Below are 144179 nucleotides of genomic sequence, written 5' to 3' on the forward strand. Positions count from 1 at the left end.
TCCCTTTAGTGTTGATCTTATGTTTGTGTGTGTAGGGCTCATCACGTGGGACAGGACAACCTATGGCAGGGGCAGGGCTCATCTATGTATAAAACTGACTCACCTTCTTTTAGCACCCACTGATTTGGCATAGCTCTTCCTCTGGGAATGGGATTTTTGTGACATTTCCTCATCCAAGTTGGCATGTCAATTGACATAACTTTTCAAGCCTTGTTTAGGCAACTCCCTATCGAGAATTCATGAGTGTGGATATAGAAAACACAGCTTGATGCTCTGGTCCTTATGACCGTCCCTCCCATATTTGCATAATGTCCCCAGAGCCTGAGGTGTAGGAGTTGCATTGTAGTTGCAGCAACTGGGCCTGGGCACTTGAGAGCTGGGTGTTCTCTGCATTTGATGAAGGAAACTGCTTTCTCTGGAGTTTTGTTAGATCATCTGCAGCTCTTGGGGGAGTGTGATAACCCTGTTTGGCTCAACTCCATTATATATGGCTTTTTACTATTTGAATAAGAATTTAGCCATAAGCTTTCCTCCTGATTTCCTATTTTAGAACTTTAAGGCACTTTATGGGTCAGACCTGAATTACACATTTGTCCCTTCACTGAAGTGAGTAAGAGTAGGAACATCAAGACAGTACATGCAAGCCATCAAGGAACATGAGAATTGTTTTATAAGATTTGGCTGCTCTGATTATAATTGTTATTGTTTTAAGTAATAGTGCTCTTCTTACTCTCAGCAGTAAGCCTTAGTCCTCAGGTATGGGTCACTCAATGGGGATGATAGTCTCATCCAAAGACCAGTACAGTGACATCACAAAGCATTATTATAGTTACCTAGAGTTTATGTAATAGTTCTGTTTGTTGGTTTCCCCTAGATTTTCGAGACACCAGAGACATATCAGAACTCAAGACTAATACATTCTAAATCTAGAGGAAAGCAATGGTGCATTTCCCCCTACCTCACAATTGCATTCTTTAATACGGCATAGGCATACAGGCAAGAAGAGTTTGCAGGACTCAGTGCCCTGAGATATATCCTCATTTTTAGTTCTGTGCTTGCAAGCTATAAAGGAGTATTTTATGATTGTTACCTCATGGCTCGCTGTGTTCTTAAGACAGATAGATGTGGGAGTTTTCACTTATAGTTTTGAACACAATGTTAGGGGAGAGAGAGAGAGAGAGAGAGAGAGAGAGAGAGAGAGAGAGAGAGAGAGAGAGAGAGAGAGAGGTTTCTTCACAGATAGATCAGACAAATGCCTTCAAGGAAAATAACATTTGAAGAAGCCATCTACCTTCTATCAAAACCAAAATAGGGGTATAAATTAGAACCCAAAGGCTAGATAAAACTGCTATTTCACAGAGGCAGAAATTAGAGGTTTATGGGGGAACATATTCAGTCTTTCTTTCCAAAACTAATATACAGCATTATCACAGATTTTTAAAACAAAGAGCCACAACTGTATAAAATATGTAAATATGTATCTCACACTCAAAGCACACACTAAAATGCAGTTAAGCAGCCTGGGTCTCATTATCTAACCTTTGATAATGCCAAGGTTATTCCAAGTCTCCCAGATGCACATGGTGGCAAGGCTGCATTGCTAGTTTGATGATTACAGTGAGTCCTGTGATCACTGGCCACTTTCAGGAAATTTGCAACGCAGAGGCTGGAGTTTGGTTTCAGTTGTTATCCTTTGAGGTCAGTTCTCAGCTGCAGGGAGGCCAACATGGTAGCCTGTGAGTTACTTGCATTAGCGATGAGTAAAAACGAGGGCGGGGCAAATGTGAAGGAAGAAGAGTGATACTTTTCATCATTGTGCCTTGGTGGGAATTAAGAGGGAGAAGACCGTATCACAGCAACGGAAGTTCTAGGAACTGCAGTATAAAATCCCTGTGTAAGAACTGTGGTAGATTGGAGATGAGCCTTCAGTTATGTCTTAACTCTGTTCAAAGCATACTTAGGGGACTTTCCTCTGCAGTGGTAAGGAAGAGAGGAAATATTATGTTTTGCACCTCTGTAGAATAAGTATTAGGTCACTAGTGGAGTGGAGTGTGTTCAGTACATTGTCTGTCACGGTGACAGACATGCCTGGCAATACTGACAAAAGGGTCTGCTTAGGCACTCAGTTCCCGCCCATCATGGTGGGGAAGGCGAGATGGAGTTTATGATGGTGAGTGCAACATGTAGCAGAGAATCTCTGTTTCTCATAGTGGATGAGGAAGCAGAGAACCCATGCTTGCAAACAGACTGACAAATACTTCATGACCCACATACTCTGCTGGCTAGGCCACATGCCCAACCATTGCTGCTCAAACTAAGGCACCAGCCAAGGACAATACAGGCCGTAAAACTTTAAACCCCTACCCAGATCTAGCCAATGGTCAGAACATTCTCTACAGTAGAGTGGAGAGTGGGATATTACTTTCTCACGTACTCTGGTGCCTCACCTTTGACCATGTCCCCTGGAGGGGGAGACCTGGTGGCACTCAGAGGAAGGACAGCAGGTTACCAAGAAGAGACTTGATACCCTATGAGCATATACAGGGGGAAGTAATCCCCCTCAGGAACAGTCATAGGGGAGGGGAATAAGGGGAAAATGGGAGGGAAGGAAGAATGGGAGGATACAAGGGATGGGATAACCATTGAGATGTAACAAGAATAAATTAATTTAAAAAAAGAAATACAAAGAAAAAAAAAAAAGAAACTCTCAAAAACAATGCCAAGTGGAAATCAAGCACCCAAATACAGAGTCCTTTGGGAGTTCTTTTATATTGAAACCATAGTAGGAATACTTCAAATCTGGATGCACACAGATTGTCTAAACAAAACAAACAAACAAAACAAAAAACCAACAAGCAATTAACACTTGGTAACGATTCTGTACCTGCATCTAGCTTGTTATTCTCCACATTGGTTGCACGTGTGCAGATAACAAGAAGCACTCTCCATCCTGACAGGTCTTGTAACTGAAGGAAAGTGACCCCATAAGAAACTCAGAGAGTGGAACCTAAATCCTCCCAGATGGAAATTACTTTAAAATGTGTCATCTTCTTACAGTATGCTGGAGGCTGACACCACTTCTCTCTCACTTCTGGTGTGTGACCTTGGGGGAAGAACAGCTTTCCTCCCAGCACTTTATCTCTTTTAGCCACTGGGAACATCAAGACAAGACACACGGAATGATCATGTGGGGGACACAGCCAGAGATGGCATTTGCAAGCCAGGGAGAGATGTCTGGAACAGATCCTTCCCTCAGACCCTCAAAGGAAGCACCGTGCTGGCACGCAGGTCTTTGACCTCCAGACTGCAGAATTGTGTTTAAGCCATCCCGTTTGTGACTTTTTTCCCCCTAGTACTGCAGAAGCATAATAATACAAGTTCCCATAAATATTCACCCTGAAGAGGAAGAAAGTGGAAATATGCGGGTTTAGGGCACACTGGAGCTGAACTGCTCTTGGCTGTGATGACTTCTCCTTCGGGTTATCTGGGGCATCCTTCCAGCACCACAGTAGTCAGTAATGACGTCCTGGGAAGAAGCGCAGTTACCTCAGACAGAGAAGAAGTGGGGCATCTTCCTTGTCAGTTTATAGATTTATTTTGGAAGGTGATGGCACAAATCATCCAGAATCAACCCAGGAAACAAAAGGAGTCCTTAGTCTCCACAAAGCCACTGTTCTTTTGCAGACAGAAGTCAATACTGTCTTCAGAATGCTCTGTTTCTAATGTAAGTCTGGACTTTTCCAGGCAAACACATTTGGAGTGTGAAGTGAAATGAAGCAAGCTCTTGGGACAGTCTGTATCAGCGTGTATTCATAAAGAGCTACCAGGGGCAACCAGTGAACACTGCATTCTCTAAATGTCCCTTACACTGGCTAATGCATGGAAATGGTATATGCAGTTCCTTACCGCAGACCCAAACTGCTAAGGTCCCAGCGCAGCAGGAGAGACTAAAGAAGAATGTGTTCAAGGCTCTGCATCTTTGCAATGTCATGTCAACCTCAGCAGCACCAAAAATTCCACGGAGATCTAATAGTGTACGGCTGCCAACAGCTCGATCTCTTTATTGCTAAATGTTCTCTTCCTCCTGTTCTTGTGGCATGGTTTTTAAAATCACGTAATGAAGCCTTTGTTTGGGAGAGACATGATGATATCTCTATATCCTGAGGTCAGACCCCCAACAGCCCATCAGTTAGCACTTGCCTGCCATGGACTATGTGTGTGACATTTTAAGTACTTCATTAGTCTGGGGCCATGCTCCCTGGGGCTCCCATATAACAAAGGGCATTCTGGGTGCTTTCCAAATGCCCTGCTGTCATAAATCTTTGTTATTAAAATGTAGAGGCTGTGTATGGAATAGAATCCTAGGATTTCAGATGGTGCTTTTGAAATTTTCCAGTCCATGCATGGCAAGTAGATTTTGCTCCAATGGTTAACTCTTAAGAGTTGCTGGTGGATTCTTAAAACATATCACCATTAGTTACTTTTCTAATGCCCCCAAAAATGTTAATTTGAGTAAGAAAAGGTTTATTTTTGCCTTATAATTTCAGGGCAGAACCATGGCATGGAAGTCTTAGAGGTCAGAATAGCACTAGGTAAAGTGACAGGATCATGTGGTACATGGTCACATTGAATGCACAGTCTAGAGGCAGAGAGGGATGGAAGCCTGCACGCAGTTACTTTATTCCCTTCTTACTTTGTATTCAGTCTGGGATGCCCATCCAGAGATGGTGATGACTGTCTTCAGGCTTAATCTTCCATCCTCAACAAGCCTATCTAGAAACATACTCAGATGTGTCCAATAGTGTCCATCCTAAGTAAATTTAAATCCTACTAATCGGACAATGAACAATGATGAACAGGCAAGATGTTAAAAAATAGGCTAGTGCCATATGTGAGATTGGTAGATATCAGTTCTAAAACTGGGGCTGGTGTCTAGTACAGACACAAGGGCAACAGTCATGACCTTTCCATATATACACCCAAAGATGAGAACACTGAGCTCCAAAAGCATTCAATGACAGTCACAAGCCACACAAGCGGTCTTTCGGCCGCACCACTGACAAATTCTAATAGCGTGAGTGGAATTTAATTATACCTTCCAGAGAGTGACACTGGACTTCAGTCTCAAATGAGCCTGTACTCAAGGAAGTATTGCTATCACCCTTCCCTCCCCAACACAAACATGGCAAACAGCCATCTTTAAGATTCTTTGCAACTGGGAAGGGTCCTCTTCAATTGCAGAGCTTTTTGTGAGGGATTTGGAGACCAGGGACCTGTCTACATAATGCTATCCTTCTATAAATTGAGAATAAGAACAAAGTCTGCATTCTGCATGTTCCTCTCAAATCTCTAAAGCTCTGAGTTCTTTGGAAAAATGCTTCAATGAAATATACGTTTCGTTTGCTCGCAATATGCCAAATACAGGTAAAATATTAATGACCACTGAAATATAAAATATCCTGCAGCTAAATTGGACAAGCCATGGGGGGGAGACCTAAAAAGAGACAGAAAACCTTTTTGAAGTAATAAGAACAAGGAGTTAAATTTTAATTCCTTGTAGCAATTATTTTCTCCCCTGGGGAAAGGACATTAAGAACTTTGTGTGGCAGTGACATCCATTTTTTATTATGCCCATGAACAAGTACATCTTTCCAAACTGCTGCTATTCATTGCTTTTAAATCAGAATAGATGAGTTTGAAAAGATATGAAGATTCATTAGTCCCAGCCCTATGTATTGCCAGTGAAATGATTCTCGTCTTCCGCAGCCTACTGAAGACTCAGAGGACAGTCAGGTAATACCCTTGATCTAAAGAACGTGTCCTTGCTCAGATAAATTCACAGGCAGCAAGGCATGGCTTCTCTGCTCACTAACCCAAGCAATCAGAGCTTCACAGAAGGGGGTCATGTTTGTGTAGTGAGAATATTCAAAATGCTGAGAGGCAGTAAGTGTCATTGTGATATAGCATTTTAGGTAACATTTGTAGTCTGTAAAAAGGTGTTATTAAAATCCACTTATGACAACCAAATTATAACCCCCAAAAGACAATAGCGTGGCGGTATCATCTCCCTTCTAAAAAGCAGCAAGAAGAACTGTGTGTTGTCCTGAATACCTTATTGTCACCATATCAATTAGCACACTATTCAAAAAGAGTTGATATCATGATTCATATTTTACAAATAAGATATTGAGACACTTAGGACTACATAGTGATTACTTAGAGGATGAGTAATCTGTTAATTTGGATGCTCAGACCAAAAGAAAGAAAGAAAGAAATTAAACTGAAACATGACCTCACATTAGGCTAATATAAAGGCTGTTCTATTGGTAACCAGCTCACATGCCCAGAATATATCTTCTTCCAAAGATCTTCTTTATTAACAAAGACAGATGAGCATCTGGTTCACAACATCACATGACCTATCTGGAGATGAAACATCTAACTTTTCCCAAATATTGGGAAGACTGGCCTTACAGAGTTACCTGGGGCGGTATTTTAAATATGCTGTAAACACAGACATCAAGATACACGTAGAGAGGGACAGCCACATGCCATTTATGACAGTAATTTCAACTTGCTTTTCACTAGATTTTATTTCTATGACAAGGACAAGAATTGCATCATATGACTTGAATCACCCACAGCATTTTTTCCCTTGCACAGAGTAGATGTTGAATGCAAGCAAGACTCCCTTACTGAGTGAATGATCCATCCACATCAATACTGATGGGGTGTCCTTAGTCATCCAAAAGTCCCTTTTATTCATTCGCTTGCTACACTGAAGTAATTTTCCACACTTAAGAACAACCCCACTTCATGTCCTGTCCTCCGGGGGCTCACCTGGCATGCCCTCAGTCCTGTCACCTTCACCGACTTACCCCGTGTAATGAGGCACAAGGAGAATTACTAAACATCTAGATTTTCCACGCGTTTTTTTTTCTGCTTCTCTATTTGCTTCGTTGCCAGTCTCAGTGACTCAGCCCTCAGCTTAATGGAAGCAGTGTTTGTTTATAGCATATATAATGCTCCTTGTACATAATACATTTTCAAAGTCCTTCCACAGCTACTATTTCATTTAGTGAAATAGTTTTCTGAGGTCAACAGGATTCATCTTTGGGGTTTTATGCCACTAGGAGAACAGAGAGATTGTAAGGTGTCTTGGTCAAGGTCACGTAGTTAAACCAATTAATGGCCGTCCCACATATTTCATATTCTTCTTGAGTTTGGCCTTTTGTTGATTGTGACATTATTTCCACCCCCAGGACAACGGTTCCACCCCCAGGACAAAGGTTCCACCCCATTCACATAGCCCCATCTTAGCCGAAGAGCTACATAAAATGACTATTAACTTCCAAAAGTTCGTTTATGGTTGTGTTTGTTGTTGTTGCTTTTAGGGATGAAAGTAGTTCTGGGGGCGTATTTTTTTTTTAGTTATGAACAACAACAAAAACTTCCAAAATTATTTGATGTTTTAAAATGATATGTCACTGAAATCTTACATAAGTAAGCATTGTCTATTTTTTTTTCTTATGAAGATTTGGACATGGGGGTGGCATAAGAACTGGATATTTTAGGAGCTTCTGGGAGTTTAGGGTCCCAGAGAGGTATCCCAGAGACCAAGTTACACAGGTCAGACTGGCAGATCATAGAAACCATGAGTGTGTGAATGTGCAATGGGTTCTGACTTCACAGAGAAGGAAGCTTGTCTAGGAGAAAGTATTGGGATCCTTGCAGAAAAAGAACAAGGGTGCTGTAGAGAAAGACTGGGAGATGTGGAATTGCTGGGCTCAGGGCTTAACTATGCTTCATCTGTGGGAACCTTGAGCCTGCTTCTTTATTTCTTTTATGGTTGTTTAAAAACATTGTCACTGGAAAGCATTTCATGGTTTGTTAGGTGGTCACACTAGGACAGATGTGTAGCTACTTAGCTATGTGTACTGGGGTAATTTCTCTAATTCTCATCTTTCTGCCTCTGAAACAGTGATGACCTGGTGCATGGTGTGGGCGAGGAGAAGTGAGATCATCTGCTGGTGCAAAGTACCTGCTCAAGAATTTGTTTCTGGGTGGATTTTCTTGAGCTTCTCTTTTCCCATACTAAAAGTATATGTTTCTCAAATTACCCAAATCTCTTCAAATACTCTTGCCATCATTTCTTCAGTCTGGAGGTACATTGGTTAGGCAGATAGGTAGGTGGGGATGGATAGATAGAGGTGAGCATACAGATGAGGGACCACAGGGAGGGCAGTTGAGCTCCATAGAGAATGGGAATTGAAGCACTGTTCTCAGCCCACCCACACTCTATGAGACACCACCATTTAATCTTGCTGAAGGCAAAGCGTGAGTAACTACAAATAATGTTTGGACTTAGATGGTTTCACTGAAGGTCTTGGTTATTTATACATTTTTTTCTTGTTACTGAGTAATGAGACATCACAGTAAAACGGAAGCAGCAGATAAGAAAATGAAATTCAACCTACTCAGATACTAAAATTGGGAGCAAATAAAAGCTGGAAAACGAAGAATGCACACTTATTTTCCTAATTCTGACTGTATATTTTCACATACCCTAACTGTCATGATTTCAGTGATACCTCCTCTCCCCTGGCAAAAGTACCCACAACCTCAATTATTACCAAGTAGCTGGGAGGTAACTAAAATGACTGTGTATGTGGAGCTCAAAAATGCTAAAATTTAATCTGATTGAGTAGGAGTGGGAGCTGGAATCAGGAAAATTCCCAGAAGAAACAGCCTGAGGGCAAAACTTGTCTAGACTGATTGTAATGGAATAATCTGCCTATGTTTCATACTCTTGGACCAGAAACAAGCCCTAGGTACTAATATCTTTACTGGACACTTTCTGTATTCAGAGATGGCTGAGTCTGGATCTCAAAGATCATGTGTTGAAGGCTTGGTCTTTGACATAGTAGTTTTCAAAATTGGAGATTTTATACAGTGGGTAAATCATGCGGTCTCTGACCTCATTGATGGTTTACTCAAGTGGTAGTTTCATATTAATGGACAATTTGGAGATGGCAGAAAAATATACATAGGGAAGGAAGGAAGGAAGAAAGGAAGGAAGGAAGGAAGGAAGGAAGGAATGAAGGAAGGAAGGAAATTCATCAATGAGGTCATTACTTGAAGACTATATTTTGTTCTTTGGCTCTGACTACCCTAGTGGTAATTCATATCTCTCTCTCCCTCCCTCCCTCCCTCCCTCCTATTCCTCCCCTTCTTCCTTCCAAGCTGGCGTGAGATCAGCAGCTCAGCCCCACCATCCATTCTCCATCATAATGATGCGACTTCATCACAGGCTGAAGAATGATGGAGAAAAGTACCTGGGCTCATGGGCTTGATCGTCTCCATCGGGGAAAGCCAATTCTCTCATCTATTTTTTGCACCGAAGGAAGATTGACCAGGAACTTCAAGTGAGAATCAACACAGGTCTGAGCAGGGTGAGCCCATGTTGTAACTGCCTTGTGTCTAGAGACCATAACATCTAGTATTCACAACCACCAATGGAAGTGGCTCTGCTCTTCCCAGTCAGTCTCTGAGAAAAAAATTTTACAGCCAAACTTTCCCTAGTCCAGAACTCATTTTTAGCTATAAAGTGTTTTATATCTGCCTTCGTGTTGTTATGATGGTAGCAAACATTTTTTGGAAGGCTTATCATATGCCAGGCACTATTTCAATGATTCATGGTATATTGATTTTGTTAATATGCATTCCATTCCAATGATGTAAATGATAACATGTCATCTCACAGATGAAAAACTCAAGGCAGAGTGAAGAAACTCACATAAAGGCACCAGATATGGACCCAGGCAGTCTGACTCAACTGTCCCCTTTCCTGCCAGCTATGCTACGTCGCCTCCTGATATGAGGTGTGTTTTCTCTGGAGAATGAGTCACAGAAGGACAAAAGTAAATCAAGAGACACTTTAAGTTAATGCCATAAAGATAAAAAACAGTATGCATGCTGGATTACTTATTCACAACGCATGAAACAAGGCTAGATATGAAAGTCCTCTTTATGGCCTGCTTGCCTTGGTAATGTATGGCCAGGTCCTATCTACTAAGTGCCCAGGGTTCCCTAGTTTCAGTATTTCAAGCCCCTACGTACTCTTTTGGACACTGGTTACACCCCAGTGTTCCTGAGGTCTTCTTTCTTATCATTTATGTCCCATCCTATCTTGATCCATAATAGGTGTTCATTGTATATATTATAGAATAAGTATATGAAGCAAGCGTAGTCCTAAGTTTGAATCCTCCTTCACCTACCAAGGATTTTTTGCAAGACGGGTGATCTAGAAACACCAGCTAAGACTGTACAGCTGATGTTCTTGGAACTTTGACAGAGAGATATCAAGAGATCTTGGATTTTTAATGTACACCCTCTAGCGGGACCAATAGAAAAACAAACTCATAGGATCAGTTCCAGGAGGATTTTTGTGGTATCTGATTTAGTGGCTTTTACAGGATAGTTAGAGATGGTGTGGTCAGTGGGACCAACGGACCAATGTCAGGGACACCTCTTGTGAAGATGACAAGGTTTTGGCTAGTCCAGGTTGCTCCAGACCACGACTTTCGTGTGAAACTTGAGACAGAGTAAGAAGCACTTCCCTACAGTCCTTACAGACAACATAGCTGCCAGAAAGATGAAGCAAACAGATGGGGGAGGGAAATCTGCCTGGATGCTTACTCCAAATAACTGTACAATGGGAGTTGGCTCCTTCAGGTCAGATTGTGGACATCCCACAGAGACTCTTTCTCTCTCAACTCCTTCCAAGAGCATCACCCTAAAAGGGATGCAGTTGATGCTACTTAAACAACCAACCAAACAACAAAAGGCACCCAGAAGCTTCCCAATTGGAGAATACAATTAGGAATTGCTAGACAATAAGAATCCAGAAGTGTTGCTATTTGAAGACTCCAGAATTGCCTATTATCCATGGATCTTGTGTGTACCACAGGGGGAGTTGGGGGGCTTTCAATAGGTGCCTTCAGCTCTGTGAAGCAGCTGAGATGTCTTAGGTGTCGCTCAGGCTAAGTTCCTCTTGAGATAAATAAGGAACCCTGAAAAAGTAGCGAAATCAACCATATGTGATTTTAAAGTGGCCTTTCAGAAATGGATATTATCTTGCTGCTTGTGAAAGAGGTTTTGGTGTTAAATTGGATTATTTGTGGGAAGCCCATTTATTCCTTTTTATAAAAGCAGATATGACCCAATTGTTGCACCCACCTCTGAGGTATGGGAGAGGGGAAGAGACAGAGAATGGTCTCAAACAACTTACCACTAACTTATGACGCAAGAGAATTGTCTTTGCCTCCCTCAGAAGGAGCTGACAACTGGGAGAACCGAAACATTCTTTTCTGTAGTGAGTTCATTTCGACAGTCCTTTGTGTACGTGGAGGCTTTCCTTGAGAAAAGATCATATCCACACCACACATGAACACAGAACAAGGAAAGCACAGTTATCCCTTGCAAGTCAAAACTTTATATGTCTCACAAATACGAGGCATAAGAAGAGCCGGGTAGGTGTTGTCAGACCCACATAGTCTCTTTGTTTGTGTGGTTAAAAACAAACAAACCCACAAAACCTCAAAGGCTGCTTATCTTGGGGAGAGGACCCTTTAGAGACTGGTCAGCGTAGGTCACTCCATCCGAGGTTCATAGTCATTTTCAATTAGGGTGAATAAAAAGACACCGAAGGAGACATGAGCTCAAGAGAGAGATGGATAATAACAGCTAACAGCTACTTGATGACAGGAAATGTATTTTTCCTGGTGCCTTGGAAAATTACTTCATGTAGTGCCTGGCCCATTATCGACACCCTAAAGTCTGCACCTAATAGGACTCAAGGATTGTTCTGACCAACCAATTTCAGAAACTCAATCTATGGGAGCCTTAGGGGACCCAATCTGTGAGGGAAAAGAATGGATCTGATTTTATTTGTACTTATATGGGATGTTTTTTAGAATTTCATATCTGATTCCTGTATCACATCACTCTCTCCCTTTCCACCTTAAACCCTCCCATGCCTACCCAAAAATGGTTGTCTTGGTCAACTTCTATTAAAATTTGTCCCTTTCCCTTGTGTTATATAAAGCACCATGCTGAGGTTGGTGTGAGACACTTAAGAGGCCCATCTGATGACCTATCATTTAATTTCTGGTGCTGTCTGTTCTCTCTGAGGATACACTCACTATTCCATTACTCTATTTAGACAAGAAAGGAACTGCTAATCCCATGCAAGGTGGAGACAACTTTAAAAGGAAATGGTATAAGGGTAGAAAGAACCACACAGACAAACCGCATAGCTTACAGGAATATTTTGTGGGAATTCTTTATGTCAGAACATCCGCCCCCCCCCTACCCCCACTTTCCAGCCAAGAGTGAGATTGGAGAGTTGTTTTAATGTTAACTCTATTTGAAGGGCCAGGACATTCCAAAGGGAAGGAGGGTTTTGCCGAACACTTTAAATAATTGATTCCAGATGGAGCCTCTCTGTATCATGTTTGGAATTGTTTGCTGTAAATGTGTTCTAAAGATAGAACATACATGTCCACTAAATTCTCAATGCTGGAGGACTAGGCAACATAGAAAGCAACTCTTTATGCATTTTGGTCTTATGTGGTCAAATGGCTTTAATTCTCTTATTTTTTATTTTTTTTTGGGGGGGGGGAGGGAGCACTCTAACACGTGTGTCTGTTTGTGAAGCATCTAGTCAATCGACCCCAGCAGGAAATGGACCACAGGATGCGTGTGTAGGATCCACTATCCACAGCCTTGCTTACTCAGTTGAAAACTTTGAGGCTATCTTATGATAATGATGTGCGACTTTTTTTTTGAACTAGAATTTGGAGTAGTTAAACTGAGAAGGAGGAGGGGTAGCTGGGCAAGGAGACTGAGAGGAAGAGACTCTGTGAATAGCCCATTACCACTCATATTGTATTACGTGATACTACTTTATTACATTTGCTTTCTACCCAATAATACTCAAGAAAGGGTGGTTATGGAGCCCATTGGTGGGGTCCAAGAACCAACCAAACAGCATGAACGCCGCTCATGAGCTTCCAGGCTAACTGTTACTATGCAACAAGCTGAGTGTCAGCCAGACACTGATGCTCCAGAGCCCTACACCCTCAGAATGGAAGTGAAATGCTCTCCTGTTCTGTGTCAGGAAACATGTATAGAGAGACACACCTGACTGAACCAGAGCTTTGCAGCCCAGTTAAAAGTCCAGCTTTGAAGAGTAGCTAAATGCAAGATAGGAATCGCTCTGGCTTGTGATGAAGAGTGGATAACTTAGCAAGAGGCTTGTCTGGGTAAGCTGATGAATGGTTTAGAGAGTAGGAATGAGAAATGGAGGCAGGGAATGTACCCAAAACAATCAGGAAACAGGGAGGAAAAGGTGAGAAGAAAGGAAGTTAGCTTTTGAGAACGATACATCCAGTAAGTAGGTCCCACATCGTACAGTCAACAGAGAGGACCGCAGGCTTCCAGAGCAGCTGATGATCTTCAGAGGTGTGAGAAGCCTTTTGACTCCCCACCGTGGCGGGAAGGTGGGGGTCATTTCCTGGCCATACATATACCTCCGAGTGAGACTTGAAATCCCTATCACTCCAGGTGACACAAACCTCTCTCATCTGTGTAACACAAGTCCTGCAATAACTACAATGAAGTGCATGCATATTACATGCTAAAATTGAAGTCAGTACTTTTAGTGATTCCAAAAACAAAATCAAAAGATCTTCATTGTACAATAAGAAAATAGAAGAGATGGATGCACCGAATGCTTTCTTTTTTAATAAAGGTTTTAAAATATGATTGTTAATTGATGTAGAATTATATCACTTTCCTCTCCCCTCTCTCCCTCCAGCCCTTCCTAGAGACCCTATTTCAAAATCCTTCTTTGTCCACCATACTCTCAATTGAATTTTTTACTTGATTATTTTTTCTACATACATGTATTCAAGTGTATGTACGTGTTTGTGTGTGTGTGTGTGTGTGTGAGTTCTGTAATTTGGTGGTGTATATATGATTTCTAAGATGGCCACTCTATATTGGAAAAGCAATAAGGGTCTCACACCTGGGAGAGGCTAGTTCTTTTCCAAGTAGTCATTAGTTGCCTACAGCTTTGTGTCTTTGGATGTCACCAAAAAAATCTGCCTTTGACCTTAACGTATCTTTTGATAATCTATTGTTTCAGTCTTGTTTATGTAGACATTTCTGGAAGAAACTATCATATATGTGGGGGAAGGGGAAACTTATTTGCTTCTAGTGGGACGTCAAACTGGTGCAGCCAAAATGGAAAATAGTGTGAAGCTTCTTCCAAAAGCAAAAAAAAAAAAAATGTATCTACCACATAATCCATATGCAGCCTCACTCTTGGACATGGACTTCAAAGGCTCTATATCCTACTGCAGAGATCCTTGTCCATTCATTTCATTACAGATTCTATTAAAAATACTCAGGAAATGGAACGAGCCTAGATGTCCAACTGATGAATGGTTAGAGAAAATGGGCTATATGTATACAATAGATTATTATCCAGCTATTGAGAAAAAATAATTATTAAATTAACAGGTAAGTAGATAGATCTGAGAATAATCATTCCAAACTTGTTGATCCAGGTTCAGGAACACAAATGTCAGCTGTTTTCTCTAATTTGTGGACACTAGTCTAAAATCTGCAGATATATATAGTTTGTTTGAAATACCCCTAGATGTCATGAAATTACTAAAGGGTCTTGGTGGTTGGCTTTCAAGGCCAGAGATTTAAAAAGGGGTTACTAGGCAAGGTAGGGTAAAATCTAGGAGGGGAAACAGACGACAGAGCATAGGAAAGAATAAAAGGAGGAATAAGTAACTCTTAACACCCTTCAAAACATCATATGGAAACTTACCTTATACTGTAGCAACTTCCTAGAATGTGTGTGTGTGTGTGTGTGTGTGTAATCTCAACATGAGGACTACCCAAATAAGACTTGAATGATAACAATTCCATTTGACATGCCAGCATGGATGGGAAATAGCACAGGACCCCACGCCAAGAGCAAGAGCTACAGGTAACTAATGACTAAGAGAGGAAGAATTAGTCTTCCTCATGAGTTAGCCCTCTAATTGGTAATCCAGTACCAAATAGTCAGCACTAAAAACAGAGCAACACAAAACTGTAGGCTCTGTGATTAATATATGGGTACACATATCCGATGTCCATATGTATGCATATGTTTGTATATCAATATGTATCCTTGTGTTTACTTGTGCATATACATATACACATATATGCAGCAACAATAATTAAAGAAAAAGAGGCCATGGTTTTGGCATCATGAGGCAGTTTGGAGGAAGGAGAGAAAATAGGAAAATGATATAATTATATTTGTAGTTAAAATAAATTTAAATTTTAAAAATGAAAGAATGAAGTCATTATACATGGATGTCACTGGAGAACATTGTGTTTAAGAGTAATAAGCTAGTCACAGAAAAACAACTATGGCCCATCCTCATTTATCTGTGAAGTTAAGGAGGATCTCGTAGAAACATAGAGTCGTAGGTTAACCATAACTTCATAACAGGGCGGAGTAGAAGGAAAGAGGGGGAGGTTGGATATGAGCCCCAGAGTACAGTTGGTTGGGAAGAATAGGTCTAGTGTTCTACTTCATAGGATGCTGGCAATATTAGATAATTTATTACACTGTCTGCAAAGTATTAGAAGAGACAAATTTGAAGTTTCCCCACAAAATGACAAATGTCTAAGGAACTAGAAATACTCGAATTCATCAGCACGTGCTGTATGCATCCACCAAACTGTTGCCCTGCTCCCACAAATGTAAAATTATTATGTCAATTATAAAATTCACAAAGATACAGTATAACTTTTAATTTTCAATCTTGAGCAGTGATGGAGTTTAAGACTGTGAGCCTGGACTCAAGTCAGGAAGCTGGAAGAGAAGCCAGAGTTTCTGCACACATCCAGAACTGATTTAAAGTGCCTCTAAAGAGAGTAAGCAAGATGGACGGGAATTAGATCTGCCTCAATGACTGGAGGCACAAAGCAAACACCACACACTGGAGGATAAAACCTTGAGCACAACAATCCCAGTCTTTTACTCTGATGGTGACACTTCCACGGATAGTGACAAATAGCTAACATCTTTCCTCTTTTCCCGTTCCACTTCCCTAAGTACCTATATTCTTCTGGCAGAGACCAGAAGACATCTAAAAAGGTCTGATTGGAGCTAAAGATCGCATCTCTGCCCTGTAGAATATTGTAATCTCTTTTTTTTCCTCCGTTATTAATTTATTCTTGTTACATCTCAATGGTTATCCCATCCCTTGTATCCTCCCATTCTTCCCTCCCTCCCAATTTCCCCTTATTCCCCTCCCCTATGACTGTTCCTGAAGGGGATTACCTCTCCCTCTATATGATCATAGGGTATCAAGTCTCCTCATACTTAGGAGACTTACTTTAAAAGAACTAGTCCTTGATTATATCTTGAGAGCATCGCCTGTGGTCTCGTAGGACCTTCAAGTGACAGCCCTAGTGACAGCCACTATTACTCACAGGTCTCCAAAGATTCTGTGTGTTACAGACACAGACCCACTTGAGTTTTAATGCTGTATTTTAAGCACATCCACACATATGCCCATAAAAGTACTACATATTAAAGAAGCACTTCTAGATATAGTTGAAAATAAATATTTTAATAATAATCTTCCAAAACATAAATGACTTGTGTCATAAAGTCTTATAGAAAATTTTTAATTTATCATTGTGATTGGACTTAGGTCTTTCAGTAACAGAATAAGATGGATATAAATGATATTTTTGAGAGTTTTTGGTAAAAGAATAGGCTAGAAGAACATTTTCATCTTGCACTCCTGTCTATAAATTTAATTTGCCTTTATATGGAAGGACATTGATGCAAAGTGTTCATAAACATGATTACCCTGCAATCTCCAGGGGAACAGATGTTATTGAAGTATAATTCTCCCGGGTGAAAAAGCAAAAATTGCAGTTAGAATTCCATTCCCTTTAATTCTCTCAGATTCAAGTAAACAACCAGGTTTGGACCTGTGAGCAATAGATGCTGCGCTTCCTCCCATGTCATTCTTCTGGCATTTAGTCTCCCAGGTACCTGTCTCTCCCTAAACTCATAAATGGTGCTCTGCACACAGATGTGAAGAGGGAATTATGGGAGTCGATGTTGAAATGGTTGACATACTTTAAGAAAGACTTTTTCAAATTTTAAGGGGAATGAAGTATAACTTGAAAAAATAATTTATTAAACTACGAATTAATGGTTCTCTCTCTCTCTTTCCATGGGGAGATGAAAAGCATAAAGAGAACATCCTCTTTCCCCCTTCTTCAAGGTTATTTGTAAATTTTCTGTTGTAGGAAATTATTCTGTTTAGTCTTGAGTCTATCTTTATTACTAGACTTTTATTTCCCCTGAGAGAAACTATGCTGGGAAATCAAGGAAACTGTGGGAGAAGAGTGGCCACTCAAGTCCATCTAAGGCCCTGACAACTGTGTTATTTTATATGGCAAAGGAGTGTTTAAAAGAAGCATTTATTATTCTGAAAATTGAGACTCAAATATCTCTATCTCTATATTTATCTATCTATATCTATATATGTATAATATACATATATATATATATATATATATATATATACTTTGTAACAGATAAACATTATAAAAATTAGTAAAGGGATAAAAAGATGCATAGCGATAAAAATAATTGTAAGCCCATTAAAATATCTTAATGTTTGATTAATTCACTGAGATTTTCATGCACATACAGTACATTTTGATCATATTCACTAGGAGCTTGTGGACAAACTTACCTTAATGAATTCCTAAAGGCTGTGACTTTATTTTAGACCTGAATCCCATGTGGGTGTTTATAACATATCCTATAAGTTTTATTACTTGTTTCTTAAATTATGTTAGTCAGAAAAAGTTTGTTGAAGTACTAAGGAGTTGTGATTTGTGGATGCTTATAATGGTGGTATTAGTGATGAAGAAAGGGGAGAAATGGAGGAACGGGGGTGAGGGGCGGCATGGAAGAAGAAGAAGAAGATAACCAGCAAGTGTGAGAGTGAAAGGGGTTGTGTAATAAAGATTATTCAGTCTGGCCAGTAGTAGATGGCTGTTCTTCAGTCTCCTAGGGAGTACATTATGATGATTTATTTGGGCCTAAAATTGTCACATAACTTTATTTTTTTTAAAGATGTGTTCTTAGTGATATAACTAGGTTGATCAGGGACATTTCTTTATAAATTTGAACCTACATTACACAAGAGTTTATGCTTAATCCAAAGTGTGGAGATGCACACTTTGGTGCCTTCATGCATGCTCAGTCCATGATGTTACCCCTTGCCTTGATATTCTAGGTGACAGTCTCCTCCATTTCCTTTTCTTCACAAATTCATTTTTAAACTTCCCTTAACCTCCTCTGATACATACACGACAAGATTTTTTTTAACATATTCATTCTTTGACTCTCCCACTAATTTAATCAGAATCCATCCCATACATTTCCTTCTTCTAGGCATCTTGGGAGCAGCAGTAAAGGAAATGCAACCAGCAATCATGAGTTTGTGTGCTAACAGCAGGACATAGTAAGAAACAGATAAACCTGTATTATGCTTGGAGTTTTAGTTGGACGAGAGTGAGTCTCAGCTACTTCATCTCTTCTTGTATGCAAGAACATTGTACAAGATCAAGCCAGATGACATCCTGCCTCGGTGGGGTAAGGTCCTGAAGCCACACCCCTAGCCTAGGAGCTGTTGGGGACTGTTGCCTGCTGGTAGAGGAAGAGTCCATTTTCTTCAGGTGTGCTCCCAGAGATCACAGCTGAAGTGAAGAGACAAGCAAGAGGAACCGTAGGAAGGGAAACCACAGGAGAAGGTAGCCCTGCTCTGAGAAGACAGCTGCCTTCTGCTTGCACAGCATTTCATGATGAGTCTTCTGGCTTTCCTTTCACCTGGACTTTACTGGAATCTCTTTCTGTCCAAAACACTGAGGCTCTGCTTACTGCTAACCTTTGTGGACACTTCCCTGGCCCTGATCTTGCTTTCCAGCCACATTTGATAACACCTGAGGTCTTCCTTAATTTAAAAGCAGTTCTTCCCCCTTGGCCTTTGAACATTTATATCAGTTTTTCTCCTTTGTAAAATCCTCATTCATATTTTTCATGCCTCCCTTCCCCTTCTACTCTTGCCCTCCCTCTCCTCCACCCCTCCCCAACCCTGTGTGTGTGATAGAACACAGGGCCTGTGTAAGACAAAAACTCTGCCCTATTCTGGCATATATTTAATTAGCGAATGTATATAGAAAAAAGTTAAATTTAATATTAAAGAAATATCAGATGACAAAATGTAATTACTCCGAATTGTTTGAGGAACTTCCCATAATGAAGAAGCCATCTTCTTTTTCACTGGACCGTGACCGGCTTTCCTTGCCAGAATCATGGTTTTGGTGTTTCCTGAGAAAAGAGGAAGGAGGCATGGCTGGCCTTTGTGACGCTCTAGTGTCTCTGTTGTCTTATACCACTTAGTGCAGGAGTGCAGAGGGGTCACTTGCACCCCGTAATTGACCTTACCAACTCTTTTCTTTCTCATGTATCCTCGTGGCATTTAGTCCCATACTCTTGGTCACCCTCATAAAAAGGGACCATGTCTTGGCATATACCCTGCATGCCTGTTCACACAGTGCCCCTGCTTTTGTAACATTTCCCCATCCTCCTAGAGTCTTCACTGCATCTCCTTTCAGATGTCTGCTCAGGTTTCAGGAGCCAAGATCTACTATATCCCGGGGACAACTTCCCCTGATGCCAGATGGACAACCTTTCCACACCCTTACTCCTCTGGGATACCACATCTCTTAGCTCACCTGGAAGCACCATGTATGATGCAGGGGCAGAGGTCCTCATCTCTCATTAACAGCTGACTCAGACCATGCTGCTAACTGCCAGTACTTACAAACCAATCCAGAGAGGTTCATACTGCAAATTAGTCATTCAAAAGAGACAGCTTGCTTTCAGGCACTGAGTCTTTATCATCTTGGAAGTGACTTTAAAATATCAATTTAAAATATTTCTAATTCATTTCCTAATTATAAGTGCTTTTGGCATTATAAATTGAGTTTGGATTATGGTATTGAAATTGAAAAGCTGTTTCTGTCATAGTAGTCTGTGAGATGATATTAAGAGTTTTAATAATTTTATTTTAAAACAGTGAGTTCAAATCTCTCTTTACACACACACACACACACACACACACACACACACACACACACACTATATTTTTCTATAAAATTATTTCAAGGGTTGTGAGTTTATTGTGTGGAAATTATGATAATTTTCTTACTCCAGCAGTAATGTAGGCTCTCTCACTCTCTGTGTAGGGTGATGGGAGAGATGGGTGCGGTGAAGATGGTAAGGGTAAAAAACCGAATGCAGACAGTGGTGCATGACAGGACATGGTCAGGCTTGCCATATCTCTAGGTACCCTCATCCTGACAGAGCTCACCCTCCTGTATCCACAAAGATGTTGCAGAGTGTTTCTTATGCCAGAGTCCTTTGCGATAAGGGTGTTGAGACAAATTTACAGTATACACTGCCTGGAAGGGCAGGCTTGCTGTGTGTGAAAGCCCTGTTAGTCTAAAACGTGCTGGAAATCTGTTACTGAAGTATTACTATCACAGTGCCCTATCCTGGAATACTAACAGTAACCAAAATTGTTCCTCATTAAATGCTGTGCTGTTAGGCTGTCCAGAGCCTTTTCCAGAATTATTCTACATAGTGTCAGGCTAAAACATACAACTTGACACGAAGTAGAATCCCTGATAACGTCACTTCCTGGATGTGCTTCTAAATAATGGTAGAGTCCTCCTCCCGGCATGGCCGTGTGGTCATGCCTCACATTTCCACAAACTGTCACCTTTTCATTGTCAGTGACACAAAATTATAACTGGAAAATTACCATTTCTAAATTGGAGAGGATTTTCAAGGTAGTAATTCTAGTCATACTTGTAAACATAAACAATAATGTTTTAATGACTTCAAGATTATTTTTAGAAAGTAAAATGGAGAACATTTTGTTTCTTCAGCTTTTAGATCTGTCCATGAACTTCACATTATCAGCAGGCTTAATGCACATTTCTACATAAGCATGCCTGCCTACCTCCTTGTACACTTAGTTGCTGCTCTGTAATATGCATCAATCATTTCATTACAAGAATGAACTATAAATAATTGCCAAGTGTCGCTAGTCAGAGCCCTGATTCTGGGAAATAAAGGCTTAATCTTTTTTCTTATTTTCAAAAAGAAATCTGGGTTTATCAAGAGGAACAGAAAGATCCTAACTGCTGGTAGGTGAATATTCCTCAGAATTTCATTCAGCCAAATGGTGGGAGTAACATTTAGACGAGCAAGAAGGTGTGTGCTTTTTATAAGAGGAAATTCTGATTATAATCATTCAAGACACTAATTACTTACCAAATTAATCATGATAGCCTATTAGGCTGTGCCAATATGAAGAGGCTGTTTTGTAAGCCTCTCTGGTTACAGCTCCAGAAACATCTGGTGCTAAGCTTTAGAGGTCTGCATGTGCTGCTGTGTCTGTCTAATACCAACAGGAACCTTACCATCTTCTCTGTACCTTTCCTTCTCCTTTGGCACTCCCTGCGCTGATCCAGAAGTTCAAAAGCAAGCCATAATGCCAAGAACTTGCAGTCCCGGGGACGGACATTTGCTGTTACAAGTTTGACAATTAGGAGAAGGTGTGGGGAGATGCCCAGGAAGCTTCATGGAATCCCTGGAGGCTGTGCCTGAGACAGGCACTTCAGAACCTGCCTGCAGCATTTCGAATGGACCCATTTATACTGTGCCTGAAACAGTGCACAAGTGGCAAAAAATATTGACACATATGTATTAAAATAACCAAGAAAAAAATACCTTAGTTCTTAATGATATGATAACTTTCATTAGTCTTTTAACCAAATAGACTTAAATTACGTGTAAGACATTTTCAATAGCTAACTTTAAAAATGATGCGACAAATCACAAAGCAAACAAAGAGCCTCTTTTTTTTTTCAGAAAAAATGTATTTGCAATTCAAATGTTCATATAAAAAGCATAGATTTTAAAAAGTTCATGGATGTACGTTTAGAAGTGTTATGGTTTTTCCATTCATTGCAATTACATTCCAAAATGCGCGGGGTTCCACATTCTGCTGCCGTGTAAGTCTGTCACACGGACGTCACTCTCATTACTACCTCACCGGAGCCATTATCTTCCGACACATCTTCATGGGCCCTCATCCGATTGAAAAGATGTAAAAGCACGTAGCCACACTGAAACCGTGGTGAGGTTAGCTGCGTTGGGTGGACCAAGTTCCTGTTCCTCAGAGCTGACAATGGTAACCACAAAGTCCTACTTGTGGAAGACTCTCCTCGGCTGCTTTCTTCAATGTCTGCGGCTTTGTCGTAATTTAATACATCCCAGTGCAAATTAACAGCTCGCCATCGCTTAAACACTCTGTAAACTGCAGCTCCTTCATGGACAATGAGGCCTAAAATTCAAGGAAAGACAATGACTATTGACAGATCAAAGTTGGAAACGTTGTCATGTGTAAAGGTAAGGAATTTAATATGTAGCCTCAGCTCCATCACTCATCATTATCAGAGAACACCAGACTGAGTAATAGGGTGGCTACTGGCAAATGTCTCCATGCTAGGTAGATGTGCTCAGTATTTAAAGATAATTTATTAACATGCAGTTTAGATGTCATTGATGTAACTCCCTTCCACCCAATCCCCGATCAGAGGACACCCTGAAGTATCTACATTGCTTGCAATCACAGGCTTTATTTTTTAAACTTGATACTGTGCCAACTATGCTAGGAGCTGGGATGGAGCCAACAATGCAAGATGTAGATATTAGGGTCACTACCATTTTTGCTGCTCTTAAAGCAATAGCTGAGGCACAGTAGATACGCTGTAACATTTCATTTCTCTTACTTCCGGCAACTACACAAAGGTTTATTGAACATCTTCACTCCTTGATAACATTGTATTATTACCTCATTTAATTCCCACCACAGCTTTATGAAGCAAACGTTTTCCTTGTTTTACAAATAAGAGAACACACAACTGGAAGTGGCAGAGCCAGGAGGCACATCCGAGCAGGCTGTCCTCAGAGTCCTTGTTCCGACCCTGATAGTCACACTGCTCTGAAGCAGACCCTCAAGGAAATAGTCAAGACAATATGAGAAACTAGGAGCATATACTGCTGCACTGTAAGCCAGATGTGGCCCACGGAAGCCTAGAGGCAGCCCCGCTGCCTGTGCCACGTTCATCACACAGCTCACTCTTTACATGTGTTTACATTGCAGCATATGGTCCAGTAGCTTGTGACTCAGTGACTCTCAGAGATATAAAAAGGAGGCCATGGATGAGACAGCCCTTCTAGGGAACAAGGAGAAGTGCGTGCTTTTGTCTTTCAAGAGGCCTAAATGACTTTGAACGTCAGTTAGTATAGTGGCCAAGAAGAACCACTTCGCCAGGAGGTGTATGGCACGGGAGTGGGGCACACCTGTTGGTGTAACCAGTTTCCTGATGATGAATTTGAGAATAAGCACTTCTTCCCAGCACATGGACTCCTGTGCAGCTGCCCCAAAGCACGGGGAACTGTGACCAAAAGTTATTACTGCAAAATTACCACAAGAAACCTGAAGATCTGTCCTTAAAAGAGTGGGTGATTGTGCAGTGTAGCTCTAGTGGATCTAGCAATGATGTAAAAGAACAAAGCCAGATAAATTACCATGGATGTCTTAAAATCATAATAAAAATCTTCCTTTCATCCTTCTTTCCTTCCTTCCTTCCTCCCTTCCTTCTTTCCTTCCTTTTTCCTTCCCTTCCATACATTTTTGAGCTAAAACAGTGTTAAGCAGGAGATGAACATATCTAGCCCTTGAAAACAGAAGTCATAATTTTGTCTATTTGTACTACTCCCTTAGTAGAAGAAGATGAGTTTCTTGTATATGTTAACTTAACAGTTTGCAGAGGCATTTACCAGTCAGCAAAAAGCATGTGTGACCTGAGAAATATACATGTCTTTGAGGCCAAGTCTTCTAAGTCACAAAATACCAGGGGAAATAGGCTTTGTCAATTGTGACAATTGCAGAAAATTAATGCCGAAGCTCCTTCCCCAAAGCAATGATGGGAGTTCACCCAACTGACCAGCTGTTTACAGGGAGCAGGCAGAATTACAAGACAAGATGACTAGGTTTTCATTCTGCTTCAACTATTAGCTTTTGGGATTCATCAAGGCCAGTGATTTAGTTTTTCTGCCATTCTCTTTCTTCTTTAATATGTAACTGAACTATCCAATTTTTGCATCGAGAGTGAGAGTTTAGAGATGGTTTGTAATGGCTCAATCCTGAAGTACTCGATTTCCTCTGAGAGAGTAACCATATAATTGTAAGGCATTACTATTAATTACATCAATAGTGAGTTTATGTGATTTGAGAGCTTGTTCACACTAATCAAAAGACAATTACAGTCTGAGGTAGGCTCATTCAGATTGAGTGCAGTGGTGATGAGGGTTGTGTGATGACTTGCTTCATCACAGAAAGTCACTCATTATTCAGCATTTTATTCTTTTTCCATTAAATGTCTTTGAAAGACCAGAAGCCACATAATTTACAGAGGATGAGATCATTTTCTAGGAATACGTTCTTAGAATAGCTTCCTCAAATATAAAATCCCTCCCCCAATGTGTAGTGACTGGTCCTACTGTCCCATGGAGTACCTTCTGGTTGACACTTAGAGAAAACTTGTTTAATTCAGTGTCATGGGTACCAACTGAGTATGAGAAGTGAGGAGTGAGGTGGGCAGGTAGTTCTTTTTCTTGCCAATACATTTAATTAAAATCATTATTGATATGCAAGGGGACATTTTTCTTAAGGAATTATCTTAAAAATCAAAGCAGGCTTAAGTAGCTTTTGGTTTAATTGACATGAATTTTTTTATGTAAGTAAAATCAATCCAAAATTTTAAAATAGTATGTTAGCTTCCAATTATCATGGAAACCGATTCATTGTCATATTCCTGGCCATGTGCTCATATGTACTCACGCACACACACAAACCACATTTGACTCTATCTACTTTCACACATGATTGGGCTAGGGATGTATTTCAGTGGTAGAGCACTTGCTTAGGCCTGTTGCAATGCCCTGGGTTCAGTACCCAACACCACATAGCGGAAAGCGGAAGGGATGGAGGGAGGGAGGAAAGGAGGCTTTCAAGCTTTATAACCAAACATAAACTTTAATCTGATATGAACTACAATCATCCTGGCTGAACATTTATCTTTCTCTGTAGCTCCCCCCCCCTTCCCCATTTCTCCCTCTTCCCCTACACCCATATCCAGGCAAGGCAATCTGAAAGTATAACCAGCACACGGCAGTCCTAAGGGCTAGTCTATGAGAGACAAAGTTTGCCGGTACCTTAATCATCAGACCTCCAGGACTACAACAAGTAAATGTTTGCTGTTTGAACCATCCAGTGTTTTGTATTTTGTTATAGCATATAACCTGACAAGAATATTACATAAAAAGTAACATCCATGGCCTTTCCCAGCCTCCTCCACTTCATGAAGAAAAAAGATCTCCGAGTCTTCTAGTAATGCAATAACAGAAGTGTGAAGACCTTGGCCAGTTATTGGGGAAGTTACACTCATCTCAGCTCTCCCAGGAAATTCCCAAGAACTTCCTGTGTACAGTCCTGCTCTGCTCAATTCAAATGCCCTTGGAAAGGCTGGTAGGTGAAGCAGAGATCTGATCAAATAAGAATTTTTATTGAGATGCCCTAAAGTTTCTAGTTTTAATTTTCCTTTGTCCATTGCCAATATGTCATCACCCAAGCATGTGTGGGTGCACATGTGCATACTTGCACACACAGTATGTGTGTTCAAATGCTATAAGTGGTAAGCGCTGGGCCTGTAGGGGTCTGCACTAGGTCCTCTGGGTACATGTTGTCACTGTTAGCTTGGTGGTTTTGTGAGAGTCCTAACTATGGGAGTAGGTGTGTCCTTAATTCATTTGCCTGCTCTTGAGATTCTTTTCCTCCTGCTGTGCTGCCTTATCCAGTCTCAGTGTGAGGGCTTTTGTTTTGTCTTATTGTATTTTATAGTGTTTAGTTGTTGTCTCTTAGAGGCCTGCTCTTTTCTGAAGGGAGATGGAGAGCAAGTGAATCTGGGGAAGAGGGTAAGTGGCGGGGTGCTGGGAAGAATGGAGGAAGGGGAAACTGAGATGTATTATATTAGAGAAAAATCTATTTTCAAAGCAAACAAGCAAACAAACAACAAAAACAGAAACCAAAATATGACAACCTGAATAGTCAGTGGATCTAAAAGCAGCCTAAAGATTTGAATCTGACTATTCATATTTGGTAGAGCAGTTTGAATCCCACAGTACTGGTTGGCCTTACTTTTGATGCCTTTATTTATGGCAAGAACTGGTGACAGCCACCACAATGTTGTTAAGAAAGTCTACAAAATGAAACTTTACTCCAATATATCCTTGATGGTGATAAACTTTGCTAAAATTCCATGAATATCTGGATTGGTGCTCAGTGGGTAGAATATGCTTATTGCAGAAGTCAGACTATCTACATTCAATCCTCAAGCCCTACTTAAAAGTGGAAGGTTAGAACCATTTAAGTCGAGTTGTCCTCTAATCTCCACAAATGCTCTGTAGTGTGTTCATCCCGATGTTCACCATCAATAATGATGCTACTAATAAAAGAATATGTAAAATGCTATGAAGTGCATTCACTCGCCTACCATTTTCCCCAACCTATACCCAAGCTGCATTCCCAATGCTTAGAGAAACTCAGATGTGAGTGTGGAAACCATTAATCAAAAGGCATCTCCTCACTGATATTGTTCACAAATGTTTGAAGAAATAACTGTAAGTCAGTTGTTTCTCTGTGTGCTAAAATATTTATGTTGTTGAACTAAGCTTTACGTAAAAGCTAAACATACATAAAATGCATATTGGTCAAATGTAAAGATTTCTTCATGCACTGAACTATACACGAAGGCTAAAAACACATAATAATGCAAAATGGTTGAATGTAAAAAGTGAGATGAAGACAAACAAATCATACACCATCACAAAACAGCTATCATCAATTTGTGTCAGATGAGGCCCTTGTAAGCCACAATGTGCTGTCCAGAAATAAGTGTTTTGTGATAAATAAATGATATAAAGAAATAGCCAATATAAAACACACTTTTAAACATAAAACTAAAAGCAAGCACAGATTAATCACTACCACTGGCAGGAGACTCCTAAGTAGGAGAAACTCAGAAAAAAAAAGCTTTGCCATAGATACTGGGTTATTTCTGGGTATTGATGTCCAAAAGCCACCACACCCTTATATAAATAACTGCAAACATCAAGAGGTCAACATTACACTAATGGAGGTCCTAAAAGTTGATGGACTTTCTCCAAGACCACACATAAATTTCATGTCTGTTCTACAGCAGTGTCTTCGAGTTCTGTGAGGTCTACATTCTTTAGGTAGGTGGGGGTGCTGTCCATTCAGCCTGGGTCTCCGAGGCTGATCACAGCAGGGTTGAAGCCAGACTGAAGCCCATCTTGACACAGAAGTTAGCTTTCACTGGCTGAAATGAGTAAACTAGACCCTTTTCCAAAAAGTGTTTAATTTGTTTTTGTCTGAGCATCCCTGTTTCAGTAAATGACTATTCCCTGCTTTGTCTACTTTGCCAAACACGGATTGAAAATATAAAATAGAAATACCCCACACCCCATGATTATTTCAAGACCATTGAAGATCTATTAAGCTTCTTCCCTGTTCCTTTATTAAGCAAAATTGGTCAGCTCCTCTTCCCTTCCTACCATCTCCAGATCCCACAGGATGGATTTGTACTGTTTCACTTATCCTTGTACAGTAATGCCTTGTATAAACACTGTGGTTCCTAATCTGCTGTGTGTCCCCAAGTAGTCTGAGCCCTGTTTTATTTTTCCTTTTGGTGGATATTATTCCTACTCCATTTCCACGTGTATGGTAAAAGCTCACTCAATCCTTGCTGAATTTCAGGGAAAGAAGAAAAGAACAGCAGGCACCAGCAGGATCTACAGAATGCCCGCATCAAGCTTTGACTCAAAAACTAGTTGTATTAGTGCTATTTAAGCAGTATTTTAAAAAGCTTGACAACAGTTCTTTGAAACACTAAAGTAATATTTTAAAACATTGGCAGATTAATTCACGCATGTGACTCAAACTAGATTGGGAAGGAGCATAAGGGGTCATTGGCCATATTTTATGACAGTAGGCTTTGCCTTTAGAGGGAAGGAGGAAGAACAAAGGTATGATTGGTGGCAAAGGAGTTACAGAGAATTTGTATTTAGCCCAGGAAACTGTGTATCCTCCTCCTCCATCTCTTGCGAGCCTGGTCATCAAATACTTGGCTTGAATCAAAACAATTATGAATCTAGATACTTACAAAGTGACTGTGCCAGGACTGAAACCTAAAGAACAGTATGGACTCCTCTCTGTTGTTTCCAAGAGAAAAAAGACTGAGAATGAAAAGCAAATTGTCTATTCATTTCAGACATGCTGCCTGATAAGTCAATTCATCATCAATCTTGTTTATTATTTTATTATTCCTTCATAGTTAGAGGCTTTCTTAGATCATTCACTTACTCATCTTGGAGCACAAACCTACCCCTGGTATAGTCATAGAACATTCCTCCAAAGCCTTAAACTGCTTCAGGTTACATGCCTATGGCAGCACAAATAATTCTTTCTCTGCAGGAGAAAGTTGAGAAATTTCAAGATGAAGTAGAGGAAAGAAAGAAAGAGAAAGAGAGAGAGAGAGAGAGAGAGAGAGAGAGAGAGAGAGAGAGAGAGAGATATGTGGTGCCATGCACATGAATAGAGATCAGAGGACAACGTTGTAGAGTTTTTTCTTTTCTTCCACTTTTCCTGAGTTCTGCAGGCTTACACTGCAAACACCATCACCCACTGAGCCTTCTTTCCAGGATGCATGTGATTCCTTATATAGATAATATTTATTGAGAAAAACAATGGAAAGAGAGAAAGGCCATATGGAATAGGTTATCATGTTTTCTACTCCCTTTACTAGTTCTTCTATACTTTTAGTTTGACTATGGATAAATGAATGAAGATATATATATATATATATATATATATATATATATATATATATATATATATATATATACACGTGTCTATATTTATGTGTAGACACACATATAAGTCTTTGAGATTTTAGGAAAAATAATTTCTTATCTAAAATTGAATCCTTCAATTTTAATACTTACTCCTTATTCCATATCTTTAGATTTACATAGTTTTTATTTTACATAGACATATGTAATGACATACATGACATAGTTTTATAAATTATTCCAGTTTAGCATTGGAAGTGGGATTTTTTTTTGACAACCAGTCAATATAATTAACTATTACATAAATATTCTTAGTCTTTCTGAAGAGACTCTGGAACCACAAAATTCCATTCTTAGATCTTGTTTCCAGTCTACATGACCATGATCACGAATTAACTGCTGTCTGTATTGAGATTTCTCATTACTAAAATGAAAACGACAGTGCCTCACCTCACAGTATGCTGTGAGGATCAAACATGATCTGAAGTGAAGGGCTCACACTGATGCATGGATCCTAGTAACTCTGACTTCATAAATCACTGAAGAACATTTTTAAAGAATCGTCTGTTTATTTAGAAGCAGTTGTGAAAACACACAACGTTTCCACTTCTATACCACTTCCCTTGGTCCCTGATGATCCAAATCAGGGACATCTCCTCACTTTAAGCTTCCAGAGGCTCGGCCATCATTTGAAAGACCGATCATGGCCAAGATTCCTTGAGTTTAATCTCAAAATAGTAGAAAGGCAGGAAATCCCCCAAAGATCTAGGTATCAGTTGGGAAGAGTGGTCTGTGGGTTTGGGACATAAGGAGCTGCCTTTCCCATGTCTTTCTGAATGAGGACAACTGGGTCTGCTTGCAAGACTTTGTCTCATTGTCACATGACCTAATTTCTTCTTTCTCTCTCTAAATTGATGTATCTTCTTTCCTGACCTCATCATATTTCACAATGCTGTAGAACACACTCAGGTCTCTTTGAGGCTGGAACTGCTGTTTCCAAGTCTTACTTGGAAATGAATCCTATTCTAGAGAGCACTTGAGTCACGGAAGGCCTCACCTACGCTCACATATAGCACATAGCCAGCAGAAATTCAGTGCACTTGTGTCTACTTTTCCACTGTCTACAATCCCAGAAGGTTTGTTTCCTCTGCATGCAGGATCTGTGGCAATGCGGGTTCTGTAGATTGATGCACAAAACCCCACACTCCGTCCTGGGCACTGCTTTTTGGAAACAATATCATCTCCAAGCCCTGACTATACTCCCCAGTTCTTTAACTTACTGCCTTTCTTTAACTTTGTTACCTACCTAAAGAGGCAGTTTAAGAATTCTTTGAAAGTTCATGGCTTGCCTGAATTCCTTCTTCCCTAGAAGGCAAAAACAGCTCAGCCTATCCTGAGGCTATTCTGTGACCTCGTGAGGTTTTCCTGTGACTGTCTCTCTGCAGCAAGTAGACAATTCGGTGGGCCTGCTACATCCCTGCTTAACAAATGCAAAGGGGAATTTTTCAGGCTATGCAAACCTCTGGTCTCTGTTACAACGTTTCATTGATAGCACACACATAAGTGCATATTGCTTTATCTCAACACAATACTATGAGCATTAAAGTTTTAGTTTGATATCATTTTCATGTATAATAAGTTACTTTGACATAGATACTTAAAATGAAAAAAAAAAACAGTCCAACTGCTCTTAAGTAAAAATAAAGATAGGCAATGTGTTGTATCTGGCCTTAAGACCTGTGCGTGCTTGACCCATTTTCTGTTTCTGTACTTCAGGAGCAGCATGAGGTAAAAACACAATGCAAGTGGCATGTGTCTCAACTAGCAACAGAAACCCTTTTTGCTAGAGAGCTCGCCATGGAGAGACACAGTTGAGACAGTTGAAGGAGATGGAAGTCAATAATAACAGCATACTTGGTCTGCTGTTAGGTTAATTTTGTTAATATTACTTTAAAATAACTAAGTTTTTACAAGGTTACATAAGAAAAGGACTTCTTTGAGATGCTATCTTTTATTTTCACCCTTCATAGGAGACCTATGGGTTAATTAGTAATGAGAGACTACTCCAACACAGGCCAGAAAGGCATGCATCAAAGACAATTTCTTTCCTGTTTTACTTCCTGGGGTTCAAAATGCAACAGTATCAGTAATAGCCAACCATGATAATAATCTTTTTTAAAAATTGGTAAATATCACTACGATTAAGGCATAGAAAATCCTATAATTTATGCCTCCAGAGAAAGGGATAATGACCTACTTCTCAGAGCATATAAATGATAAAAAGTCTGTTTTTCTTTAACCATTTCAATAGCCCAGGGCCACTCTGTCTCTGCCTGCAGCATGCACACACATTGCAGTCACAGACTGTGGCATTCAAGGCTGGGGCTGGTGTTCATGTAGACTTGGGTTGTTTCAGTTTGACTGACTACATCAGACACTTTCTGAATGTAACAGTGGCATTCCTAGGGGCTGCGACAGTTAGCTGATTCTTGAGTCAAGGAATAATGAAAAAATCCACTACAGGTAAATAGTGGTTTCTAGGGAGCGATCAGAGTGAGCACTCTGTAGCAGCTGTGGTCAAACATGGCACAGACTGACAGTGTAGCCTATCTTCCACTTAAGATGGGCTTGGGAGGAAACCCGGAGGGGCTTAGGGCAAGAACAGAGGACTGCTCTGTCCTTCTTATGGAAGCAGAAGGATGAAGGTCTCCTAAGAGCCAAGTTGTAGTACTGAGCAAAGTGGGTCCCTGATACAATTACAGTTCAAGAGAGATAAAGGAATTTCCCGGAGCTAAGGATTACAGTGATACCGACATTCAAAAAGGGAAAACAAGCTAATCAACTTTTGTGGTTATGCCAAATAATGTTTAAGCTCAGTTCTTTATCACATGTCTTATGACTCACACAGACATAAATACATCTTTAATTCCTACAAAACTCAGCAGAACACAAAAGCAGCAGTGTCCTCGACAACCCACCTTCAACTAAAGCCCAGACTGTCAAACATGGATCTCAAGCAGCCCTCTGCACCCCACTCCATGGCTGAGTGTTCAGCGGTGACTTCAAAGCTTTGCTCCTGACATAGTTCCAAATTGGGCCGTGATGGTGTTAACTGGGTAGAAGGGCGGGGTGTAGTGAAGTGTCACATCTGGATTCTGAGTGTTTTGTCATAGAAAACAGCCATGTGTTTATTATGGAAACTGCTAATAGTTTTGAGTGGAAAAGACCTGTCCAGGTCAGGTCAGTCTGGAATGTATGTGTCTGGTGAGAGGTGAAAGAACAGCTGGCATCTACAGAATCTACTTCCCACAAAGAGTGTTAGCCCGTGCCAGGGTATGCTAGACTCTGGTGGTCTGCCCTCACTTTAGGCACGTCTAGGAAAGACGCTCCTCTATTTATAATTCTCAGCCCCGTGTGTGTAGGACAGCATCCTCCATGGGGTCTAAACAGTAGAACAAACATGCTGGTGCTCACTTGGTAATTTTAAATTATTCATTTGGAGCCCTCTGATGAATTTCATATGCATCTGCAGCTATCTCATAGCTTTAACATGAGTGATCTCTAGACAAGGACCCTGGATCTGTTTCAACCACACATCTTAACCTATGCTGCAGTCAGTAACGTAGAGGCTCTTTTGCTGCCTCCTAAATTGTTACCTGTCTCAACTTCTAGTGATAAATTATTTTTTTAACTGTTCTGTCTTCTCTGGAAATTTATTTTTCACACAAAACACCTTAAAATATTGTCAACTTTTGAGTCATTTCAAAAAGTACCAGAAAACAAGAACATATTCTTTTCTTACGTTTTGCTTGAGATGTATTAAATTTTTATGTTTCCATTACCGGAGATCTGTTTTCTTAGTTATGTTTTCTTATGCCAATTGCTTCATATTTATTGAAAGCAATGGAAATGGCCCACAGACCTATTTTAGAAGGAAACTCTTTCTCATTATGTGGGCATCCCTGATGAGGGAACTTATTTATGGTAATAATGAAATTTCTTCTTGCCAAAATTATTCATCTTTACTCACTTAATATGAAGAGTTATACAATGTAATTTAAAAATTTCCTATCAACATGGTAAACCACATCATTATTTATTGCTTTCTCTTATCTGTCCTCTCTCTCTCTCTCTCTCTCTCTCTCTCTCTCTCTCTCTCTCTCTCTCTCACACACACACACACACACACACACACACACACACACACACACACACGAGAGAAAGAGACAGAGAAGGAGAGAGAGAGAGAGACAGAGAAGGAGAGACTCCTGTGTGTGTGTGTGTGTGTGTGTGTGTGTGTGTGTGTGTGTGAGAGAGAGAGAGAGAGAGAGAGAGAGAGAGAGAGAGAGAGAGAGAGAGAGGTGTGAGATGTGTGCATATGATATATGTGCACAGTTACCCATGTCATTAAAATTGTGTAAAGTCACAGGATAATTTTCTAGAGTAAGTCTTAAACTTTCTCTCTTTTTCAAAGATTTGTTTTCATTGCATGTGTACTTTTTGCTTGCATGCATGTATATGCACCATTGCATTGCAGGATGCTTGTGAGCTGTGACGTTAGTGCTAGGAACCAATCCTAGTGTTTCTGCAAGAGTAGGCAGTGTTTGTAACCACTGAGCCATGTCCCCAGATCCTATCCACATTGGGTCTGTGGCAGGGTGTTTATTATTTTTGCCACTGGGCATGGCAGATTAGCTGGCTCATGAGCTACAAGGTGATTTTCCTGTCCTCCACTCCCATTCCCCACAGGAGTGATGCTTTTACTGGTACATACTGCCACAGTGCTGGAGCTGGCACTCTACTTGGGGTCAGAATATTCAACTCAGGCCATCAGGCTTGTGTCCCAAGTGCACTTACACTCTGAATCATCTTGCTGGTTCTATTTTTAGCCTTTCTACCTTGAAAAAAATTTACAAAGTGAGACAAAATCACTTGTACGATGGATGCTAATCTAAATTAAAAGGCTAGAGAAAAGTAATATCTGAATTGTATTTCTATGTATGATTCTCTGAAATGAAATGTGACTATATAGTAACTGGGACCCTGAGACGGTTGTTTGTCCAAGAAACAGACGCAAGGTTGACTATGAGAAGTGCATCTCAGTAGGGCTATCCTCACAACTGAGACTTGTTTGAATTTAAATAACTGCCTTGGTTGAAAATCTACGAGAATAAAATTTTATTTGGGGTATTATGAAGCTCCTGTTGAAAGAACACATGTTTCAGTGTTGGCTGTAGTTGGTACAGTAAGGAGAAAATATTTTGATTTGATAGTCATTCTAGCACATCCTGTTTTGGTTTTTAGAATTCCCTAAATTTGAAAATGTTCAAAAGCAATACAGAGTAAGTAGTCATAATAAACACATGTTATTATTTCAGATGACATCAGGTGTGTTCAGGATGGGATAGCTGTAGACTTATGTCGTTATTGCAAAGGAGCCCTGAGAGAGATTTTTGGCTCCCAGTGGGTACATCTGAGTGCGTATACAAAGGTGCATGAGTGTGTTGATGGCCCCTCCACTCTGTGATATTGTGCTTTAAATTCGGAAATCAGTGGGGAGAAGAAAAGTCACAGAGCAGTAATTTAGTTGTTGATCAGAGAGAGAGAGAGACAGAGACAGAGAGACAGAGACAGAGACAGAGAGAGACAGAGGGAGGGAGGGAGGGAGAGAGAGAGAGGGACATAGGGAGGGAGGGAGGGAGAGAGAGAGACAGAGAGACAGAGACAGAGACAGAGAGAGACAGAGGGAGGGAGGGAGGGAGAGAGAGAGAGGGACATAGGGAGGGAGGGAGGGAGGGAGGGAGGGAGGGAGAGAGGGAGGGAGGGAGGGAGGGAGGGAGAGAGAGGGACAGAGGGAGGGAGGGAGGGAAGGAGGAAGGGAGGGAGCTTTCTTCAACTATTTCCAGACAATACATTCTACACAGTAACAGAGAGTGAAGGTGTCAAAACAGCAAAAGCAGCTGGCCCCCATAGTGTCTAAGCATAATGGGGAATCCAGAGTGTGTGGGAGTCAGGTGGTACCACTCTCCATCACTCTGCTGACCTTCACCTCAGAGAGAAAACATGGAAGTGACTCACCAGAAATATGCCCTGTGTTTCTGCATGTTGCACCACTGTTCTTCAAGACTGTAGGAAACATGGGCTGCCCACTGGCAAGACCCAGGGTGGCCATGCTAATTTTCTTAGATAAAACTATCATGCTGATTTAGTCATAGAACTGATTTGAAGAAAATGGATCTAATACTGTTCTGACTGTATAGCTAATACCACCATCAGCAATAAGAGATTATGGTGATGGCTGCCAAGGCATGGGAAAATAAGAACTTTCCTTTGGTGGGTTGTAAATGGTAAAGACTATATAGTGGGTTATTGAAAGAGATCTTCTGAAATCCAACACACATGCCCACCATTCTAATCAGACCCTCTACTCTTAGAAACTTGTCTAAAGAGACAGGTAAAACAGATGTCTGCTGCAGTATTATCTCTCGTGGCAGAAATGACATTGAGTGGCTTAAATAGCCATCAGTAGATAGATGGTCGGTGAAGTAAGTGATGGCATCCCCAACACGGAAATGCCTGGAGATCATACTGTTGGGTGGAAAGGACTGTCTGCTGTACATGTTTGCAGAGAATAAACATGAAATCCCTCAGAATGTTTGTCTACGAGAACAAAATGATCTGGATTTACATTACAATGTTGACAATGGATGCCCATTCCCATGACACAAAGGAAGCGTCACATCAAGAAGAGGACTATGGGCCAAGTGGCCTTTTAATACATACAAATTTTGCAATTATAAAGTATATGTGTTTTCGTATTATGTGCATAGTTAGAAATATTTTACAAGAATGTCAATCCATTTTTTAAGAAGAAAGAAATAACCAGTGCCTTCCATTGCGTCCCTGGAGAGATCAGAACCTATCTTTTACAAACAAAGAATTATCCCCAACTTACTGTGTTTATTAGATTTTTTTAATGTGTGTTTTTCTAACTCTGTGATATTACATACATAAAGATTATAATTTTAGCCGGTATAATTTTGGCAAGAAGATATTCCAGGATTATTTGCCTTGGTTACCATAAATAGGTTCCCTCATCAGAGATGCTTATGTAATGACAAAGCGTTTTCTTCTTAAACGAAGCTGTGGAAACAGCATTAATAGAACATGGCTTCTATTTGTTGCTTCTTTAATGCTCACGTTGCCACTCCTCCTGAAACCAGAATGGCTTGAGAAATACTTTCAGTTTTCAGATGCAAGGTAATAAACTGACTCTGCCTGTTCATCCGCTAGAACGAGCAAGTTAGTCACTAATCAATATATCCATCTTGCGCCACAGTCTCTGGGACACACACTCAATGCATGTATGATCTTCCACTCCCTCAACGTGCAAGTGTGAAAAACCAAATCCTCAGCCAGGCAAGGTGGCAGCGCACGCCTGTGATACCAGCACTCTGGGAGGCAGAGGCAGGTGGATGTCTGTGAGTTTGAGGCCAGCCGTGTCCACAAAGTGAGTCCAGTACAGCAAAGGCTACACGAATGAACCCTGTCTCAAAAAAACCAAAGACCAAACCAAACCAAACAAACAAACAAAGCAAATCATCTGGCCCATGTCTTGCCTACCTCCCCACACTGGGCCTTCCTTTCTGGGGTCTCTAATCTCCTCAGACCCACTGTGCAAATTTTGCTTGGAAAAAATCAGCAAGGAGCTGTTAGTTTATTCTTCTTCCTATATTTCTCTCTCTCTGGTTGTCCTGTGAACAATGCTAGTCTGACAGCATCCATTTAAATACTTAAGAGACATACCCAAATACCTTTTCATATTTTACTTGTTATAAACAAACATGGGCTATACAGCAAATGTAGGTTAAAATTTTAGTTCATGTATAATCTTCAGAAATCTATTTCAAAGGCTCAAGGAAAGGCACCAGAAAGGGGCCAGCTGTCAAGCATGTCTCCACTTTGTAGCATCAACCCAGACTGGGCCTTTCATCTCCTTCATACCTTTAGACTTTGTGAAACCCTTGTCACTTCCTTCTCTCTCAGAACTAAGGTCCTTTATTGTTGAGGAACTGCAATCCATTTATTCCAACAGGGAGAAACATGTTTGTAGAATACTTACACATTGGCTATTCTGTGATCTGGACCAGCAGGCTGGTTACTAGCCACATATGTCTACTTAAATTAGCTTAAGCAAATTGTAACTTAAAACCTGCTTTTTTCACTCTCAGTAGCCATAATTTACATGTTAGACAGCCAAGCAAAGCTGTGTGCATGGTACTCAACAGTGCAGATGTGGACCGCTTTCATATCTATGAGCATTTCTATGTGGCAGACTTGATATAGATAGACCCCTGGGGAATGTAAAACATTAAAGTAATAGCAAGTAATAAGCTGTCATAGGGAAGAAGAAAATTAGTTAATAATAAAATATTAAAAAAATAAATTCAATGCATCAGGAAATGAATAATCAAATTCTCTAATTCAGATTGTTTCCTGCCATTTGGGATTTATCTCTACTGCAGAAGAATTCCCTAGCAAGCACAACACCCTAGGTTTGTTCCTAACCCAGAAAGCAGGTTCTACAAATCTTTAAATATGTGTGTATAATATTCAATTTCTTAAGTGTTTCATAAAATGTCTGCATTTTAATTTTTTAATTTTAATTTTTAATTATTTGTGTGCTTTCTGGATTATTTTTAAAAGAACTGTTGATCTGTTCTTGGGAGTATGAAGGTGGGGCTGGGAGGAGAGGAGGGAGGCGACTGGGATCAAGCTGTAAAGAGATTAAATAAATAAATAAACAAATAAGAAAAAACAAGTAAGTTTAGAAAGCTGGTAAAAATTCTTCCAACTATTTCTAAAGCCTCTCTTTAGAGAAATGACACCGTTTCCTCCAGTGCTGGGAAGGGGACATCTCTGCTGTCACAGGCATGAAAGGAGGTGGATAAAATACTTTGAAGTAACAATCTTTGGCCACAGGGGTTGAAATCAGCTATGCTCAAGGATGGATGCCAAGGGAGACAGCAGTTCAAGGTCAAACAGGTAGTCTTCTGGGTAAGATGTCCTTACAGAGGTATTTTCTCTGTGAGGTTATGGTGACCTCTGAACAAAGCTGTCATCCTGTAGTCCTTGGAAACAGTTCTTAACCAGCATACACATGAGGTGCCCTCTTCAGTGGGCAGGCATTTTATTTCATTGGTTAATTGATGATTAGGGCTTGACAAGATGACATCATTTTAATTCTGAAGACCTCTCCATCTATGTGAGGCCCTGGCCTGCCTGGAGCAGCAAAACATCTGCCCTCACTTGTGTTCCTAGCACCTAGCAATGTATTTGACATAGAACAAGTCCAATAATTGAGCTGAGCAAGCTCAACTCAAAACCCTAAATCTCCTTTCCATCCTAATGCTGACTCTCAGGCATCTAGTCAGTGGTTTTCAAGGTGTAATGTGTGTAATTTTTGTTAATGTGCACCTTCAATTAGGAGGCATTTAAATGAATTTGAAATGTTGCCAGGGGCTAATACTGGCCTTAATAGTGATGGCTAATGCATTGTTAACTATGTTACTGTCTCAATTTCTTGTGGTAAAAAAAAACTGACATTTTCACAGAACTAAAATATTCTGACTAATGAGGTTGCCAAATGAAACGATGTTCTATCTAAATTAATGTTTTTCCAACTCTTCAAATAGACCACTGAATGACGAGAGTGGGTCTGACGAGCCAAAAGACAACAGAGTGTGTTTTCAATATTTATAACACAGATAAAAATTCACTTTCTAAAATGTCTCTAGAAAATATGACAAGTATTTTTGCTTCTAAGAGACTAGAGTTTTACAAAATGAGAGAACATTCGAATTTCAAAAAAGGAGCCCAAATATAGCACATATTTCCAAAAGATCACTAGTTCACAAGTCTGTGTTCTTGAAAGCAAAGTTCTAATACTCTTAATTAAAATGCTGACAAGTAATATGTTATAACTTAGCAAAGCATGCGCACTGAGAAGCTCAGGGAATGCTTTCGTGCCTAGGAGGCACAGGGTCCTTCTCTCTCCTACACAGATAAGGGAAGGCAACCAGACCTTACAGGTTAAATTTTGAGTCAAATGATTCATAGTGTTTGTTTGCTGTATTTCATTTTTAAATTAAAGTTTATTTTAGCTGGAACACAAAAGTACAAAACCACAGCTATTGCTGTGTGTTTGTGTGTGTGTATGTGTATTTAATATAACAATATCTATCTTCTCCTGAATTTATCTTTCATTTATGGAGTAACCTTTTAAAGTCCTTTCCTCCGGGCTAAGGAAGCACTTCCCTTGGAATATCAAAAGCCTACCTACCACATTTTACAGCAGACACTGAGGGACATAAACACAGTCTCTGAGTTGCTTGAGGCATTAGGTGTCAAGAATAATTTCATGAATCCTCTTTAGTTAGAGCAACATCCTAGACTTTAAATCTGAAGAGAGAGCTGAAAATTTCAAAACACTCGCCTGTGCGTCATCACTTCCACTGTAGGCTGCTCATATATGTAATCAGTCTCATCATCCAGGCAACCTATCCTTATGCTATTAACCTTCGCAACAAGTGAAGGAGAAATCCTTCACTTCTCATTTTAGGCCTGAAATTTCATCACTTTCTTTCTTGTTAGCCCTGTTAGTGACAAGAAAGAAAGCAAGGAACGCCTGGATGGGTGCCTTTTAAATGTGTATAAACTTCCTTTTATAAAAACAAATGAGGATATGAAATTTTCTAGTTAAATAAAGACTCCCATAAGTCCAGACATTAATTCAGGAGAGTGAGGGTCACTTTGGTGTTTCTGATTTATGCATGTATGTCCAACATACCCTTGCCAACTAATAATGAAATTGTTACACCATCTCTGTCGCCCTTGTTTATACTTGCATGGTAGAGATTATTGTAGTTTCCATGGGTAGAAAGGCAGAAGACAGAGAGATAAAGCAGACCTATTCAAGCAGAGGCTGGATCAGAAACCAAGCCACTGATCACACACACAGCATTTTCCCAAGGATCTTTGGAATCCTCCAGCTTCAGTGCTCATCACCCCTGTACAAAATGTGGCCAGTATTGCCTCCAGCTCTACCTCTCCAGATTCAGTGGGTCTCAGATGGGCCTAGCAATGGGCATTTCTAACTGGGTGACAGGATGCTACTGTTGCCAGCAGTCCAGGGGCCACATTTGGAGAAAACCATTGCTTTAAGTCATGGCTACCTTTGCCTTTGATTCTTTTTTGCAACCCAGGAGGCTGCAAACCAACTCATAGTAGACAAATTCTCCTAGGTGCCCTTCTCTGGGCATTTCATCACATACCCATTAACTGCCACTATCGCAGTGCCTGTGAAGATACACACACACACACACACACACACACACACACACACACACACACACCACAGAATGTTCCATGAAACAACTTCTGTTGGCTGGGCAAGTGAACTATAAGCATAAACTTTCTGGTGAAGTCTAGTTTAACTAGATTTAGGGAAATTAGGAAATATTTTCCCCTCTCAGCCACTGAATTTATTAAGCACAATGAGACAAAAGTAAAGAAGGAAAATGGTCCATGCCCTCAACTTTCTGAGGGGCCCTTTATGTTCCCAGTGGAATCTGAGCCCCAGTTATAAAGCAGGTTTTTCAGAGCACAGTCACTGTTGCAAACCCACAATATTGCTGCTGGCATTGGCCCATTGGCTTTGCAAAGGGAACTGACTTGTACTTTCCCCTTAGAAACAACTGTCATTCCTAAGTGCTTAACCCAAGTGAGTCCTTCAACCACTCCATATTCTTTTTGGCTACAAAGTGTGCCACATTAAATGCACATTAACCTCTTCTTTTTCTTTTGAAACTACTCTGGAAGCAGCCAAGTTGTGGCCACCTCCTTCTTCTTGCCCCAATAATTACCCAGAAGTCAAGATAATGTATACAGCAACATTCTGTGTATATATTTGATGTGACTGGTAAAAAAGGCAGAAGCTGAAAGAGATTCATTACTGACAGTTTGTGAATATTGAACACCACGGTCTTACCTATGCACACTAGATCCATAAAACCATACATTCCATAGCAGATTTGAAAAAGGATGTCCTTCCTCTGCCACACTGCATAAGGGCTGAAGGCTGACCAGAGGAGCCAAGTCACACTTGCTATTAAGAACAGGGATCCTAGGATTACAGCAATCATCTGAACTTTCTCAACCAGTGTTATAGAAATGCTCTGCCACTAAAAGAAAAACAGAGGCATGTAAGGAAAAGGTGCTGTGCAAAAGTTAAAAAGAAAAGGAAAAAAAAATCACATTTTAGTGCATCTTTTCACGATGCCATTCCCTTTCAACCTGATCATCTCCCAAATGAATTTTCCATTATATCCAGAATATAAAAATAGACCAGCAGATAATGATCAATGAATTGCCTTGACTCTTATTTTCATTAATTCACCATTCCCAGTGTTCAAGATGGTTTTATTCCAGATAACAATATTGTGTGTGAATGGCTCAGGAACATTTGCTATGTGGAAATCACATACCCACATGAAATTAAACACCTCTGACAACACACAATGGGGGTTCATCTATCTCAAGCTTTTCTTTTTCTTTTACAATCTTGGTTTAGGTTTTTTTTTTTAACAAAAGGAAGATTCTTGTTCTTGTAGAAGAATGGAAAGTAGCAAACTATATGTGATCATCAGTGAAAATGGTTATTGAAAGTAATGCATATTAAAATAATCATCAGGAACCACAGAGATGTTCTTATCTGTGAATAGTGTATCTCATATTCTTAAATATAACTGGCTCATTATCACTAGGTGAGCCATGGAGCATTTTTATTAATACTTACAATTTGAATAACAATGGCAGGTTTTAGAAACACGTGAAGCCATAGTGGCACACAGTATTCAGCAAAAAGCGAAATAATATCCTATGTATCAATATTTGAGAGGAATTACAAGGGCTGCAGAATTCTCAGCAATCCTATTAGCTTGAGAAGGTCAGTCATGTTCTCAGTTTTATGAGCTTGAGAAATATACAAGACAAGAACTTATTTTTGACCCATAAACAGTGAAAAACACACAAATTTGCAGACAGCCTGTGGGGGAAGGCCCGGATGCTGCTCCTTTGGGCTCACAGAAGAACCTTCCCTCCTGGAGTTCAACCTAGTACGTCCATCCAACAAAATTCTGAGTTTTCTTAAAACTCATACTTACCTTAAGTCTGAATATATATGCTCTGAATGTACTGTAGTGAACGTACAGTACAGCTGCCCTCACCTGGAATTTCCCTCCATGTGCTCCTTTTTCCCTTCATTCCTCCCTCCTTCCCTCCCTCACTTCCTTTTCCACACACACTTCATCAGTAGATAACCAAATAATCCACTTGCAATATTTTAAATCTGAATTTGACCCCCAGTATTCACAGATATAGTATTGAATTCGTGCTTGTTGTGGATTAAACATCAACATACATTTAAAATAGTTCTCAACAATCATTTACTTAACAAAAGGCAGAACCAACAGTCAATTTTTTTTTTTTTACTGTGATAAACACATTCTTCATTCTAAGGAGAGGTCTCCTTTTTTCACTTTAACACATCTGAATGAATAATAAGCGTGCGTATTATTTCATCATTGCTAGTGAACAAGGTTGTATTTCAAGTGTAATTTTGTTCTTCTCTAAGCTTCCTGAACTAGAAACACATTAATCCCACCTGCTAAGTATTTAACAATAACACACCTCAAGCTGTTGTCACATAACAAATGTGAAAGGTAATGTCACTTGTTCTTGTTTACTGTGAATTCATATTAAAATATGCCTTAAGCACTGCAACCCAGGAAGCTGACAGGCTCCCTAAGTGGATGCTGCCGGATCTATGTACATGACCTTAGCCTATGTCAGTCACTTCAGGTGGAGAAGAACAAAACATAAACCACCACATGCATTTGGGGCCTTTGCTCTTCTCATGGTGTCTCAGTCATAACACAACTCTCTTGCTGCACAGACCCCTGACCACTGAGAAATACACCACCACACCTGACTCTAGACTGACACACACTTTTAAGTTTACAGGGCAATGGTGGTAGTGGTGGTGGTGGTGCGTGTGTGTGTGTGTGTGTGTGTGTGTGTGTGTGTGTGTGTGTGTGTCTGTATGTGTGTGTGTGTGTGTGTGTCTGCCTATCTGTGTCTATGTCTGATTGTGTGCGTGTGTGTCTATGTGCCTATATGTCACTGGGTCTGTTTGTGTCTGTGTTTGCATATGTGGGTCTGTGTGCATGTGTGCCTGTGTTTGTGTGTGTTTGTCTCTGTGTCTATGTATGTGCCTGTTTCTGTGTATGCTTGTCTTTGTGTGTCAGTGTGTCTCTGTATCACTGTGTTTCTGTGTGTATATGAGTGTATATGTGAGTGTGTCTGTGTGTTTGTGTGTGTGTGTGTGTGTGTGTGTGTGTGTGTACTTGATTTTAATCTGTTGGTCCATATGCTAAGTACATAGGATTGAATCACAGGATTCCTGGGTAGCTAAAATTGAGTGGCATTTAGGAAGAATGTTCTTTCCTATATATACCAGCGATATATATGTACATGTATATATATGTGTGTGTATGTATATATATATATATATATATATATATATATATATATATATATATCCATGAGTCTGTGTGATAGAAGAGTAATATAGAGATGAGATATGATAGATACTGAATTTCATTCATAAATTTAGACCCAATTTAGATAGGAAAAATGTTTACTTCAAGTTTGACAAATACAAATAGGCAAATCACTATGAATGTAACATTTCTGTAACTAATGATTATCTCATGGTTCTCCCTGCTGTATGTAGTTTGTTTTATTCATGTGTAATAAAATAAATGTATACGTTAAAAAAAGAAACAAGAAGAGACTCGATAATCTTAGAGCATACATAGGGGGAAGAAGTCTCCCTCAATCACAGACATAGGGGAGGGGAGAAGGGGGGAAGTGGGAGGGAGGGAGGAATGGGAGGAAACAGGGGAAGGGCTAACAATCAAGATGTAATATGAATAAATTAATTTTAAAAAAAAAGAAACCACTAAAAAAGAGATATCAAAAAGAAAAGAGTGTAAGTCGAACAGTTCACTGTTGGGTAAGTCATTACACTCAGCTTCAGTTAGACCTACTAATTGTCTTAAGCTTCCCTAAGAAGGTGAGTGACAAGATGGTATCCACAGGCATAGTATGCTTATCCCTAATAGACGTTTGGCTGTGGGAAGACTGTGCCTAATACTTTGATAGGGCTTAGAATTCTCAAGGACATAGGAGATGTAGTGGTCACATGCTCTCTAACATGTGAGTTGCCTAAACTTTCTGTAGATCAAGCTGATAACCCACACAAAATACGCCTCCTCCTTGGTAGAGAAAGCAGATGAGTAAAAGGACACTTGCCAAGAGCAAGAAATGTGGATGTTTCACCCTTGTTTGACTGAGGCCAAATTTAAAGTGGTCTAAAATGAGAACGCTTATAGTTATGAATGAGTATGTTTAAGATCCTGCAAGAAAATAAATAACCTGACTGTGCTGGGTTTGGCGGGCCAGTTATGTGCGATTACTACAGATATTTTCTGATGCTGGGGTTTTTTTCAAACTTGGTTTTAAAGAAGGATCAACTGTGTATATTCTACAATGGATCTTCTGAAATTTTCTGGTATCACTGTGAATAATTCAACTTTCTCCATTAACAACACAAGCAAATTATCAGGAAATAGATGTTTCTCATGTGATGATGAACCCTAAATGTAACATCACTTTACTGAATGGCTAGTGAAGACACACACAGTGGAAGCCAACATTATAGAATGTGACCATGGATGTAGAGGCTGCCTTTTATACAACATCATCTTCGTGGTTTCTTTGCTCTCTCTTGACAGCTCCTTCATATTTCTAGCATAAGGTACAAAAGGAAAGATGGTTATCTCATTCCTCCCATAGGAAAAATAGCTCTGTCTTCTATGGTAGGGAACTCAACCAGCATCTGTGCTCTCAGAGGTCAGAGACTATCTACAGGCTCAGTTCAGAGACCACTAGGCAGAACAACAAAAGTAAAAGATAATGACGCTCTTGGGGCCTGTCTTCCCACCCAGGGTACCCAAGGGCTAGACTTCAGTTTGTAAAACACTTTGAAACTTGCGCTAAAGTTTTCAATAATGAAACATTTTTCTCGTCTGGAGACACAGATATAGTAGTGCATGCCTGAAGTCCCAACACCCAGGAGAAGGGGGAGGACAATGGCCTCAAGACTCAGTGACCTCTACAACTATGGCCCCATAATGAGGCCTTGTCTTCTATGTCTTCTGATATAATCTCTTTCCCCTCCCTCCTCCTCCTCCTCCTCCTCCTCCTCCTCCTCCTCCTCCTTCTTCTTCTTCTTCTTCTCTCTCTCTCTCTCTCTCTCTCTCTCTCTCTCTCTCTCTCTCTCTCTCTCCCCACCCCCGCGTGTTTTAATGGTATCATGCCATGCATGCTGCTACAAATTGGCTTTCCAAACTTACTATTATTTCACTCTAGTCCATAATATTTGGTTCACAATCCTGAAAAACGGTTTGTGTCTGAGCAACAATGTATTGTTCCTTGAAAAATTGTGACCAAGGAGGTCCTCTGTTGGAAGTTTACCTTCACTGAGTGCCTTGGGGATAATTTAATGATAATACCTTATATTTATATAGGACTAATGCATTCCAGTCATCTTTCTAAGCTGTATGTATTAACTCACTGAGTTAATAACTCTGTGAGAGAGTTACAATCTTCATTTTAAAGATAAGTAAATACAATCGAAGATGATGTGATGATTAATATTGCTTGCCATTTTGGCAGGATTGGTATTCACTGAAGAGACAAGCCTCTTGGCCTGACTCTGAAAGATCACAGTGATCAGGTTAGCCCTTGGCAATGTCTGAGGGGGATTACATGTGTTACCTAAAGCTGGGAGGCACCATTTCCCAGGCTTGGGTCCCGGGATGCAGAGGAAGGAAACACACACAATCTAGCTGAGCACAACTTGACGTTCTTTACTTTTTACTTCAAATGCACTGTGAACTGCTGCTTCAAGTGTCTGTCATTATGGGTTGTACAGTGTTGGTCAAAATAAACCTTTTTCCCTGAAGTTGCATCTGTCAGGGTATTTTATCACAGTTGCAGGAAAAAAAAATAACTAAGATATAAACTTGGTACCAGCAGTGGGGTTACTACTCTGATAAGCCTTAACCTGAGGGTTTAAGGCCTCTACCACTATTGTGAATGAGATGTGAAGGAGTCTGAGAGTGTGGCCTTCAAAGCCCTTTGCATGCTAGAACTGGTGGAAGCTTGGAGAACACGATCCTAAAATAAATGTGCATAGCAGAGGCCCTAGTTTATAACAAAGACTCTACAAGGGACTAGACTAGGAGTCAATTGCGTGATATTTTAGCCAAGAATTTCCCTTCATTCTGCCAGTGTCGTAAAAAGATAGGTAAAGTTGAATTTAAAGATGATGGACTAATCTCTTTGATAGAGGACATTTCAAAACAGTAGAACATTCAAGTTTGAGCAGAGCTGGCTGCTTTCTATGGCTCCTATTCAGTTCTGTGGTAAAAAAGAACAAAATATTGAACAGAGAGATGTTAAAAAATATGCAGATTATTGAGGAGGAAAAGCACTTAAATTAAACTTTGTATACAAGGCACGTAATGAAAAGAAGGCTCTGACTGTCAAGGAAAAATAATCTGATCTGCACTGGGACAAGAGGACATGTGCCTCAAGAGCAGCATTCCACTGACCAAATGCAGCCAAAGAAGATCCCTGACCCACAAAAGGAGCTAACTCCCTAGGCAAGTGTTTCCCCATGGCCAGCACAGAGAAGCTTACACAGCTGTGCTCTAACAGGGCCAGGCTATGCAGTGAGAATTTTGTAATTTTGTTTTCTTTTATAAAAGGCACAGAAGCCAGGCATGGTGGCACACAACTTTAATCCCAGCCCTCAGGAAGGCATAGGGAGGTGATCTCTCTGAGTTTGAGGGCGGCCTGGTCTAAAAATCAAGTCCAGGACAGCCAAGGCTACACAGAGAAACTCTGTCTTGAAAAAACCAACCAACCAAACAAACAAACAAAAAATACAGCTACAAACAAAAACCAAACAAAACAAAAACCCATAGAAATGTTATGAGAATAATTTTTTGTTTTAGGCCCGAGTGTGGGGATAAGAGGCTGCTTTACAACATGTGACTGTGATTTCCCTGGGCTCTAACAGGGGTATGGTTTTGCCAGCTTCAGGTAGTTTCTGCAAGTGTGTGACACTGGAAATTCTGGGAACTTTTCAGAGGATATATAAATGCTAGGGCCAAAGAGAGGTGGAGCTGCTGTTCGATGGTTGGATGCTGTTGGTTGCTTGTGGTTTGTTAAGTAATCGTGTGCAAAGAAACAAGAAGAAGAAGAAGAAGAAGAAGAAGAAGAAGAAGAAGAGGAGGAGGAGGAGGAGGAGGAGGAGGAGGAGGAGGAGGAGGAGGAGGAGGAGAAGAAGAAGAAGAAGAAGAAGAAGAAGAAGAAGAAGAAGAAGAAGAAGAAGAAGAAGAAGAAGAAGAAGAAGAAATGAAATGTCCTGAGGAAGAAGATCAAACTTGCCGGAGGAACTTGATGCCCCTAATCACCCAGAAGTAGTCTAATGAAAATGATGCCGCCCTTCACCTTTATCCTTCTTTCACTCCTTATCTGGTATTCTGGGGGGCATTGAAAGGGAAGAAGAAAATGAGATGGAGAATGCTGGAAGTGAGAGAAGGGAATCCACAAAGTAGTAAAAAATCTGGCTATACGGCTGCACCTCAAAATGGTGGGACTTGGCAGCAGCACCAAGGTGATACACTCTTTTCAGATGTGAAATATTCAAGATTGAGGGGATCATAGAAAACAGGTAAGGCAATGTGTGATAGGGTCAGAGTTCATGCAAGGAGCCTTTATAGGCCATGGTGTTGTAAAGACATAGTCTAAAGTGCAGTGGAGACGCTAGGAAGTTAAAGTGCCGGAACCAAAAAGTGTCTGCAGAGCGAAGTTGCATGTATGGAATGGGATAAAATCAAAAGAGATTCTGTGGGCTGCAGGCTTCCTGCAGATCCGGGAGAGTGTGGCTATCTAATCTTGTAGGTGGCCAGATGATTCTAGAACTGGACCCACACTGTTTGTCCTGCTTGGGTTCAGTGTTACATTGGTCCCATTATATGCCTCCATCATACCCTTTTGGAAATGGGAGTGCTTATTCTATGTTGTTGCATATATTTTGGAGTTTATAATTTAAAGATTGCCTTGAGCATGGGGTGAGACTTGGACTTTAGATTTGTACACAACATTAGCATTGTTAAAAACAGCAATGACCTTTCTGCATTATATGGCAGAAGGATAGAAAGTTCTGACTTAAAGGTGACATGTTTGGATGTCAAGTTGGCTGGGTAGGGGAGAGTTGGGAGTATTAATATTGATTATTGGCATAATTTAGAATTACCCAGGAGGCAAGCTTCTAGGAAGAATGGTGAGTAATTATCTTAATTAGGTTAATTGAAGTCTGAAGACCCAGCCTAAAAGGAGACAACACTTGGCCTACGTCCTGGGCTACATAAATTGGAAAGATGTGTCTGACCTTGAACATTCATTCATTATTCTCCTCATTATGAAAGCAATGTGACCAGCTCCTTCAAACTCTTGCTGCCACAATTATACCCTTGAATTGCTAACAAAAATAGACCTCCTATCCCTTAAGTGGCTTTTGTCAGAGTATTTTATATAACCAGGACAGGAAGCTAAACAATTTCCACAAGCTTATCCTAGACTAGAAATAAGGCAGGATCAGGCAGACTGACTCCTGATTTGTGCTGTTAGCATATTAGATTTTATAATTCTAGTGCACTTTAATGACAGTTTCATACAGCCCTTTCTTTGCAGTGATATGACATGTTTCTGGTGATGTACCACCACGCCTGTCTGCTGTGGTTTGATAAAAGAGCATTATAGCTGGACTTGAAGCTGAACACTATTCCCTGCTGTGTATAATCCTAGGTCCACATTCCTAAGGGAAGAAGGGCTGAGCCTGTGAACTCCACCAAAGAGGGTTCTTGAGATCAGCATGAATACTCAGGGCGTGGCACACCATTGCTACAGAACGTAAGAAAAGATGATCAAGGGAGATCAAGATGGAGGAAGAAGGGAAGGAGTGAGCTCTCTGTTCATTTTATTTCACTCTCTCAGATGTCTTTTATTACTCTGAGCACTGAGTGTGCTCCTTCTCTTACTGATATTCAACCAAATCCATTCTGACTGGGCTATGAAGCCACCTCAACTACCAAAACCATCCCTTCTTTTCCTGCCTCATCTAAGGATGACTCTTGCTTCCTGGCCCTTCAAATCCACCATTTATATATCTGTTTAGTGCCCATTACTTTCTCCCTTCAATCACAGACAGCCCTGTAGTCTCTACATTTTGCACAGAGCACAGGTCTCATGGTCCTTGAAATTGAACCTTATCCGGTCATGTTCACCACACCCACCAATGTCTGGAAATGTGGCATGCGAAAGTGGTTTCTTCCATCCATGTGACTGGCAAGCGAGCATGCTTTTTGCATCCGTCATCATAAAGTCCTAGCTCTGGCCAAACCACCAGTGAGTTGAGATCTGTCCCCCAGAACCTAAGCTATTTCTGAATTTCCCTCTCTGCGTCCTGTGTCTGCTCTCATTCTTTCTGTACCTTTAAGCAGCCATTGCCTGTGCCTTAAAGGAAGAACAACAGAGGCACAACTACAGCTATCACAGAAAGGACCAAGAGAAGGAAAAGCAGTGACAGCAAAGGCAGCTCAGCACAGTGCCAGCTAAGACAGCATGCACAGGTGCTTTGTGAGCCTGGAAAGTACAGCTTCTGAGATGTAGCCACACAAGGAAGGGATCTCAAGGAGTTGAATCACTTTAGTTTGGACTAATTTAGAAAAATTGAACTCACATCATAAACTATATCTTTTCCAAGAACATACTCTTTAGAAGTGCTTTCATCTGTTCCAAAAAGAGATGGACAATATATATGGCCAGGATTAGTAGCACTGGGTGAGGGTCTATGCCAGTTGTTCTTCCCAGAAACTAATGTTAACTTCACTGAAACCATAATGATGGCGATCTTACAAAAAGGTTATTACTGATTAACTCGTGTTTATTACTGCCTACAGCAGAGACAAGACATAAAGAAAAATCTAGGAATCTTCTATAAAACATGACAGGAGACCATGCCAAAACAAGATCTAAAGTTTCCTTCTGTATAAACGACTTCCAGCCAGTAAGACACATTTGGGTATCTAGGAAACCACGTAAGAGGTGCGCTTTCCATCCTGTTATCTGAAACAGTTAAAGCGTTTTCTAAGTTAAGAGCCCAGTTAGCTCCTGGAAAATAACATATGCTAAGAAGAGACCAGCTTGGATTTGAGTGCAGTTCTGTTTGGTAAGCATTAAACCATTGAGCCCAAAGTACTGTGTCATCTTTGTTTTTACAAGGAAGGCCAGATATGACTCACAAGCTAATGGGTCTGCAGTAAGATGATAGGTGGGGTTCCTTGCCAGGGCTACCCAAGAGAACATCTGCTCCTAAGGAGCGTCCTCATCAGAAAGAAATGGATTTAGGCACAGTCTATTTCCATCATCTTTAGATGGTGTTTAGATTGAAGCCCTACAGTTAGGATTGGGAATGTGGGCAGAAAAGCCGTGGCATTGTGGAATCAGATTGACAAGAAGATACATCAGCTCCTTGGTGACAGGTCTGTTCTTAATAGAGTTACTTTATAGGCTGGAAGATAAATGTGGCTTCATCTGGACTAGGTATTCTCTGCTAGAAAATCATCTTCATAAACATTGTAGAGCTAGGATAAAATCAGACAAAAGAAAGCTGAAACCTGAGCAACCTCTAGAAAATCATCAGGAAACAGGACCGTGTGTTTGGAAAAGTCAGGGGCTGCAGTCAGTGACTCCATGCCAACCAACTCCACACTAGAGATGAAATAGTTAGGTGGGGTGGGGAAACCACTTTCTCGAAACTGACCTATGAAGAAATGGAATGAATGAGTAGCATTATGTAGCCCAGGCTACCCCTTGGACATCTCAGACTGGCTTTCCCCTCCAGATCTTCCTGCCTTAGTATATTGGGCATTATTATCTCCACACCCAGCTTTGAAACAAAGTTTTTAAACATGATTTACATGCTATTCCTCAACATAATTGAAGACACAAGTAAATTACAATTATAGATTAAGATGTATTGTTGTTTAGGAAGCCATTCTCTCCAAATTTAAATTCTAGATAAAAATAGAATCAAAATGCTATCAGGAAACTGTTCTCTTGCTATTGTTCATATATTTTCAGAACAGCTCACTCATTTAAAATAATCTGTCAGGTGGTGCCAATCATTCCAATTTTTATTCTCTTGGATGACAAAAGAAGAGCAAACTTCCAAATTCTTAGATAGGTTGAAATTTCTACAAGAACCAGACAGTTGGAAAACTCTCCAATCTACTTTCTTATATGAAAAAAGTCTTCATTCTCATCTCCTGGCTGTTGGATAAGAACACGATTGGCTGACATTGTCCTGACCATAAACTATCACTTCATTTAACTACAATGCCTAGACCTGTGTCATATGACTTAAAACAAAAAGCAAAACAAAAACCCCAGCACAATCAACCAAACAAAAACAACAAAACAAAACAAAACCCCTAAAACAATCAAACAAACAAAAACAACAAAACAAAACAAATAACTAGAAAGGGGTGGGTGACGTAAGTGCTCCAGGCAGATGTGAGGGCTCCATGTTATTGGATGAAATTTCCCTATCCCTGTCAGTAAATCTGACCAACATTGTACGGCAGAAATTACCCTGTGTATACTGCAAACAAGACTGACCTTGTATAGCTACTGTAAATTTCCTGGCTTTTGGAAACCACAACAGTTAACAACTTTCCTGAAACTGGCTGGGGAGGCCCTGGACAGGTGGAAGTGACACTGTACGGGGAGGAGCTGCAAAGCATCAGTCATTTGACAGAGGCACTGTCTGGAAACAAATTCTCTAGCTCCAAGGCACACAGCAGCCCATAGCCCAGTCAAAATGTCTCAGCCCTCAAAATCAAATGCAAGAAGATGGTTGCTTAGACAACGAAGCATCGGGTCAGCTCTTCTTCCCGTTTATGGTGAGAAGATGCTGAGGTTCAGAGCAGGAAGTGCTTAGCTCTTCACCAGTTCAGCTGAGCTGCACAACTTCTCCGAACCCCTTCTGTTGTCTTTACAGGAGGCCCCACTTCCTGATTGTTCCACTTCACATATTCCTCGGTACCAAGGGATTTATTAACTTACTACTTAATATGATCTTTCTTCCCCTCTCCTTGAGAATTCTGTAAAAATAAAAACAAAACAAACAAACAAACAAAACCCTTAAAAAACACTAGAGAGGCTTCATGGGTGACAGAAGTGTTTAAAAATAGATGGTGCCTATGCCAGCCTACAGATGACTAAGACCCATTCAAACTGCAGGAAATTTATGGTATGTAAGTCATAACTGATCAAACTAAGTTTTAGAGTCTGAAATAGAGATAGGTCCTTAAAATAGAGAAACACATGAAATCTTCAGAAAGTATATGCTTAGCTCTTGTGTGGTATCTTCTACTGAAAAATATTTGAAATACACTTAGTCTCCTGGCAGATGCTAACAAGAGAGCCTTTGGCATAAGTAGAGTTCATTCTACTTCTCTGCCTTAGCAGGTTTGAACTATGGCACTTATTTCATGTGGTCTTGGTAAATGTTAAGTAAAATCACACACACACACACACACACACACACACACACACACACACACACACACAGTAGGCTGCATTTAGCTATAGTCTTTGTTCCACATGTTCTCTGAGAAAAGGAAACCCCTGAGCCCTCCTTTGTCATCTGGTAAAGAGTGACTACTGCTGAGCCTGTGTGTGGTAACACCATGTGCCTTCCAGTTAGACTCCAGTCCACACCCTACTTCCCGATATCATGTGACATTTAGCTGATTGCAAAGAAACCCTATTCAGTGACACGAACACTGTAACTGCCCATGTGCAAAATGGCAACTCATTGTTCCCTTGTGAGGAGGGGAAGAATGCAGCTGCTATGCTGTCTCACGTGTCCTTTGGGCAACATTTTAACATAGTAGATGAATGCCTTTTCAGGGCTCTTCAGACTTTTCATTGTCCCTTGAGTTAAAGTTGTCTAGGAATCAGAAAGAAGCTTTTCCTTGAGGGCATCTTCCCCTTGCTGAAGTGTTACAGCACTCACATGATAATGGAGACGCCTTGAATCTGCTGGCCCTGCAAGAGTTCAGGACACTGCATTCGGTGAGGATGGAGGCTCTTGGCCAGTGACTGCTAGGAGCTGAGAGACCCCATCATCCAAAGATGCATAAATAAGTCTCATAAAGAGTTTTAAAGCATTAGAAGGTGTAATTGCTGGGTTTGTGTCAAATTGATGCAAGCTAGAGTCATCAGAAAGAGCGCCAGTTGAGGAGATGCCTCCATGAGATCCAGCTGTGGGGCATTTTCTCAATTAGTGATCAAGGGGGAGGGCGCAGCCCATGGTGGGTGGAGCCATCCCTGGGCTGAGCAGGCCGCAGGCTGAGCAAGCCATGAGGAGCAAGGCAGTAAGCAGCACCCCCACCACCACCACCTCCATGGCCTCTGCAAAAGCTCCTGCCTCCAGCTTCCTGCCCTGCTTAAGTTTCTGTCCTGCCTTACTTTGGTGATGAACAACAATGTGGAAGTGTAAGCCAAATAAACCCTTTTCTCCCCAACTTGCTTTTTGGTCATAGTGTTTCATCAGAGCAATAGAAAGCTGAACTAAGAGAGAATGAAAACATTAGAAAGAAAAAACAATGTTGCTCAGAAGGCTGCAGCTTTTTTTTAAACACTCAATCTTCCCCTTGCTTTTCCTAAGACCTTTGAATTTTCCTCCTACACCTCATTTTGAGTGTCTACAGAAATATTCAAATAGCAACTCCTTTAGTCCAACAATCTTACATAGCATCTGACTTCTGCTATCGCACACTGCACATGATGGACCTCGTCTACTGGATGAGAAATGGGACTAAGTCCTGCATCACAGTCCTAGAGCCACAAACCATGAAAAAGGACCACGTTCTTCCCAATCCAAGCTATGACAACTCAGAACGGCCTCCTGGGGGAGGCAAGTCTTTCTGTAAATGTCAGGGAGAATCTGAAGTTATAAAAGTCTGAGCTGATGTCATCGGTGCAGGAGCACCACAAAAGGTGGGTGAATGCCCCATTTAAAACAAGTCTGTGCCTACGGGACTCCAAAGGAGCCACTATCTCAACAGCAAAAGGGACAGGTGGCAATATGATTTTAAAAACTGTTCTCCAAGACATCAGCAGCAGGGTGGAGTATCTCCCTGTGATTTCCATTAACACATGATTATCTAGCCATGCCTGATCTCCTGACCTCACGAACTCTGAGTAGGAACTACAGCTTATCAATGCTGAGACCTTGTAACTTCATACCCTGACACAGAGTAACATCAAAACTTAGCCACACTGGGTCAGGGAGTGAAGTTTAGTGGTGGCTTACTGTTTTACATAAGGACCTGACTTTGCCAGAATGACAGGACCTCCAAAGCCACTGTAGCTCCGCGTTCTCTCAGATGATATTTTGCCTCTGCTCCACCCAAAAGCCCGAGACTATTCAACAACTTAGATCTACAGTTGTCTTTGGCTGACTTTTCTAGAAATGGTGCCACCACCATTAATGAAGACTGCCAAACATCTTGTGACACATAAGACAGACATCTCAGCAAAACCAAACCATCAATAGAACCAAGTTCAAGAAACCCCATCCTTGTTTGTCACATACAAAGGACTATAACATGTATGGAGAGTCTGGACCATAAATGTGCTAGGTAAAATTAAAACGTATTTGTTCCACATCATCAACATCAAAGGTGGGTGCAGGAGGGCCCCTAAGCCATGACTTTGCCTGAAAACAAGTGCACTGCTTCTCATGAAAGTTTTGCTTATCTTGAAAAATACTCCAAAATAATGAAATTTATAGAACAAAATGAATATGAAGCTCTCTGCCTGGTAACCTGCTCTTTAGCAATCTGTTATACAGGACATCTACCCATCATCAGATGCAGAGGCATGCTCCCTGTTTAGTTAAATGCTCAAAAGAAAGGACCCAGAACAAATGAGTGGTTTGGCTGGGGAGGAGGAAGGGCTGAAAGACAGCACTGCTGATCTTTTCCTGAAAACCAGATCACCCTATTATTGATTTCCAGTAAGTTATGTCCCCACTAAAGGATAATTTGCTCTCCGTCAAACTTCTTTGAGTAAAAAAAAACAGAGCCATGTTTGGAAGGTTGGGGCTGCACTGATAACAGCAAAATAAAACCACATATAGCTTAGAAACAATGAATGCACTGTTGAGTAGAGGCAGAAGTGTTAAATGTGACTGCCCCTCCACTGAAAGCAACAAGCCTCTGAAGGTTTCAAAGCCAAGAAAGTGGAGAGGGAAGGTGGGCGTGCGCTGGTTTGTGGTGCCTATGGAATGATCTTAGAGGGCTGTGCTGTGGCTTCTGTCCTGAAAGGAAGGGAGCAGAGCGACTGGAGCGGAACTGCTGCCAAGGTAGGGACAGATGCCAGGCAGAGGATGAGACGAGGGCACAGGAGGAGGGTCAGCTGTGCTCATCCAAGTAGCTGCTGTGACAAGGTGAGGAGGGTGGACGGGAGGCTGCAAAGCAAGATTCACAGAGCACGGAGGCCACAGCCCATAATGTTCTGGGGAAATTGCCTTCTCCTCACATTACAAGGCCACCCAACACACCACAAGGTTAGTATTTTTCCAGTGAGCTCAGCCACCTGTGAAGGTCACAGAGTAGTTTTCCCCTGCAGTCCTGGAAGCCAAGGAATATATCATGAAGACAGTGTTTGTGAAATGTATATAGACAACTGTGGGGACACATACACACACATACACACTGTGAAATGGGTGTACAGACATCTGTAGGCACGCGAACAAACACATACACACACACTGTGAAATGTGCATATAGACATCTGTAGACACACACACACTGTGAAATGCGTGTGCAGACATCTGTAGGCACGCACACATACAAGCACACACACACTGTGAAATGTGCATATAGACATCTGTAGACACACACACACACTGTGAAATGTATGTACAGACATCTGTGGGCACACACACACACTGTGAAATGTGTGTACAGACATCTCTGGGCACACGCGTGCACACACACACACACACACACACACACACACACACACACATACACATACATAGGTATGCATGCATGTGCATGTGACTGTCTTTTGTTCCCCACTTGCTATGAAGAAAGCAGCAGGCCTAGATAACTGCTCTAACTCTCTCTTTTCTACTTAACCTTAGAAATTTGCTTGACCTTCAGAACCTCTGTGTCCTTGGCTGAAAAACAAAGAAAGATAATGAATTCTACTTCACTGCTCTACAGTGAGCATCTGTGACATTAAAAAGAAATATAAGTACCTGGTCTTTGTCTCCAGTTCCTGGCATCCAGCTTTTAAGGCCATTGGACTCTCTAGAGTAACGTGTGTCTTCCTGTGTATTTATAAAAAGACTGGGGTTTCTTGGGTAGCCTCAAGATGGAACTGCTTCCAGGGGAACCAACCATGCAGTTAGGGGACTGATAATTTCACCACCACCTCCTTTTGATGCTCTGTAAGGAAGAGGAGCTAAAGGCTGACTGGACCATCAAGGACAAGTGAGGTAATGAATCATCTCCATGGACTGAGAGCTCTAGTAAAACCCAAAAGGAGAGAGTTAGAGAAATCTGGGGTGGTCCTGACTTTGCATCCTCTCCCATCCTGCCTTCTTTATCTTTCCCACTGGCTATTCCCAAGTCATAGCTGACATACCACTAAGTAAAAGTAGTGAAGAGGTTTTCCTGAGATCATAAGCTGTTCTGGCAGACTCCTGAGATTGCATTTCAGGCAAGAGTTTGGAAACCTCTGTTGCCAGAGACGTAAGAGAGAATTCAACTTGGACTTGAGATTGACAGCTAACAGCCAAGGTAAGGACACTTTGGTGATCTGAGCCTTAACCTGACTAGATTTAACCTATGTAAGTCAATTCAGATAGTATCTGAATTGAATTAAGTCACAAGGCACCCAGTTTGTGTCTATAGAGAAATGGAGAGGTGTTTGATGTGGGAAAGCACTCACACATCTGGTGCCAGAAACAAAGCATTGTGGATACAGAGACAGAACGGTGGGTTTTTGAAAATTCAACATCTGTATTAGTCGTCTTTGTCATTATAGCAAGATACTTGAGGCGATTAACTTCTAAAGGAGAACAGAATATTCCTTACTTAGAGTTAAGGAGGCCCCCATCTGTGACCAGATGGACCAGTTACTTTTAGATCTTTGATTAAAGGTTCAGGATTGCAATGTGGAGCAGGAAGTGGAGCAAGGAGCAACAAGCAAAAACATCAACACAGAGGAAGGGATCAAGGTCGCAGAGTCCCCTTAAGGAGCACACTCTGTGATGACCTGATACCCTCCCTCCAGACCCCATGTCCAACCGTACAGTGCTGCCCTGGAGACCAAACCTTGACATGGGTTTAACATATTGAATAATAGATATTCAACATCAAAACTGCAGCATTCTGTCCCTGTCCCCAAAGCTCCATGTGTAATTCACAGTTCAGAACGCATTGAGCCCATCTTTGAGAGTTGCCAAAGTCTTATTTGCTCAGCAGCAGAAGTCTCCTCAGGGCATCCAAATCAAACTCAGCTGTGGGCCCTTGCAGCAAGCATAAAAGGAATATACATGCCTACCGGAAGGACAATTTTGAAAATTATAAAAAGCAATAGGTAAGACTTACATACACAATGTCTAATCAAAAGGTCTTTGACAACCTTGAAGAAAATATTATCTATTCTAGCTTGGTGATGTCACACTGCTCTAAAAAGGCCAGCCAATCTCCTTGAAATTGTGGCTTCCATGGGAGAACTGGTGCCAAAGGGTAATTGGCCTAAGAGATATGTGCTACTGCCGAGTCCGTTGTTAAGACACTTGAACAAAACTCACACGGTTCAGTCGCTGTGTTCAAAACCATTTTTCATAAGTGAATGAAATCATTTTTCATGAGTAACATTCTACGTTGCTGAATGAAGGGAGACCCGATGGGGCACAGACAACTGCCCCACAAACCTGCTTAGGCACATGTCTACCGCTGACCCCCCCACATGTCTAGCTGTAGGGGAGGAATAACACTACCCTATGGGAAAGAGCAATCGTGGTTCAATACGCACATGAGGTGGAGATAAGGTGGGTGTGGACCTGAGCTGTGGAGGTTCAAGTACCAGGCTGGTGCTCAGAAATACTCTCATCCAGAGTGTCCTTTAAAAAAAAACGAGGGCAAAGGCGAGATGACGACCAGGAGGTCACAGCCAGGGAGTGCAGAACAGAGTACAGGTACAACCGCAGGAGTAACAGCAGGCTTAGGGAGTCTTTCCAGCCTAGGGGGTTAACAGCCACTGCCTTCCTTGAGGTCTGACAAGAGGTTGGGGAGGACCCATCAGAAGCTATCAAATTAAAAATGATATAAGTAGAAATTACAGTCCATATGTTATCCATGCAGCCGTGCACTCTAGGAAAGAAAAGAATGGCAACATGTGATAGATTGAAAATAAAACCAGCTTCAGCACGGACACAATGTTTCCTCGGAATCACCATAGCTTAATGAGATCCTCCAAAGTCCCTTCAGGCATTGGATTGGTGACCTTCAGCATGGCTCACGATATATTTTCTCCTTCCAATGAAACGGAGTAAGGAAACTCCCATCCCAGAAGGAGAACCCTGACCTAAGGTCCAGGTCACTAGGCCACTGGGACAGTGCTTACCAAAGCTGACTTGTGCCAATCGGAGGCCAGGGCACACTGCAGAGTACCAGTCCTGAGCACGGGAGAACTCTCCGGCTTCTCACTGATGTGTTTTACAAAGAACAGAGTTTCATCAAGACAACCATTCCAGATAGATGCAGCCAGTTGAACTATGTGAAATGTCTTGATGCAGACATGGAATGAGGGTTCAGGGGCATCAGTGGGAGCACATGCACTAGACCCCAACACCAGCTGGCACTTGGGGAATTATTAACAATAGAATCCATTTCTCCAATTCTGATTTCTTTTTAAACCAAGGGGGTATTTTTTATTTTTAAAAGATCTATTATCTCACTTTTTAACAAAGATAGTTCATAATGCCGAAATTTAAAGCAGGAGAAATCTTGTTTCTACCATGGAAACTGAAGGGAAAATACATGACTGGGAGGGGGGGACCTGCAATGGGTCTGGCTTCATCTTCACAGGAGGCATGTGTGAGGTCAGTCTCCAGCATGCTCAGTTTTTCACATATGTCCTTGTTTACCTCCCAGAAACTATCATTATTTCATGTGGTGGTCATCTCTACTTTTCTTCCAGTAAGTTTGAGCCACCCATGCCCGAGATTTACTTGTGCCATGAGAATAAAATGGCTTCCACACTTACTAATATAAAACTTGAATTCATCGTGGCTGCTCATTTTTCTGTTCTATAGTTTAATTTCTTCTCTATGAGTTGTATTATCATTTTGAGAATTAAAATTGTAGTCTGGAATTTTTTAAAGGAAACCATCTAAGAATCTCTGTTTCACAGCACTTGACCATCCTCTCTGTGCCTCAGGCTGTTGTGAGCACTTTGTTCGTTTGCACAGGAAAACATCAGGCAGGTTCATAAATATGATTATGACTCTTGATTCTACAGTAATATTTTTATCAGAAGCTAAGATGGGGAATTCGTAAAGGGCATTCTGAGAGAAGAATAACTTAAGATGAAATATTTAGCCCATCTCCTTATTAAGACAAAATTTGTGAGTCTAATTTAAGCCATTATTTTGTAATGAGTGCCCTCCAGTTCCTTAATTCGTCAATTTCCTTCATAGCTCTCGCATTAGCTGTGCACTTAGCTCCCTTCCTGTGCTGTCTCAGGCTCCACTCACGTTTTGTGCTGCCAGCTTCCTCCCCAGATGAGGACCACTGTCAAGTGGCTCTTGATTTCACAGCCTCCTCCGCTCAGGAGAAGGGAATGAGCTCATCTATAAACCTGAGCCCAGGGCCCCTCCCCCAACCCCAAGAAGCCCGAGAGAAGATGAGCAACACAACACAGGGAAGATACTCATATTGCATATTCAGAAAGCCCACATGTTAGCTGGCAGTCAGAATTGTTCAGATATTGGACAGGAAGCAAGAATAAAATGCTTTCCACAAAAAATATATATAGCATGCCAGTTAAATTAAAACTTGGAGATGTTTACTTTTTTCCATAGTTACCTTTGTCAGTAAAAACAACTTTTTGCCTCCACTATTTTCAGATGTGCCTCTGGAAGAGCTAAATCTTTCAGTGATAAAGACATGGCTCAGTGGGAAAGCACTGGCTGGCATAGGATGTGTAACAAAAGACACACTTCCAGTGGCAAAGAAAATGATCTCTTTTGTGCTTATCAAATCAATAAAGTAAAAATGAGTGGTGCCTTCAAACGAGGTGATGCAAGGCTTTCTCTGTTTGTCTGACACAATCACAAAGCTGGACCCACATGTATAAAATCAAACTGACCACAACCTTTGGTGCCCAGAACCTGAAGGATTAACTCTCAGCAGAAATACAAGGCACACCAAAGCTGCCCTCTCCTGCTCCTGTGCTCCTCTAAACAGGGGTGGGGAGGCCTTGCCTGGCTTAGGGATTCAGCAAACCAGGCGTCTCAAGGGGCTGAGAGCTTAGGCTCACTCCACCACCTGAACTGCAGACAAATGCTATTATTACAGGTGCTTTGGAACGCAGTCAACAGTTCCCTGTGAACTTCCAAATACAAAGCAAGCAAGCTAGCAACCCAACAAACAAATCATACTATTTCCTGCCCTTCATGGTGATGTCACATCTTGGAATATCTTGAAAGAACCCAAAGGCATAGCACTTAGTATCTGTGTAGAAATGTTTATCCCCACAGGGAAATGCTTAGGAAGTCCGACATGGGCAAACAGTCAGAAATTCCTTCCCCTCTGGTGACATAAGGCTGGACAGTGGCAAGTCCTAAAGTATTTTACAAATACAAAACAACAAGTTCAAGAGGGACATTTGAGGAGGACAGAGATGCGGGGAGCTAGACTAAGTATGAAGGGCAAATGTTACTCCAGCGACTGGGGTCTCACAGGGATCACGTAAGTCACAAGATGGAAACCCCCTGAGAATGACGGATGCACTAACACTGCACTTGGGACAGCAAAGGATGGACAAGTGTTGACGCTGCTCCCCTTCAGGACGCCTCAACTCACACACACACAGGGCCAAGAAGCTGAGCACCGGAACCAACCACTCTGAAAACTCGCAGATTGATTTTCTTCAATATAGAGATAAATAAAATATGACTCCACCGGCTTCCCTATAGCATGATTCATTTGGGATGCGGTGAATTATTTATTCCTGACTATCTGTGCTCTATGAGGCCTGTTTATTCACTAATCTTTAAAGCTATATGGTAAAATGGTGCAAACTTCCCTTAAATTGATTCGTTTATGCAGACATTTTAAACAGAGATTCTAGTCCTTGGGAAGGTGGAAAACACATTAAATTATAGCTGCTTTAATTTAAACTTGGTTATCTTACAAAATAAAATTCCTCTTGCATCAACTTAATTGTCTCACTGCTCATACATTAGTGTAAAGACAGGAGTCACAGAAGGCCTCTCATGTAGCACTTATAGCCTAGTGGACACCAGATTAAAAATGGCATAAGCAAGTCAGGATGCGACCACACAGGTGATGACACGTGGCATGAGCATGCTCTGGCCAATTGATCTGAAGAAGGGAAAGGGACAAACTTAGGTGGGATGGGCATTCCAAGAAACTTCTTTGATCCCCCCCCCCAAAAAATATGCTAGTCACTTTCCAGTAGCTGTGACCAAATAAATACCTAAGAAATGTGGTTAGTTTTAATTGCCTCAAGTTGACACAATCTAGAATCTCCTAAGAAGAGGGTCTGGATACGTGCTGTTGGAGATTTTGGTTGGCCTACGGCATGTCTGTGGGTGATTGTCTTCAGTGTATTGACTGAGGTGAGACGGTCTGCTCACTATGACTGGCATCATTCCCTAGGGAGAGGACACTGAGCTACAGAACAATGAAGGCAGTGAGCTAGGCACAAACACACATGTACTTACTCATCGCTCTCCACCTCTGGCTGTGGGCATAACGTGACCAGCTGCATCAGGGTCCACCCTCCTCAAAAGAGTAGATTTTTCAACTGGAATTGTGAGCCACTAAGCCTTTTCTCCTTTGTTGCTTGACATGGTATTTTACAATGGCATCAGGAAGTGTAATTATGCACATAAATAACTTAAAGGAGGAAAGAGGTATTTAAGCTCACTATTTCAGAGGCTTTGGGTCGTGGTTACTTAGTTCTGTTGGTTTGGAGCCTGTGACAAGACAGTGAGACATCACAGGACAATATGGCAAAGAAAACAATTTAACCTCATGATGGTTATGAAACAAAGAGAAAAGAATAAGAGGGTGGCTTCCAATATGCTCTTCAAGGGCCTGTACCCAGTCACCAAACTTCCTGTCCTAGGCCCCACCCCCTAAAAGTTCTACCACCTCACAAGAGTGTCACTAATTAGCCACCACACCTTTACACAGGGAAGAAATTCAAGATCCAAACGTTGTATCCAAAGTACTGGGGATGAATCAGCAAGAATCATCCAAAGAAGTGCAGAGGGCACATGTGCTTAGCAGAGGGTAGAGCACTGATGCAGAGGGGGCAGTTCTGGGCATAAGGAAAACAGAGGTAGCAGCGACAGACCAGCCACGAGATGAGCTCAAAGAAATAGGCCTTAGCTCTTTTAAGGGAATTGAGATTTCTAGACAACCAACCACTAAAAAGTTTAACAAGTGGTATTTCCTTGGTTGCTCTCTGCAACATGAGCCTGAGTGGAAAAGCAGTGGAAATGCCTTTTGGAAGATGATATAATTGGTCTGAACAGAGGGAAGTGGCGAGTTGGACTCGAGTGGCTGGCCATGACAAGGTGAACAGTGGAACAAAATTCTGAAACATGGAGCTTAAGAAATGGAGGACATCTCAGGAGGAAGACTGTGAGTTCGTAGATTCTAGTCCTCAGTAGATACGCAAAGGAAGTTGTCGATCCACAGTTATTTATTAGCACAAAAGAACTTCCATATGCAATAGAAGACGAAACAGGATTAAAAAAAAAAAATCAAAGCAAGACGTAGAACCAAAGCACACCTGAGCATTCCGAGACACAAAGACAACCCCAGAGAAGAATCATCAGGAAACGATTCACACCGTGAGATGTCCAGAGCCCCTGCCAGGCCTGGGCTGCCTTCAAGGACAGATCCATGAAAGTAATGGAGAGACAAGTCAGCACTGAGAGGAGTGAAGAGCAATCAGGGAGTGAGGTGACAAACACAGTTTAGTGTGGACACTGTTTGAAGAGCCTCCTGGGGGAGAACATGCCAATGCCTAAATGGGAGACCTGATTGTCAGTTTCTAAACAAAGGGTGAAGCCATGTCAGGCCGTGTAACTTGGATTTTGGAAGGGATACACGAGAGAGAGGAAAGTGGGATGGAGGAAGGGCTCCATCCAGGCTGAGCTTGGGAGCGGGGTGGAAAGCTGGATCCTGAATAACTTGATGTTTCCTCTCTGGTGCCAGATAGAGAAATATCACTCAGAGAACCACAAGCCTAGCATACTATAGGATTTGGGGGAAGTGCTGGCTAGTAGTTCAAAGCCTTAGAGCTGACAGAATATTTGAGGTTGTCAAATATTTTTTTTTTAAAGCCAATGAATACCATGTGTTTGGAGGTACTGAAGTCCTGTCACATACACACACATACACACACACACACACACACACACACACACACACACACACACACACGTTATGTTTCTTCACTTACTGACAATACTATTTAGGGATCCTCACGTTCTTGAATTTATTCCATCAATTATTCCACTAGAGCAAAAAGCACGGATCTCTGTCTTATTACTTCTATTTGTAGTAATAAAAACTCAATCCATGGACTCAAGAAAACTATCCAGAATTCAATGAAGTAAAATGAAGTAGCCTAAAACACAGTACTAAATAACCCTCCATAAACGGCTCTCCACCCAACTCCACCCCACCCCTGTCTCCCATGGCTTTGTGTCCATACATCTTCTGCTAAGTGCTTTAATGCAAGGGCACGCCCATCCAAGCAGTCAACCAAGGACAGCTTCTACACGGTGATCAAGGGCTATGGGGGTCCTCCTACAGAAATCTAGGAAGAGTAACCTTCATGGTCTAAGCATCTCAAGTGAACCAACACACAATGCACAGCCTTGGAGTATGCTTCATGCTACTTTGTCTGTAAACTCCTGGGGTCTTATTTTATACTTTGATTGGGTTTCCTGGTGGAGCCACAGTGTCCCGTGCTCTGACCAAAACCCTATGTGGACTCATCTGTACAACAAGGTCAGAAGCCAGAAACTGTGTTCTTACTTAATTACACAGGCATTTGTACAATTAACAGATTACCCACATTGTCAGGGTCATCATTTAGCAGAACCTACATCAGTGAAGGAGGATTTGCAAAAGACACGCATATGCAGTGTTCTGATATTAAAAAAAAATAAGTCAAGGCCTCATTTAGCGTATAAGTAGAAAAACATGCTTTTCGTGTGCCACCATATGGCATGAAAATGTGCAGAGAATCCATGAGTCAACAGGATAGAAGGCTGATGCCTGGACAGCTTGGGCAAAGTCCAAACCCACCCTCTTAAATAAACAGCTGTGATGTAGCCACTATTGGTTTTTTACAGAGGATCAGATGTAAATTGGGCCCAGTATCTGAACGCAGGGAACAACGAGACTGAGACGTGGGTCTGGTGGGCTTGTTGCAATTGCTGGGCGTGGAGTTAACCTTGGCTGGGAGTAGGAACCGACTGAGGACAGAAAAAGCAATTAATGTGAACTTTTAAAGAAAAAAATGAGAAACTGCTACTCAGAAACTGGGCTTTCAGAACGCTGACAGAAAACTTATATGAAGTGACTCATGGGGGGTGTGGGAGGGGGGAGAAACTGGGGGGGAAAGGGGCTATGAGAGCCAATGGATGAAAGCCTGAGTTCCTAGAACTTTCTATGACAATTGCTGTCTCCACAGAGCTCATGGCACTCTCTGCGATTTCCCCCATGGACTCTCAGTCTTCAGGCTTTGTGATGATGACATGGAGTTTAAACCATATACTGTACTATAGAGTATCAAACGAGCAGGGCTCTCACAACTCTGATGGGACACATTATGCTGACAGGCAGCACGTGGCTGAGGACAGCACTGGTGACAGCATATTCAGGGGCGTCTGACTTGAGGGAGCCCCAGCGCTGCTCCACGGGCTACACATTGGGAAGGCTGTGGCTGTGTGGACTGGATAATACGCATGGCCATTCTCAAGCAGGAGAGCACATGGCTGATATTCAAAAATCACATCTGGAGCCTAAGTCTTAAGTCCATCGTGATGAAGACAGAGCCAAAATGCCCCCTGTGCCATGTGATTTTCAAAGCATGAAATTCACTTCCCAGCAATGCTTGCACTGCCACGGGGAGTCCCCTTCACTCCAGGAAGGAATTAAGAGCTACCAACACCATGCAGCCAGTTAGCGCTGGCTGTGCTTGCTTTATGGTGCCTAGTGCTCTGATCCAATACCAAAAGGAATGAGTGAGGAAGCCTAGAGTGCCCAGTTAGGAGAAATCCTATTGCATCTGTGCCATAAGGAGGGGAATTTACCCAAATAAGTGAAAAGAAATTTAACATAAATCCTTTATAGGTAAGCTGATAAAAAAAAAAAAAGAACTTCAATTTCTACTCTCCTCCATGTGAAGAAAGACACCAGAAAAGATATATTACTCCTGAAATCTGTAGATACTAAGTCAATGTCATGAGAATTTTCTCATTCTAATTTATGACTATAACTTCCTCCTTGAAACTCTCTAGAGTTCAATTGGATTTAGATGAATCACTCGTTACACTTGCTGGTCTGGATTTCTTAAATAATATTACTTTAGTCAAGAATCACTGTGCACAGTAAGTATTGTAAACTACTATTGTCAGGAACGTTTAATGAAGGAATAAAGAACTCATAATTGCAACATCATCTATGAATAAAATTTGAAGTTGGGGTCATGGATAAAAGAGGCAGGCATCCTGTGGTTTGGATATGGTAGCTTGGAAGCTTCTGGAAGCTTGGAAGCCGGCATGGTGAGGAAGCCTCTGAGACTAGGGAATTAGTTCAAGGTAATGAAGCTGCTGACAGGGCTCCTCCCCTGAGGAGAATTACTGCTGACCCCTCACAGTGAGTTCTCCTGGGGTGGGGGTGGGGTGGGAAGACAGGCTTATGGAAAAGAGGCTGAGGGTTGAGGGATGGCTCAGTGGATAATGAGCTTCTCCTGTGAGCATGAAGATCTATCTGAGCTTGGATTACCAACACCCAGACACAAAGCTGGGAGTAACGGCCCATGCCTGTGTCCCTCAACACTGGATACCTGACACAGGGAGATGCTGGGCCTTGTAGACCAGCTAGCCTAGCCAAAAGGACGGGCTCCATGTTCAGTGAGGAACCCTGTCTGAAAAAAAAACAAGATAGGTGAGTAATAGAAGAGGCCATTAACACCAGGCCTTCCTACAGGAAGCACATATATCTGCACCCACGCAGACTATCCCCTCCGCCACTACACAATGCAGAATAAGACTAGACTGTCTTTCGTCTCTGACTATTTCATCACGGAATTTTCCCTGCTAACATGTACTCCATCGCCGATGCCGTTGACCATCTTGTGATGTGGCCAAGGAAGCCCTTACCAAATCCTGCTTCCACATTCCCGAGCCTTCAAGACGGTGAGCTAAATGAACTTTTTTCTGTTTTTAAAATCTGCTAAGCTTTTTACTAGCACATTTCCATCTTTATCAAGTGATGGACTTCATTATATTTTTTTATCTCGTGCACTCTATTCATATTCACCACCCAGTCACTGCACTTCCCAGTCCCCAGCCATGGCCTGTCTCACTGGTCGCCTTCTACCCTTCTGCTCTCAGGTAAAATCTAGCTTCCATACACAAGTGAAATATGCATTTTTTTTGTCTTTCTGAGTCTCGCTTACTTATTCTACTGCCTATGAGAATCTCCAGTTCCATGTGTTTTCTTGTAAATGACATCATTTCATTCTTTCCAGCTAAATGAAATGGACACTTAGGCTGTATGTAATGCAGCTGTTGTGGATATCGTTATAATAAACATGAATGCACAGGAAATGCCTATAGCATACAACATAGCATCCTATGGGTATATTTCCAAAGTGGTATAGCCGGATGACATGGTAGTTCCATCTTTGGTTTTCTGAGACCTTCCATACTGATTTCTCCCACCATGGCTACACTTATTTCTATTTCCACTAATTGGGAACAAGGGGTCTTTTTCTCCCCTCATCCTCACATTGACGATGCCATCCTGACTGGGGTGAAATGTGATCTCAATGCAATTTTACTTTCCATTTCCCTGGTGGCTAAGATGGTTAAGTATTTTCCCGTATGTTTATTAGCCATTTGTATTTCTTCGAAGATGTCTGTCTTCAATTAATTAGTTTATTATTGATTGGATTATTTGTTATTTCTTTTAGTATAGCAACACAAAATTGACCAATACAGCATATAAAGGAAAGGGAATCAATAATTAAACAGTTTCTGATTTGCATAAAGCTTACTGATTCCAAGTTGTATGCCAAGAATGTACTATATAAATGCCACTAATTAGCAATGTAGTCATGCATTACTTTGGCAGATAAACTAATTTACAATACATGAATTATTATGTTCCTTACTCCTAGTTTTAATACTTTGCATATTAAATTCAGCTTAGGTTCTTAACTACAAAGTCCCTGTTTATCACTAGTATTATAACAGATACCTTTTTATGACCTACATAAACATTTAAAAACAAGAATAAAATTTTCATAATAATAGAAAAACTCAGTACTATATGAGGGTCCTAAATCTCCCCGGGCAAGAAAAGCTAAGTGATACTACATTACTTCCTGATCTTTGGTCCTGTGTCAAAGAGTTCAAGGAATTCTAAGTTTTCCATGCATTGAGGACTCCATGATTAAGACTATAATGAGTATTGGCATTAAATAAATTCATCCTATACACTGGTCATCACTAATACAATGAACTTTTCTGACCTCGAGAGATGGTACCTGTGAATGGTCTGCTGCAGTTGGCATCTACTCTTCATAGGATTAGATATAGAGTCAAATTAACAAGTTAAGTAACATTAACTAAAGCATTAAAGCTGGGGGGGGGGTGTAGTTATGGAATCACAAACCTTTAATACCAACCTGCCTGGGGCTACTTGTACTGGCATTGCTCAATCGGGAGAAAAAGCACCTCTCCACGATTTGTTCAATAATGGATGATGAAGTTAGAGCAGAGTACCTAGAGCAACTTTAAATATTCAAGTTTTACTGAGTGTAATGTAAATTTCTGAAACAACAGGGCTTAATGAATATTATAATATGGAGAATGAATATTCAATTAGTCCCAACTCACTTCAGTCCTGTTTAGAGCTGAGATTCACACACATGCTCAGCATAGACTGTTAATCATCTTCAAACTACACTTTCTCTGCAGTCAGGAAGAATCAGTGAAACCATGTCACCAAGATCTGAGGGCCCACAGGGCCCACAAGGATGGCAAAAACTATCTCATGTGACCCTGATCATCTCTCGCCTTTCTGGTGATCCTTAAGGCTCCGAATTCCAGAAGACACCTCTACAAAACAGAGGACATAAGACTGGGACATAAGTGTTCTGGCTAGCCATAACTGCCAACTTGACACAGTCTAAGATCACCTGGAAGGTGTCTCAGTTGGTTGATTGTATTTATTAGGTTTGTCTGTGAGTAACCATCTTCATTGTTAATTGATGCAAGATGGCTTAACCCACTGTGGGTAGCACTATTGCTAGGCCAGGGGTCTTGCACTTCATACAGAAATTATCTAAGTGTGAATCTGTGAGCTGGACAGACAGCAAGCCAGCAAGCAGTGTGAGTCCATGGTTCCTGCCTCCAGGTTTCTCCCTCTATAGTGACTTGTACCTTATAAATGTGAGAGCAAACAAGCCCTTTTTTCTCAAGCTGGTTTTAGTCAGAGCATTTTATCACAACAACAGAATGAAATTAGAAGAGTGAGCAAGTCATCCTGTTGGTGAATCCACTGAGACTTTGGGGTTTGCCCACATCAACCTACTTCCTTGACAAATACATGTCTGAGAAGGTCTGTAAGCTGCCAGAGTAAGCACAACAGACATGTACTTGCATGTGTAGCCAGCCTTCCAGACAAGGTCTCAATACCAGTTACAATCTGCTATTCTGCAGAGGAGAGAGGCTGTCCACCATACAGGCACACATCTGTTTGGCTATGCTAAAAGACAAAGGGGAGAGGTCACAAGCTAAATAAATACTCTTGATTGAACCTTTGTCTCAATCTTCCATACTTTAGTGTCAATCCCATGAACTCACCTGCCCTCTGGGTTCTCAATAAATAGGATCAATTGAGGGGAGTTTACGAGGCTGGAGGGTAGAAACAATAAAATTGTGGTAGTGAGCTACACTAACTCCTTTCTGCCTGCCCAAGAATGTGCTTGTGGCTATAGTCCCCTACATAATAGCTCATCTCCTTTCCCACAGCCACAGATCCTGGTCTTTATGTCCTGCTATTACAGTCCCTGGTGTCTACCAACTCTTGTTGGTTTTCCAATCCCTACCTATTTCATCAACAAAACCTAGCAGGCAATCCATGATCCACAGTGAGCTGATGAAAGCTACCTGTGACCCAAATGGCTACCACTATTTGCGTGCAAAGTTCTACAAGTATGCTTCCCTGCAGGAGAAATAAATATACGCAGTGAAGTGTTTCAGCAGAGTCCAGGAGGGCTTCCTGAGGCCACCAGAAGCACAGAGTCACAAGCAGACAAAGGTGGGTGTGACTAAGTAGCACTCCCTTTGTGGGGCTAAAAGGCAGCGCTTGTCTGTAGGTCCGTTCTCCTGTGGCTGGAGGACATGGCTGAATTCTTCCATGGGTCCTCATGGGCTGCCAAGCATTGTGGGGGAGGATACAAGTTTGAAATTGATAGGACCACACTATAGTGAAGGAGGAGGAGAAGCCACAGAATTAATACCTGGCAGTCTTTATATTACCACCCGGGATAATGCTGTTAATTTGGTAGAATCTAAAACTCCCCCAAGGAGATGAGCCTCTGGGCAACGCCTATGAATTATTACCTCGATTACATTCATTGAGGTGAAAAGCCTGAGTGACTGCATTCATTCATCGCTTTATGCTTCCTGATTGAGAACGGGATGGGGACAGTTGCCTCAAGAGCCTCATGTTCTGATGTCCCCATCATGATGTTTTTGAACTGACCACAATAAGCCCTTCCTCCTTAGGTTACTTTTGTCAAAGTTTCTTATCACAGCAACAGAAAGGCACATCATCAAGCACGTGACTCTGAACTGGCATGATCTGGGAAAGAATCATCGGGAGCGGGCCGGGTGTGGTGGCACACGCCTTTAATCCCAGCACTCGGGAGGCAGAGGCAGGTGGATCGCTGTGAGTTCGAGGCCAGCCTGGTCTACAAAGTGAGTCCAGGATGGCCAAGGCTACACAGAGAAACCCTGTCTCGAAAAACAAAAAAAAGAAAAAAAGAAAAAAAAAAGAATCATCGGGAGCAGGATGTGTGAGAAAGGGCCCTGAACATAGGGTGTGCCCTCAAAAAAGAAGTAACTTCATCGGGATGAATGTCATTGGACATGTATCAAACTGCGTGCATACAACCATCTTTCAACATCCATGAAAAAATGCACTCAGTGTGCAAAACAGTTCAGAAAAAGATATGTGAGCAAATTTTGGCATATGCCAGGAAATCACAAACCATCCAGGTACGAGATGGGCACCTAAACTCTAAAGACTAAAGTTAATATGCTTAGTTTCTCCCAGTAATGAAACAGACTCTGCCCTTTCGCAAACATAGCCCTGCCCTTTCATCACTAACATTTTTATATAAAGAAGTGCCACTGCTCTTTGACAGGCTCAGGTTGATGAGAAGATGGTTTTTCTTTAGAAGGGACTCAGCTTTAGCACCATAGTTCAGCCTTCAATGTAGGAGCCACAATGTACCAACTGTTCACACGGGCTATGCAGCTGGCATGAGACTGGCCCAGGCTGGCAGCGCCTGTGGTTATAACGCATCCTTCATTTCTGAAGTGACCAGGACCTTAACATGTTAATATTAAAACAACCCAAAGACATGTGGGTATTATGGTCATAAAGGGATTTTCCCATCACCTTCTTACTATCAGTACTATTTCCTTGGTTACATTTTCTTGACACTTATCAGGAAACCTACTAGCAGAGTTTATGCCTTTATTTTGTTTTTTTTTTTTCCTATAAAATAAAATACTAAACAACTTATCAAGTCACAGTTTACAATGAGAAAAATACTTATTTTTAAATGTTTTATTTATAGTAGCTTTGGAAATTTTAATTTAATTTAATGATAAGATGTTCAAATAAAATATTTATTTTAGAGTTATTTTATAGTCCCATTATGCCTTAATTAAGAAAATTAACAACTTGCTGGCTCAGCAATGCTTTCTATCTATGCTGAGTTTCAGCAACTCTGGAAGAGGCTGTATAAAACTTAACTGCAGAATGAGTGGGATGGCCATGGTGCCTTCCTAGAGCTTGTTTCCAGGTTTCAGTAAATAGTGGCCTCCAGCTGACACTCATTCCAATGAGTTCTACAACTCTTCAGCTTGATGCTGTTTTCTGATACCTGCTCTAACTACTCAAACTTAATTTAATTTTACATGTATTAATAAGGCAAGAATCAAAAAGGAAACAAATGACTGTGGGAGAAAGTATACAGTTAAATTTGTAGTATGAAATCCAAAATAGATGTTACATTCCTCTGTTTCCCTTTTTCATGTTTCAATAGAATTGCCATATTTCATAAGTCTCAGAGGAAGAGACTAGTGTTTATTGCCCACTATGATTTTTTTTACTACCTGAATTGGCAAATATGAGTGGGATCATTCTGTTTTGAAAAATAGGATCCACCTCCCTGCTACCAACGCATATTGATTGTTCTAGTGATGAAAAGGTGATAAACTCCAAATACTCACAATTTGAGTACCTGTCAGCCCATGTCACAAATTCATTAAAGTCACCAGTGCATCAAGAAGACTGGCTATGCACAGATCTTGAATTTCAACACTTGTACTAAGCAACATGTGCTAAACACACTGGGGTCCTGAAGTGTAGACTGCTGCCCTGGTGCCAGTTGTGCACTTTAATATAGCTAAATCGTTACACAGATCCTACAGGGATTCTCCTGGGAGGTCGGAATATCACTGGTCACGTGCTAGTAACTAGAAGTGACAAACTGTTCTTTGGAAAGGAAAAGAAACTTGTTTCTGATTAAAGAAAAAAATTTCAGTTGTTCCGATGGTGGGCACATGAAGAAACCAGGCATAAAAGAGAGTACTCAGTTCTTCCATGAAAAGACTCCAAAAGTCATCACTGAAATGAGCTAAAGAATGCTCAGGATGTGCTTCAAAGTTGGGGTATAAAAGGGTAGGAAAGAAGCTTCATTACCACAAATAAAGCTCACTCTGAGTCATGAACGGACACTGGAAATCCAAACATTCTTGCTGTAATTTTATCAGGCATGGTTTCACTTCCTAAGTGTCAAATGGGAAACACGTGACAGAATTATGTTAACACAGATGGCTGTAAGGAAGATGAACTTGGATAAACTTTTCACTTTAGCCAGATGCATGCCTCTAGTTGTACGTGCAAAGCAATGTGCATTTTCCAATTGTCAAAGGCTGGCCCGAAGCAGCATACTGCAGGGAGCAGCAAGCCAGCTAGTTCATATGTGTAAAACCAAGGTGAGTTCAAAACAGTTAAAGCCATCTCTAAATATTCAAGGTCCTAACCACAGTGGTGATAACACTGCATTCACAGGAAGAGAGTGGATAGTCATCAGGAGGATGTAGCAAGAGCTGGTTTTGTTCAGTAAGTGGCCTTATTGCCTCATCAGAAATGCCTTCTATGGATACATAAAGGTAGAAAACAGTAATCTGCACATTAGGATCCACTCCTTTCTACACAGCAAGACATAGATTCTGGAAATATTTTCTATCATAATTGAAACAGAAAAAGCACAGTGTCGAGTAACATTGGAACAAAAGTGCAAAAGTAGACTAGAAATAGAACTGGGGGGCGGGGGTGGGGCAGGGGGATGATTCTAAAACAAAATGTGTGTTTATCAACAGAAAGCCTAGGAGGGAGGCGGAAGAAGAGGAAGAGAATTCGAAGGCCTCAGCATACCTGCTGTGGTCAGGAATGAGTCAGTCACCCACTCCAGGCTGTTTTGTCTCAGATCCCTTTAATATTCTGTAATCACTGGTGGTTTTGATGGACAGCTTAAGCAGAAAATTCACTTTACTGTGTGCCAAGAACACTCCCTACCTCCTGCACCAACTACACACTCAGCTCTATTTTTTTTTGTTGGGTTTTGGCTTTAGAGAAACTAAATACTGGTCGAGAGGCACAATTGAAACACTCCCGGTCATTATGTAGCCCACACTCTGTGGTAAGGAAAATTTTTTCCAAGGTAGAACTACAAAAAGTCAGAAAAGAAGCAACTGCCTGTGCTCTGTGAGTGTTAGTTAGAGACTGGCTGCAGAGGGTTCATCTTATCTAGGCACCTAGGAGCATTGCAGGAGCTCAGAGCACTTACCAGGTAGCTGTGGAAACAGTCCAGGGGATGCAGGAGATTGCATCCTGAGTATTAGTTTTCAGAACCAAGTATAAAATCAGTCTGTCTGAGATGTCCCAAGAGCAAAAGTATGGTGAGGAAACAAGGGGAAACGGCCCACATCATGTTACGTGGCTGGATACCTTCCCTTTGGCTTGGCCTCATGGACCATCAGGCAGTCACACATGCATAACATTCCAGTTCAGAACGGCAGGATTCCAGGTCTTTCGCTCTGAGAACCTCATATTTGTCTTCACTTCTTAGCGAAACCTCGCCTATAGGATGTGGAGGGCTTTAGATAACTGTGCAACAACTGTGCTAGGAGAGATTTTTCACAAAGTACTGAGGTGGGGGAGAGGTGTTCAGAACAGACAAACAGGGACTGTGCTTGGAAAGGGATGATTTGTATTCAAAGCATCAGAGAACAAGAGAGTATGCATGTTAGCCTGGAGGCCAAGAAAAAGAGAGATGATATTTAATTTACAGACACAGAGAACATTTTAGAAGATGTCCTGGATGCTTTTAAAAGCCTAAGAGCAGCTATGCCCTATTAAGCAACAGAAGTAGGAAGCTGGTGAAAAAATATTAAGTACATTATTAAAGCCTAAACTGAAAAATAAAACACGAGATTAATTCCCTCTATCCTGCCTGCCACAATTTAAGGAGGGAAAAGTTCAGAGGAAAACACTGTAAATAATTGTATCTTTTAAGAAATGAAATCACATAGTTCAACATGAACATTCTTGTTTTTTTCTTCTGAATGTTCTTTTTTAATATATTTTATTAATTTATTCATATTATATCTCAATTGCTATCCCATCCCTTGTATCCTCCCATTCCTCCCTCCCTCCCATTTTCCCCTTACTCCCCTCCCCTATGACTGTGACTGAGGGGGTACTTCCTCCCCCTGTATATGCTCATAGGGTATCAAGTCTCTTCTTGGTAACCTGCTGTCCTTCCTCTGAGTGCCACCAGGTCTCCCCATTCAGGGGACGTCATGACCACATTCTTGAAGAGACTGAAAGTCCTTGGGATCAGGAGGGAAAAGGTATTATTTCAGTTATCGAACATCCTCCACGTCTACCCAAAAAAAAAGCACAAATAAATCACACTATATGCTACATGCATACATATGACTGTGACTTCATCTGGAACATGCTCCTCTGTGTGAGGATTATGAACACAAATGAAAGACGTCAAGAAACAGCAAGAACAAAGGAAGAGATTGGGGGGAGGAGAGAGGAAGAGAATGAATATGAGTCCCTTGGAAAGATCTTCAACACTACACCAAAGATCTCTTGCTGAAAATGCAGAGACCTATAGAGTTGAGTTTGAGTCCTAGACTCCTGTGTCTCTTACTGTGCCCAAGTAGCTCATAGATAACGTAAGGGTGTGGCCAGTGGAATATAACATACACTACTAAGTTCAGGAGAAAGCTTCCAACATGACAAGTCCACGGCAAGAGGACTGTGAGTTCCAGAACAGTCTGTGCTACCTAGAAAGGCTGCCAAAGAGGAAGAGGTGAAGGGAGAAGGAAAAGGGAGCAAGAAACAATACTAGCTAAATATAATAAATATCCAGCTGGTATTTCAGAATACACCAGAGCAAAGAAGACAGGAAAAAATAGATGAATAAGATACAATTCAATAAAGAGAAAGAAAAAAAAAACATCCAAAGTCCACACTCAAAGAAAAATTTGACAGATAACAATGAACACAAAATTAGTAGACCTCGATGAAAATGAAAACACCTTTATACATCCAGACAGAAGAAAGGAAAGCCCCTCCAGGAGGAACGACATCTAATCACCATGGGATTCTCTCAGGAGGAGCGGAGTCCTCAGGCCAAAGGCAAAAACAAAACAAAACAAAACAAAAAAACATATTCACAAGAAAATGAGCATTGGTGGTTACTGAAGGCCCTTAATGAATAAAAGCAAAAGCAACTGCAAGAGCCCTGGTTCTGAAACAGAAAGATACGGTGTGTGCTCTGCCAAGCGCAGAAAAGGGCTAACTAACAAAATGTTGGAGGGTACATGGGAAGAGAAGTGCAGGTTTTATAAGTTACAGTAGCTCATCCTAGAGAGCTGAGAGGAAAGCATCAAACATAAATCTAGGAGGGAAAAGAAAATTATATGCAATAAAAGTATAAAAAGTACCAATAGAGTAGCTAAAATGCAGGATATGACCAGCTAAAGTTAGGTAGTAAAAAGAAAAGATGGAACTAAGTGGGGGGGCACTTATTTCTTCATGGGTCTTAAGGGGAAGGAATAGATACTGTCTAAGGCAATAGAACTATCTGAGCATATCTATGACACTACAGTTATAAAGGTTGTTCCTAGGAGAGTTACAATGTATTATAACCTTTCCAAATAACAGGAAAAACTACACCACTAAATCCAGACCGTGTCATAAAAATGTAAGCACTGCAACAAAGAACAGCGTAAAACGTGATTACGAAACTGCGACTAGACACATAAGTACGAATAAAACTTCCCATGGTTAAAAAAAAAAAAAGGAGCCCCATCTTTGTCCTCACCAGGGAGAAATGGTACAGATATATGTAGAAACACAATAATGCAAGTGAGAAATGATAAAAAACAAAAATTTAGAGAATAGCATATCAGATCGAGACTTGTCAGACATGAGAGGAGAAGGAGACTTGAGAAAAAGGATTCTGGGAGAAGGAAGGGAGCGGTATAGGGGAATGGGATATGAAATTCATAAAATTCATTATATAAATGAATATATCTGTCAATTAAAAATTCCATCACTTTGATGTTAAGGAGACACATTGGACTCATCACACCTAACACCTTTGAAGTGGTACAGTGTGTTGTAGTCCACAGCACATCTAACACTTACAAGCACAGAGTCCTTATTTAGCTAGCAAAGCCGTTACAAACTGCAACAAGGTAACGGGATAAAGGATCCCTGAGGAATTTTGGGGAACCCTTCTGCTGGAGAACTTTCAGGGGAACAAGATGTAAGAACAAAGTTACAAAGCCACTCAGATGGAATTACATATCGGAAGACAAATTAGACTTTTTTTTTTTTTACAACTGTCTACTGAATGTTTTTTACTATTTATTAGGCTAAAAATGCTCCAGCAACTACAAAAATAGAAAGAAAAAAATATTCTTTGTTCACAGTGCAATGAAATGGAAAATCTATAAAACCAGAAAGAAAAAAGACTCTATTATCTGTACAAGGGCAGAATTCTCCAAACTTAGTTGTCAAAAATTAAATTACAGAATATTTATATAATACTGGAAAACAATAAAATGATTTCTTGAAATCTCCAGAGAATCCTAATATACTCATAGGAAAGTCCACTGGTCAAACTGAATACACTATTTTATATTAATAAATATAAAATAACTAGACTATGTAAAAAGAATTAAACTTCGAAGTCAAGAGGTAAAATAAACCCTTAAATAGCCAAAATGGGGGGAACAGAAAGCCAGAAGATGGAAATCATCACAGAGAGACCATGAAAGAATTTACTTGGCTTAATTTTTCTTTTTTTCTTATTTTTTTAAGTTTTATGTATGTGTTGAGGGGGCACACGCACTTGGGGCCAGGTTCTCATAGAGGAAAGAAAAGAGGGTAAGATTCCTATAAACCAGCGATGCTGGGATTGAACTCGGGTCTCCTGCAAAGCTGCAAGAGCTGTTAATCTTCACTCCATCCCTTAGGCTCCTCAAAAATAATTTACTGCTATCTAAAACCTTAGATAAATGGCTTTTGTAGACCCCTAGCTAGCTACTAGAAATGAAGGGGCAATGATTTCTTAGAGCCTAACCTTCTCCAAAATGCGTTAGATTTGATGAGCTCCACACAAGTCAGACAAATCCTCCAAGGACAGATGCTGCCAGTGTCTACTGTGTGTACAGACAGGGAGAGCTTCTGAGGTCTCCTGCAAAACTCCATAGTCTCCAAGGCAACACCCAAAGACAAGTGCTCATATGTTCTCTTACACATGTGTGCATGACCACAACATACAGCCTTAATGCAAACTACCTTAAACCTATGCAACCTAAATTACATAGAACTGCTCAACAATTAAAACACATATGCCAATATAACTTCTTGAGTATTTCAGAAGTAAACATGAGGAATAAGTAACAGGCTTCCTCTTTAATAAAAATATGGCAGGCATTGCAGATTTCTGGGAAGAGCTGGGACCAGGGAGAAGACTTGGGCCTTGGCCAGTCACTAAAGGAAACAGTCCGTGAAGGCAATCTTATCCCTGCCCATAGGATACTCAAAGTAGCTGAGTGGACACTACACCTGGGCCTTGTCCTCAGTATCAAGGGATCGAGGAGTATACATTTTTAGAAGAAGGCTGGGGGCAGGGATCTTCATATTAGTATGTCTGAGGGAAGAAGCAATATTTCCTTCATTCATACTGAGAAGTAATTTGGCAAATTTAATAAAAAATTAATTGATAATACTTTAAGAAAGGGTTTTTCCCCTCTGTGCAGCCCTGCTCTCCTGGAACTCACTTTGAAGACCAGGCTGACCTCGAACTCACAGAAATCCACTTCTGTCTGCCTCTGAGAGCTGGGGTTAAAGTTTTGCAGCACCACTGCCTGGCTATTAGTTTTGATTTTTTAAAACTTCATAAAATTAAGGAGAGGGAGATGAGAGAGAGAGAGAGAGAGAGAGAGAGAGAGAGAGAGAGAGAGAGAGAGAACACTAACATCATATGAATAACTAGGATTTATGTGGCTAAGTAGATGGGTATCAATGCCAAGATTATACTTTTATTTTGGTCCTGAGGTCATGGTGAGATATGCCACAGCACTGAAAGCGAAGAGACCTGGGGGAAGATCTGAAGCCGAGGGAATTCATTTCCTCTCAAAGTTGGAGGAATGATCTAGTCTAAACCAGCCGAGGAGGAAATGCCAAGTGTCCAGTCATACAGGCGTTTCCTAACCCTCCACAGTATGCAAGGGAGAGTGCGTGTGCAAGCCGAAGAATAGCACAGCAGGTGGCAGACGCTGCTGATATCAGTGGGAATTGCTTTCAACATTCCCCTAGTCCCTAGAGACCAGACTCCATGAATTCTCAAGTTCTATACAGAAGGCAATGGTGGACTATTGGCCTATAAGATACTCAGGAAAATATTCTTTTAATCCTCTGTCTATTTGAATCACCTCAAGGTTGCTAATAATATGCAATACAATGTAACTATGGTGGCACTTTCCCCATTGACACAACAGCAATGAAACAGACTCCACTCTCCCAATGGAACAGAGTTCTGTTTTGTTGTTGTTGTTGTTGTTGTTGTTGTTGTTGTTGTTGTTGTTATTGTTTTAAATCGTCATCCAGAGATTAGGGTGTTTCTAAATAGATAGCTTTTTCGACAACCAGATGACAAAACAGATCACAGAGAACTCTGACCCAGCCTGTCTTTATTTACCCTCAAAGCCCACACTGCCCACGTGTGCTGGATGCCAGCGTTTCAAAGGAACACAGTGTATAACTCAGTGAGCCAGGTCAAGTTCACAGTTATGGCTCTCTTTGCCCTTGCTCTCTCCTTTGTTGGTCCTACTCATAGCAAAGCTTTGTTTATACTCTCTGCATTTCACATTTTAATGTATAAAGGAGAACTGCGTCCGACTCAAATGGAGCAGAACGCTCTATTCCTATACTGCCTTCCACCCCGCTTCTGTTTCCTTGCTGGGCCTTGGCGTGTCATCTGACTGAAGTTCTTCTGATGCTTTGCTCTATCTCTGCTTCTCATTTCTGAGATAGCACGGGCTCATAAGAAGCCAGGAACCTCCACCCATGAATGTGTAGGCAGGGATGACAAGGAGGCAGGGCTGGGTGGGCAGACACAACCTCAGCCAACCTTGCCTTCTGTTCCGCAGCCCTTTTCTATCTTTATAACAATGGGTCACTCATTCTGCCTAGTTGCTTCTTCCTCAGCACCTCTTAAGAGACAGCTCCTGTGTCACCAGATGCCAATAGTCTCTCTCTCCAGGAAGGATTCCCCTTTTTCTATGTCTTTAGGCCCCACTGGTCCTTTAAGCTGCCTATCTGGCACAAGCACATATCCCTGAAAGAAAATCTCCAAAACACAGCAAGCCCTAGCCAGCACTCTATAAAGGTTCTTCCCCTACTCATACTCATTTTTTTTTTCATTTAACCTAGAGATGCCAACTATAAAATGGAGCAAGATCAGAGGCAGGGAGGCATAGAACTGGGAAATTTTTGTCTGGGTCTAAGTGGAGTAAGGCATTGGAGGGAGGAGCAAGCAACCTGAACACTAATAAAGGGGCTGTGAGTCCCTCAGTAGCAGATTCACCTGAGACAGCCCGCTAGGGTCTGCAGAAGTGCAGATTCAGTGATCCTAAATTACATGATTAGGACCATGGAGTTTGGATCCGGGTTCTTGCACAATCTGGAGGTGAGTGCCAAACCTAAAAATAAAATTCCTTTGTGTTTTATATATAGCCCATACACATAGGTTGAAGACAAACACTGGACAACAGTGCTTTAATAATTTAAGTCATACTTGTCTCATCATGTTGGTAAGTATCTCAGATGTTGGTATGGGTCAGAAGCAGAGATTTTTGTCTAAACGTATTCAACTTGAAGTTTGAATGGGCTGTGGCATGTTACAGTGTGATTGTGACAGTCCAGGAACACCGCGATACTTTGGTGGGCTAGCTGATTTTGTGTCATGACAACACAGCACTGGGGAAAGCCAAACTTATAAGGAAAGAATATTCATTTAGCTCACACATCAGAGATTCAAGTCCGAGATCAGGAGGCCACATGGCTTTGGCCTTTGGTGAGAACAGTCCCTCATGAGAACATGGTCATGGTTTGATCCAGTCTGTAGAGAACACACCTCCAATTACCCAAGGACCTCCCTCTGTACCAGCCTCTTAAAGGTCCATAGCATCTCTCAACAGTGCTGCCCTGTGCCTAAGCAGTGATTTAATATATCAATGCCTGAGAAACACAATGAAATAATCCAACAATACCAGAAGCACAGCCCTGAGCTGCGTGCTCCTTCTTTCTTGTTAACAAACCTAACTGAATCTAAGTGAAACCAAGTCAACTTCCTGCTTCACTGCCATTTGCCAAGTGAACAGAACAGTTTTATTTTCACTTCCTAAAGGCCCAATGGGCCCATCTGTAAAAAGAAAGTAATGATTAAACCAATAGCCCAGATTTTCATAAGGCATTATTGAGCTAATATACACAAGAACACTTTATACTCAGGAAAAAAAAACAATTAAGTATTAATGGTTATTGCTCAGAAAATTCAGTATAAATGCTATGAAATGAGTTTAGGAAACATAAAGGACTAGAATGCATATAAATACGTGCAAATATTAATTACGTTGACCATTATGTCTCTAAGATGAAATTTAGCTAACTGCTGCAGGGTGCCCAGATCATGTGTGCTCTCCCAGTGTGATGTCCATCTCACGCACAGACTCCGCAGGTCCTTCCTCCCTCCCACTCTCTAACAGCACCTCTCAACGCTCCTTTTTTTTTTCTCAAGCACTAAACCATTAAACATGTCTTCATTGGCATTCTTTCTTTCCCATCCCTTAATCCTCCCTCTTGTTTCCCATCAGCCTGCTTGATTGATTCGAGGGTTTGGGTGTTTAGTTAAACCGTGCATTCTGATTCTTCATCAAAGCAGCACATTGCAAACTGTGTGCTGAGCGCACAGAGGAATACAGAGACGAGCCACGGGGTTCTGCGTTCAGGTAAAATGTTATCAAAATCTAAGAGCCACATGAGGATCTTACGGTGCCGAAGAAAGTCTATACATTCACAGTGCAAAATGCAAAGGGCCAGGGACACCTGGAAAATGCCACACAAGTTAATTACTTAAACAGCAAGCAGGCTGTCAGGCTAGCTAGTGGAGCTATAGGAAACTGTATGTTGATACAGGCTCTGTCTTCTCAAATCACCCTAAACCAAGCCCCCCTTCCATCTTGTCCTTGACATTCTTGACGCCTTGGTGTCAAGTGTCATCTGAGTCCCACAGCCAATCCCTCAGGTAGGCCTTGGGGTGCTCTTCTGTCCTAGTGTCACCCTCCATGTCATTCCTGCTTCTTTGAAGGTTTCTCAAATCTGTGTGTGTGTGTGTGTGTGTGTGTGTGTGTGTGTGTGTGTGCGCGTGCGCGCGTGCGTGCAAGCCTATGTGTTGTCCTCTCCCAATTAGCTAGCTCTTCCAGAACAATTTCAATTAACAGTGGAGAGAGAACTTGTGTTTTTTTTTTATACCAGCACTGATGCCTGGTATTCCAGAATCTCATTCCTTAAGCATGAGGAGGTTTGCAGTTGGGCTTTTGTTTTTAATTTGTACTTTCTAGTCCTACTATGAATAGATTTTCCAAATACATTCTTTGCATTTATCCAAATGAACACGCCCTGACAAGTGTACATACAGTGGCAATGATATAGACCAGCAGCTTCTATCGGGCCAACCATGCAACAGGAGTCTATTTTTGTGCAGTGATGACATGTATTCTAGGCCAAGGAAAAAAATACAAATAAAATGTGTTTTTAGTATATCTCTGGAATAAGAATACAAAAATTTTATCAGAGCCCATGTCACAAATCATTGCAAGCCCTTATAATTAATTCATCTTTTAAAAAAAATCAACTTAAACCACATTTCCTCAGGACCCCATTGGCTTTTATCAGGATCCTGTTCTGCTTTGAAAGCGCCTGATCACCAGTAAGATAAGCACAGGTATGGAAGGCCCAATAAATCACCTGCAAATATCCTCGGAGCAGAATCAGCCCTTCAACTCCTTCCACAGTCAGAGACACAAATGCAGCCAAGACATCTCATCAGCCCTTCCCAAAGTCTGTGAAAAAACTGCCCTGGATAATCCACTTGCAGAAACTGGCATTGTTCCCGAGTTCTGTTTCCTCTACTTGGTTAATTAAGAAGGAGTCCACAGATGTATAGATGTGCTGAGGGTGGACACAGTGTTCCCTTGCCACCAGCCCCTGAGATGAACATATCTCCCCACTTACTACCATGATCAATCACCAGTAATGTTATTTGGACCACACAAAGTGTAAGTTTCATGAGTGTACTGTGATTGTTTAGGTTGTGTAATATAAATGTTATGGCACTAAGTGCGTGCATGTATGACTACTAACTCAACTCTCAGCTCCCATTATCAGTTGCTGTCCAGAATTCTGCATGTAGCCGAGAAGCCAAGAAAAGGAAAACAACCTAGGCACAAATACCATCCTCAGGTGCCTCACAGTGTAGCACAAAGAAAAAAAAAGTGTGCACACTCAATTCCAGAAGCAAAGCTACAGTACGTTACTTGGGGGCAGAGGGATGGGTCAGTTTTTACGAGCATGCGCTATGCCTGCAGAAGACCAGGCTCCAGTTCCCAGCACCTACATTGGTGGCTCACAGCCTCCGATAACTCTAGCTCCAGGGCACACAACATCTTTGGCACTTCCCGAGTACCTGCACTCATGTGTGCACATGCACAGCCCACTGCGTGCATAATTTTAAAAGGGAAATACAATAGTTTTTAAATAGAGCACTGGGGTTGGAGAGATGGCTCTGTGCTTTAAAGCACTGGCTGCTCTTCCAGAGGATCTGGTTTCAATTCCCAGCATCCACAATGGTAGCACACAACTATCTGTAGCTCCAGTTCCAGGCAATACAACACCCTTACATAGACATGTATGCAGGCAAAAGGCCAATGCACATAAAAGAATAAATTAATAAACAAACAAAAAGATGGAAGAAAAAAATTTTAAAGTGCCAAGGAGAATAGAGTGAAAGCATTCGACAGCGCCTCTTCAGGAAGCTTTTTGCACTGGGAAAGCAAGAGTGACTCTGGCCCAGTCACAGGCCACAGGAAGCACAGAAGGGGCAAGCACAAGCCTGCTGGCTTCCTGAAGGCCTTATTACCATGCTGAGAAACATGGCTGTCTCCTTGCAGTAGGCTGGGCTGGCTGGGAGGTTCCTCATCAAGAGTACACAGCTTGGTGCTGTGTTTTAAGATGTAGAAAAGTCAAATGATAAGCAAAGTGGCAAAGTTCTCACCTAACCCCAAATACAGTTTCTTTACACTGCAAGACACAGGTATTGAAGAGACTATCATCAGTGGATGCACACATGGCTAGAGCTGGTGATAGTGGGGACTGCTATCTGTTACCCAGTATCTGCTCAGCCCATTTTAGTGTAGAACTAAAGTAGTTCACTTCACTATGTTTCATGTTAATTAGAACAAATAAAACACGTTTGAGCTTATCTTTCCTATAGATGTGATCATATCAATAGGTTGTGGTTTATTATATCAAATGCTAACTACTGTAAACGACTCCTGGGAAATGTTCCCTGGACATTTCTAGATACATCTGGGGGGGGGGGCTGGATTGCCTTTCTCCCCTCCATGTCCCAATAAGGAATATGGAGGTGGTGTCAGGCACTAAAGCAGTCATGGTAGCCAGGGAGAGAAACTTGAAAATGGACACCACAAAATGATGTAAAAATGGGATTCAACATTATACAATAGTTGAGCAGAGAGGCGGGGTACAGATTCTGGAAGAGAAGCAGGCATGGTCTCCAGCTGTGTGCCCAGTGATGAGCCCATCATGTACCAACAGGTAGCACATATCCACACAGGCAGAGCCTGTTAAACTCAGTGGGTCACAAAACACAACAAAAAGGCATAAAGTGGGGAAGGGACTTGTGGAAAGGAGTGTGGGGTCAGAGAGGTAGGTATAAGGTACGTGTATAAAATTGACAAAGAACAAATTTAGTAAAAGATTGTTTTTGAAGAGCAGAATTTATACAAATGCATACAAAATGAAAATATGGTAATGGCCAGGAAACTCAGGAAGTAGCATCCAACGTTTCTAATCAGAGAAATGAAAATTAAAATAACAGTATCACATTTATGCTTCATTAATAATTTAGTAATAATTAAATATTTATGATTTCCTTGTCCGTGAGGATATGGGAAATGAGCACTGTCCCACAATGCTAATGGGAAAAGCAGGCTCATATAGTGCCAATGTGGGGCAAAAATCCAACCTTCCATATCTGACATGATCCCACAACAAGGAACCCCATGTGAGTAAAGAAGTCACTATATTACCTTTATAACAGTGAAAATTAGAAACCATTAATAGGAAAGTGATTAAACTGCCAGATTCATTCTAAATAATACAGCAAATTAGTTGAGGGGGGGTGGGGCAAAGCAGGACCATATGTAGTGAGATGCTGCCCGGAGACAGAAGCTGCCGAACAAGGCAGGCAGAGGAGGTTCCCAGTGGGGAGAGATAAATAGCACAGATGTACACATACATATATGCACATGGGAGCACATCTGCAGAAGTCTGAGAAGGCTGTGGGCCATTCTTTTCCCAGGATTGCCCCCAGGAATTACAGGTTAGGCTGGGCCTGGGAGAGAAAGAGGAATCATACTTGATTCTACTGTACTGGCTCGTCTGTTTCCTCAATTCTTTAAACATCACCATGGTACTGCCTCACATTAGTGGGGTAGTTGAAATGACTTCATAGACTATTGCAAGATGTAATCCACATCTCATGGTGCTGGGCGGCACCTCGTGAGCTAGGATAACGGTCAATAACTGACCGGATAGGAATCTCTATTCCTCCACATTGATTTAAACTTTTGAATTCCAGAAATTCTGACTGGACCTATGACTCTTGGTACAAAGCAAGGAACACATTCCTGGGCTGACCATTCTTACTCAGGTCAAGTACATTGGTCTTACTAAGCACTCTGCCTAACGCATAGTATGTAAGCACTCCCTTAAGTGGCAGTTGACATCATTGTCAGTACCTCAGAGGTGAGGGCTTATTTTGGGTTGTAAAGTTTGTAATACAGGCGACTCTTGCCCAAGCTCACCAAGTTTAGCCCAGTCAGCTGGAGAAAGTGTATGCCTGGTGGGTACACAAACATACCCTAACCCTCTCACTACAAATGACTTTCAACTGTATTTTTAAGATGTTTTCAGTACTAAAAATGGCACACCACTCTAATAACAACAAACACCAACCTCATCGCCATCAGTTGTTACTGCTACTTGCTTTGTGAGTCTTAATCCATGGCTATGTGCATGAATACGAATAGTTTTTGTATGAATTCTGGACAGATTTGTCACAATTTGTAATCTAATCACTGCGTCATGGTTATGTGGACTCTGCTCACATTTGATCAAATATTGAGAAGGAATTCCATTACCAGGCTCTCTGATAAGATACTAGAAATGAGCTCTCTTACCTCCAAAGTTCTGGCCAGACTCTGACTCAGGGCTGATCAGAAGTTATGCACTGATTTCCTGTCATGATACTGCCACCGATACATAGTTACACCTTTATTTGAAGGGCTTTGTCTTTCAACTACAAAGTGAAGCTGCCTATACGGATATGCAACATTCTCTTAGTTCCTCATGAGGATGGTAATTGTAATCTACCCAGTGAGGGTTAGATGAGTAAATTCAGTCCAGAGCACAGACCATGCCACTCATATGCACATTAATTTAAGTATTCTTTTCTTTGTTCAATGAAATTTTATACTGTGTCATTGAAACTTTTCTCAGTTTGGAACAAACCCTTTATTACAACATGAATTATTTTGGTTGTTGTATTATTGCCATACAAATTAGTATGCTGTGCATTGGGATGAAGGTTTAACTGCTGAAAACATTTTATTGACCGTATAAATCAGGTTTTGATTTACTGAGCATTTATTTCATTTACTACTTATTGTTTGCTACTGAGAGAAAGGGCCATTTTGTAATAAGTGTCATGTCATTTGTCTTATCAAAGTAGGATGCCGAACATTTTTCAAGCTGTCAGAGCTAAAACATATGCCCCTGGAATATTTGACTATAAATTAACTATATTGGTGTGTGTTAATGTTATGCTTAACTTTCTAAATAGTCTGTAAAATTTATTTTGGCCTAGAAATATAATTTAATTTTCAACAAAGCAAAAGCCTTACTTGTACATCTTTATATTTAAAAGTTATGCAGTTGTATAGTCACTAAACTCTTTCAGAAGGTACATCTACTTCAAATGGGTTTAAAATGGACTTTAATACAAAATTATACAAAAGACAAAGGAGGTCATTATATATTCAAAAGGAGATTAATTCATCAAGATGTTTGAACAATTACAATACAGATACAGTCACACCAGAGCACATGCTTACACCCAAGAAATATTAGCAAGTCTCAAGAGCCAGATTAATGCAGTACTCATTGAGGACATCAGTAACTCACATTCAGCAAAGCTCAGAATACTGACATAGAAATCAACAAGGAAACATCCGTCTTCAACTACAGGTCTTCAGACAAAATAAACCTAGCCAGGAAATAGAGGAATTTCCATGTAGCATCCAGACAGCACACATTTTTCTCAAAGCAGCTTTCTCCACAATACATTACATTTTGGGCCATAGCAATCTTCACAAAGTAACACTAAGTATGTTTTTCAACCACAATCACATGAAACCAGAAATCATTAATGGAAGACTTTAAGAACATTCAAAAATACATATGTATTGAATAACAAATAGGTTTAAAGAAGAAGTCAAAGGTGAAATTCAAAATGTCATAAGACGGAGGACAGTATATGAATACATATTGGATGCAACAAAAGAAAACCTTTAATGCTTATAGTAATAAATTTCTCTATCAAAAAGTAAAAGATCTCAACCTAACATCATAGTTCAAGGAGCTAAAAATATATCAAACTAAGCCCAAGTAATATAGAATAAGTAATAAATAGAAATACTAGGTAGTATATAAAATAAATTAATAAATACGATTAAATAATGAAATAAATCACCAATAAAGTAAGAATTCTTTTATAAAATGATAAGCTAAGTAAAAAAGAACATTAGATAGACTGGGATAAAAAGAAAGAAAAGCAGAAGTAAAATGGAGACACTACAGATGATGCTGCTAACTGACAAAGAGGCTAATGGGAGACCTTGGACAATTATGTCCACCAAAAAACGGATAACCAAAGAAATGAATATGTTCCTAGACTCACAGCACACAAAAATTGAATTACAAAGAAATAGAAAATCTGAATTGAACAAGAACGAGTAAAGAGATTCCATCAGTGACCAAATAAATAATGAAATAAGCCCGAGGCTTGACTGTTGAATCTATCAAATATTTATACTATTACTAATCCTTTTAAACTCCACAACAAAGTCAACTCTTGCCAACTCATTGATAACATTGCTGAGATTCTGTAGCAATACAAAGATATTAAGAGGAAAGAAAATTACCAACATGCCTGGCAAATATAGACGTGAGAACCACCAACACAATACCAGCAAACCACATTCAACAGACTGTCAAAATGATAAAATGGGGGTTTATCCTTAGAATGTGAGAAAAGTTCAACATATACAGATCTATAAACATGACAACACATTATCATAATGGAGAATAAAAATGTGATTATCTTAGTAGATGTGGAAGTACTTGATGGAACTCAGCATGCGTCTACACTAAAACGTCAGACGTTAAGCATAGGAAGGACTATGTTAACACCAGAGCGGATAAACACAGCCATCTCACAGGAGCATTAAACTCAATGGCCACGCAGGTTTTTCATTCTTTGACAGTTTCAAACATGGGTATAAGGAGGTTTAGTCAATTTCACTCCCATCACCCATTCTCATTTCACCCTCTCCTGATAACACCCTTCTACTTTCGTGTCTTCTTGGTGTGTGGAGCCCACTGGATTTACAGCTTGCTTACATAAAAGCATGGGTTTGTTTGGATCAACCCTAAAAGCATAGGCAGAAAAAGGGATGAGATAAATAATAACTACATTGAAAGTTCAAGGGTCCTATGTAGCAAATAAAACTGTCATCGGGATAAAGAGACAGCCCGCAGAAATCTTTGAAAACCACGCATTCACATAAAGCCACTCAAGAAACAAAACCTGCTTTGAAAAGACCCAAAATCAATGTTTCTGAGGTGGCCAAGAAGCATATTTAAAGAGTTCAGCATTTCTAGCCATCATGAAGATACGAGGAAAGCATAATGAGTTATTTCACACCTGTTGGGACAGCTGTTATCAGAAAGATTAAAGGTTGTGTGTGGGCAAGAAGATAGAGGCAAAGCGAGTCTTCACGGTGTGTAAGAATGTAAATCTGTACAGGTGTATAAATGCATGAGGGCTGCCCCAAAAGTGGAAAACAGAATTACCAGATGGCTCAAGAATCACTGAGTACAGCAAACACGAGTTTGCCCCCAAAGAAATGAAATCACTATCTACAAGAAGTCTCTGCACCACCATAGCCCACCACAACACTATTCATGGAAATTAAATACAGAATCAACCTTTCCATCTATTACAGGTGAACAGATAGAAAAAAAATGGGGCATCTACAATGACTAGAAGGATGGAATGTTAGGGTCCAGACTCTGTGTAAGCCTTGTCCCACGGATACTACCAGGTATGATATTAGACACTGTCTATCAGTCCTGAGCTAAGTAGCCCTGCCTCTGTCACACTCACCTAGGAAGTGGATGTACATCAAAGGAGTGCTACATCTGTTCCCCTTCTGCCTGGAACTCAGTGAGTCTGGCTTCAGCTCTTGGTGTAAACCTTAGCACTCAAAATGTACGGGAAGAAATTCCCTCATCTGCTACATGATGTTGGAGACTGAACTCTCTCACCATGTTGTTGTCCCTCTGTCTGCCCACAGCAATAGTAACGCTTTAATAATAGACTACTTAATCTCTAGTGATGCAGCCCAGTTCCCCTTGAATCATTTGCCCGTTTCCAATATCTAACAATGACATTCTATTCAGCTTTGCATAAGCAAAGAGAAATAATTTTTCATTTTAACAACACAGATGAACCAAGAAGACATTATGTTAAGTGAAATAACACACACACAGAGAGAGAGAGAGAGAGAGAGAGAGAGAGAGAGAGAGAGAGAGAGCGCAGATGATCTCTCCTTTATGTGAAATCTGAAGATGGAAAACTCAGAAGCAAAAGTAAAGCCAGGATTGTTGGCCAAAAGATTTAATTTGCAAGCACAAAGGATCAAATTCAAGAGCTCTACAGGGACTGGTACTGTAGTGATGTCTTCTTGGAATACCTAATGTGTAGATACAAAGGATTCTCACAACAAATACTAAGTAAGTAGGGTAATGCATGCACGCACGCACGCATGTGTGTGTGTGTGTTAGCAGGAGTTACCCTCTTCACAATTTTACATATATAAAACATGTTTCGCATATGTAATCTTTATCTGCCCTGTAAAGTAATTGCTTTTAAATAAAAAGACAAAAGACATCTACAAGTGTTCTCAGCAGCATTGAAATCCAGTGCTCTATCTTAAAAAGTTATGTAAATAAGTGAAATAGGTTCAGCAAATGCTATGGACATACTCTGTTCTAAGCTTGCTTGTCTAAACTCAGGTTCCCACACACAAGCCAGAAAACCAGAGATGTGATGTATTTCCCTGACAGAGATGACATTCCTTCCAGACTTCTTGACACATGAGTGACCAAGGTGGGGACAGGTACAAAACAAGCTCCTTAGAACTTCACCCATTATAGGTCGTAATAAAACCAAGAGCAAGAGTTTGGCTTCGCTAATCTGAAAAGGGAAAGTCTATTTGTTCCCAGACAAGCTTTTTTTTTTTTTTTGCCTAAAACCAACTAGTCAGGTTGTTAAAAATACATTGTAACTCTAAAGTTAAATTTTATTTTCCTAGGTGGAATAAAATTCTTCATGCCTCTCTCGTCTTTTTTCTTTTGATTTCTTTGTCATTTCCTGACACATCACTAGGGACTCTCAAGCACATAGGAAATAGGCTTCTTCACAGGTCTGCTCAGCATCAAAGAGCCCCAGGGATGGTTGGTGCCTCAATAGTTACAGCTTAATTAATGTTCACCTGCCTGTTAACTAAGAATTAAAACTGCCTTGAAGACAGTCCTCCCTCATGCACAATGGCTTGCCATCAGTGAACTAATCAGTAGTAATGAAAAACCTCATTTTCAAATATAGTTCATAAGCTTTAAATCATGAAAGTGGTGTCTCATCTAATTCTCTGTATTAATGGGCCCCCAAGCAAAGTAAAATGTTTTCTTTGAAAATGTAAAAGCAGAAGCTAACATGGGATCTGTTTATCTTTCAAATAATAAAGCTTTTTTTTCAATTATTGGTCAGTACTTTCCTCTGTACATGTGAAACCAGACAATTATGTTAAATAAACTGTGCGTTATTAGCCAAAGTGTTTGGTTTTCAATATATCATGTTAGAATTCTCATCTCTCTAAACATACCACACCCAGAAATACAATAGGGAATCATAATTAATGGCCTCCCTAAAATACATGCAACTTTCTCTGCTTGAATTCACATGCTTTTTAGTCTTAAACTACTTTAAAATTTATTCCAAAAATGACTGAAGAGTTTAACCTAACCACCAAGTGATAAAATTAAAGCCTAGATAAATAGAAATTTTTCATTCATGCTGATTAGGTAGGTTAGCAATGACATACAATGGTACATCTTTTTGTCATTGACATTTTTAGTATTTTAACTAAATGCCTATTTTTACATGAAAAACTTAAATGAATTTATTTTGGTCATGTCTGTTTCCAAGGGACATGAGAAAAGTACAGAGATATTTAAGAGCTATCCCTAACTCTGCAGAATTCCACGAATGGCAGGACCAAGGCTCCCGTGAGACGCTAGAGGGCAGAGCTGCACAGGGATCGTTTTCTGCCACCAAATTGGAAAAGGCTGCAAAGTGGGGCTTCCTTGCTCTACAGACGCCTGAGACCCACTGATTCATCTGGAGAGGATTCTGAAATTTTAAAGGTGACCTAAACTTTTCAATATGCAACCAAACAACAAAACACAAGAGACCTGGAAAGGAGTCCATGGAGAACAGTTTCCCGGGAATGGCCGTTCCTCCTCCTTGCCGGTGTTCACAATCAACATCCCATTTCCTAAGTCATGTCTGCGGCTTTTCCTCTGAATGAGACATTCTCTTTTCCTCATGAAGATTTGCTTACTGACTTAATTTATTTACTCACTTTACAACCCGATCTTGGCCCCCTCCCTCCTCTCCGCCCAGTCTCACTCTCAACTCAGGCTTCATTGTGGGTCCACAAGTAAGGAGAGCGGATTCTGTTTCTGACATGGACCCTGTGGTCTGCTCTTTGATCACGTCCCCCTAATGGGACTGCCTTGCCAGGCCACAGGGCAAGAGGACAAACTCAGTCCTGATATGACTTTAATAAAAGCCTCTTAACAGCCAAGGCACACTTGTGGACTCTAAAGGCTGAAGGTATTGAGCTGGTAATGACTTGTCCCATCAAACTTGGGGAAACAAGTATTCCATTTGTGTTAATCAAGTACCACAAGATCAAGGAAAAATGTCTCCATACTATTAAAAGTTTTCTAAAGAAGGAATCCTTACCCTTCAGAACCTTTTATAGCCACATTCCCTATCAATGGCAGAGATGCAAAACCAATATGGGCTTCCCAGCGTCCCACTGCACTGATAAATGAAACCCATTTATTTCCAAATGGGTTCTGGAAGCCCAAATATCAATTTGCACAGCTCCAGGAGCAACAGAAAAAGTCATTTCCCACTCTTTAAGTCATTGCATGTCTTTCACAGTGTCCAAGTCATTCAAGACACTTCAATATATCTCAATTATATTATGCTGAACATCAGAGCCTCAAACATTCATTCTCCAAGCAGCCAAGTTTCCAGGCACCATTAGATGAGATGACTGAACTCCTTCCCGAAGCCATTCATCTTAGGAACTGTGTTTTCAGTGGGGAAACAAATTGCATTTGTCTAAAAAGGAAATCATTTCAAAGTTGGTTTTTACCTGCCCTATTATCACTATCTTATCAAATCAATATTAAAAGCAATTTCAAGATATACCATAATTAGTCATATATAAGTGTTTAGTTTAATTTAGTCAACTGAACAGCATCAAGGAATTGAAAGATATAATATTATTGCTCACCACACAGCTTGGCCAGTGGCTGAAGTTTCATTGGTCTGCATGTTACCAAAGTTGATGTTCTTTCAGAGATCTTAAAATCTCTGATTTTACTTATATAATCTCAACCCTTATAAAAGATATTTAGCAAATTTTAAAAGGGCATGGCATAATGACAAAGGCTAGGTGTCAACTGGAGTTACAGAGGACATTAGCTATTTGAGAATATATATATATATATATATATATATATATATACAGTTTTTATATAGTTTATATATGTAGTATATATATATATATAGTTTATAATATAGTATATATGTAATATATATATTTGTTTACTAGTAAAAAGTTAATCTCTGAGTCCTTAATTCTTCATGTCAGGTCCTGGATGAGAAGAAAACTCACATAGTCACCTCACAAACTGTAGATGAAGACAACTGTGTGATTGTGTAAGTTAACACATATTCACAAAGAGTCTATTTGGAATTTAAGAAGACATAATTCAGCACATAATGAACCCTGAGTGTTGCCACTGCATATTCACAGGAACTGAGAAACCAACCGCCACCATGGTGTTACTACTGACTAATCTCCATACTTCATAAGTTGCTGGTTCTTCCTGGACTCCATTTTCTATTCTGGACTCCAACCTGGATTCAGGGTTACAATAACCATCATGCCCTTTTGTCTCTTGTCTCAGATGCCTCATTCATTTTCCTCTGCTTTAAAGACTGATCAAGTGTTTTGTATGCATCTCCCCAGCTTTTTCTCTCTAGCACTCATTATATTATTATTTTATTGTTGTTGTTGTTGTTGTTGTTGTTATTATTATTATTATTATTATTATTATTATTATTATTTACTAAGGTGTGGGTTTGAGATTAAACAGTTTCATTACATCATGTCAAGGACACATGCTATCAACATGGCCTGTCACTGAGGATGCTATAGTTCCCTGACAGTGTTAACCTTAATCATGTGACTAAAGCAATGTTTGCTAGATACCACAAACATAAACACATTCCTCTCTCTTCTTCCTATCATCACATCACATTATTCCTTGGAAACAAATCAAGTGAGTATAATCCACACTCAAAGGTAGAAGGAGTGTAGTTATACTTCTGAGGGAGAGAAATTGCATAAATTATTTGAAGTGTTCTTGATGAGAGATTTGCCTATTCTTTCGCATTTGTTTGTTTGTTCATTAATTTTCTATCCGTGTCCACTCTACTCAGTTACGCCATGGTCTATTTAGCAAATCCAGAAATCATGTGGAAAATTTGTCAGTGCTTTTCAGAGAACCAATACCAATAATGAGAGAGAGAGAGAGAGAGAGAGAGGGAGGGAGGGAGGGAGGGAGGGAGGGAGGGAGGGAGGGAGAGAGAGAGAGAGAGAGAGTTGTATCTGTGTGTATTTCTATGTATGTGTGTCTGTTTATGCCTGTCTGTGTCTATGTGTGTGTTTGTGTGTCTGTGTATATGTGTATATTTATGTGTCTGTGTGTTTTTCTCTGTATGTTTCTCCGTATATCTGTGTGCATCTGTTTGTGTCTGTGTCTCTGTGTGGGTCTCTGTGTGTCTGTGTATGTATGCCTGTACCTATTTGTGTGTCTGTTTATGCCTGTGTGTGTTTATGTGTGTGTCTGTGTGTCTCTGTGTCTGTGTGTCTATGTCTGTGTGTCTCTGTGTCTGTGTGCCTGTGTCTTGTGTCTCTGTGTCTGTGTGCCTGTGTTTGTCTGTCTCTGTGTCTGTGTGTCTGTGTCTTGTGTCTCTGTGTCTGTGTGCCTGTGTCTTGTGTCTCTGTGTCTGTGTGCCTGTGTCTTGTGTCTCTGTGTCTGTGTGCCTGTGTTTGTCTGTCTCTGTGTCTGTGTGTCTGTGTCTGTGTGCCTGTGTCTTGTGTCTCTGTGTCTGTGTGCCTGTGTCTGCATATCTCTGTGTCTGTGTGCCTCTGTGTCTGTGTGTCTGTGTCTGTGTGCCTGTGTCTGTGTGCCTCTGTGTCTGTGTGTCTCTGTGTCTGTGTGCCTCTGTGTCTGTGTGTCTCTGTGTCTGTGTGCCTGTGCCTGTGTGTCTCTGTGTCTGTGTGCCCGTGTCTTGTGTCTCTGTGTCTGTGTCTCTGTGTCTGTGTGACTGTGTGTGTGCTGAGAGAGATTCATGGCCAAGACCTAGTTCATATTATTGAGGCTGAGGAGTCCTAAGACTGTTAATCACTAAGCTAGAGACCCGTCAGAGCAGACACTGCAATCCCAGGTAGAAGCTGGAGGCCTGAGGACCAGGAGTGCTGACAGAATAGCCTGGAAGGACAATCAGGATGAGATCCAGGAGGAGCTGGAACTTCTATTCACTACAACGGCAAGAACAAATTAATTCTCTGACTTACAAACAAATAGGTGGAATTCCCTCTCCTTCCAAGAGAAAGGCGGCCATTTTTTTCTACTTAGGATTCCAATTTATTGGACAGGTCCATCCAGGCTAGAGAGCCATTCTGCTTTATGCCACCTACAGCTTCAAATGTCAGCCTCTCCAGGAACATTCACAAAGTCACACCCAGAATGATGTCTATGGATTTGGTGAGTGGACTTGAACATAAAATTAGCCATTAAACACAATTTATTTCCCATAGAATTGTTAACACAGTATATTAATAACTGGGCTTTATAGTTACTTTCTGTCAGTTCTAGGCTTTGCGTTAACAAGCACTGTCCAAGGCTTAGGCCAATGTTTATAATGAAGCAGCAAATGAAAAATAAATTAAAAAGTAATCAATCCCAGAGTATTGATTACACAGTGCATAGTAGAAAATAATAATGATGGAATATTCTGGGTTACCTCTGGGACATGTATAAAATCCCCTTCCAGGCCCAAGTGTGTTCATTGCTTGTCTTACTTCTGTGACAAATTACCTGACAAACGCAACTTGAGGAAGAAAAGGGTTGTGTCGACTCCCAGTCTGAGGATACTGCCTTAGTTTCTCTCCCTGTAGTTATAATAAAATGCTCGGACAAAAGCAATTTATGGGGAGAAGGCTTATTCTAGCTCACACAGTCAGTCATGTCAGGAGAATGAAGGCAGCACAAGCTCAAACAATCTGGACACATCATATCAGCAGTTGAAAAGCAGAGTGCACAGCTTGCTTTTGTCTTGCTTTATAAAATCCAGACTCCTGTGACCATAGAGGAGGCTTTCCACATCCCCCCCCCAATACCAACCCACCTCAGTATGTCAAGTCTCATCACTTTTAAGCCATAACTTCCTACCGCTTGTCCCCATGGGCTCATGGTGTTGTCATAATGCAAAGTGTAATTACTACAATGTCAAAACTCCCGAAAGTCTTTAACACTTACACGATTGTTTAACAGATCAAAGAACAAGTCTCATATCTGAGACACAAAACAATATCTTAACTGTTAGTTCTTATGCAGTCAAAAACAAATTTTATCCTTCAATTTACAGAATTGTCCCTGAATTAACAGCTGCATTCCAAAAGGGAGGAATGAGGGCAAAGCAAGGACCAGACAAAAGCAAGAGCAGTATCCCAGCAGGAAACACACCAAATCCCACAGCTACATGCCCAGCATCTTGAGCTCCTGATGGCATCATCTGGCTTGAAGGGGGTTGATATCCCCTCCCTTCCCACTGTTCCCTGCAGTGCACAGAGACTCTTACCCACCCCTACTGTGAACCTGGTGTTTTCTTTAGAGGTGGTTCCATGGTTCTAGCATCTTCAAAATCTCCAATTTCAGTTTTTCAGCTTTACACAGACATTCCAGAGTTTAACTTACACTAGATGGCTCCTCACAGGGAGCTCACAGGTTTATCTCCTCACTCATTTTAGATTCTGTCAAATTAATCCTCACACATCCGTTCCCAAACTATCACCATCCTCTGTCACATTAATAACCTGTATCATTCATGGAGACTTGATGATGAAATTTCCATATAGGACACTTGAGAATTGGCTGGTATTTTTCTTGCCAAGTTTATAAGAATGGAATGTAATCATATCCCAAATAAGGTGGCATAATTCTTTTTTAAGTGTCCATTTTTATCATGGACATCACCTTCAGCCTCATCAATAGCAGGTCAGAGGAATAGAATTATAGAAGAAAGAGGAAGTCCTCACTCATGCTCAAAAATCATTCAGAAATGCTCAGTATCCAGGTGTTTTAAATTCCACTGCCAGAGAACCACTTAGCCCAAAGCTACCCAACAAATTCCAGACAAGTTCCTTGCACTCATGTTAGCTAGCCTAGCATTTCATGTGTTTCTTTCGTTTTCACTTCTTTAAACTACTCCAGTTGTCTAGGTCTAGAATGGAATCCACAGAAGCTCCTGCACTATTCCTTGAAAGGCTGCCAGGAAAGACAAAGATGCTACAACAGGGGCCTTGAGAGATGCTGCGCAATCAAAATTCAGTCCAACCTCTAGGTCTGAGGCTGGGTGTTCTTGGTCCAAGGGAGCAGCTTACATTTGGCAAGGACCAGCACCTCCCTTCAATGTGTTCTTCTCTGCAAGTGATTGGAGGATTCACTGGAAAATTCCCACCTAATTTTCCCCATATTAAAAAAAAATTATAGTAAGATAATGTTCAGAAAAGCAGGAAAGAGATGGGCCAAGAGGAAAAAAAATACTGCATAAAGGAGATCCTGTTTTCTTTTCTACTCAACTAACAAGTTTTCACATACTTCATTTAAAGAAATAATTGGCCATTTAAATGTATATTTATGGAGAAATCTACAAATGTAACATGGAGAAGTTGAATAAGGAGCTTTTGAAATGCTCTTCACAAAAAGGCAAAGTCCTCTGATATTTGTAAAAGATGCTACCCTTTCCTCAAATCTTTTTAACAGGTCTAACAAGCTGTACTGAGCCTGTGAAAGTATCTTGAAATAGTTCCCTAGTCATCTAAACTATTCTGTATCTCAGTGTCATGATGCTAATTGAGGAGAAAGATGCCATTTGGCACAACTGCAATGCCATATATAGCAAAGAAGTACACAGGGAGCTCCTGGAATAATAGCTAGGCACTGGAGGAGCCCACATCCCTCAATCTCTGTGCCCAAATTATGCTCTTGGCCACTTGCACATAATTAGCTGGCTAAAAACAGAAGCGAGACAAAAGGCATATAAAGGAAAGAGCTTCCATTATTCTTGGATACATTGTCCATGTGTTATCAAAGTGAACAAGCTTGAAGACATAAAAATGAATACAGAGTAAGTTATTAGATGGAAGTTTGCACAATATGTCAAACATAAGGGATGGATGGAATAGGAAAATCCCCCTTTAATAAGTCCCTGTATTGCCTATAGTTTGTGCTTCTAAGTTTCCCTCCTTTCCTCTCATACAACAGTTTACAATTCACCTTTACTGATATCAAACATCATTGCATAAATCACATGGAACAGATGTTGAATTATGTGTTGTGCTCACAGGGGCCATGCTGGCAAATATCCAAGGATATGGAAACCACAATCCAGTTGTCCTCAGCAGGGTGCTCTGAGCTGGCCATGCATTTACTTGTAATTGTAGTGATTATCTGCTCATCAGACCATTCTCTGCCACTCTGAATGGTCCAATGCATCCCCAGTTTTTCCTCCGACTCATCCTCTCTATGCTCAGAAGGGCCAAGAATAGAAGGAAGCTGAGTTTCCTTTGTTCTGATCCCTTTAGTCACAGCACAGCAAAGCCACAGGCAAGGTAAAGCAGGAAATGAGTAAGGAAGAAATAGTCTGCTCTTTGCTGTATCTCCCTGTGCTGGGATGCTGTTCCCACCAGTTGAAAATCATCGTCTTTGAAGCTACGTTGCAATGATACAGACCACTCATCAAAGAATGTCGCCTTGTTTTCAGTGGTAACAGACTTCACCACAAAAGTTTATATCCAGCAGATTTCCTTAGCAGCTCATCTACAGCCATGAGCATTTCGTGAAATTTCCAACAAATTATTCAAATACCTTGAGCAAATGTTATGTGAAACCCTTCAGCCAGTGAGAATCCCAAGAAAGCAAGTGTGTTACACATAGCAACTGCATATTTACTAAGTATTTTTCCATGGCATTTTAAGATTCTTAAAGAGTGGATATATCTCACTAGAAGCGTGCTTTCTTCCTTCCTTTCTTTCTTAATATAGGTTATAAAAGCTGATCTCTTTATCACTTTTGAGGTTTTTTTACTGTGGTCTGGAAAACTCTAAACATTTGTCCAGACATAGTCAGACTCTCACTGCTAGTAGATCTAAGAAGAAAATGGAAAATGAACAGCCAGCAGGCAGAAAACCAGTTCTTGGGTAATAAAAACAACTTTAATTTCTTAAGGCAGAGTCTCACTGCCGAAGAAACAGAACTTCCATGGTTCTAGAGCTTTGCTAAAACTCTCATAGAGTCACTCGCCCTTCATTCCCAGCCCCAATACTCAATGAATGCTCACATATTGACCAAAAGGAAATTTAATCAAGCAATATTGTGCTGCATTCTATGATTTGTTCTAAGCCTTGTCCCGCTCGTTGCTATTGATGCCCCATTAAAGATCCAGATCTAGAAATCCTTAAAAAACAAAACAAAACTGGAGGAATTCAATGTCAGGACAATGCAGAAGGAACTGAAGACACCCGGTGAGTGGCAGATGCTGAAAAGGTCTGTGTCGGGAAGGGACCAATAGCACTTTCCACATGTGTGCCAAGGCTCACTGAGATGAGAGGGCGGCTTGCTCCAAGAATGCCCAGGGCTTCTGTGGCCCCGCCTTCCAGCTGATAAGACTGAAACCATCCTTGTGGTCTGAATTAACTGAGAAACTGTTTGGCAGGAACAATGGTTTCCATATTTACAGATAGTCAAGAATATTTAATACTTTTATAGAGCTGAAGTGTCACCATCTTGTAAATGATGTAATATCATCACGATTTCACTTAGAGTTGCAAACATTAAGACTTTTGAGAGACACTTTGAGAGACACTCAAGTCTACATCAGCCTTCCATTGATTTGAACCACTGCTGACACCATGGGCCAGATCCAAGCCTGCAACTGCTTTTTGTGTATGTTGTAAGTCTTTTCATTTTTCAATGGGGTGGGAGCTGTGGCGGGAATGCTAAGGAATACCATTCCTTGAAACATTATAATAAAGTGTAATTCAAACTTCAGTGTTGCTAAGTGAAACCTTCCTGGAATACAGTCATGTCTAGTCATCTATATGGTGTCTGCAGCTGTTCCTGAACTAGGGAAGTAGTCACAATAGCCCTCAGAGCTTAGTAAACTTTCTATTCTGGCCTTCTGATTTAAACAACCAGGTAGCAAGTGAAGATATGTTGGAGCTATGCTTATAATCCTTTACTCAAATATTCTCTGCTACCCTAGCTTGTTTTGAGGGACTGACCCACCCACTCTTTTACTGTAGAGTCGTCCTCCTAGAGATGGCTAGGTGAGCGAGAGCCATCAGCAAGGAAGAGAAATAATACCAAAACAAAGGAAATTCACACTTTAAAACACCTATAATATATGGAAAAGCAGATGTATGTGGAGGAGAAAATTCTGGAAGACATCATCTACAGGATCCACATTGTATCCCAGCCTCACTCTGAATGGGATTTTAAAAGCACCAAGACACATGAGGTCCCAAGTGCTCCCTACGTCCTTCTCATTTCTCCTGTCTCAGAGCCATCTGGCGTTGGGACAGTTGGAGGACCAACAGCACATAGCGCTGTAAAGATGATGACTATAGTAGCATGCAAAGCTTGTCTACATACATCATTCAACAGAGAACCACCCGTCTTGTCTAGTGAATAAAATGCAGAGTCACACATCTTGAGAATGAGTAAATAAATGAAGCAAACCAATATCTAAGGTGGAAAAAATGTCCTGTAATGTATTTACTGTTTATCTTGGCATTTTTAGTTGCCTACAAGTTAGTCCAGCATATACATCTGAAATGTTACCTGTGAACATCATCTTTTTGTTACTGGACATGACCATGAAAAGCTTTGCCTTAGCTCCCCTCGTCTTCTATTTGAGCCTACTGAGGATTATAACAAGAGTATGATGTGGATAAAAAGTCAAGGTGAGACAAGGTTGTGCATGCGTGGGCATGTTGAAGTCATCATGAACAAGCACTGGGGATTTTTTCCCAGGAAGAGCATGCCAGGTTGATGGGGTTCACATTCTCACATCATCTTAATAAATCCCCAAAATCTCAGTGAATTTTAGTGATGACTCATCAGCTTCTCTTAATGCATTATACTATGAGGTTCCGTGAAGGTGAAAATATCTCCTTCATATCCCACTTAAGAAAATAATGAGTTCTAGACATGCCTTACAAATAGGTCTGGAAGTTAGCCCTTAGAACGACGGCCAAGCTAAACACAAATGGTACTTTGTACCTGGTAATTTGTACCTGTTGTGATGAACTGTGGGATTTCAGTAGTAAGGATTTAAAACTGAAAAATAATTTTCTGTCCCTGACCTTTTGTGGGAGCCCTTCTGATTATGCTTGCTGTTCTGAGAAGACCTGTGGCCCCGAGCACATTATGAATATTTGATGGAAAAGCACCAGGGAAGGTGGGGAAAAATGGCCAGGGGCTCAAATGCAAGCCTCAGTTCTTCCCTAGGCCCACAAGGCAGGTAGACTGCCTTGATCTTTTCCTCTGGTCTAGGAAATGGCAGAGAAGGAGGAAGAGTTTGGGGGAGGGGTGTCTATTTACCTGTTGTGCCGCACTGCCAGGCCACCTGGGTCCCTACCCTCCTCCAATCTCTAAGTCAGGCTCTCCACCAGCCTTCCCACCTACTGCACCCAGTGGTGGCCATTCCAAGCCACAAACAAACAGAGGATTTCTGACTTTGACTAGAGCTATCCTGTGAAATAACCACTTTAGAATCCTCCAACTCTCAGACCTCCAAATACGAGAAGACTCAAGATGGATATAAATTAGACTCACAGGGAGGGACAATTGAAATATGGCTATTACAACACTGAGCTCAGTCGATCTCACTGCTTTGAAAAATACTGATTTGTTAATAATTTGTGATAACAGGCTCAGTTAGAAACTGGGATATGATTTGCTTTAAAAGAACAAAGCAAGAAGTGAAAATGTAAGTGAAGAACAATGTGGAAAACAATGAAACAAAAACCAAAACAAACAACCCTAGAATATGGAATTCATAATCACCAGGATCCAGCAATCTAATGCCCGCAAAGGATAGTGTGTTATATACGATGGAACACTATCCATCTTTTAAAAAGCAAAAGGAACAAAAAGAACCTCTGTCACTTGCCACAATATGGGTGAAGCTTAAGGGTATCATGTCAAGTGTAATTAGCCTAGTATTGCGTAAAAAAAAAAAAAATACCACGTGACTTCTTGAGTGTGCGGGATCCACAAGATATGGATTTTTTAGATGCAAAGAGCAGAATGGCAGTTATCAGAAGATGGGCTGGGCCTGAAGTGGGAAAGGGAAGACAGTGGTCCCTGGGTGTGAAAATGTGGTTAAATGCAGGAAGTAAATTCTGGTAGTCAACAGCAGTGTTCTGTGTGTTTCAAAAGAGCTAAAATACACTGTTTTACATAACCCTACTTCAAAAAAAGTGGAAATATTGATGTGACCACTTCAGCTAACTATACTTAATCATTCCACTACGTATCCATGCACTGAGACATCTCTTTTTTTTTTTTTTTCTGAGACTGGGTTTCTCTGTGTAGCTTTGGCTGTCCTGGACTCGCTTTGTAGACCTGGCTGGCCTCGAACTTACGGTGATCCACCTGCCTCTGCCTCCCAAGTGCTGGGATTAAAGGTGTGTGCCACCACTGCCTGGCTGTGAGACATCTCTTAATACCCTGTAAGTTTCTACACTTATTATTAATTAGTTAAAGATAAAACTTAAAGAATTATGTGGAAAAGAGGTTAATGACCTCACTTTAATGACACTAGAGGGAGGGTAACAAAGGGCATCTCTCACCAGAGGGGACCAAACCCTCATGTCTGTGCAGGCTTAACAAGTAACAGTGATGACAGACAAGGGGGAAAGCAGGACCATTCTAAGCATGACAGGTATACTTATGAAGTTAGTGCTCAAAATAACATATGGCTTAGGTGTCATCATGGGCTCCTTTTAAAAGATTAGTTATTGCCAGAGAGAGTGCTTGGAGGTTAACAGTACATGCTACCAAGCCCGTTAACCCAAGTTTGATCTTCAAAACTCACATGGCAGAAGGAAAGAACCAACTGCCACAATGGTCTGTCTTCTGACCTCCATAAGAATGTCATGGCACATGTGGGCATGCATGCACACACACAAACACACACACACACAAAAAAAATAAAGATTAAAAACTATTAAATATGTTAACTAGTACATACAATGACATTGTTGGGACTTGTCATGCATGTATGTTTCCTTATCTGGACGCACTGTGGTCGAGCCTTACTTTAAGGCTACAGTGTCCCACATGCACATCACCTAATACCTGTTGTCCCTTCAAGGTACACATCATAGACAGCATTTATATATACCTTTGACAGCATTCACAAGCTACAACATTGCTTTATCAGTTTATAATGTCAACAACAACTTGAGGAAATATGATTTTATATGCTCACGTATCTCAACTCTCAGACATAGGATGTGATTCAAAACTCTTAAAATACCATTAATGTATCTTTTTGGAATGCATTAACAAATAGGTTTTGCAAGCAGGGGGGAAGGTAAAGGCATTTTAAGTACCTCAAATGTCTTAGTTAACTCCCACTACTAATGATGCAACAATTAAGGTGTAAATGTGTCTGCTCGCTTTCTCCTAGGTTCTGCCACTGAGCCGAACTGAAACAGGAGGGCAGTGGGAGAAGTGGAATCTTGATGAGAGAAAATTGAGTAGAACCAAAGTGTTAGGCAGTCTGCAGCATGTCTTGCTCACATGTGCCTGTTTCCTGCCTATCTGTTCCTTGGCCCTCACTGTCCCCACCACCCAATGAACAATAAGGAAGACAAGATGGTAAAACAGACTTGTGGCAAGTGAATGCATTAAACACCAAGTCAAGCTTCCATGAACTGATAGCTTCCTTCAGCTCAGAGCCCCCGAAAGGGAAGTTACAATAATGCCTACTGGTCCACACGGACCTGATGAAGAACAAATAGAGAGATGAAGGTAGGAATGTGGATCACACTAGACACTTTCTCCAAGGAAGAGTGAAAAAAAAAATAATCTCTCTTTAATGGTGGGTCTAACTCCAGAAGTGGATTCACTTTGCTCATCAAAGTCAGACTAGATTTGCTTTAAAGAAGAGAAGATGGCAGATGTGAAATTATGTCACTTCCAAGGTCAAGTGTTAGTACACTTGAAATGCCCACTTGCATCCTCCTGAAACCAGACCCCATGGTGCTAGAAGCACAGGATGAGGGAAGAGAACCGAGGTACCAGTTAGCATCTCTGAACTGAGCCCCACGGAACAGCCATCTGGGCAAATCAAATGGGCAAGCCATCCAGAATGCTGACAAGGGCAAACCTCTGATTCCAGGTAACTCCATGTGTGGAGCAAAGCTTCCTTGCTGACCTCAGTCAGCACACAGACTCTCAGGAGTTGCTCTTTAAATCACTAAGAATTTAGGAAGTTCATTATGCAGCAGAAGAGTTTCTAATCTTGCTTAGAGAGCTAGATTAAAACCCGCTCCTGCTTTCCTTGAGTCTCAAGTAGGAAAACTCACAAAGGACCTTGAAACATCAAGATGGGTTAGCAGAAGACTGAGAAGGATGCTACATAGTTTGTGACTATGGTCCCTGAAGTCACACTGAGTTAGAAGCCTGGTATACTGCTGGGAGAGACTTGCTGTGCTTGTTTCACATTGTGTAATGTAGAAATAACAGTGTTGATCAGATTATTTATACATTACAAAGACTAGATATTGGTATCTCTGTGTGTGAGGCATTTAAAACACTGGCTGGCATAGACTAACTGCTCAGTAAATATTCTGTTCAATATTGTTTATTCTCTATTCTGTTCTAGTCCAGTGAACTGTCTGCCCATAGGCATGAGATGACCCTATTCTTAGGAAACAGAGCTATAGACAGGAATAGAAGAGCTATGCACATGTTTCCTGTTTGATTCTGCCCCATGGCTAATAACTCCCATGAGTCACACATTATAAGTCAGAGTGAATGCTCAGGTTTTGGACCATCCATAACACAAATGTCAAGCTGGGAACCAAGCTCTGTCTCCTCATCTAGGCATTAAGAACCCATTCTTTGGAACTTCATGACCAATTTCAGTTGGGTAAGGATTATCAAGCTTGGCTTTGGAGTATAGCTCAGTGGTAGACTATTTGCCTTGTAAGTGTGAGTGTCTGGGCTCAATCCTTAGCACCTTGAAAAATGAGCACCAAGCTTTACATGTACTGAATGCAGTCTTGCAAAGTTCTTTCATCTGTGACATGATATACTAGCATAGTATTAATGAGCCTTGTTTGTACATATTGCTTTCCATCTCGGTGTAATAATCAGATAATGTGTGTATGTATGTATATATACATATATATGTGTATGTGATCTTAAATTCATTAGTAATGCTAGGTTGATTTGGAGGATTTTGATTTTTTTTTTACTGCAACACAGTCAGAACTTCAGAAAAAAGTGTCAGGTCTATGACTGACTTCAGTGTGGCTATACCTCTCTTAAGTTAGTTTCCCTTTCTCAAGTAAGTTGTAAGCCTGAGGTGAAGAAAATTTGCCTTTTCATTTCATGATTGCTAGTCATCCCTTAAACACAATTCTAAGAGATGCAAATTAATTGCATAATAAATAAGGTACCAATTAAATACTAAAAAAATAAATTATTAATGCAATAGTAATTCGCATTCTAGATTCCCTCAGAAACTACAGTGCCACACGTGTTACATAGCTTAATGTAATTTGAGTTTGGTAATGGACACCAGGTCCCATCTCGTTTCCCTTCTCAACTTTTCTATTGCCTCTCTCATGGCTGTTGTGTCTCTGCCCCATCTCCCTACCAGATCTCTGTTCCATGTTTCCCCTACTTTCCTCTAAGCTATCATTCTTAATAGCCTGTATTTTATACTCCATCAGCCTAAAACCTATTGTGGGCTGTGTGGGAGGGGGTGTCTGCACACACAATATCTTCTGATACTGTGTCACTGTATAATTTTACACAAAAGTTTGAAACAGTCACAGTTTCAGCAGCATTATTGGGACTAGCTGCAGGGGAGCATGCCTACATCTGACATGTCACTGAATGCCACCGAGAATTAATGTGGACAAACTTTAACCGTGGAAAAGACTCTTGCAAAACAGAAAGCTTAAGTACAAGAGTACTCAGAGCTGCGCTGACAGGGTCACCTAGAAGTTTCTGCACTAGGAAACAGCCACTTTATTTGCATCTCTTCTCTATAAACTGAGCTAGGCAAGGTTTAAAGAAATGTAAAAATGTACGCTGAATAAGCTGTATAGCACCTCTATTTAATAAAACAGACTCAAGCGGATTCTGTGACATTTTACAAACTTACCCTTTAAGAAACAGAACTGGGTATAATTTGATCAGTAAACAACAAATTATAAAGGAAATCATTTGGTTAAAAATGTCCTTTGATTTTCTCAGTACAATGCCACAGCTTTCTCTAAGTGCATCTTAAAAATTCTAAATCTTGAACTTACTGCAACTGGAATTAAATTTTCTCAAGTAGCATTAAGGAGATTGTTTAAACAAAAATGAAATTCAAGTGTACCTCTGTTAACAAAATTATTCCTGAAAGAGTTAAGCATTGTGTCTACCTGGCAAGGTTGTTTCATTTTAATGGCTGTGACGTGGTATCTATAGCAGCACAGTTCGCAGGTCCAAGAGCCCCTCTCACTGATCCACTTTAGGAGACACAGCTGATGTGTATAGCGAACAGACCCATCACATCGGCAAGGATTTAACAACTCACCCTGAAAAGAAAACAGCTCACAGTGAAGATCTGTGTTTCTGTCTTTACTTTAAAACCCTAAGCTCCATTTCTTTTCCTTTTAAGCGGTTTACCCAGAAGGATACAAGCATCAAGCTCTATCCCAGAAAACCAAATTAAATTTTTATATCTCTGATGGGAATGATACTAAAGTCTTAAAAACTATTTCCAATATAGTGCTTAGAGTTATGACATAAATGCTCCACTGACATACAAAATGTCTGCAAGATATAGCCCCCAATGCCCTTGGGGAAAGCTCTACTATTAAATCTCTTTAATAACTTTTAAGTGGATGGTCAGATGCATTTCCTCTGCAGTTATTCTTAATCATTGCTAAAGAAGAAATGCAGAGCAGAAAGCAGCTCATAACAGGCTTATGCTTTTACTTTTTCTAAATGTAGCATCATAAATATTGACTGGGGCACTATATTCCTGAAAGCCTGCATATTCTTATGCAACTTCCTAACTCTCAAAGACATTAAACCTAATGTTTTCACACGCTTTGGAAGGGTGAAGCATTATCCCTTTCTCATTGTGATCATGCGCATGGAAGTTTGCACGTGCCCCTAATGGTGTTTACAGTGGTAGTTATAATTTTTAAAAAATGTGTTCCTAACAAAGCATAAAGCTCATCAATTGGCTAAAATAGCCTTTGGTTTGAAGTACTTCCTTTTGCAAGCACTGTAGCACATTTTCTCATTAAAAATTTGCAGTAAGTAAACACCCTCTTCTGGTACTGTGGCATGACTTACACCACCCCCTCCGCCCTCATTTGTATCCTAAGACTAAGCTCTCTGGATACATTAATAGAAAAGATATAACCTTTGCATCTTATAGGTTTGATTCTACTTATAAACTAAAATCCTTTGAGTAATTCACAAGAAATTCTTAATGAATAGGTGCCTGAGGAGGGTCTGACTGCAAAATGAGGTAGAGGGGAACGGCATAGGTTAATTTACTTCTGTATTCGCCACCGGGACACTTTTATCTGCCTTCACAGAAAAGGAACTGGAAAGGAAGGCTCTGCTGCGATGCGTGCGCTGTCCGCGGTGCTGAAAGGGCTACCGAAGCCGGCAGGGTGAGCCCATCCCTCAGGCCTTACCTGCTCTGCGCCCTGGAAGCAGATCTTGCAAATGGGCTGATGATGCTGGTGCTGATGGCCCGAGCGCTGGTCCCCACCTCCGCCGCTGCTACTGCTGCGGCTGCTGCACACGGAGCGTGTCTCGGGCTGGTCTCCGATGCATCGCCGCTCGCCTTCCCCGCACGCGCCGGCCTCGGGTTCCCCTGGGCCTCCCTTCCCTGCCGCTGCCTCGGGGACCGTCACCTCCGGAAGGCGCCTGACACTTTCGCAGGAGTCTCCGGCCGCTGACACCTCCTGGTCGCTGGGCAACAGAGACGGCGGCAGCGGCAGCGGCTCCTCCGAGCCCCTGCGCCGCGGAGCCACCTCTACCAGAGGCTCGCCCGACCCGGAGGTGCGCTCCAGAGGCTCGGGCACCCGCGGCAAGTAGCGTGGGGAGGTAGGGACCAGGGCCAGCTCTTCGAGCGGCGGGGGTGGGGGCGGCTGGGGCAGGGGCGGCTCCGCTTCGCGGCTATCCGCCCCGCTACAGCGATTGCTGCCCTCGTCGCTCATGGTGGAGCCGCCGCCGCCCTCCTGCCCGCCCGATGGCGGGCCAGGCGCGGACTGCAGCCAGTGAGAGCGCTATAGGAGGCCGGAGAGGGAGGAAGGAGGTGGGCGGAAGGGGCACTAGGGCGCCTGGACTGGGAGGGCGGGACCAGGAGGGGACACGGAGGACCGGCGTGGCGGCGGCGGCAGAGACGGCTGTTCGGCTGAGCCGCCCGCTCGGCTCTGATGGAGGCGGCGCCGAGTTCGGCTGCGCGTGCTAGGCGCGCGGGTCGGGTGGGGTGGGGTGGGAGGCGGGCAGGAGCACGGAGTTGCGCAGGGAGGCTGGGAAGGAACAGGCTCGGGACTGGGGATGGGGTCGTGCGTAAGAGGGAAGTGTGGGGTGTAAAGAGGACCCGACTGGGACTGGGGGAACCCTAGGCGGCTTCCACCAACCCCGCCCAGGGCTGCTCACGTCGGTTCCGGGGCGGATTGCCCCTCTCAGAAGCCTGTGGCACTGCGGCTCTAGTGAGCAAAGAAAAGGGGGAGGGGTCGGAAGCTGCTGATCCAAAAACCGTTACTGGGTGGGTCTGGGGGAATTCCGTGACACCAGGTTGGGTGGGGGCGCGGTGGGCCAAGCGGAGACCTGCGTGGGAGTAGGGATGAGAGCAAGCCAGATTCTTGAATTCCTGTGGTGCAAGAACCCATTGAGCAGAGGCGCGGGAAAGACTCTAGAGGGTAGATGCTGTAACTGCTCTTTGCTTCCCTGTTGGGTGGGGAGTGGGGGTCGGGTACTAGTCCTGTCCCACTTCAGAGGACTCTGCATCACAAAAGTCTTCAAGCAGGAGCCTCTGGAATCCCTTGTCATCCCTTGAATGTCTCAGTCCTCCTGTCCCCTCTCCTGCATATGCATCCTGGATTTGTAAAATTTAGAGATGGTTCAAAGGTTGGAGGGTCACATCCTTAGCAATGCCCCATTCTAGGGCTCTTGGGTCTCCATTCTTAGAGTAATGATTCTCCCTCCTTCTCTCTCTCTCTCTCTCTCTCTCTCTCTCTCTCATACTGGACAAAAATCTGTGGCCTGGCAGTGTGTTCTAAATCCTCCGGCCACCTGAATTCTTAAGTGGTTGAATTTATACCTGCGTGGTGTCTGTGCAAATCAATTGTGAATTTTCACTGAAGTGATACCTTAATGATTTTGACACAGACCACTGGCACTAAAAACATTCATTTGCTACACTTCATAGCCAGGATGAGATAAGCAAACTAAGTTGATCAAGGTCACCAGGCTATTAAAGGACTTTTGACTGACTCCAGGTTTCGTGGCTTTGACACCAGTGTGCATGCATGAGTGCATGTGTGTGCGTGTGTGTGTGTGTGTGTATATGAGAGAGAGAGAGAGAGAGAGAGAGAGAGAGAGAGAGAGAGAGAGAGAGAGGAGGGAGGCAGGGGACATGGACATTAACTTCCAATCTTCATCCTCTCAAAATTAATAGTTCTGTAGTATGTGGTTTGTTTGGTGACTCTGACTCCACTTAACAGAATTTGAAATAATTGAGACAAAATACAATCTTAAATAATTATTGTAATTTGGCAGTAGGAAGTATATTTGCCTTAAACACACACATACAGAGAGAGAGAGAGGGAGAGAGAGAGAGATCTTTTGACATATTCCAGTGTGATTTGGATGAAGTTGAGAAAGAAAGAAAGAAAGAAAGAAAGAAAGAAAGAAAGAAAGGGAGAAAGATCAAGAATGCTTTGTCACAAATGGCCTCAGATGAAACAGCTTCCAGGAATGTCCTCTCACACTTAGCTCCCTCAGACCAGTTTATTTTTGGTAGCACAGTGGCAGGCAGCAAACACATTTTTTAAAATAAGCCTTGCAGGCCCTGGTAACTTATCACATTGAAGAAATGTGATTGTGGATAGGCTGTGCTTGAGTCCTCACCTGTCAAAAGTACACAGCACACATTTATATGTTATCCCACTTTTAAGATTTTCATAAGTATTAATATACTCATTAGCCTGGAACATAAATTCTTCAAAGGAGACAAAATTTATGTATAATCCCAGTTAAGTCAATGTATTGCTAATAAATCAAGATTAGATATGACAAAACACATTATTAAAAGGCAAAATGAAGGCAGAGATCGTGTAGATGGCTAAGCAGATAAACAGCAGCTAGGTGTATCCTTTCGGCTACTTATTTCTGGAAAAATAACTGTAATAACATAAAATTCCATCTTCTTAAGATGCTGGCTAATTACACAAAAGCTGGAAGAAACATTTGTTTCCCAGCTTCACTAAACTTAGAAGTAGATCTCTGCCCCCCTGCCCCCCCCCCCAACAAAGGGCTTCACTTTACCCACTGAGTCCTCAAGGGGCCTGTAGGAACTGTAACCTTTGACCTCTGCTGCAAGAGTGTGGAATACCAAGAGACATGAGAAGAGGATGGATAGATCAACTGCCAAAGACCCAAATGGAATGGAGGAAGACTTACAAAGAAGGGCTGAGGAAGAACACCTGATACTTACCAACCAGGTTATAAAAAGTCAAGTTTTGTCAAACGCAAGTGAACGTTGAAAAGTATGTGAAACCTTTCTTACCATATATGGATTAAGGAGAAAAAAAAATAATGGAGCAGATTAAAGAAATACATTATTATGCTTCTCGGGTACATGCTGCACGACTCGGGCTGGTTCACTGAAGAACAGACCCTTCAGACACCAGCTGACGTCCTTTGGTGGCATTAATGTGTCTCCCTAAGAGTTTCTCCTGCAGCTTTCCAAGCGTGCAGGCCCTGGAACTAGTTGCTGAAATCACTTCACAGGAAGAGGGCTAGACAGCAGTTAATGCAGGCTACGGCAGGTAAGAGTGATTTTACATTTATCCTGAATCTGGACTAGGCATGATGACCTTGATGTGACCTTTAAACAAATAAAGATAGCCTGGAGACCTCTTTAGAATACCTTTGTGAAAATATTTTAAGTATAGCTCTTACAGATATTCCAAAGTCATCCCATTGGCACCTTTAGGATACATTGATCCCTCCATCGAGATCAAATAGAATGCATAGTATTCTCAGTTGTCTTCACATACCCAAGAAAAGAAACTAAGGATCCAGCCTATATTTAATCCCAGAGGCATGTCCCTAACTTTATGCTGTAGAACAGGGAGGTTGTGCTGTGCCTGATGGGGCAGAGCTACAGGCACCATACCCAGCACTCACCTGTGCAGAGCCTCACTGTCAGTCTCATGTCGGTGCAGTTCCACATGCAGAGAGGCCCACAATGTAACAGCTTCCTTCCTCTGCACTTAACCCTAGCTTCATATAGCAAGATGTACCGCTCAAAGCCACTTCTCACTGAGCAGGTCCAGCCCAAAAGTAGACAGCACCCCCAAATCTTTTTTCCTATCCTCATAACCCTCCATCTGCAATAAGATCTTCCACTCTTGTTATAAGTCTGACCTTAGCAAAAGTCTCTTTTTTATCCCACAACCGAACATCTTCTCATTCATCCACTACTCAACCTTCACTCATATATTCACACTGTGCATATATTTTTGTTTTCTCACTTAGCATCTTTGACTGGTCCTCCTGCCCTATAGACAACTGTCATGTTAATTACTGGTTCTACTAGCAGTGACTAGAACAAACTAGCGCACACCAAATATTAATTCAAAAACATAGAAATAAACTCTGTTGTTAGGGTTATTTTTATAAAACTATGTTTGTTTCTCCTAGTTTTTCTCTTAACCTGGCTATCACACAACTAATTGAGACTCTTTTTATATCTGTTTATAAGGCTTTACAATACAATCTTGAGCAGTTTAAGTCTATTCTTAACCCTCGATGCTATCCTGAATCCATCTTTGCCAAAATCCCCAAGTTACTTGCTTTTTAGTTCTTTCTTTGGTCCAGCTGAATCTTTTTTTATCTCTCCTGCATCTCTGCTTGTGGATGAATCCCCTACTGAATCCCCTATTTCCTCTTCTAACTTCTCCAACCCTACCTGGCCAGAAGTCCAGCCCCATTCTCTCTCCTGCTCAGAGATTGGCTGTAAACCGCTTTATTGGCATACAAGGAGACATTGGGGAGCAAAAGTTATACAACACTGATACAGGAGATTCTCAGAAGAAGCATTGCAAGCAGATATGGGGGGGGGGGACGTACAGAAATCAGCTTTTGTATTACACATTAATTAAGCCTACACTCTGCCCAGTAGGAAATTATTCATCAGCTTCTGTGTTTAAAGCACTGTGCAGCTGGTTAGGCTGTAAATCTCAGGTGAGAACGCAATCACCAGTGGAAATATGCTTCTTCCATAAGATGCAAGCTAGCCTTCTCTACTTCCTGAGTTAATACAAATCATCTGACATTTTTCATCCTATGTACTTACTGTCTAGTTAATCCTTTTCTACCAGGGATAAGCAAAGTCACTATCTTAGGAGATTTGATCATGTTCACCAAAGACACATGGCCGATTTAAAATTCTTGCCACCAGTCTGAAGGAACCAAAAGTGAGGGAGAAATGGGTAAATAACGGATAATGTAACTAATCTCGTTAGAGACATGCTGTGTCTTTCTCTAATAAGTCAACATGGCTTGACTTTTTATAGTTGACCTGTCAACTCTACCCATAGTTTAAGAACATTTTTTTCTCTCTGTCTTTTTAATATTGTTTCCTACATCTCCCCATGATTTTCTCTCCCTGGTAGTGTTTCCACTATTAAAGGTTTCCACATTTAAGGTCCTCTCTACCTTACTCTGTCCACTTGTCCTACCAACTTGATGTCTTTGACCTACAGTCCTCTGGGTGCCTGTGGCTTCTCTGAATTCTCCAGGATGCCTAAACTCTGATAACAAAGAAAACGCCATCAAAATTTCCTGATTGCCATCAAAGCCACCCTGTCTTCATCCCCCTTACCAAATGTTCTGAGACCTTGCAGACAAGAAAATTGTCTCTTAAGAGCATGTTTGATTTGTAAAAGATTATATTGCACTAAATAATAAGAAAGCCTTGTGTTCTCTGCATTAAACCTTGGAAATACAAAGGCCTTCTTCACATCAGAGATGTGAATGCCCAAAGTGCCTAATTAAAACACTGTGGATGTCTGCATGCACAAGGCTTCCAGAACCAACCTGCCATCTGGAATGTAGTAAAATCGATGTCACTTGACAGAGCAGCCAAAACTCTAATAAAGCCATCTCTGATTCCGCTCAGCTGAAAATTATCTTGTTTTCTAGCAAACTCACGCATTAAATGGGATTTTACGCTACATCTTGAATGCTATGCCTTGCATTATGGTATTAGATATGTTTTCATTTGGGTTTTCCCCTTGTTCTACATTTTAACCCATTTGAGTTAAGTCTATCTATACATACACAACCCGAAGGCTATAATAACTATGATGCTGAGTAAGTTTGAACTAAACATTAAGATTACCAGAAATGTTAATTCAAAATATTTATTATTTTTAAGTTATTTATACACTTTTATATAGCAACTTAAAGAGAGAGATGATCCCACCACATTTGAGTCATCTATAGAACTTGCTAATGCAGATGAGCTCTTTGTAGCTAGCTATATTTTGGGGTTGCGGGGAACTGCCAAGTTTCCTTACTCTTTGACATGTCCCTATCCACTTTCCTCCAGTTGCTAATCCCACTACCAGGACATCAAGTCTTGTTGATAAGAGTGAAAATCTGAAACAAAAAGTGATATTACTTTGCTGTCTTTCACATAGATGTGAATCCTGTCTGCTGCAATGCCAGCTTCTTTCATGGGGCCTCTACCATAGAGGCTCTCTTCAACAACAAAGGGAACCAGCTCCAAGTTTACACTACCCCCACTAACCTCAAGGGCATCCCTCTGCACCAGTCTTTAGACCTTAAGCATTCCAAGAGAGAGTTGTGATGTCCCCAAAGTGCATCATCCACTGATAACCAGCCAGTGAAGGTCCCATCAATAAAAAATGCAAAATTACTTTGAGCCGAAAGCAGTTCCTCAAAGGAAGGGAAGTGTTCCTCCAAAATAACATGCTTTGCTAGTAAAAAAAAAAAGTACCATTTATGCCCACTTCTTCCCTTTAGTCTATAGCTTCTGCTATCCATCTGACTTCCCACACCCTGCCCTCTCCTCAGCTAAGACATGAGACTGCACTTCAAGATGTACTGGTTACTTCCTGTCACACAAAAGGAAGAGTTATAAAAAGCTGTACACAAGATGCCTAAACGCTAAATGCGGAAAGGCTTGAGTAAATAGGCATACATTACTCATTTTTAAAAAGACATTTGGTTTTTTTTGTTTTGTTTTGTTTTGTTTTGTTTGTTTGTTTGTTTTTTTTTTTTTTTGGTTTTTCAAGACAGGGTCTCTCTGTAGCCTTGGCTGTCCTGGACTCACTTTGTAGACCAGGCTGGCCTCAAACTCACAGTGATCCGCCCACCTCTGCCTCCCGAGTGCTGGGATTAAAGGCGTGCGCCACCACGCCTGGCTACATTTGACAGGTCAGCATGATGGCTCAGGGGGAAAAGGGGTCTTCTGCCAGTCCCACTGACCTGAATATGATACCCAGGACCCATAGAGAGGAAGAGAAAGGTGACCCCCACAGTGTTCTCTAACACACACACACACACACACACACACACACACACACAATAGCCAGGACTCACGGAGAGGAAAAGGAAGGTTACCCCCACAGTGCTCGCTAACCTACACGCACACAAAGAAATTAAAAACTTAAATGTAAAATAACATTTGATACTGTCATGTACCTAAATGCTAATATATATATATACACATACACACACATATATATGTGTGTGTGTGTGTGTGTGTGTATGTGTGTGTATGTGTGTGTGTATTAGAGATTGATTGCTTTTAAAAAATCAAATGTACAATCCAGCAGTGAACAAGCCAAATCTGCTCGACAGGACCCTTTGACTGATCTCTTAACACCTGCAGAAAAACTAAGACAATGGGAACATAAAATTCAACACATTGCAGAGATTAAGATTTTTACAAGAAATAAAAGTGTTATTTGCCACCATGCACAAAATTCAAGTCCAAGTGGATTAAAGACCTCAACATAAAACCAGAGACATTAAATCGGTTAGAGGAAAAAGTGGGGAAGAGCCTGGAACACATTGGCACAGGAGACAACTTCCTGAACAGAACACCAACAGCCCAGGCCTTAAGGTCAACAATTAATAAATGGGACCTCATGAGGCTGAGAAGCTGTAAGGCAGGATATACTGTCAACAGAACAAAGCGACAACCTACAGACTGAGAAAAGATCTTCACCAACCCTACATCTGACAAAGGTCTAATATCCAAAATATATAAAGAACTCAAGAAATTAAACACCACCAAACCAAATAACCCAATTAGGAAATGGGGCTCAGAACTAAACAGAGAATTCTCAACAGAGGAATATTGAATGGCTGAGAAACACTTAAGGAAATGCTCAGTCATCAGAGAAATGCAAATCAAAACGATGCTTAGATTCCATCTTACACCCCTAGAATGGCTAAGATCAAAAACTCAAGTGATAGCACATGCTGGTGATGGTGTAGAGAAAGAGGAACACTCCTTCATTGCTGCTGGGAATGCAAACTTGTACAACCACTTTGGAAATCTACTGGCACTTTCTCAGAAAACTGGGAATAGGGCGTCCTCAAGATCCACATATTCCACTCCTTGGAATATACCCAGAAAATGCTCCACCAGACAACAGGGACATATGCTCAGCCATGTTCCTAGTGAACATGGAAACAGCCTAAGTGTCCCTCAGTAGAAGAATGGATAAAGAAACTGTGGTACATTTACACTATGGAATACTACTCAGCTATTAAAAACAAGGAATTCTCGAAATTTGTGGACAAATGGATTGAACTAGAAATGATCATAATGAGTGAGTTAACCCAGAAGCAGAAAGAGTCAGATGGTATACATTCACTTATATCTGGACACTAGCCCAAGGGGCATGTCCCATGAAAGTCTTCACTTACCAGAGTCTAGAAATACAAATAATTCTGTATGGAGAAAGAGATTCATTGCAGTAAAGTTTCTCAGAGTAGAAAAGCCACTTGAGCTGGGTTTAAATGATAAACAGGAGTGCGCGAGGATTAGTCCAAACTTAAACAAAATCAAGGGGATAGAGAAAGAGTCGGCCGTGCTTAGTGAGCTCAGAATGAGGGCTAAAAGTAAAGGCTGATGGGATTTGTGATGCAAGCATGAGAAAGGGAATATAATTGGAGTGAGAGTGCGGCAGACCGACTATGCGCTGAAGTGCAGACCGACTATGCGCTGAAGTGCAAGGAGACGAGGACTTTCTGCTCAAAACTGTCCCTGCAGGGTTTGGCCATTTACCTATCAAAAAGTCAAACACAACCCAGAGCGGACAGTCAGGAAACGAACAATCCATCCCCTGGCCACGTGCCCAAGTGACATGATCATTTCTTTTTCATTTTGTATTTTAAATAGAACCCCACTAGGTGTGCTTCCTTAATTTCCCTGTCCACAGCAAACACAAATAACAAATCTGGAAATGCAGGCAGTACCCCCAGCATATGAAAATAACAGCTAATGCTACCTGCTTCCAAAAAAAAATTAAAACTAATCTCTTAAAAATGTCTCAGCAGTAAGATTTCATTTCTAAGCGAAAAGCTTTGAGCATGTTTGACTTAACTCCTGGAAATGTTACTACCTTGTAGACTCTACACTCAAAGGCATTTATAATGAAGGGTGTGAGTGTCTAAGAAAAGTACATAGCCTTAGCAGATTGCTCTGGGTAGCACAATTATTTAGCATGCATAGGCCCTTACTTCAATTATCAGGACCTTAACATTAAAAAACAAGTGTGTTGTCTGTTGCCTGAACCATGTTTGTTGATTACCCTATAAAGGGCACTGAATCATGTTAAGAAAATTCATTTTCAATAGAGCCAGTATATTAGTTTCTCTTCTGTTTTTTAACCTTCAATTTTATGTATTTATGATTGGGAATACTACCCCAATTTCCTAGGAAGCCTTCTCTTGATGTGGCTATGCAGTAGCATGGCATAAAGGCTTCAAGTGCCATCAGACACAAGGACCACCATTCTTGCTGGTAAACCATGATGCTGGGTAATGTTTGAATGAACACATTTGATGTGGATGGTAAGATGAAAGATACCAAAAAGCCGGACTTTTTTTTTTCCTTTTTTCTTTTACTGATTTAATATAACACAATGACCAAGACACCTTATAGAAGCAAATGTTTGTTTGAGCTATGGTCACAGAGAGCTAGAGTCCATGGTGGCAGCGTGGAGGCAGCAGGCTGTAGACGTAGAAGCTGGAGGAGAAGCCGAGGGTCCAAATTTTGAACCACAAATAAGCAGCAAAGTGAGTGAACTAGAAATGCCACAAGTTTCTAAATTCTCAAAACCCACCTCCAGTGACATCCCTGCCTCCAGCAAGGCCACACCTCCTAAACCTACCCAAACAGTGCCACCAACTGGAGCCAGTCATTCAAATGCCAAAGACTGTGGGCGACGTTATCCTTCAAACCACCACAATTGGTTGGACATTTCTGTCATTTGAGATTGTTTCCTTATATCCTGGAAAGCCCCTGAGCTGCCCCACTCCCCCAGGCCTGACAGCCACGCATTATGTCTGCCAGTGCTTTGGTTAGCACACATGATCACCTCTCACGTCTTCAAGCTCTTCATCTTTCTCCACCAACGGAGGGCAGATTATTTATGCTCACGCAACTTGGATGGTTCATCCCCAGTGACTGGTGCAAATGTCTGAACCGTAATGGGTATTCAGGAGAAGCTTACATAGAGAACACACAGAACAAAGCAACTGCAACATTTTCAGAAATTCATCTTAAAAATGAACGAGCTTTCAACTTCATGAGCAATTCTTTTGTACTTATCGATGATAACTAAAATTGATTGCTCATTTACTAGGTCAGGCACAGTTCCAAGTGCTTTATATGTGCTAATTTATTTAATACTCATCTCAGGGCCAGGATCCAGGGACCATTATTTCCATTATATGGAGGGAAAGGGAGGGGACTCCCAGAGAAAGGGAACTGCTCATTCAGTTAGCTGGTGACAGAAACTTGGGTTCCCTCTCTGGCAACCTGCTCCTCATCCCAAGCCATCACCAAAGTTTATGTGTTTCTTGGACTAGTCAGTCTATAGTGGCAAACTCAAGAGAGCTTGGCAATTCAGAGCTGCAAGACATGGCTCAGAGCATCAGCCAGCTCAACCAGTCTGAACAGCAACAAGACCTCCTAGGGTAGCATAGCCTTCTGAGTGCATTTGTTGTGGTTAAAGTCAATGGTGTGATTTGATTAAGAAACAGTTCAGACACAAAAAAGCAAACACTGGGTGTCTCTGTGACTGTTTCCAAGAGGAGTGTAAAGTATAGCTTTTACCAGTATAGCTTGTTTACAACTTGTGCCTATCCCTATTTCTATTATATTTGGTCCAGGGTCTATGCAAAAGTGATTGCTTTTTGAAGCAGCCCCAGAATCTAGGTTTCTTTGAGCCTTCTAGGCCTCCCTTGTATTTTCCTTCCACACAACGTTAGTCCTACACATCTTTCCATGTTTCATGCATATTTTCAGTGACAAAATAGGTTTGATCATGCCATAGTTTCCACATACATATATGGTGACTAAAAATTCTGAAATATGTAGAAAGTAGATTTACTACATTGATAATATCCAGAATTTAACAAGGATATCATCTAAATTTTAGGCAATAACTCAGGAACTCCCTCCCATGCCAGAAGCAATATAGGATGAAAACCTAGCTCTGTATACAGAACTGTTAGTAGAATTTCCTCCATCATGAGGCAGGGATTTTGACCAAGGCTGTGTGTGTCTTCACCTCTGGGAACAGGGACTATCTCAGACAAGGTAGATGCTCAATAAATATTTGTGCAAAGAATCATGAGGACCACTCTGCTCTACACAGTATTTGGAGAAAAGCTGATATCTTCTCACCCTCGCCTTTCAAGCAGAGTCTTGTAAGGGATCTACATTTCAGAGACACAAAGGGATAGCTGGTGGCTGACTCATACCCAATGTAAAGGAGATGGTGAGCTGGGATCTGCTCCAGCTCTGGATAGCCAGTGAGCCGAAGGAAAGCCAGCTGCCCCAGTGTTTGGAGCTATGGACGTGCTGTCTTCTCAAATCTACCTATATTTCTGGGTTGTGTCAAGGATTGCCTACGTATGTAACCTCACTCAAATGTGTGACACATGAGGAAATGTGCTCCGTTGTCCATCTCCTCAACAGAGTCAGTAAAGGTTCAGCAGTAAGAGCCAGACATGAACTTCCCAATGAGTGAAGACTAAGAAACTCCTTGGGAGCCATCATAATTACACTGCATCTGGCAGGTCCAAGGAGGCATGGAAAATATGGGACCTTCCGAAGAGCTGCAAAATGCCAGACAGACTCATATTTCATGAGTACCTAGGGTAACCCTCAAAGGTCACATCAGGCCAAGCCAGGACAAATGTATATAACAAGAAAGTGATGTCATGCATCCTTACTTCTCTTCATCCTTCCTTTACGCAGAAAGGACCTGGCTTACAGGAAGAGATGAGCCATGGGGGAATGGGAAAGATGCAAGCAGAAAGATCATCACATATTCTCCAAGCCAACTTTCTTTGCCCTACACCTTTTGAGGTTAGAGAAGCAAAGAGCTTGGTTTGAGGACAACACTGAATATTTGGATGACTGAACTACACCTTTAAACAAAAGTGGGACAATTGGCCAAGAATGCACTAAGAAGCTTTAAAGCCAGTAAACTTCATCCAGAGTAGAAAACACTAACTACCACCATAATTGTCAACATAATCCATGTATATAAACCAGCATCATTTTTGCACTACATGTGAGTTGTACTCATAATAAATGGTTTTAAGAGACAAATACATTATAGGGAGTTTTGTGTGAGGAAGATACTTTTTTTTTTCCTGTTAACCCCTCGTTTAATGGTGGAGATTCCTATTAAACAAAATAAATAAGCAAGAAAAAGATATAAATGCATGTAATACAAATTGTGCTGGACACGAGAGGCTTTCTGAATAAAGAAAATTACATTCTCTTCAATGTTTAATAGAAAATGAGGAGACATGATGAAATATGATTTGGCAAAAGAAGGGTAACCTAACAATAATGAATTGGAAGAACTAATCAAGACCTGTTCATATTATCCTGTGTGCTCCTATCTCTTAACCGGTAGGTGCTCCTTTGCTCTATCCAATTGAATGAATGGTATTGTTCTCACAAGGGTCATATGACCTGAGTTACAAGAACGTCAGGATCCTACCACAGTTTGTTTCAGAAAAGATGACAAAAAAAAAAAACCAGAAAGAAGAGGGGCCTGAGTAGGACTTCCTGCTTCTTCTGTTTGCTGTAATGTCACGGTGCCATCTTGTAGGTTAGGGTGTCCTCAACCTCTTTAGTATGATTGGCACCTACACAGAGTGTCTCATGTTCACCAGGAAGGGAAGAGAATCTCTGAGGACTGGGAACAGGACACTGTGAGGGAAAACCTGAACCCCAGGGTAGTGGGAGTCGTGTAGTGTAGACTTTAAACCAGAATTTAAAATGTACTAACAAAGAATATGCAACAGTACATATACCCTATAAAGATTATATTTACTGCATAGGCCTTCATTTAGAAGAAAGGCATCTAGCTGCCTAGCTTAAACAGCACAAGGTTAATGAGAGGAATCTGAGGTTTGAGAAGATAAATAAGCCTTACACAAACATTCACTGGCCAACATAGCATGAGTAGATGTGATGAGACCCAAGAGAATTGTATTTAAGGAGAAAGACCAGGCTGAAGGAGGGTGAGCAGAGAAAGCTTCAGTAAAGCTTAATTTACTCTTCATGTTTCTGCCCCTAAAGAGTGGGAGGAGGAAAGAAGGGAATGGGGAGGGGCCGGGATGCAGTGACTGACCTGAGACTGGTGGCCTGGAGGAACACAGCCCACACTTTTTCCAATTCACTTTTTGATACTACTAGTAAAAAGAAAATAACGGGAATTGGGGAGTCATTGAGTAAGTGTGGTATTTCTTAGGCTTATATCTGTGTTCTGTCCGAAGATGACAATCTGTGCTAAAGGGTCTATTGGGTTTCATATTTCAAAAATAATGCATTTACAGATCATAACTAAAATTGATAACAAAAGCAGAAACTCCTTCTCATTCTGTAGTTCTTAACGAGGAGCAACTTTCCTTACCTCTACCCAACTCCTATCTGCAAGGGGAGTTTGGTTGGTTTGTTGGGTTTTTTGGTGGTGGTGGGGATTGTTACCATATTTAGTAGGGTGATAAGCCAAAGATGCTGATTAACATTATACAACAAAGAGACCACACACACACACACACACACACACACACACTATAGAAAGGATATCAGCATTATCAGGGTAGAGATATGTGATCTAAGGTAATAGTGAATCTCTTTAAAGATATGGGTATAGCAGAAATAAGTAAACAACTTTAATTAAGGGTCAGGTGAGGTGGCTCCGTGGATTACACGCTTGCTGTACAAGTGTAAGACCATCATTAGAGTCCCCAGGACCACATAAAAGCCAACAGGCACAGCAGCATCCTGTCTTCCCATCACTTAGAAAGGAATGCCAATGGCAAGCTGGGTATCTAGACAAATGGGAACTGTCAGGTCAGGAGAGACCCTGCTTAGTAAATACGAGGAGGAGCAAAAAGGATGACATCAATATCAACATTAGCCTTCTGCAAACATTTGCACATACACACGCCCACATACATGTGAACATCCATATATACAAGAATGCATACGGCATCTACATGCAGAAATGCCTCTAAAAACTGAAGAACCCACACAAGGATAGCCGAAAAGTTTCAGAAGTTTAAACAAAGTATCAATAAGAACGCACCATGGTATGTGTGAACCCCTCAGGCACATGCACGTGGTCACGCACACACATGTGCACGCACACTTAAACACAAAAACAAACAAACAAGGAAACATAAGGAAAGCACTGTAATTCGGTGTGGTGCAATGGAAGAGGAAAGGCTTCTCAGACTGAAGAAGCCACATGTCTATTCAGCTCACCTCTCATTTTCTGCAGTGCTCTATGCAACGGCTTCCCACTGACCTCAAAGGATAGTTTGGGGTTTTGCTTTGGAAGCTAAAAGTTAGACTTGAGAAATTACATCCCTTGGTGAATTTTAAATCTCCTAGAATGTAGCAACATGCTTCTTCGGTTTGTGCAGCAGCTCATGTCCTAAACAGAAACAAACATCTCAGTGTTAGTTAGGGGAATGAAGTTTGTATTTCTAGGAGGTGATGCGGCAAACAAGTTGACTAGGAAAATGCAATGCAAATCAAAAGCTAAAGAAAACAAAAGCAGACAGAAGAGAACCAAGAGTCAATAGCATGCAGATGGCAATTGTTCTTTTATTTTTAAATAAATAATTTTAATATTTTATTAACTACTTGAGAATCTCATACGATGTAGTCCATGGTTACCTCAACTTCCTGCTTAACTTCTTCCAGATCCATCTGCGCCTCTCTGCCCCTGCAACTTTGTGCACTTTTCAACTCTAAAGCCATCATACTTGCTGCCTGCCGCACTCCAGGTCTTGTGCTGGAGTGACTTTAACGTTTCCTTTCCCTGGCGTTGCTTTTACTCCAGTTTGGTTGTCCTTGGCAGCATGTTTGGCATTTGAGATGGTATTCTAGATGCATGCCTTCGGCTTTATGTTCCACGGTAGATGGGGCAGAGCTGGGCAACAGGTATAAGTGTGGAATGGACAGGTATAAACAGGGCAGCGGCGGAGTCTGGCACTAGCATCTACGGATATTTGTGATCCTTCAGTCTGGGGCTCCTGCTCAGAGCCAGGTGACTCAGGTACCAGGACCAGAGCCAGATCTTCTCCAGAGGACCAGGAGGGGCTGAAGGTGTTCTGTGCCAGTATTGGCCTTTGTAGTATCTGGCACAGCACCACAGCCCCAGCTTTCTCCAGTGCTGCTCAGTGTGAAGTTACTTGGAGAGGAGATAAATTGGGGGAAGTTTAGGTTGCAGTATTATGAGGCTCTCAGTTCCAGTAGCATTTTCTGCCAGTTTATGACTACCTCCTCCTTATGTTCCAGAACCTTGGGTTTTAGTATACAACTGGTATAGCTAGCAGCTTTCTAATATCTTATGGATCACTTAGATGTCCCTATTTTATTGTAAGAGACTCCGACAAGGGAAAAGAATAATTATGCCTTTCATTTCCTGATTTGAAACCTCTTTATATATTAAAATTAGCAAGGTTCAAAATTAGCTTCAACTTACCAGCCTTACATTATGGATAAATTGCCATGTCTTGGCTTCCTTGTTTTGAATATGTATCTATGAATGAATATTGCCACGAATAGAACATGCATAGAATACTCCACAAATTCTAGACATAATTATTTTGCCATGTATATTGTAAAATTTTATATCTTGTAAAAGAGACCTTTTGTACATGGCCCGATATGTTCATGGAAATGTGAGTATAGGAATGAATATAGGCATTTATCTTTATGCCACCCAATAATAAAGCTAGCACGTAAACATAGTATTTACCATATACCGTGGAAGCACTGTACATATATTAACCCATAGTTCAGAAGAAGAAATGACAGAGGAAATTAGAAATTATTTTTAAGCAATAATGAAAACATAACACAATAAACTTAAGGTGTGCTTTTCACCATTATATTTTCTAATTAGCTATTGCTGTTGTCTTAAAAATGCTTTTGTTTCTGGTCATTTATTTTGGATTTAGTCAGTACGGAACAATGCCTCAGGCAGAGTGCCTTATGGGTTATTTTAGCATTGTTATTCTAAGGAGTAGGAACAAGGCAGGGAGAGGGGACAGGGATGCAGTCTTCTCACGGGTGCTACAAAGAAGGATGCAGTGAGCCACACACTCAATGCTTGAGGCCACTCTGAGGAGCTATGAGCACCACCTCATGGTGGCTTCGGCAGAGACAGACAGGAAAAGGTCATTATTTATTGTCTGTCGCCTTCCTCATCTCTAGGATATCAGCCTGCTAGTTCTCCGCTTTGGCACAGATCCAACCCGATCATCTTGCTCCTCTCCGGGACTTGCAACTGCTACTGTGATTTTCAAAGGCACCAGAAACCACACTGTAGTCATAAGCAAAAGCTCTTCTTTATGTTTCGTTTCATACATGAGTTTTCATTGGTATTCATAATATTGTATGTGTGTGTGTGTGTGTGTGTGTGTGTGTGTGTGTGTGTGTGTGTATGCATGCATTCACATATATGTGCATGTGTATATGTTTGTTCCTCTTTTGTAGCATATATCTCCTAAAGCCACTAGAATCTCTGAAGTGGTAAGTGTCTTTCTGTGCCAATGAGCTGTCTGATGGCAGGGGCCTAATGATGTGAGCAATTGTGATGTTACAACCAAGCTTCCACTAAAGACCCATGGGGTTTGTCTGACTAAAAGATAGCTGCATACATTCAGATGCCTGAAGAGTGGCTCCCTTCCTTCCCACATGCCTTGACCTGTGCATCTTTTCCATCTCACTCTTTACCTGTGCCTTTTATATTATAACTGTAAATGGCCAAAATTTAGGTAACCGTTACTCTAGCTTCTCGGAGGTATGAATCACAGGGGAGGGCTGGGAAAATCTCAACTCGTGGGCCATTAGAAGCTTAGGAAACAGCCGACCATGTGTAAATGCTAACTGAAGAGGGGACATCCCTGATGATGACTCAGTCCTGTGGGATCTGACACCACTGCAAGTGGACCAGGTCGGAAGGAAAGCGAGCTAGAAGACATCCAGCCCATCGTAGAAGCTTCCGCTGAAGAACCGGTTACATATGAAGAAGGGTTTGCAATGCACACATATTTTGGTTACCAGAGGTGGTCTGTTTGGAGGATTGCTGTAGGAAAAAAAAATCACTCTGAAGTCTTTATGTATATTATTCTTTTTTGTAGCCAATAGGTTTAGTTTTGATTATATCTTCTCTAATGAATTTTGGCTAAATCTTCATGAAATAGTCATTTAAGAAGCATGGTGGATCTTGAATCCTGAGTTTCCCGGTGTTGTTACTAAGCCTGTAAGACTTGGTGTGTTGAAGCAATGCACCATCTCAACCTCTGTCTGGGTCAGGAAGCTGGGTAAAGATAAGCCTCTGCCTCTAGGTATCCCAGGACACAGCTAGGAATCATCCAAGACCGCGTCCATTGGAACATTCCCAAGATCACTTGGGTAGCTTTCAGATAGACTCTTTTTCCCTCAGAGTTTTGGAATACTTAGGCCCTTCCTGACTGTGGGCCCATGTCAAGTTCCTTAACATGTGGGCAGCTTAATATGGCAATCCGATTCATTTAAGACGAACAACTGAGAGAGACTCAAGCAAGAAATAAGTCTTTCATAGCTCAAGTTAGAAGCCTCAGGCCATTGCTTTTGCTGTGTCAAGTTTTGTCAGACGTAATTTGCAAGGCTGAAGGCATAGGCAAGGCTTTTGTATTTGGGAACAAACCCCTTTAGGTGAGAAGGAACCATGCTCCACTACAGAAGTAGAAGATACCTTTTCATTGCCTTCCTAGGAACAGGAAGACAAATGTCTGACCAGCACTTGCCTGCTTAGGTCTACCAGTGCAAACTTTAAAACCAAAGCTGCTTTGGAGGAAGGAGCCATAACCAAAGCCAGATGCTGCAAGTGACAGCAGCACCCGCAGCTCAGGCCGCATCACTTCTGTGGCCCAAGCTGTATCATCAGTGCCTGAATCAGTACAGTTCCTGGATACTCATATTCCAAGATCTGAGACAGAACTTTGTGGCGTTGAAACTTAACTAATGTCTGTAAGTGAATTTCTACCTGATTTAATTAACTAGTGTTTTTTTTTTCCCCTCTGAAGCTTGCATCTAAAAAAAAAATGGAAAGCTTTAATAGTCTTGTTATTGTGTTAATTCTTCATTTCCTGTGTCTTCTTCAAGAACAGCAGTTCCCCCATCTAAACCCCCCTTTCCTGAACTTTGTCTCACGTGTCTTTTCACTCTGCATTCTAAGAGGGTCTCAGTTCTCTTGCCTAACATTGATTTGTTTTATAAATTGGTCTTTCAATGGTAATTTGTTCTTTAAAAAAAATTACTTACTTTTTTAATGTGTTGAGTGTTTGCCTCTAGTATGCCTGTGCCCAACATGCATGCATTCAAGGCCTGCAGAGGCCAGAAGGAGGGTGTTGGAGCTCCTGGATCTAAAGTTACAGAAGGTTGTAAGCTGCTCTGTGAGTGCTGAAAACAAAACTGGGTTCCTCTGCGAGAGCAGTAAGTACCCTTAATGATTTACTCTTGTAGAGTTGCTCAATTTTATATCTACATACCTCAAATGTTTTATTTATACTTATACCCATTTTATTTTGTCACGGGCAAGGTCTTGTTATGTTGCTCAGTTTGGTCTCTAATGTGTGACCTCCAGTGTCAACTGCTCAAAAGGCGAGATTACAGTATATGTGCCATCAAGCCCAGCCTTCTTACATGTTTTAATGCTGTAAATACAGGCAAGCATAATATAATTCTCTCAAAGAATGGGACCCCTAGATCATCAAGCAGTTTTAAAATCTGATTACAGGTCATGTTTAAGAATGAAAGCAAAATTGTCCACAAGAATATCTAGATGATTTGCTAATCATCAGACAGTGAAACAGCTTTGAAAAGTGGAGGGCGAATGCTTAGCCATCAGGATCTTTGAAATTAAATTTCATTTAGAAGTTGTGCTGTTGCCTCGAAAAGACCTGCTCAATTAAAAGACTGGAGCCCCTGTGTCCACACATGAGAACATCGGCATTGTTCATCTAGTACATTCCTTGGCTTCCTAACAAAAATGTGGACTTTTGATCTTTCTTCCAAACGAATTTTACCTGTGCTGATTATTTGGCATAAACATTATCTTGATCTTAATTATGCATTTTCTTTCATTTTGTCTCTTCCTCTTTACCATTTAAATTTAATTTTATGGTTTTCTTTTCATTCAAGGGGGAGTTTTCATTAAGCCTGCCAGAGTGATTTCATGGTATGCAGTTAGTCCACAGCAGTCTTCTAGATAATTTGCCAAGACTTTGAAAGAAGTGGGGTTTTATGAGTAAGAATAGCTGCTTTGCTTATAATATTGCGTTTAAGATAAAAATCAAAGGGACTTTAAAATCACAATGCTTTCTCATAGACTAAGAATCAGTTGGATTTCACGGTGAACATGCATATGAGCATCTAATAGATGACGCCATGACAAATACCTGTGAAGGACAGTTCAGAGGAGCATCCTAGCTTCCTGTCCACTGCTGTGATAGAATACTCTGCCCACAATCAACTTAGAGGCACAAAAGGTTTATTCTGCTTATGCTACCAGGTCACAGTCCCTCACTAAGGAAAGTCAGCGAAGGATCTTAGGCAAGAACTCAAAGAGAAATGGCGGAGGACTGCTATTGGCTGTCCAGATCTCAGCCTCAAGCTTGTACAATGCAGAACCAGCTTCCCAGATAATAGAGAGAGAGAGACAGCCACGGTGTGCAGGCCCTCCTACACCAATCAACAATCAAGACAGTCTCCACAGATGTACTCATAGGCCAATCTGATCTGCACAGTTCCTCAGTTGACAGTCTGCCCTCAGATGGCTCTGCACTGCACCAAGTTGACAGGTGCAGCTAAAAAGGATAAGCCAGAATGGTGTATCTTGGTTCTCGGTTTTGGCTTGTTGTCACTTAGTCACATTACCATGTGCCCGTGGTGATGCAGGGCACCTGGGTAGGAAGAGCATAATAGAAAAGAGCTGGTGGCGTTACGGTAAGTGGTAAGCAGAGAGACAAGAGAGGACTGAGGACCAGCTATATTCTAGGGAAGGCCTCAAGGGACCCACTTCCTACAACCAGGCCAACATCACCTCCCCCAAATACTATCAAATTGTAAATTCATCAATGGATTAACCCCTAAATGAAATAAAAATCCTTTATAACCCAGTTCTCTAAGGCCTCAGTTCCAATCTTTGCTATACTGGGAACCAAACCTTCAATATATAAGCATCACATTCAAACAGAAAGGGAAGTCCTGTTCAAAAATTCAGATTTTTTTCTTTTTCTTTAGGATGGATTAAACAACATTGGCAATAAATTATAACCGTTAAAGTAGGAGTTCAATTTATGGAGGAGAGATTGGGCCTGACATGGGCTTTGGAAACCTCCAAGCTCACCCCGTGACACACTTCCTCCAACAAGACCGCACCTACCTGAACAACCCTTCCTAATCCTTTCAATGCTCAGAGAGTTCTGCTTCTTAGTGACTAAGCATTCAAATACATTAGCCCACAGGAGCCGTTTTCATTCAAACCCTCACAATGTTTTTGTTTGAATCTTCTATTAAAAACTAATGAATATATTTGAGGTCTAGATGATGTTTTGATACACATATGCAATGAAGTAAAATAATTGCCACATAAAACAATCACGCATTTCATGTTATTCTTTGTCTTCAAATGTCTCCACTCTCCCCATCTCTCCCACATACACATTAAATAAGGGTCTCTGTCTCATTCCAGCAATGGGGAGGAGACCATCGCCTCCCTGTCCATTCCACAAATACTCCTGAGGGCTGCAGTGGACCATGCCCTCCCTCGTCTTGGAAACCACAGGTCTGTGGTAAATTGTAGTTTAATGAAATACTCCATCATCATGCTCTAGTGTTTTGTGACCTTGATAGCCTTCCGTCAAGAAGATGGAGATGCAGAGGGCGGCTCAGCAGCTAAGAGCACAGGCTTTGATCACAGAGGACCTAGGTCTACTACCCTGCACCCACACAGCAGTTCATAGTCAGCTGTAACGCCAGTTCTAGAAGAGCCGATGCTCCTCTGGCCTCCACAGGCACCAGGCATGCAAGTGGCAAAACACACATAGAATAAAATCCTTTTTCATAATTTAATAAAAATATTTTTTAAAATTAAAAAGGTGAAGCATTACTGTAGTATTGCCCTTGGGTTTAGATCTCCTTTAAGCAGTATGATTTGGTAGATGATTCCATTTGACCTCAAAAGGACTCACAGTCACTGCCTACTCCTCTTGTGTGGCTAGAACTTCTACAGTATTTTTGATATTAGTGCTGGGTTGGGCGGCATAAGAGGGCAGTTACGGCATTGACGGGTACCTATAAGCATCCCTGAAGAACTCTGGCTTCTACCCGTTAGTTGATATCCATGACTTTGTTTGGATCACAACAACACTGTCCCTAGATGTGTTCCGTTGTCCTCGCAGTGGACAAGGAACCGTCATCTGGGAGCCACTGTCCTCAGAAACCAGCAAGAGAAGACCAATGAAGACTCGGTGCTGAAGACTCACAAACAGGCTCCCACCAGCAGGCCCCAGTGGAGTCCAGCCTTCTAGCCACACTTCCTCCTCCTCTCTGCTAACACACTATAGTTGTGAAAGGAAGCGTTTTGATCTCCAGATCACATCTGCCAGGAAAGCAAAAGTGAGTGAATGTAGATAAAGCTACCCAGACCTGCTAGGATCCTCCTTTGTAGAACCTGTGAGATTTAATTCTTTTACATTTTTTGAGAATTTAATCAATGAGTACATCTTTAATCCACCACATATTGGAGTAGTTTATAACGCGGCAATATAAAGAACACCTGAGCCAATAGAAAAAGAAATGATTTCCTAATAGAATGCCTTGTTTGTCCTTGGATGTCTTTTAGGATTTTTTTTTTTTTTTTTGCAAATGCTATACAGCAAACTGATTTGTAAATGCTTTCATCCTCTCGGTAGCTCAACAAATATTTATCAGAGAGTCACTTTTGTGGCATCACATTGGATTTTAGAGAGTCTTATCAAAATATGATGGTTTTGAAGCATAATTTACAGACCTTTTCTTTCATCTTCCCTGCGGTTTAAGTAACTCACTTTTGTTGACCCTGGCATGAGCTTCACTCTTTTGTTGGCGTCTTCTCATGCCCTTTCCCAAGTCTTTTTCTTCTTTCTGCAGTTCCCTGAGCTCTGTCCACATCAGGCACAGACGCAACTCCACCTCCCCTATAAAAACCTTACCGTACTCAGTAGCAGAAGCATGCTCACCCTGAAACCTCCAGTCTGTGCTTTCAATAGTATATGCTGTCATCCTTTCTCGATGTGCGACCTTTCCTTCTGCTCTGTGCTGAATACGGAACCCCTGAACACTTAGTATGTCAGTCTAGCCCCAGCTCACAGGCATACCTGTGATGGAATCCACCACATAGTCATAAAAGGACCTTTCTTGAGCAAGGCATTTCTTAAATTGGTGGCCTGGATGTCTCCCTCCCTCCTCTTCCTGGTTGCCTCTGGGAGCCACGGTGTCTCATCAATCCTCTCTCCCTCCTTCTTTTCATCTATCTACCTTACCTCCTAGTAGCTTCAGCACCATATGTGCTGATAAAAGGGAAGAGCCCCTTCTGTGGTCTAACTTCAGCTGCACTATTCCGCTTTCAGAGAAATCCATCATCACTCAAGGAACATTGCCAATCACCCTTGCCTCTTCTTAAACCCTCATTTACTCTTTAGTCTTCATGGCATTCCCTGCTCCCTCCTCTCCTTACACAGTCTTCATCCTCATCCCATCTCTCACATGCTGTATTAAAATGTCCTTGATGAAGATGAAGACCATGTTGCAAAATAGTCCACAACTTTGTTTCTACTACTCCAGTAGCGTCTGCTTTAGTCAACCCGCCTACCCACTTCCTGCTGATGAGCCAGCCCTTGGTTTTCCAGGTTTCCAGCCCTCTTCATCTCGTAACTCTTTCCCTCTGCAAACAAAGATAGATGTTCTCACTGGTTATTGCTCCTCAGATCTTCTAAGAAAAATGGTTTCCAAAGCTACTGTAGCATCACCACTCACCACAGATGTTCTGTTCATCAGGAGCTGCTCAGTCCCTGCAGAGCTCAAAGTTCACTGACCTGCAGCGTCTTGGGCTAGGCACCCATTCATTGGTTGGGAACCTCAGACACAGGCTCAAGACCAAACACGTCACCTGCCCATTTGACATATTTCCCCTGCAGTCTCCATCTGAGGGATGGCATCTTCTCCTCTGAGCCACCATGCCAGCCACCTAGGGACCTTCACGACTGGACTTACATCATTCCACATCAATTCATTCTTAGCTTAGGACTTCATCATTTCTATCTTGGATCCTGGCAGCAACCCACTCACTGATGGTCCTCTCCAACTCCCCTTTGCCTTCCAGCCACTCTGCCCTGTGCTGCCAGATCTCCCGTCCCACCGAACGTGAATGATCATCATGGTGACACACTATCAGTCTTCCTTTGGAATGAAGTCCGTGTTCTCAAAATTGCCGAGAGGACCCCGTGGGGGCTCTGCTCTCTTCCCTGACTCCCTCTTCCAGTGCACCTGACCACACTGATTGTGCTTGTGGACCTCTGAATACTCACTTTCACATGCCTACACCTTCCAAATTTGCTTGCTCTGCTATATTTCCCTTTTTCAGGCACTGCGCTTCCTTCCTCCTTTAAAACACTCAGCCTATTTGTCAACTACTTTGAAAGCCTCCTCTGACACCCATAAAGGAAGACACCACAAAATCCCTGGCCCTCTTATTGTGACTCAGAAAACCTGTTAGCTCTATCATAGCTGTTATTCCTTGTCTCCTGCAACACTATTGTACAATCTTTGAAGCAGGGGCTGATCCTCCACTGTTCTTACTACACTCTAAGTGTAGTCCTGGTATACTAGGTGTTATAAGTGCCTTAAATCACCATATTTTGCCTATGAAAGCACTGTATGCTGCTTTTGTCTCTTTTGCTGATCAGAAAGCCCTATAAGACTAAGAATTGCTCTCTTCAAATATTTCTACTTCTACACCCTTGCATTCAAGACACATACTATAATGTGGAACTCAATTGCAATATTGTGTCATGGACTGTCTTACTTGGGGTTATTGTGGTTATGATGAACCACCATGCCCTAAAATAAAGTTGGAAAGAATGGGTTTGTTTGCATTACACTTCCACATCATAGTTTATCATCGAATGAAGTCAGGACAGGTACTCAAGCAGGGCAGGAACCTGGAGGCAGGAGCTGATGCAGAGGCCATGGAGAGGTGCTGTTTACTGGCTCGATTCCCATGGCTTGCTCAGCCTGCTTTCTTATAGAGCCCAGGACAGCCAGTCCAGGGGTGGCACCATCCACAAACGCTAATTAGGAAAATGCCCTACAGACTTGCCTACAGCCCGATCTTAGCTGAGACATTTTTCCCAACTGAGGCTCCCTCCTCATCTGCAGCTCTAGCTCATGTCCAGTTGACATAAAATTAACCAGCACATATATCCAGATAAACCTAAACGATACTAAGTAAAAGTAACAAAATTATTACTTTTGCCATTCTGATCAGCAACAGGATGTTCACACTTTGAGAACATCACCTGTGAGCCACTAAACAGGCGGTGAGCTGTGACTTTTATAGTCATATCACATATGGCCTTTCAAGGAGCAACCTGCTACATGACCCTTAGCCATCTAGTCCGTTCTAAATAGTTTATGTTAGTATCTAAATGCCTATGTTAGTATTTTACATGAAGGTGCCTTCTATCCTCAACCAGACCCTCCTAGGAGGTTAATTCTCTGTAGCCAGTGTCCAGCTTACTAAGAGCTGAATAAAATGGCTACAGAACAATTTAACTCTCCTTGCTGTAATTGCCTGTTCACCAAGCCTATGCATTATTTATCCACTGGGCAATAGGACATAAATAAATTCCCTGCTCTGCCTCCAGGAAAGTGTTTATTTGGCCTTGAAAAATTCTGATTCAGACGTGTTTGTGAGGTTTCACACTCTGAGAACATCACCTGTGAGCCACTAAACTTGGATGCATCTGCATAAATGTTGGCACAGCTATAACTTAATCACTTCAGTACTGGATAAATGCCCTTGCAAATAGACTGAGATTGTGGAAGCAAAGATGATTTTCATATGATCTTGAAGGTAGTTTTCTTCAACTATTGGGTAATCACACTCAACTTATATTTTGTCTTTTCTAATTCTTAGAGTATGTAAGAGCTTTCAGCAATCAAAGTGATACACTGACTATTGTGTGGAGAATATAAATTTTATGCTTAGTATCGTTGTATTTGTACTACGATTTGGTTCTATAAACCAACCTTTTTGGCAAACCCCATGTGTAAAACAGTTTACCCTTGGCAGTCGCCCAGCCAAACCAGATATCCCTTTTCTTCAAGTCCACTGCAGCCAGATTCTCATGTTACTGCCCTTTTGTCAACCTGATAGCAAATGAAGCTGCTGGATTTCATTTAAGGGCCGCCACACAAATAACTGATAATCTATTCTTTTTTCTTTTTTGTTCTTTTTAAGGAAATTAAGGATACATTTAGCAGTATGCAATCAAAGGCCAAGAAGATTACTGAGTGCAATAGCTTCCTGTCCCCTTTCTTTCCATAGGACTGGAGGATGTTTGGTGACACAGGAGATAGAATCACAGTAATGCTTTCTCCCTCACTTTGGTTAGATAATTCTCAGAAGTTTTCACTGTCACAGTAGTGGCACACATTTGACCCCAATGCCTTGTCACAAATCTACGTAAAGATGAAATGTGCTTTGTACTCATTCTTGTCTGACACTATAAGTCACTTTGCAGGTCTGGAGAACATGGGATTATTGCAATCACATAGAAGAAAACCTGACTTGTCCAAAGTCCCCCAAGTTTTAAAAACTTTGAAGCATATTGTTGATGGCATTGTCTGTGATTCTACTGTTGGGACCATGTTGGTTTTTTTTTTTAATAGCTAATGGTTCCACTGTCAGAAACATCCAAGGAAACAGGCTGAGAACTGAGCATACAGCCACATATGTACAGATGAGGCTTCTCATAAGAAAGTGTTCTGCCTTCTCCTGTGATGATTTAACTCTCATATTCAAATCCACCCAAGACTAACATTTCATCTGGCATCTGGGTGATGAATCTACTGCAAAACCATCAAAGAAGAATAAGAATATTTTAAAAGGGAAAATGAGTAAGAGGATTTGGGGTGCCAACACCTGAAGTGAAGGCAACTACCCTTCTGCCGATTGTCTCTTCAACCCTTGAAGCCATTTGGCAATGTTGATATGCACTTTATTCTATTTTTCAAAGGAAGAAATGGAGATTGAAAGACACTCAATAACATACCCATGGCCATAAACACCATCGGTGGTCCAAGCTTTATCTGCCTCCAGCCCTCCAGGGGCTGCTCTATATCATGCAATTAAACTTATCCCTAAATCCCACATTTCCTCATGGCCGGTATCACAAAGATGCTCTTGTTTATTTTTATGACAGTTTTTAATAATCAAGCAAGAGATTTCTCAGTGCTGACGTCTTTAAAATATTTACATATAGTTTATTAGATTCATAGCAAGAATTCTCACTCCAGTTATTAAAAAGGAGTCATGTGTCATTGTCCACACAACGTGTGTGCTGTTTCATTTCAAGTGCCTGTTTTCAATCCCACATCCTTAGACAAGAGTCCTCCGTCCTAGATTTCCTCTGCTTCCCATTATCCATAGAATAACCTCTTCTCTCCTGACAGAGGAACATAAATCCAGGCTGCAGTGGGACAAGGGAGCAGGTTTGGGGGTCACTAATTCACATAAATCCTTGTTGACAGTATTTCTGTGTTGACCCCACACAGATCCAATTTGCAGAGGTAAACAGAACTTTCCATCTCCTGAGACTCCCACTTCAGGGCCTCTGTGATGCACCCGGCCTTGACTCTCCCTCCAGCTTATGTGTTGCTAATTCACTTACCATTTGTCGTTTCCTTTCTGACTTCCAACGTTGTCTTGTTGTCGTGTCGACACGGAGACTTTTTAACTCACAAGCTTCTGCCTGTGAGGGTCTTTATAAACATGACCTATGGGGTTGTTAAGTTTCCTTTCGACTTGAATGTTCAACTTCTATTTCATTCTTTTCCTCTTTTCCAAGGGTTGTACATGGAAGTACTGGAGCTGGCTAGATTCTCACTTAGGCCTAGGCTATATGATCACAACAAGCCAGGCCCCAAATGGGAGGATGCATGGGCATACTGGCAGAGAGAGCATACCAATGCTGAATAGCCTAGCAATTAAACAAGCCAGATATCAAAGACTTTATTTAAGGGAAAGGTGCAAATTGACAGTGATCTTTGTGTCTCTGGAAGCTGCCTTCAACATGGGAGGATGAGATCCCAGTGGCAGAATCTGCCACAAACGTCCCCATTCCTGGGCAACAAACCCAGCTGGACCCATCAGATCATCTCCCCTTAGAGTTTTACCTTTGAACCAAGGTGAGAGAATTAGGGGCTCTATCAACCAAACAAGCACATGGCAGCATTCCAAAAGGGAGGTCTTTAAACTCCGATATAGAAGTCTCGGTGTTCATCCTAGTCCAAATGCATCACAGAGCTATGGAGTAGGCTATCTTTTGTACCCTGTGAGAGAGATATTACTATAGACATGTCTTCGAAGGAGCCCTTCCCCTTTTAAGGTGATACTGTCAATTGCCATAATGCAGGTGGGTATTAAGCTGAAATCGAAAGAAAAGTGTCACATGAAATCTTCTAACTTTATGTCTGGTGGCTTTACAAATTGCAATCAGCCATGATGGTGATACTTATTTTAGAAGACAGGCAAATAGTTTAACTCTACTCTACCCCCAACAAGGTGAGCTGACTCTTAACCACTTGACAGCACAGCACGCCCCAACTGTTATCCTGCTTGCTCCTTCCTTCTCCCTTCATTTTGCCCATGAGTAAATGGGTATAACACTCTGTTTTCCTTTTCCCTTAGACAACATGTTATTGAGACTTGAGCTCAACAGTAAAAATAAATAATACAATCCTGTGCAGACTGTACTATGCCTATCCTGCGAGGAAATTCCAATGCACTTTCTGTATCAAAAGAAGAAGAAGCCTGGAGAATAGAAACCTGAGGAATCTTTTGTTTCTCTCCATTCTCTTTTACTAGGTAGCAAATTTAAATTTCTCTCCTCTGAAAGATTAAAACCATCATTTGTTTTGAAGGTGGAAAAGTTTCTCAGTTTAATACATTATTACTTTATTGCACATAAATATATTTTTACAAAACAAGCCTATGTGCCTTATCATCATCAACTCTATTAACATCTATTTTTATTTCAGAATTTCAATACAACTCTCACCTTGTTTTTCCCCTTTACTTACATATAAAATAGGCATTCTTAGATAAAATGTGGATTGAAGTTCAGTTTCAAGTGAGGAGTAAGGCTGCACAAATCCTATGTTAGATCCATATCACTGGCTTTATGGACACTGCTCAGAATGCTTGAATTAACATCAACTCTCCATCCCTCACTGAAAACGAATGTTGAATCAGGACAGTGTGTGTATTTATCATTGTGAAAAAATGTTATGAGGTAGGCAATTCAGATAACACACTAGACACTTAGAACACACCAGGTATTCCGGTTATTTATAGGATGGCTCTGCGGTGTAAATAAAGGGACAGTCCTGATGGGGTGTTTGAAGGACAAAAGTAGGAACAGACAAAATGAGCACATGGGAAGGCAGGCTTCCCAGATGAGATAGTGTGACTCCAAGCTTCATCCATCTTACTTCCTGGAGCCATCTTTCACACTTTCTCCTACGGGGGAAGACTTTTATTAGAAGACTGCATTCAAAGGTGAGGTGAAACATAATCTCAAAACAAATGTGCAAGAAATGGTATTTGTTGAAAAACCTAAAAGGAGTATGTTTTCACATATGAAAGATAGCCTAGGAAAATTTATAGGGAGAAAGAGAATACCAAGACTTAAAGAAAATGAAGAATGGGATAAATACGGGCAAGAGAGGGGTGAAATTTGTCTAAGACAAAGGAAAGAAAGAACTTTAGGGTAATACTAATGCATAGTGAAGCATTGCATCTGTGTTTACTAACAGTTCAAAGTTACACAGCCCTCTTGACCCACGTGTTCATTTCCATGCCAGAATAATAACTGCAAAGGAAGCCATGAACAGACCCACACTTCTTTTCAAGCACCAAATACATGTTTCTCCGCCAAGACCCTTCCTAGATCTTTTATCTTTAAACTTTATCGTTGATTTAGAATGAAAAGCCTTGTCCGGGGAAAGCAATTTCAGGCGTCACTGAACAGGAAAGATTTTTGCCTTTGGAATCTATCCATGGAGTCTATCACGTGCTATCAGTTGTGTGTGCCTATGTATTTTAATTATTTTGTAGTTTTGACACTGGCAAAAATATAACTTCCAAGTGCTGAGAGACACATCAAGACTGAATAGGCCAAAATTTCAGCCTGAAAATAAATTAAGCATGTGGCACATTTAGATATTGTAGTGGCTATTGTCAAGGCTGAGGGCTATTGAGGACCTTCCAAGCAAAAATACGTAGCAGCTTCCATGAATGCGTCACGTCACTAACTTCCCCCAGCCTTTACTTGTCCCCTCACTGAATGGATATTTACTGAACAACTACTCCATGTTAAGACATAATCATAGCATTCGGTTTCTGGAGAAAGTCAACACAAAAAAGTACTTTCTCCTATGGACATTCCATTCCAGGCAAAAACGAAGTAAATGATTACAGAAAAACATGTCAGCTAGTGACAAAGCATTCTATAGAGACCTAGAAAGTCAGGACTTTTTAAGTTGTATGTGTAGGCAGAGATTTCTCCAAGGAAATCACATTCCACTAAACCACACATGCGTGATATGAAAAAAAACGGAAGAGGAATATAGAAATTCAGAAGAGTCTGAAGAACATTATGATGGGCAGATCTGGGCCCAGGGGTCCTGCTCAAACTATGGCACCAGCCAAGGACAATACGTGCAGTAAACCTCGAACCGCTACCCATATCTAGCCAATGGACAGGACATTCTCCACAGTTGAGTGGAGAGTGGGGACTGACTTTCACACGAACTCCAGTGCCCCATATTTGACCACGTCCCCTGGATGGGGAGGCCTGGTGGCACTCAGAGGAAGGATAGCAGGCTACCAAGAAGAGACTTGATACCCTATGAGCATATACAGGGGGAGGAGGTCACCCTCAGTCACAGTCATAGGGCAGGGGAGTAAGGGGGAAATGGGAGGGAGGGAGGGATGGGAGGATACAAGGGATGGGATAACAATTGAGATGTAATATGAATAAATTAATAAAAAATATTTTTAAAAAAAGAAATTCAGAAGAAAGAAGTGACATCTTAACCATGGGAGGAGCCCCCATGGCTACCCTGTAGTAGACGAGGAGAAGTGTGACGTGGATCCCAAGCAACTGAAAAAGCAAGTCTCCACTTGAGGTCTAAATACTGTGAGTCACATGTTCAGAAAGACATGGGAGTGAGGGAGATGGGAGAAGGATGGAGGGAATCCCGGAGCTCACAGAAGCATCTCTTTAATCTTCATAACTGAGTCTCAGGTATGATCGTAAGAGTTTTTATTGAACAAATGTTTATTGTGTTCTCTTCATGTACAAGCCACTTAGCTGTGTCACTAAATTAGTAAACTTGGCTTTACTGCCACAGCAAGGGTGAGTTTGTTCCCTGTATACATGACTGTTAATTATGCACCAAATGGAAATAATGTTATGTCTGGTATCCTAATCCCAAGCAGATGAGGAAAAGCCTATGCCTGAAAGTAACATCACATCAACTGCTTCTACCTTTCTTTATTTGGGCAGAGGTGGGAGCTGGGTTGGGTGGCAGGGGGTAGGTGGAGCTTCTTGAGACAAAGTTTCTTTGTAGTTGCTCTGACTGTCCTGGAACTCACTCCACAGACCAGGCTGGCCTCACTTAGAGATCCACCTGCCTCTTGGCTCCCAAGTGCTGGGGATAAAGGTGTGTGCCACCACCCCGGATCAAGTGTTTCTTAGAGTCGGGGAAACAGCACTTCTTTCTTCATAACTAATAGCAGCCTTGGGGAACCACACGTGCTGTTTTTCCTAGCATGCTTAGCAGCAGGAACAGAAACTACCCACCTCTTCCCCATGGCTTCTGGTTCTTCATGTTTTATTCCTGTCCCCACAACTATTTCCATCTGATTTCCACGTGGGCAGTTGTTTGACCCTTGGTAACAAGTTTAGGAGCTGCTTGCAAACAGATTTCACAGTTTGTATTCAGTTTAAGCTGTTCCTGGGTGGGCTCCCTGAAAGAGCTCTCAACTAGAAACCAAGGGGTCACTTTCAAGGTCTGGTTGGGTTTAACATCTTTATTAATAATGTGAAGGAATGTGAAAACACTAGTCATGAAATCTGGTTGTAAGCTGGGAATTGCAGGAACGACAGAGGAATAAATTGAGGAGAAAACCACAGAGTAGCTGAAATTCAACTTGGCAAGTTGTAATGAAACACATCACAGAACTGAAAAAAAAAAGTGAAATGTGGATTGCCAGCGGATGAGTGAAGCCAGTCAAATATTAATGTCTCCAAGGCCCAGGGGTGATAGCAAAGTTAACCATGCATGTTTGGCAGAGCCATCACTAGCTAGGCAATGATGGATGCTATTTTGTACTGTGTATGAAGATTCACTGCTTACAGTGAGTCTTTTCTGTCCTTAGATGGAAAATGGGAAGAATAGGGTAGACAGCTTCAGCATTGTGTTGAATCAGTCATTACGTGGAAATACCTCTCAGTTGAAAATATGTGAAAGGCAAAAGTCAAGGGAAGAGGGGAGGGAGAGACTTGACCTTGGAATTGACGAGATGTGTCATGGTATAGAGCAGCTAGTAAGATCTGTCTGCTTGACAGTTACTAAAGGCTGCAGAAGGGAGCCTAACACAGTAAGATCTTGAAGAACAGACGCCTTCTGAGTCTCCCATTCTGCCTTTTACCTGTTGTTCAACACTGGGAAACATTTAACTCACGAAGTCTTAGTATCTGGGTCTGACAAACTGAAACAGCAGAAATGCTAAACTCTTACGGCTGTTTGAGGAGTGGGGAAAGAGCCTGCTAAGAAGTTAATAGAGTCTCTGATACATGCATTCTCAGTAAGTGCTGAGTGCAGCAAACAATAACAATAAAAAGACCTGGAAAGGGTTTTTATACTAATTTAAATACATTTTTTGTCAGAAATAGTGCTGTCCCCTGGATTTTTCTAGATGTGACATTCAACCTATAGTTTCTATGGAACTATTCTACAACTCTCTGTTAACTTGTAAGCAGCTCTCTGCGCGTATCCCATTCTCCATCATATAACTCCACCATCTGTCCACCCATCTCTTCTTAATCAGAATGGCCCTAATGGGTGGTCCTGGGTCTAGTGCTTTTTTTTGTAAACCAAGAGAATATGGAACGAGAGGCAGATGGTAAATTCAAGTATATTTAAGACAACCTCTAATTTGTTGGAAAAAGAAACAAACAAAATTGAACAGTGTGTTCTCTTTCTTATATGCTACCTTTCAGGTCCGGATAGCTTCTGAACCTGCTTTTAGATGACCAAATGTTCCGCCCACTCATCATGTGACACATATTATCTTAAACTGTGACATGCTGGAGTTGGAGTGTACTTCAACTAAGCAATTTTGAAAGAAACCAGTCATTGCATAACTAATTGTTCCCTATTGACCATGCCAAGTCTCTTTAGTGATATCAGGCTGAAAGATATGTGAGGATATCGGTTTTTTTTTTAAAGATAAATGTTTGAAAGTAACCAAATTAGAGTTACAGGGTAGAGAGGAATGGGCCAGGGCAGAGCATCACTAGAAGGACAGGGATGGAAGTGACCAGGTTAAACGAGTCTCCTTCTTCCCAGGCGTTGCTCTCTGGTTTACACACTTCCATGAGACATGAGCAATTGAGCAAGGTATGTACCCCCCATGACGTTAGAAGCCAGCATTTCCTGTGGCAATCTACATCTGCTGTATTAATTAACAAGACACATTCCTTTTTCAATCGAAAGTGTGTGCTCCAATGGTTAGATCAATCAGATAACATTGAAATAAAAGCACTCTACTCCCAGACTTTTTTTTAAAAGTGAATACAGAAATGAGTGACATAATACTTACAGACATTGTCCAGTTATGTTCAATTCTTTTTCCAAATTAAACATTCTTCAAAGAGTAGGTAAAAAAACTATCAAGTAGACATTGTTTGAAATAATAGAGCAATTCAAGTCTTTCTTTATCGTTTTAACTTTAACACTATTGAAATGTTACTGCACTTTAGGCTATTTCCAGTGAGGCTATCAAACTGTATCATAATACTAGTTAAATTTTTAGTTTTTTTAAAATTATAATTTATTCACACCTTACATCCCAATCGTTATCCCCACACTCTCATCTTCCCGTTCCCACCCTCCCTCCCTCTTACTCCTTATTCCCTTCCCCTAGATCTCTCACAGGAGGTCTTCCTACTCCACTGTCTCGCCACAGCCTATCAGGTCTCATCAGGATAACCTGTATCGCCTTCTTCTGTGTGCCCACAAGGCTGCCCATGAAAGGGCAGTGATCAAGTCATGGGCACCAGAGTCATGTCAGAGGTTCATCAGCAGTCCCTCCTCTTCCCACCACACACACTTGGAGAATGAGCTGTCCACGGGGTCTAGGTTCCCTCCATTCAATGTCCTTGGTTGGTGCATCAGTTTGTGCAGGCCCCACAGGGTCCAGACCTGCCAGATTTGATTGTATTCTTATGGGGCTCCTGACCCTTCTGGTTCCTTCCATCTTCCAACTCTTCCCTACAACTCTCAGCGCTCTGCTCAGAGTCTAGCTTCAAGTACCAGTATCTATGCTGATCCCCAACTGGGTGGAGTCTTTTGGAAGACATGTCTGTTGGGCTAATATCCACTTATAAGCAAGTATATATCATGCCTGTCTTTCTGATTCTGGGTTACTTCACTCAGAATGACTGTTTCTAGCTCCATTTATTTGCCTGTAAATTTCAAGATTTCCTTGTTTTTAATAGCTGTGTAGTATTCCATTGTGTAAACGTACCACAGTTTCTTTATCCGTCCTTCGGCTGATGGACATCTAGGTTGTTTCCAGATTCCACCTATTATGAATAAAGCTACTATGAATATAGTTGAACAAGTGTCCTTGTTGTATGGTGCACTGTCTTTCTGGTATATGCCCAGAAGTGGTATGGCTTAATCTTGAGGCGGCTCTATTCCCAATTTTCTGGAAAAGTGACAGATTGATTTCCAAAGTGGTTGCACAAATTTGCATTCCCACCAGCAATGGAGGAGTATTCCCATTTCTCCACATCCTTGTCAGCATGGGCTGTTGCTTGAGTTTTTAATCTTAGCCATTCTGATGGGTGTAAGATGGAATCTCAGAGTCATTTTGATACCCAAATATATAAAAGGCTCAGGAAATTAAAGACCACCAAACCAAATAACCCAATTAAAATATGGGGCACAAACTAAACAGAATTCCCAACAGAGGAATATCGAATGGCTGAGAAACACTTAGAAAAATGCTCAAAGTCCTTAGTCATCAGGGAAACATTTAGTTTAAAAAAAATATGATTATCTTGATAATGACCTCACATCTTCCCATAACACCGTAACTCAGTGTGACAGCAGAAAGAATAGTTTAAGTTTCATACTACATTTAAAAAATTATTTTTGAGGTTATAATGTAATTGCATCATTCCCCCTTCCCTTTCCTCCATTCAATTCCCCCATATAACCTCCTTCTCTTTCACATTCAGTCTTTTTTTTTCACTAATTTTTGTTGCATATTGTGCACACATATATATTCATAAACACATAAATACAACTTGATGAGTATACATAATGCTACTTATCTATGTATGTTGAATGTTCGGCCTGACCATTTGATATTGGCTGCCTAAACATGACCTGAACAAGGGAGGCACCAATAGATATGCTAATGTGAGCACTAGAGGGAAGCCAAGGAGGCCTCACCTCTATGCAAAGAATAGGCACGCAAAGGATGCTGGGACCAGGAGAAACAGTCTTCCCCAGGAAAGAAGAACGGACAGATTGGTTATCCAACAGCAAAGGGTCCCGCTATCATTTATCAGACCCCTTGTTTTGCGTCAGGGTGTATTAAGTAGTTTCGTTTTTGGTTATGATGACAAAAGAAACTCAGGCAATGGGAGATTCTTTTTAGGTCACTGTTACAGCACGGCACTGAAATCACGGCAGCTGTAGCTTGAGACAGCTGGTCAATGTCAGGAAACTGCGGTGAGAGGCACAATTCAATCACTATTTCTTTCTCATTTAGCCCTGGACCTCCGCTCATGCACCAGTGCCTCACACTTATACCTGGTCTTCTACTCACACAAAAGTGCCTCGCACACTTACACCTGGACCTCCACTCACGTACCAGTGCCTTGCACACTTACACTGGGGGTTCCACTCA

General features: G+C 41.3%; 1 protein-coding gene across 2 annotated transcripts; it reads right to left on the reverse strand.

Moving 5' to 3' along the window:
- Positions 1–22112: 22112 nt before the first annotated feature.
- On the reverse strand, positions 22113–109339 carry MARCHF11 (membrane associated ring-CH-type finger 11). Of its 2 annotated transcripts, XM_084784114.1 has the most exons (4): positions 108303–109330; positions 107028–107183; positions 41289–41481; positions 22113–22586 (listed from the first exon to the last, which is right to left on the reverse strand). In XM_084784114.1, the coding sequence occupies exons 1-4, from the start codon at positions 108828–108830 to the stop codon at positions 22264–22266; spliced, it is 1200 nt and encodes a 399-aa protein (XP_084640240.1). In that variant the 5' UTR covers positions 108831–109330; the 3' UTR covers positions 22113–22263. The 2 variants fall into 2 exon arrangements, with proteins under 2 accessions (XP_084640240.1, XP_084640241.1); XM_084784115.1 differs by lacking the exon at positions 41289–41481 and having other exon boundaries at positions 22355–22586; positions 108303–109339.
- Positions 109340–144179: the final 34840 nt, after the last annotated feature.

Source organism: Acomys minous (assembly GCF_964271855.1).
Source record: "Acomys minous genome assembly, chromosome: 5".
Classification (NCBI taxonomy): domain Eukaryota; kingdom Metazoa; phylum Chordata; class Mammalia; order Rodentia; family Muridae; genus Acomys; species Acomys minous.

What these genes read in the sequence shown, in the direction of transcription:
- MARCHF11 (XM_084784114.1), bottom strand. Translation starts at nt 108,830, where the DNA reads ATGAGCGACGAGGGCAGCAATCGCTGTAGCGGGGCGGATAGCCGCGAA. An exon ending in GCTTCCAGGGCGCAGAGCAG is followed by an intron (nt 107,184 to 108,302) that starts GTAAGGCCTGAG and finishes TTTTCTTTTCAG; the next exon opens with GGTGAGTTGTTAAATCCTTG. An exon ending in AAATGAAACAACCTTGCCAG is followed by an intron (nt 41,482 to 107,027) that starts GTAGACACAATG and finishes TTTTTCTTTTAG; the next exon opens with TGGCAGAGCATTTCTATAAC.